At 44.1% G+C, this 144,179-nt stretch overlaps 5 protein-coding genes and 1 long non-coding RNA gene across 7 annotated transcripts; 4 read left to right on the forward strand and 2 right to left on the reverse strand.

Moving 5' to 3' along the window:
* Positions 1-927: 927 nt before the first annotated feature.
* Positions 928-27,297, forward strand: LOC121839580 (chitobiosyldiphosphodolichol beta-mannosyltransferase-like). 2 transcript variants are annotated; one of them, XM_042298674.1, is made up of 13 exons: positions 929-1,263; positions 1,429-1,506; positions 3,238-3,341; positions 4,662-4,810; positions 6,916-7,005; positions 8,711-8,821; positions 10,214-10,335; positions 11,158-11,196; positions 21,464-21,523; positions 24,092-24,202; positions 24,421-24,535; positions 26,583-26,658; positions 26,875-27,297. In XM_042298674.1, the coding sequence occupies exons 1-13, from the start codon at positions 972-974 to the stop codon at positions 27,010-27,012; spliced, it is 1,485 nt and encodes a 494-aa protein (XP_042154608.1). In that variant the 5' UTR covers positions 929-971; the 3' UTR covers positions 27,013-27,297. The 2 variants fall into 2 exon arrangements, with proteins under 2 accessions (XP_042154609.1, XP_042154608.1); XM_042298675.1 differs by lacking the exon at positions 1,429-1,506 and having other exon boundaries at positions 928-1,263.
* LOC121839581 lies at positions 21,530-23,263 on the forward strand. Its single transcript, XR_006079010.1, has 3 exons — positions 21,530-22,062; positions 22,204-22,612; positions 23,242-23,263. It is a non-coding gene; the product is annotated as an uncharacterized LOC121839581 (long non-coding RNA).
* A 542-nt stretch (positions 27,298-27,839) lies between the features above and the next one.
* LOC112240313 (protein-lysine N-methyltransferase EEF2KMT) lies at positions 27,840-31,902 on the reverse strand. The gene is made up of 8 exons (XM_042298676.1): positions 31,659-31,902; positions 31,465-31,527; positions 31,259-31,339; positions 30,969-31,070; positions 30,573-30,706; positions 30,179-30,423; positions 29,129-29,278; positions 27,840-28,118 (listed from the first exon to the last, which is right to left on the reverse strand). The coding sequence occupies exons 1-8, from the start codon at positions 31,782-31,784 to the stop codon at positions 28,018-28,020; spliced, it is 1,002 nt and encodes a 333-aa protein (XP_042154610.1). The 5' UTR covers positions 31,785-31,902; the 3' UTR covers positions 27,840-28,017.
* Positions 31,903-32,838: 936 nt separating this feature from the next.
* LOC112240314 (phosphatidylinositol N-acetylglucosaminyltransferase subunit Q) lies at positions 32,839-57,136 on the forward strand. The gene is given in 17 exon segments (XM_042298618.1): positions 32,839-33,034; positions 37,639-37,888; positions 38,268-38,382; positions 38,385-38,453; positions 42,427-42,566; positions 42,610-42,856; positions 45,198-45,293; positions 45,741-45,828; positions 46,712-46,843; positions 47,041-47,161; positions 48,436-48,562; positions 52,269-52,422; positions 54,311-54,422; positions 55,244-55,324; positions 55,537-55,654; positions 56,391-56,452; positions 56,881-57,136. Coding segments are annotated over 16 exon segments (1,968 nt in total). The 5' UTR covers positions 32,839-33,034; positions 37,639-37,735; the 3' UTR covers positions 57,034-57,136.
* A 9,859-nt stretch (positions 57,137-66,995) lies between these two features.
* On the forward strand, positions 66,996-92,275 carry LOC121839582 (ras-related protein Rab-40C). Its single transcript, XM_042298677.1, has 7 exons — positions 66,996-67,351; positions 68,738-68,910; positions 78,006-78,066; positions 83,538-83,598; positions 85,614-85,691; positions 89,939-90,161; positions 91,390-92,275. Exons 2-7 carry the CDS (start codon positions 68,769-68,771, stop codon positions 91,662-91,664), a joined length of 840 nt encoding a protein of 279 aa, XP_042154611.1. The 5' UTR covers positions 66,996-67,351; positions 68,738-68,768; the 3' UTR covers positions 91,665-92,275.
* An 18,851-nt stretch (positions 92,276-111,126) lies between these two features.
* LOC121839562 (transmembrane channel-like protein 5) lies at positions 111,127-140,082 on the reverse strand. Its single transcript, XM_042298619.1, has 17 exons — positions 140,008-140,082; positions 138,981-139,108; positions 138,661-138,803; positions 138,391-138,474; positions 138,174-138,272; positions 134,172-134,274; positions 131,392-131,473; positions 131,016-131,092; positions 130,831-130,969; positions 130,226-130,362; positions 125,345-125,494; positions 123,300-123,375; positions 121,366-121,463; positions 120,429-120,518; positions 117,898-117,973; positions 117,223-117,353; positions 111,127-111,267 (listed from the first exon to the last, which is right to left on the reverse strand). Exons 2-17 carry the CDS (start codon positions 139,052-139,054, stop codon positions 111,195-111,197), a joined length of 1,632 nt encoding a protein of 543 aa, XP_042154553.1. The 5' UTR covers positions 139,055-139,108; positions 140,008-140,082; the 3' UTR covers positions 111,127-111,194.
* Positions 140,083-144,179: the final 4,097 nt, after the last annotated feature.

The raw sequence follows: 144,179 nt of genomic DNA on the forward strand, positions 1-144,179 counted from the left end.
CCAAAAAGGGTTCTCCCATTGGGACAGCCACAGAAGCCTTTTTGGTTCTATTCAGCACATTTTACTCTTAAGAGTGTACATTGTAACATCGTTGTATCAGTCTCTGTTCAGTGGTCCGGTCCAGTCACTCTAACAAACAGGGGCATATTCATTATGCCGATTCTGTTGCAAAACATTTTTTACATTTTTTTAAAAATATGATTTTATTTAATTTTCATATATTTAATGAAACATTTAGACATAGATACACAACACTCAGCATGACTAGGCAAGGACTTATTGCACAACAGTCAAAATTGAAAAATATTAGTAACAAACAACACAAAACTCAACAAATGTTAATGACACCACACTTGCCCATACCCACATGTTGCCACCCTATCAATACTTATACATATTTGTTCAATATTTGATTGATTTATTATATTGTTTCTTATTTATTCTCGTAATCAATAGCCATTGGTTTCATCCACTGTTTCCAATGCTTGTAAGACCCAATATGACTTCAGATTGTGTTATGGTGTTTGTAGCTGTAGCCAGATTTTTTTGTCAATTTTTAAATAATAAAGCATTTGATTCTTCCATTCTCTTAAATAATTTATCTTCAATATGTACACATGGTTCCTCTTTGCATTTAACTATAGAATTTTACCAGTCAGAGCTCGTTTTTTACGAGTTCCAAGTTGTCGGGAACGCACTGAAGTCGGAAGACGGAGATTCACAGTTGTTTTGAACGCGGCACGAGTCCCGAAATGTAAAATACAATTCTATGGGAAAACATTTCTTAAATGGAAGCAAACGGAAGGTAACGGGGAGGGGGTACCTGATTTTGTGCATTAGAGACTGTCGCTTTAGTTGAACAAATGTTTGGTCTAATGATTACACCGTAGGTGCACAGTACCTTTAAATCCCAGTTGAACCCCTCCTCCCCCGCCACGTCACACTGAGACACGTCATCAGTCACAACAAACATGGCGGATGCCGGTGCATCAATGACTCTAGCGACAATTTCACTGATAGGTTTCGCATTACTGGCAGGGTTTTACCTGACCACTTTAAATGCACTATGGACACTGATCTCCGTTACTGTTACTGCCGTGTTGGTGTCCCAGTTATTGCAGAAGTTACGGAGAAGAGACGCGTTGACGGAGCGGCGTGTATGTGTGCTGGTTCTGGGGGATATCGGACGCAGCCCTCGCATGCAGTACCATGCCCTTTCACTCAGCAAACACGGCTACAGCGTAACGTTTGTTGGATTCCCTGGTAAATGAATAGATTGATTGTGTTATATGTACAAATAAGCATGGAGCTATAATTTAATTTGTGGCCTCCCTGCTGGCCGGGTCCCAGATGTGTTTGTGCTCTTGCCAACTCGATCCCTCCTGACTATTCTTCTCTACTGTGACAACATGTTGTGGTTATTGTCAGGTACCAAGCCTCATCAGGATGTGATTGGAGATGAGAGGATCACAATCATCCCAATCACAGAACTTAAAGGACTCCAAGGTACCGGAACTGATCTGGAAAGGAGTTTACAGCATTTACCATGACCGTATATTTATACCATATTACTGTATATTTATACCATATTACTGTATATGTATACTATATTACTGTATATGTATACTATATTACTGGTTACGTATACCATATTACTGTATATGTATACCATATTACTGGTTATGTATACCATATTACTGTATATGTATACCATATTACTGTATATGTATACTATATTACTGTATATGTATACTATATTACTGTATATGTATACTATATCACTGTATATGTATACTATATTACTGTATATGTATACTATATTACTGTATATGTATACTATATCACTGTATATGTATACTATATTACTGTATATGTATACTATATTACTGTATATGTATACCATATTACTGGTTATGTATACCATATTACTGGTTATGTATACCATATTACTGGTTATGTATACCATATTACTGGTTATGTATACCATATTACTGGTTATGTATACCATATTACTGGTTATGTATACCATATTACTGGTTATGTATACTATATTACTGTATATGTATACTATATTACTGTATATGTATACTATATTACTGTATATGTATACTATATCACTGTATATGTATACTATATCACTGTATATGTATACTATATCACTGTATATGTATACTATATTACTGTATATGTATACTATATTACTGTATATGTATACTATATTACTGTATATGTATACTATATTACTGTTACAGTATACCATATTACTGTATATGTATACCATATTACTGTTATGTATACCATATTACTGTATATGTATACTATATTACTGTATATGTATACTATATTACTGTATATGTATACTATATTACTGTATATGTATACTATATCACTGTATATGTATACTATATTACTGTATATGTATACTATATTACTGTATATGTATACTATATCACTGTATATGTATACTATATTACTGTATATGTATACTATATTACTGGTTATGTATACCATATTACTGGTTATGTATACCATATTACTGGTTATGTATACCATATTACTGGTTATGTATACCATATTACTGGTTATGTATACCATATTACTGGTTATGTATACCATATTACTGGTTATGTATACCATATTACTGGTTATGTATACCATATTACTGGTTATGTATACTATATTACTGTATATGTATACTATATTACTGTATATGTATACTATATTACTGTATATGTATACTATATCACTGTATATGTATACTATATCACTGTATATGTATACTATATTACTGTATATGTATACTATATTACTGTATATGTATACTATATTACTGTATATGTATACCATATTAATGGTTATGTATACTATATTACTGTATATGTATACTATATTACTGTATACGTATACTATATTACTGTATATTTACTATTACCATATATTTATTGATACCATATATGTATACAATATTACTGTATACGTACACTATATTACAGTGTTTGTATACCATATTACAGTATATGTATACCATATTACAGTATATGTATACTATATTACTGTATATGTATTCCATATTACCGTATATTTATTTATTCCATATTACCGAATATTTATTCCATTACTAATCACTGGTTGTATAACAGTAGTTAGGTCTTGAATCTATGCCATAATATAGCCTGGTTCTGAGAGCCACTACCAGAGAGCACTGAGACGAAAATCCATCTGTCTGTCTGTTTCCAGTGGGTCCTAGGGTGGTGAGCTATGTTACCAAGGTGATTCTCCAGTCCCTGCAGCTTCTCCTGGTGTTATTGAAGACTGATGTCCAGTCCCATATTCTCATGCAGGTATAGTTCTACAATACACTCTGCTGTGTGTGTGTGTCCTATATTCTAATGCAGGTTTAATTCTACAATACACTCTGCTGTGTGTGTGTGTGTGTGTGTGTGTGTGTGTGTGTGTGTGTGTGTGTGTCCTATATTCTCATGCAGGTGTTTCTACTACAATACAATACACATAATGTAAACATTCCTACTTATTGACTGTACGAACTTGCAGAAAAACCTGTGAACTTTCATTTATTCTGTTCTGTTCTGTAACCTATCATGTCATATGTCCAGAGACATCTACAGATACTGCTGTGATTTCCCCCCAAAACAACTGGTAGGATCCTGTGTGTGTCCTGAGACATCTACAGATACTGCTGTGATTTCCCCCCAAAACAACTGGTAGGATGCTGTTTGTATCCTGAGAAATTTACAGATACTGATGTGATTTTCCCCCAAAACAACTGTTAGGATCCTGTTTGTATCCTGAGAAATCTACAGATACTGCTGTGATTTCCCCCCAAAACAACTGGTAGGATGCTGTTTGTATCCTGAGAAATCTACAGATACTGATGTGATTTCCCCCCAAAACAACTGGTAGGATGCTGTTTGTATCCTGAGAAATCTACAGATACTGATGTGATTTCCCCCCAAAACAACTGTTAGGATCCTGTTTGTGTCCTGAGACATCTACAGATACTGCTGTGATTTCCCCCCCAAACAACTGTTAGGATCCTGTTAATGTGTTTTGCTTTAGTAAAGGGTGAATTTAATGTTGGTTTTAATAGTGTTTATTAAGGACCTGATCTGTCATTCTGTCACTTCTATTCTTATTCCATTCATTCTATTCTGTTCTATTCTGCTTATTTAAATTCTATTCTACTTATATTCTTATTCCATTCATTCTATTCTGTTCTATTGTGTTCTATCCTACTTATTTAAATTCTATTCTACTTATATTCTTATTCCATTCATTCTATTCTGTTCTATTGTGTTCTATCCTACTTATTTAAATTATATTCTACTTCTATTCTTATTCTATTCTGTTCAGTTGTACTTGCCTCCTCCCCCAGAATCCTCCAGGACTGCCCAGTATAGTGGTGACATGGCTGGTGTGTTATTGACCTCTTCCTCCCCCAGAATCCTCCAGGACTGCCCAGTATAGTGGTGACGTGGCTGGTGTGTTATTGACCTCTTCCTCCCCAGAATCCTCCAGGACTGCCCAGTATAGTGGTGACGTGGCTGGTGTGTTTATTGACCTCTTCCTCCCCCAGAATCCTCCAGGACTGCCCAGTATAGTGGTGACGTGGCTGGTGTGTTATTGACCTCTTCCTCCCCCAGAATCCTCCAGGACTGCCCAGTATAGTGGTGACGTGGCTGGTGTGTGGTCTGAGAGGATCCAGGTTCATCATTGACTGGCACAACTACGGCTACACCATCATGGCCCTCTCACACGGCCCGGACCACCCCATCGTCAGGCTGGCACAGTGGTCAGTAACATCACCATGGCTGAGTCCCAAATAGATCCCTATTCAATACAGTGCATTCGGAAAGTATTCAGACCCCTTCCCCTTCTCCACATTTTGTTACATTACAGCCTTATTCTAAAATGGATTAAACACAATACCCCATAATGACATCACAATACCCCATAATGACATCACAATACCCCATAATGGCATCACAATACCCCATAATGACATCACAATACCCCATAATGGTATCACAATACCCCATAATGACATCACAATACCCCATAATGACATCACAATACCCCATAATGACATCACAATACCCCATAATGACATCACAATACCCCATAACGGCATCACAATATCCCATAACGACATCACAATACCCCATAATGACATCACAATACCCCATAACATCACAATACCCCATAATAACATCACAATACCCCATAACGACATCACAATACCCCATAATGACATCACAATACCCCATAATGACATCACAATACCCCATAATGACATCACAATACCCCATAATGGCATCACAATACCCCATAACGGCATCACAATACCCCATAACGACATCACAATACCCCATAATGACATCACAATACCCCATAATGACATCACAATACCCCATAATGACATCACAATACCCCATAATGACATCACAATACCCCATAATGACATCACAATACCCCATAATGACATCACAATACCCCATAATGGCATCACAATACCCCATAACGACATCACAATACCCCATAATGACATCACAATACCCCATAATGACATCACAATACCCCATAACGGCATCACAATACCCCATAACGACATCACAATACCCCATAATGACATCACAATACCCCATAATGACATCACAATACCCCATAATGACATCACAATACCCCATAATGACATCACAATACCCCATAATGACATCACAATACCCCATAATGACATCACAATACCCCATAATGCATCACAATACCCCATAATGACATCACAATACCCCATAATGACATCACAATACCACATAATGGCATCACAATACCCCATAATGGCATCACAATACCCCATAATGACATCACAATACCCCATAATGGCATCACAATACCCCATAATGGCATCACAATACCCCATAATGGCATCACAATACCCCATAATGGCATCACAATACCCCATAATGGCATCACAATACCCCATAATGACATCACAATACCCCATAATGGCATCACAATACCCCATAATGACATCACAATACCCCATAATGGCATCACAATACCCCATAATGGCATCACAATACCCCATAATGGCATCACAATACCCCATAATGACATCACAATACCCCATAATGGCATCACAATACCCCATAACGACAAAGCAAAAATAGTTTTTGGGAAAACGTTGCAAAATGTACAAACAAACAAAATGCATTTACACAAGTATTCAGACCCTTTGCTATGAGACTTGCATTTTAGATCAGGTGCATCCTGTTTCCATTGATTATCCTTGAGATGTTTCTACAACTTGATTGGAGTCCACCTGTGGTAAATTCAATTGATTGGACATGATTTGGAAAGGCACACACCTGTCTATACAAAGTCCTACAGTTGACAGTGCATGTCCGAGCATGTCCGTAGAGCTCTGAGACATGATTGTGTCGAGGCACAGATCTGGGGAAGGGTACCATGTCTGCAGCATTGAAGGTTCCCGAAACCACAGTGGCCTCCATCATTCTTAAATGGAAGAAGTTTGGAACAACCAAAACTCTTCCTAGAGCTGGACGCACGGCCAAACTGAGCAATCAGGGGAGAAGGGCCCTGTTCATCGAGGTGACCAAGAAACCCGATGGTCACTCTGACAGACCTCTAGAGTTCCTCTGTGGAAATGGGACACCCTTCCAGAAGGACAACCATCTCTGTAACAAATGTGGAAAAAGTCAAGGGGTCTGAATACTTCCTGAATATATCTACAGCTTTGCATGAACATGCTCTTCTTCAGTGGGAACTAAACGGACAGATCAGGGAGGGACCTACCTGAATTTGTCCCAAGAAATTGTTGCAGACTGTTTAGCTACGGTGTGCATTAATGAATAGGACCCATGTTCCTGTCTCTGGCAGGTATGAGCAGTTGTTTGGGCGACTCTCCAGCCATAACCTTTGTGTCACCAACGCTATGAAGGAAGACCTCCAGAACAACTGGAACATCAGGTAAGGATTGTTTTCCTTTCAACATCCGTCTGTCAATCAATCCATCCGTAGATAGACAGACGGACAGACGACGGACGGACATACAGACAGACATCGATAGACGGGCGGAACGACAGACACAGATAGACGGACAGACGACGGACGGACATACAGACAGACATCGATAGACGGGCGGAACGACAGACACAGATAGACGGACAGACGACGGACGGACATACAGACAGACATCGATAGACGGGCGGAACGACAGACACAGATAGACGGACGGAGAGACAGACAGACGTAAAGACAGACACAGATAGACGGACGGAGAGACAGACAGATGTAAAGACAGACACAGATAGACGGACGGAGAGACAGACAGACACAGCTAGACGGACGGAGAGACAGACGGACGTACAGATAGATGGACGGAGGGACAGACAGATGCAGTGGGGAGTCTGAATTTATCCCCCCTATCCCTATCTCTTCCCCTTGGTCATGACTAATCCCTTGGTCATGACTAATCCCTTGGTCTTAACTAACCCCTTGGTCATGACTAATCCCTTGGCCATCATGACTAACCCCTTGGCCATGACTAATCCCTTGGTCATGACTAACCCCTTGGTCATCATGACTAACCCCTTGGTCATCATGACTAACCCCTTGGTCATGACTAATCCCTTGGCCATGACTAACCCCTTGGACATGACTAACCTCTTGGTCATGACTAACCCCTTGGTCATCATGACTAACCCCTTGGTCATCATGACTAACCCCTTGGTCATCATGACTAACCCCTTGGTCATCATGACTAACCCCTTGGTCATCATGACTAACCCCTTGGTCATCGTGACTAACCCCTTGGTCATTGTGACTAAACCCTTGGTCATCATGACTAAACCCTTGTTGGTCATCATGACTAACCCCTTGGCCATGACTAATCCCTTGGTCATGACTAACCCCTTGGTCATCATGACTAACCCCTTGGTCATCATGACTAATCCCTTGGCCATGACTAACCCCTTGGACATGACTAACCTCTTGGTCATGACTAACCCCTTGGTCATCATGACTAACCCCTTGGTCATGACTAAACCCTTGGTCTTAACTAACCCCTTGGTCTTAACTAACCCCTTGGTCATCATGACTAATCCCTTGGTCATGACTAACCCCTTGGTCATGACTAAACCCTTGGTCATGACTAACCCCTTGGTCATGACTAACCCATTGGCCATGACTAACCCCTTGGCCATCATGACTAACCCCTTGGTCATGACTAACCCTTTGGCCATCATGAGTAACCCCTTGGTCATGACTAACCCCTTGGCCATCATGACTAACCCATTGGCCATGACTAACCCCTTGGCCATCATGACTAACCCCTTGGTCATGACTAAACCCTTGGCCATCATGACTAACCCATTGGCCATGACTAATCCCTTGGCCATGACTAATCCCTTGGCCATGACTAATCCCATGACTAACCATCATGACTAATCCCTTGGTCATGACTAATCCCTAATCCTGTTTTATCCTCCTCCTATAGAGCGACCACATTGTATGACAAGCCACCTGTCTTATCCTCCTCCTATTGGGTGACCACATGACAAGCCACCTGCCTTATTCTCCTCCTATTGGGCGACCACATGACAAGCCACCTGTCTTATCCTCCTCCTATTGGGTGACCACATGACAAGCCACCTGTCTTATCCTCCTCCTATAGGGCGACCACATTGTATGACAAGCCACCTGCTATCTTCAAGGAGACTTCAGTAGACCTAAAGCACCAGCTGTTCATGAGGCTGGCCAAGACGATTCCTCAGTTCCGTTTCTGGTGAGTCCAGTATAGTCTGTTGATGAGGCTGGCCAAGACTATCCCTCACTAAAGTTATCCTCTTGGTTCTTGGAGGAACACAGGGCCTGTACTACAGCTATCCTCTTGGTTCTGGAGGAACACAGGGCCTGTACTACAGTTATCCTCTTGGTTCTGGAGCAACACAGGGCCTGTACTATAGTTATCCTCTTGGTTCTGGAGGAACACAGGGCCTGTACTATAGTTATCCTCTTGGTTCTGGAGCAACACAGGGCCTGTACTACAGTTATCCTCTTGGTTCTGGAGGAACACAGGGCCTGTACTATAGTTATCCTCTTGGTTCTGGAGGAACACAGGGCCTGTACTATAGTTATCCTCTTGGTTCTGGAGGAACACAGGGCCTGTACTATAGTTATCCTCTTGGTTCTGGAGGAACACAGGGCCTGTACTATAGTTATCCTCTTGGTTCTGGAGGAACACAGGGCCTGTACTATAGTTATCCTCTTGGTTCTGGAGGAACACAGGGCCTGTACTATAGTTATCCTCTTGGTTCTGGAGGAACACAGGGCCTGTACTACAGTTATCCTCTTGGTTCTGGAGGAACACAGGGCATGTACTATAGTTATCCTCTTGGTTCCTGGAGGAACACAGGGCCTGTACTATAGTTATCCTCTTGGTTCTGGAGGAACACAGGGCATGTACTATAGTTATCCTCTTGGTTCTGGAGGAACACAGGGCCTGTACTATATTTATCCTCTTGGTTCCTGGAGGAACACAGGGCATGTACTATAGTTATCCTCTTGGTTCCTGGAAGAACACAGGGCCTGTACTATAGTTATCCTCTTGGTTCCTGGAGGAACACAGGGCCTGTACTATAGTTATCCTCTTGGTTCTGGAGGAACACAGGGCCTGTACTATAGTTATCCTCTTGGTTCCTGGAGGAACACAGGGCCTGTACTATAGTTATCCTCTTGGTTCCTGGAGGAACACAGGGCCTGTACTACAGTTATCCTCTTGGTTCTGGAGGAACACAGGGCCTGTACTATAGTTATCCTCTTGGTTCTGGAGGAACACAGGGCCTGTACTACAGTTATCCAACGTTGCCGGTCTTGGGTTGCTTTCTTTGCCTTTTAACAGTATAAGGAACAGTTATTATAATGTCATTACTCTATCAAATACATTTAACAGACATGTCATAACACATGTTGATAATCACTGTGTTTTTGTTTATATTGGAGAGAGAGTTCTTTATCATAAAATATATATATTACACGATCATAGACATGTCATAACGCATGTTATAACCCCTGTGTTTCTGTTTATATTGGAGAGATAAAGAACTATCATAAAAATATATATTACACGATCATAGACATGTCATAACGCATGTTATAACCCCTGTGTCTGTTACAGTGGTGAGCGACCTGGTGATGAGACAGAGAGAACAGCGTTTTCATGTCGTGACCCCAGTGACTTTTCTGTGACTTTGACCTCAGGTCGACCTGCCCTACTGATCAGCAGCACCAGCTGGACCGGTCAGTACCCCACAGGCACAGTTTGAGTCCCAAATGGCACCCTATTCTCCATAGGGCTCTGGTCAAAAGTTGTGCACTACATAGGGAATAGGGTGCCATTTCGTAAACAACAGGAGACTCTGCATTTTATTCAGTTTAAATGGGAAGTTTTTCTGGATTTTTACCCCAATCTAAATTGTTTTTCTTACCTCGAGAGCAGTTCTAGCCTCGTCCAAACATCCTGATCGCGCGAGTTTACATTCTGTTAGGAGTCAGGTCAGGATGGGGATCAGACTAGAGCCAGATTACAATCTGTTTGGAGTCAGGTCAGGATGGGGATCAGACTAGAGCCAGATTACAATCTGTTTGGAGTCAGGTCAGGATGGGCATCAGACTAGAGCCAGATTACAATCTGTTTGGAGTCAGGTCAGGATGGGGATTATATTCTGTTTGGAGTCAGGTCAGGATGGGGCTCAGACTAGAGCCAGATTACATTCTGTTTGGAGTCAGGTCAGGATGGGGATTACATTATGTTTGGAGTCAGGTCAGGATGGGGATCAGACTAGAGCCAGATTACATTCTGTTAGGAGTCAGGTCAGGATGGGGATTACATTATGTTTGGAGTCAGGTCAGGATGGGGATCAGACTAGCCAGATTACAGATTACATTCTGTTTGGAGTCAGGTCAGGATGGGGATCAGACTAGAGGTTTTCTATGTAAGAGCCAGATTGTATTTTATGTCCATGTGTTTAGTTGACATGTGGTACAACGTAAGTACACACAGCTGTCAGGTGTAAACACTTGTTAGGGTGTCTCACTGTTTCCCCTGTCTGTGTTCAACAGAGGATGAGGACTTCTCCATTCTGCTGAAGGCTCTGGAAGGTAATCATTACCATCTGCAGTTGAGCCCCATTTTAAAGAGCATCCTCCCTCCCATCCATCCATCCTCCCATCCATCCATCCTCCCTCCCATCCATCCTTCCTCCCATCCATCCATCCATCCATCCATCCATCCATCCATCCATCCATCCATCCATCCATCCATCCATCCTCCCTCCCTCCCTCCCTCCCATCCATCCATCCTCCCTCCCATCCATCCTCCCATCCATCCATCCTCCCTCCCATCCATCCTTCCTCCCATCCATCATCCATCCTCCTCCCTCCCATCCATCCATCCTCCCTCCCATCCATCCTCCCTCCCATCCATCCTCCCTCCCATCCATCCATCCTCCCTCCCATCCATCCATCCATCCTCCCATCCATCCATCCTCCCTCCCATCCATCCATCCTCCCTCCCTCCCATCCATCCTCCCTCCCATCCATCCTCCCTTCCATCCATCCATCCATCCTCCCTCCCATCCATCCTCCCTCCCATCCATCCATCCATCCATCCATCCATCATCCCTCCCATCCTCCCTTCCTCCCATCCATCCATCCTCCCATCCATCCATCCTCCCATCCATCCATCCTTCCTCCCATCCATCCTCCCATCCTTCCTCCCACCCATCCATCCTTCCTCCCACCCATCCACCCTCCCTCCCATCCATCCATCCATCCTTTTACCCATCCATCCTTCCTCCCATCCATCCTTCCTCCCTCCCTCCCTCCCATCCATCTTTCCTTGCTTCCTTCTTTGAAGTCATCTGATTAGAAAAGACTTGACAGATGAAAGCCATGTGGTGGAGCTGGAATTCACCTGTCTAGTCATTCTTCATTAGAATCAATCATGTCTTATCACTGATTCTAATTCACCTGTCTAGTCATTCTTCATTAGAATCAATCATGTCTTATCACTGATTCTAATTCACCTGTCTAGTCATTCTTCATTAGAATCAATCATGTCTTATCACTGATTCTAATTCACCTGTCTAGTCATTCTTCATTAGAATCAATCATGTCTTATCAGTGATTCTAATTCACCTGTCTAGTCATTCTTCATTAGAATCAATCATGTCTTATCACTGATTCTAATTCACCTGTCTAGTCATTCTTCATTAGAATCAATCATGTCTTATCACTGATTCTAATTCACCTGTCTAGTCATTCTTCATTAGAATCAATCATGTCTTATCACTGATTCTAATTCACCAGTCTAGTCATTCTTCATTAGAATCAATCATGTCTTATCAGTGATTCTAATTCACCTGTCTAGTCATTCTTCATTAGAATCAATCATGTCTTATCACTGATTCTAATTCACCTGTCTAGTCATTCTTCATTAGAATCAATCATGTCTAATCACTGATTCTAATTCACCTGTCTAGTCATTCTTCATTAGAATCAATCATGTCTTATCACTGATTCTAATTCACCTGTCTAGTCATTCTTCATTAGAATCAATCATGTCTTATCACTGATTCTAATTCACCTGTCTAGTCATTCTTCATTAGAATCAATCATGTCTAATCACTGATTCTAATTCACCTGTCTAGTCATTCTTCATTAGAATCAATCATGTCTTATCACTGATTCTAATTCACCTGTCTAGTCATTCTTCATTAGAATCAATCATGTCTTATCACTGATTCTAATTCACCTGTCTAGTCATTCTTCATTAGAATCAATCATGTCTTATCACTGATTCTAATTCACCTGTCTAGTCATTCTTCATTAGAATCAATCATGTCTTATCAGTGATTCTAATTCACCTGTCTAGTCATTCTTCATTAGAATCAATCATGTCTTATCACTGATTCTAATTCACCTGTCTAGTCATTCTTCATTAGAATCAATCATGTCTTATCACTGATTCTAATTCACCTGTCTAGTCATTCTTCATTAGAATCAATCATGTCTTATCACTGATTCTAATTCACCTGTCTAGTCATTCTTCATTAGAATCAAACATGTCTTATCAGTGATTCTAATTCACCTGTCTAGTCATTCTTCATTAGAATCAATCATGTCTTATCACTGATTCTAATTCACCTGTCTAGTCATTCTTCATTAGAATCAATCATGTCTAATCACTGATTCTAATTCACCTGTCTAGTCATTCTTCATTAGAATCAATCATGTCTTATCACTGATTCTAATTCACCTGTCTAGTCATTCTTCATTAGAATCAATCATGTCTTATCACTGATTCTAATTCACCTGTCTAGTCATTCTTCATTAGAATCAATCATGTCTAATCACTGATTCTAATTCACCTGTCTAGTCATTCTTCATTAGAATCAATCATGTCTTATCACTGATTCTAATTCACCTGTCTAGTCATTCTTCATTAGAATCAATCATGTCTTATCACTGATTCTAATTCACCTGTCTAGTCATTCTTCATTAGAATCAATCATGTCTTATCACTGATTCTAATTCACCTGTCTAGTCATTCTTCATTAGAATCAATCATGTCTTATCAGTGATTCTAATTCACCTGTCTAGTCATTCTTCATTAGAATCAATCATGTCTTATCACTGATTCTAATTCACCTGTCTAGTCATTCTTCATTAGAATCAATCATGTCTAATCACTGATTCTAATTCACCTGTCTAGTCATTCTTCATTAGAATCAATCATGTCTTATCAGTGATTCTAATTCACCTGTCTAGTCATTCTTCATTAGAATCAATCATGTCTTATCAGTGATTCTAATTCACCTGTCTAGTCATTCTTCATTAGAATCAATCATGTCTTATCAGTGATTCTAATTCACCTGTCTAGTCATTCTTCATTAGAATCAATCATGTCTTATCACTGATTCTAATTCACCTGTCTAGTCATTCTTCATTAGAATCAATCATGTCTTATCACTGATTCTAATTCACCTGTCTAGTCATTCTTCATTAGAATCAATCATGTCTTATCAGTGATTCTAATTCACCTGTCTAGTCATTCTTCATTAGAATCAATCATGTCTTATCACTGATTCTAATTCACCTGTCTAGTCATTCTTCATTAGAATCAATCATGTCTTATCAGTGATTCTAATTCACCTGTCTAGTCATTCTTCATTAGAATCAATCATGTCTTATCACTGATTCTAATTCACCTGTCTAGTCATTCTTCATTAGAATCAATCATGTCTTATCAGTGATTCTAATTCACCTGTCTAGTCATTCTTCATTAGAATCAATCATGTCTTATCAGTGATTCTAATTCACCTGTCTAGTCATTCTTCATTAGAATCAATCATGTCTTATCAGTGATTCTAATTCACCTGTCTAGTCATTCTTCATTAGAATCAATCATGTCTTATCAGTGATTCTAATTCACCTGTCTAGTCATTCTTCATTAGAATCAATCATGTCTTATCAGTGATTCTAATTCACCTGTCTAGTCATTCTTCATTAGAATCAATCATGTCTTATCAGTGATTCTAATTCACCTGTCTAGTCATTCTTCATTAGAATCAATCATGTCTTATCAGTGATTCTAATTCACCTGTCTAGTCATTCTTCATTAGAATCAATCATGTCTTATCAGTGATTCTAATTCACCTGTCTAGTCATTCTTCATTAGAATCAATCATGTCTTATCACTGATTCTAATTCACCTGTCTAGTCATTCTTCATTAGAATCAATCATGTCTTATCACTGATTCTAATTCACCTGTCTAGTCATTCTTCATTAGAATCAATCATGTCTTATCACTGATTCTAATTCACCTGTCTAGTCATTCTTCATTAGAATCAATCATGTCTTATCACTGATTCTAATTCACCTGTCTAGTCATTCTTCATTAGAATCAATCATGTCTTATCACTGATTCTAATTCACCTGTCTAGTCATTCTTCATTAGAATCAATCATGTCTTATCACTGATTCTAATTCACCTGTCTAATCATTCTTCATTAGAATCAATCATGTCTTATCACTGATTCTAATTCACCTGTCTAGTCATTCTTCATTAGAATCAATCATGTCTTATCACTGATTCTAATTCACCTGTCTAGTCATTCTTCATTAGAATCAATCATGTCTTATCAGTGATTCTAATTCACCTGTCTAGTCATTCTTCATTAGAATCAATCATGTCTTATCAGTGATTCTAATTCACCTGTCTAGTCATTCTTCATTAGAATCAATCATGTCTTATCACTGATTCTAATTCACCTGTCTAGTCATTCTTCATTAGAATCAATCATGTCTTATCAGTGATTCTAATTCACCTGTCTAGTCATTCTTCATTAGAATCAATCATGTCTTATCACTGTATTCTAATTCACCTGTCTAGTCATTCTTCATTAGAATCAATCATGTCTTATCAGTGATTCTAATTCACCTGTCTAGTCATTCTTCATTAGAATCAATCATGTCTTATCACTGATTCTAATTCACCTGTCTAGTCATTCTTCATTAGAATCAATCATGTCTTATCAGTGATTCTAATTCACCTGTCTAATCATTCTTCATTAGAATCAATCATGTCTTATCACTGATTCTAATTCACCTGTCTAGTCATTCTTCATTAGAATCAATCATGTCTAATCAGTGATTCTAATTCACCTGTCTAGTCATTCTTCATTAGAATCAATCATGTCTTATCACTGATTCTAATTCACCTGTCTAGTCATTCTTCATTAGAATCAATCATGTCTTATCACTGATTCTAATTCACCTGTCTAGTCATTCTTCATTAGAATCAATCATGTCTTATCAGTGATTCTAATTCACCTGTCTAGTCATTCTTCATTAGAATCAATCATGTCTTATCACTGATTCTAATTCACCTGTCTAGTCATTCTTCATTAGAATCAATCATGTCTTATCAGTGATTCTAATTCACCTGATTCTAATTCACCTGTTCTAGTCATTCTTCATTAGAATCAATCATGTCTTATCACTGATTCTAATTCACCTGTCTAGTCATTCTTCATTAGAATCAATCATGTCTTATCAGTGATTCTAATTCACCTGTCTAGTCATTCTTCATTAGAATCAATCATGTCTTATCACTGATTCTAATTCACCTGTCTAGTCATTCTTCATTAGAATCAATCATGTCTTATCACTGATTCTAATTCACCTGTCTAGTCATTCTTCATTAGAATCAATCATGTCTTATCACTGATTCTAATTCACCTGTCTAGTCATTCTTCATTAGAATCAATCATGTCTTATCACTGATTCTAATTCACCTGTCTAGTCATTCTTCATTAGAATCAATCATGTCTTATCACTGATTCTAATTCACCTGTCTAGTCATTCTTCATTAGAATCAATCATGTCTTATCACTGATTCTAATTCACCTGTCTAGTCATTCTTCATTAGAATCAATCATGTCTTATCAGTGATTCTAATTCACCTGTCTAGTCATTCTTCATTAGAATCAATCATGTCTTATCACTGATTCTAATTCACCTGTCTAGTCATTCTTCATTAGAATCAATCATGTCTTATCAGTGATTCTAATTCACCTGTCTAGTCATTCTTCATTAGAATCAATCATGTCTTATCAGTGATTCTAATTCACCTGTCTAGTCATTCTTCATTAGAATCAATCATGTCTTATCAGTGATTCTAATTCACCTGTCTAATCATTCTTCATTAGAATCAATCATGTCTTATCACTGATTCTAATTCACCTGTCTAGTCATTCTTCATTAGAATCAATCATGTCTTATCAGTGATTCTAATTCACCTGTCTAGTCATTCTTCATTAGAATCAATCATGTCTTATCAGTGATTCTAATTCACCTGTCTAGTCATTCTTCATTAGAATCAATCATGTCTTATCACTGATTCTAATTCACCTGTCTAGTCATTCTTCATTAGAATCAATCATGTCTTATCACTGATTCTAATTCACCTGTCTAGTCATTCTTCATTAGAATCAATCATGTCTTATCAGTGATTCTAATTCACCTGTCTAGTCATTCTTCATTAGAATCAATCATGTCTTATCACTGATTCTAATTCACCTGTCTAGTCATTCTTCATTAGAATCAATCATGTCTTATCACTGATTCTAATTCACCTGTCTAGTCATTCTTCATTAGAATCAATCATGTCTTATCAGTGATTCTAATTCACCTGTCTAGTCATTCTTCATTAGAATCAATCATGTCTTATCACTGATTCTAATTCACCTGTCTAATCATTCTTCATTAGAATCAATCATGTCTTATCAGTGATTCTAATTCACCTGTCTAGTCATTCTTCATTAGAATCAATCATGTCTTATCACTGATTCTAATTCACCTGTCTAGACATTCTTCATTAGAATCAATCATGTCTTATCACTGATTCTAATTCACCTGTCTAGTCATTCTTCATTAGAATCAATCATGTCTTATCAGTGATTCTAATTCACCTGTCTAGTCATTCTTCATTAGAATCAATCATGTCTTATCACTGATTCTAATTCACCTGTCTAGTCATTCTTCATTAGAATCAATCATGTCTTATCAGTGATTCTAATTCACCTGTCTAGTCATTCTTCATTAGAATCAATCATGTCTTATCACTGATTCTAATTCACCTGTCTAGTCATTCTTCATTAGAATCAATCATGTCTTATCAGTGATTCTAATTCACCTGTCTAGTCATTCTTCATTAGAATCAATCATGTCTTATCACTGATTCTAATTCACCTGTCTAGTCATTCTTCATTAGAATCAATCATGTCTTATCAGTGATTCTAATTCACCTGTCTAATCATTCTTCATTAGAATCAATCATGTCTTATCACTGATTCTAATTCACCTGTCTTCTTCAGTCATTCTTCATTAGAATTCAATCATGTCTTATCACTGATTCTAATTCACCTGTCTAGTCATTCTTCATTAGAATCAATCATGTCTTATCACTGATTCTAATTCACCTGTCTAGTCATTCTTCATTAGAATCAATCATGTCTTATCACTGATTCTAATTCACCTGTCTAGTCATTCTTCATTAGAATCAATCATGTCTTATCACTGATTCTAATTCACCTGTCTAGTCATTCTTCATTAGAATCAATCATGTCTTATCAGTGATTCTAATTCACCTGTCTAGTCATTCTTCATTAGAATCAATCATGTCTTATCACTGATTCTAATTCACCTGTCTAGTCATTCTTCATTAGAATCAATCATGTCTTATCAGTGATTCTAATTCACCTGTCTAGTCATTCTTCATTAGAATCAATCATGTCTTATCAGTGATTCTAATTCACCTGTCTAGTCATTCTTCATTAGAATCAATCATGTCTTATCAGTGATTCTAATTCACCTGTCTAATCATTCTTCATTAGAATCAATCATGTCTTATCACTGATTCTAATTCACCTGTCTAGTCATTCTTCATTAGAATCAATCATGTCTTATCAGTGATTCTAATTCACCTGTCTAGTCATTCTTCATTAGAATCAATCATGTCTTATCAGTGATTCTAATTCACCTGTCTAGTCATTCTTCATTAGAATCAATCATGTCTTATCACTGATTCTAATTCACCTGTCTAGTCATTCTTCATTAGAATCAATCATGTCTTATCACTGATTCTAATTCACCTGTCTAGTCATTCTTCATTAGAATCAATCATGTCTTATCAGTGATTCTAATTCACCTGTCTAGTCATTCTTCATTAGAATCAATCATGTCTTATCAGTGATTCTAATTCACCTGTCTAGTCATTCTTCATTAGAATCAATCATGTCTTATCACTGATTCTAATTCACCTGTCTAGTCATTCTTCATTAGAATCAATCATGTCTTATCACTGATTCTAATTCACCTGTCTAGTCATTCTTCATTAGAATCAATCATGTCTTATCAGTGATTCTAATTCACCTGTCTAGTCATTCTTCATTAGAATCAATCATGTCTTATCACTGATTCTAATTCACCTGTCTAATCATTCTTCATTAGAATCAATCATGTCTTATCAGTGATTCTAATTCACCTGTCTAGTCATTCTTCATTAGAATCAATCATGTCTTATCACTGATTCTAATTCACCTGTCTAGACATTCTTCATTAGAATCAATCATGTCTTATCACTGATTCTAATTCACCTGTCTAGTCATTCTTCATTAGAATCAATCATGTCTTATCAGTGATTCTAATTCACCTGTCTAGTCATTCTTCATTAGAATCAATCATGTCTTATCAGTGATTCTAATTCACCTGTCTAGTCATTCTTCATTAGAATCAATCATGTCTTATCAGTGATTCTAATTCACCTGTCTAGTCATTCTTCATTAGAATCAATCATGTCTTATCAGTGATTCTAATTCACCTGTCTAGTCATTCTTCATTAGAATCAATCATGTCTTATCAGTGATTCTAATTCACCTGTCTAGTCATTCTTCATTAGAATCAATCATGTCTTATCACTGATTCTAATTCACCTGTCTAATCATTCTTCATTAGAATCAATCATGTCTTATCACTGATTCTAATTCACCTGTCTAGTCATTCTTCATTAGAATCAATCATGTCTTATCACTGATTCTAATTCACCTGTCTAGTCATTCTTCATTAGAATCAATCATGTCTTATCACTGATTCTAATTCACCTGTCTAGTCATTCTTCATTAGAATCAATCATGTCTTATCACTGATTCTAATTCACCTGTCTAGTCATTCTTCATTAGAATCAATCATGTCTTATCACTGATTCTAATTCACCTGTCTAGTCATTCTTCATTAGAATCAATCATGTCTTATCAGTGATTCTAATTCACCTGTCTAGTCATTCTTCATTAGAATCAATCATGTCTTATCACTGATTCTAATTCACCTGTCTAGTCATTCTTCATTAGAATCAATCATGTCTTATCAGTGATTCTAATTCACCTGTCTAGTCATTCTTCATTAGAATCAATCATGTCTTATCAGTGATTCTAATTCACCTGTCTAGTCATTCTTCATTAGAATCAATCATGTCTTATCAGTGATTCTAATTCACCTGTCTAATCATTCTTCATTAGAATCAATCATGTCTTATCACTGATTCTAATTCACCTGTCTAGTCATTCTTCATTAGAATCAATCATGTCTTATCAGTGATTCTAATTCACCTGTCTAGTCATTCTTCATTAGAATCAATCATGTCTTATCAGTGATTCTAATTCACCTGTCTAGTCATTCTTCATTAGAATCAATCATGTCTTATCACTGATTCTAATTCACCTGTCTAGTCATTCTTCATTAGAATCAATCATGTCTTATCACTGATTCTAATTCACCTGTCTAGTCATTCTTCATTAGAATCAATCATGTCTTATCAGTGATTCTAATTCACCTGTCTAGTCATTCTTCATTAGAATCAATCATGTCTTATCAGTGATTCTAATTCACCTGTCTAGTCATTCTTCATTAGAATCAATCATGTCTTATCACTGATTCTAATTCACCTGTCTAGTCATTCTTCATTAGAATCAATCATGTCTTATCACTGATTCTAATTCACCTGTCTAGTCATTCTTCATTAGAATCAATCATGTCTTATCAGTGATTCTAATTCACCTGTCTAGTCATTCTTCATTAGAATCAATCATGTCTTATCACTGATTCTAATTCACCTGTCTAATCATTCTTCATTAGAATCAATCATGTCTTATCACTGATTCTAATTCACCTGTCTAGTCATTCTTCATTAGAATCAATCATGTCTAATCAGTGATTCTAATTCACCTGTCTAGTCATTCTTCATTAGAATCAATCATGTCTTATCACTGATTCTAATTCACCTGTCTAGTCATTCTTCATTAGAATCAATCATGTCTTATCACTGATTCTAATTCACCTGTCTAATCATTCTTCATTAGAATCAATCATGTCTTATCACTGATTCTAATTCACCTGTCTAGTCATTCTTCATTAGAATCAATCATGTCTTATCACTGATTCTAATTCACCTGTCTAGTCATTCTTCATTAGAATCAATCATGTCTTATCACTGATTCTAATTCACCTGTCTAATCATTCTTCATTAGAATCAATCATGTCTTATCAGTGATTCTAATTCACCTGTCTAGTCATTCTTCATTAGAATCAATCATGTCTTATCAGTGATTCTAATTCACCTGTCTAATCATTCTTCATTAGAATCAATCATGTCTTATCAGTGATTCTAAGAGAGAAAGGAAAGAGACCTCTCAGTGGTGTCCTCTTAGGGCCCATGGGGCTCTGGTCAAAGGTAGTGCACTACATGGGGAGTAGGGTGCTGTTTGGGATACAAGCCCTTGTATTAACCTTGTGTGTTTTCTCTACCAGACTACGAGGGGTTTGTGGAAGCAGGAGCCTCTCTTCCCTCACTGGTCTGTGTCATCACAGGTAACTATAGTGTTGACAGTGTACTGCAGGTCTGTGTCATCACAGGTAACTATAGTGTTGACAGTGTAATGCAGGTCTGTGTCATCACAGGTAACTATAGTGTTGACAGTGTAATGCTACAGGTCTGTGTCATCACAGGTAACTATAGTGTTGACAGTGTAATGCAGGTCTGTGTCATTACAGGTAACTATAGTGTTGACAGTGTAATGCTACAGGTCTGTGTCATTACAGGTAACTATAGTGTTGACAGTGTAATGCTGCAGGTCTGTGTCATCACAGGTAACTATAGTGTTGACAGTGTACTGCAGGTCTGTGTCATTACAGGTAACTATAGTGTTGACAGTGTACTGTTACAGGTCTGTGTCATCACAGGTAACTATAGTGTTGACAGTGTACTGCAGGTCTGTGTCATCACAGGTAACTATAGTGTTGACAGTGTAATGCTACAGGTCTGTGTCATCACAGGTAACTATAGTGTTGACAGTGTACTGCAGGTCTGTGTCATTACAGGTAACTATAGTGTTGACAGTGTACTGCAGGTCTGTGTCATCACAGGTAACTATAGTGTTGACAGTGTAATGCTGCAGGTCTGTGTCATCACAGGTAACTATAGTGTTGACAGTGTACTGCAGGTCTGTGTCATCACAGGTAACTATAGTGTTGACAGTGTAATGCTGTAGGTCTTTATGGTCCAGGTAACTATAGTATTGACAGTGTACTGCAGGTCTGTGTCATCACAGGTAACTATAGTGTTGACAGTGTACTGCAGGTCTGTGTCATCACAGGTAACTATAGTGTTGACAGTGTACTGCAGGTCTGTGTCATCACAGGTAACTATAGTGTTGACAGTGTAATGCTGTAGGTCTTTATGGTCCAGGTAACTATAGTATTGACAGTGTACTGCAGGTCTGTGTCATCACAGGTAACTATAGTGTTGACAGTGTACTGCAGGTCTGTGTCATCACAGGTAACTATAGTGTTGACAGTGTACTGCAGGTCTGTGTCATCACAGGTAACTATAGTGTTGACAGTGTAATGCTACAGGTCTGTGTCATCACAGGTAACTATAGTGTTGACAGTGTACTGCAGGTCTTTATGGTCAGGTAACTATAGTGTTGACAGTGTACTGTAGGTCTTTATGGTCCAGGTAACTATAGTATTGACAGTGTACTGCAGGTCTGTGTCATCACAGGTAACTATAGTATTGACAGTGTACTGCAGGTCTTTATGGTCCAGGTAACTATAGTATTGACAGTGTACTGTAGGTCTTTATGGTCCAGGTAACTATAGTGTTGACAGTGTACTGTAGGTCTTTATGGTCCAGGTAACTATAGTGTTGACAGTGTACTGTAGGTCTGTGTCATCACAGGTAACTATAGTGTTGACAGTGTACTGTAGGTCTGTGTCATCACAGGTAACTATAGTGTTGACAGTGTAATGCTGCAGGTCTGTGTCATCACAGGTAACTATAGTGTTGACAGTGTACTGCAGGTCTGTGTCATCACAGGTAACTATAGTGTTGACAGTGTAATGCTGTAGGTCTTTATGGTCCAGGTAACTATAGTATTGACAGTGTACTGCAGGTCTGTGTCATCACAGGTAACTATAGTGTTGACAGTGTACTGCAGGTCTGTGTCATCACAGGTAACTATAGTGTTGACAGTGTACTGCAGGTCTGTGTCATCACAGGTAACTATAGTGTTGACAGTGTACTGCAGGTCTGTGTCATTACAGGTAACTATAGTGTTGACAGTGTACTGCAGGTCTTTATGGTCCAGGTAACTATAGTGTTGACAGTGTACTCTAGGGCTTTATGGTCCAGGTAACTATAGTGTTGACAGTGTACTGCAGGTCTTTATGGTCCAGGTAACTATAGTGTTGACAGTGTACTGCAGGTCTTTATGGTCCAGGTCACTATAGTGTTGACAGTGTACTGTAGGTCTTTATGGTCCAGGTAACTATAGTGTTGACAGTGTACTGCAGGTCTTTATGGTCCAGACCGGATTACAGTAAAGGACTTTGACATGTTGCGCCTGATTTGGTCTTTTAACCAATCAGATCAAGTCTTTTGACCAATCAGATCAAGTCTTTTGACCAATCAGATCAAGTCTTTTGACCAATCAGATCAAGTCTTTTGACCAATCAGATCAAGTCTTTTGACCAATCAGATCAAGTCTTTTGACCAATCAGATCAAGTCTTTCGACCAATCAGATCAAGTCTTTCGACCAATCAGATCAAGTCTTTCGACCAATCAGATCAAGTCTTTCGACCAATCAGATCAAGTCTTTTGACCAATCAGATCATGTCTTTTGTAAATAATTGGGCAAAATATCAGAATTGAGCTGCCTGTGTAAACGCAGCGTTTGCGTCAAATGCTGATGTGAAAAGGGGCCTTAGGAATAAATGTGATTTGATTGAGAATCCTCACAAAACAATGACATTATCAACTAACCTGTTGTTGCTAGATTAAACCAACTGAGAAAAAACCTTTACAATTGTTGTCGGTCCTATACTGTTAACCCTAGATACGTGTTGTTTCAATTCCCTGTGTGTGTGTGTGAGACCAGGTAAGGGTCCTCAGAAGGACCACTACAGGAAGCTGATCGACACCCTGCGCTTTGAGCATGTGAAGATCTGTACTCCATGGCTGGAGGCAGAGGACTACCCTGTTCTGCTAGGTTAGTGTGTTGTCCCTGTCCCAGGCTCAGCATGTCTGTACTCCATGGCTGGAGGCAGAGGACTACCCTGTTCTGCTAGGTTAGTGTGTTGTCCCTGTCCCAGGCTCAGCAGGTGTGTGTGTGTGTGTGTGTGTGTGTGTGTGTGTGTGTGTGTGTGTGTGTGTGTGTGTGTGTGTGTGTGTGTGTGTGTGTGTGTACTGATGTTCTCCCTGTCCCAGGCTCAGCAGATCTGGGTGTTTGTCTCCATAAGTCGTCCAGTGGTCTGGACCTGCCTATGAAGGTGGTGGACATGTTTGGCTGCTGTCTGCCTGTCTGTGCCATCCACTTCTACTGGTGAGACAGGACTCTTTAATAGTCCACTTCTACTGGTGAGACAGGACTCTTTAATAGTCCACTTCTACTGGTGAGACAGGACTCTTTAATAGTCCACTTCTACTGGTGAGACAGGACTCTTTAATAGTCCACTTCTACTGGTGAGACAGGACTCTTTAATAGGCACCTTCTGATACCATGTCCACACACACTGTCTGTGCTGTCACCTTCTACTGCTGAGGGAATACTCTAAACCCTGGGTCACCTTCTACTGGTGAGGGAGTACTCTAAACCCTGGGTCACCTTCTACTGCTGAGGGAATACTATAAACCCTGGGTCACCTTCTACTGCTGAGGGAGTACTCTAAACCCTGGGTCACCTTCTACTGCTGAGGGAATACTCTAAACCCTGGGTCACCTTCTACTGCTGAGGGAGTACTCTAAACCCTGGGTCACCTTCTACTGCTGAGGGAATACTCTAAACCCTGGGTCACCTTCTACTGCTGAGGGAGTACTCTAAACCCTGGGTCACCTTCTACTGCTGAGGGAGTACTCTAAACCCTGGGTCACCTTCTACTGCTGAGGGAGTACTATAAACCCTGGGTCACCTTCTACTGCTGAGGGAATACTCTAAACCCTGGGTCACCTTCTACTGCTGAGGGAGTACTCTAAACCCTGGGTCACCTTCTACTGCTGAGGGAGTACTATAAACCCTGGGTCACCTTCTACTGCTGAGGGAATACTCTAAACCCTGGGTCACCTTCTACTGCTGAGGGAATACTCTAAACCCTGGGTCACCTTCTACTGCTGAGGGAATACTCTAAACCCTGGGTCACCTTCTACTGCTGAGGGAGTACTATAAACCCTGGGTCACCTTCTACTGCTGAGGGAATACTCTAAACCCTGGGTCACCTTCTACTGCTGAGGGAATACTCTAAACCCTGGGTCACCTTCTACTGCTGAGGGAATACTCTAAACCCTGGGTCACCTTCTACTGCTGAGGGAGTACTCTAAACCCTGGGTCACCTTCTACTGCTGAGGGAGTACTCTAAACCCTGGGTCACCTTCTACTGCTGAGGGAGTACTCTAAACCCTGGGTCACCTTCTACTGCTGAGGGAATACTCTAAACCCTGGGTCACCTTCTACTGCTGAGGGAATACTCTAAACCCTGGGTCACCTTCTACTGCTGAGGGAGTACTCTAAACCCTGGGTCACCTTCTACTGCTGAGGGAGTACTATAAACCCTGGGTCACCTTCTACTGCTGAGGGAATACTCTAAACCCTGGGTCACCTTCTACTGCTGAGGGAGTACTCTAAACCCTGGGTCACCTTCTACTGCTGAGGGAGTACTCTAAACCCTGGGTCACCTTCTACTGCTGAGGGAATACTCTAAACCCTGGGTCACCTTCTACTGCTGAGGGAGTACTCTAAACCCTGGGTCACCTTCTACTGCTGAGGGAGTACTCTAAACCCTGGGTCACCTTCTACTGCTGAGGGAGTACTCTAAACCCTGGGTCACCTTCTACTGCTGAGGGAATACTCTAAACCCTGGGTCACCTTCTACTGCTGAGGGAATACTCTAAACCCTGGGTCACCTTCTACTGCTGAGGGAATACTCTAAACCCTGGGTCAACAGTCACCTTTTACCCCCATGCAGAGAGGCTATGTGCTGATCTGTTTTGGACTGAGTTTCCTGTGCTGTGTTTAATGTGGATCTAACCCTGTTATATTCTCCTGTGTTGTCAGTCTCTCTGTTATATTCTCCTGTGTTGTCAGTCTCTCTGTTATATTCTCCTGTGTTGTCTGTCAACCCTGTTATATTCTCCTGTGTTGTCAGTCTCTCTGTTATATTCTCCTGTGTTGTCAGTCTCTCTGTTATATTCTCCTGTGTTGTCAGTCTCTCTGTTATATTCTCCTGTGTTGTCAGTCTCTCTGTTATATTCTCCTGTGTTGTCTGTCAACCCTGTTATATTCTCATGTGTTGTCAGTCTCTCTGTTGTTAACCCTGTTATATTCTCCTGTGTTGTCAGTCTCTCTGTTGTTAACCCTGTTATATTCTCCTCTGTAGTCTACATGAGCTGGTGAAGCACGAGGAGAACGGGTTGATCTTCAAAGACTCTGAGGAACTATCTGGACAGCTCAAGGTACAGTAATATACTACTACTGTTCAGCTGAGGAGATACAGAAACCCCTGATTTATCCCACATCACTTCCCAGTGGTATGATCCTGTCAACTGCCATCTGTCTTATCTGTCTGTAACCAGTTCCTGTGACAGTGGTATATGGTCTGATATACACATGGCTGTTTTAGCCAGGATCCAATCTACCTGTTTTATAAAACCTGTGTTGTGTCTCTCCAGTCTCTGCTGTGGGACTTCCCTGACTGTGAGGATGAGGGCAAACTGGGTCAGTTCAGGAGGAACCTCCGGGCCAGTGGGGGGCAGCGGTGGGACCAGAACTGGGACCAGAACGTCCTGCCTCTCCTCACTGCACCCTGACTCCCCTGTTAGACAGAGCTCTTTACAGCAGCTGACTCATCCCCTCTCTACATCTTCGCTCCGTCTCAAACCCACTTCTTGAGCCTCCAATCTTGAACATTTTAACAGACGCTCTTATCCAGAACGACTTACAGGAGCAATTAGGGTTAAGTGCCTTGTTCAAGGGCACATCCACAGATGTTTACCTAGTCTGCTCGGGATTCAAACCAGTGACTTTTCGGTTACTGGCCCAATGCTCTGAACCGCTAGGCTACCTGCTCTGAACCGCTAGGCTACCTGCTCTGAACCGCTAGGCTACCTGCTCTGAACCGCTAGGCTACCTGCTCTGAACCGCTAGGCTACCTGCTCTGAACCGCTAGGCTACCTGCTCTGAACCGCTAGGCTACCTGCTCTGAACCGCTAGCTACCTGCTCTGAACCGCTAGGCTACCTGCTCTGAACCGCTAGGCTACCTGCTCTGAACCGCTAGGCTACCTGCTCTGAACCGCTAGGCTACCTGCTACCAACTGCCACATGGTCCACTTTGAGGACCTGTCGGAAAGAGAGATCGTTACATCAGGCTAGTCTTTCCTCTGCTCTCTCTCCCTCCCCATTTCTCTCTCTCTCCTTCTGTGGATCTCTTCATTCCAGGCCATTTTGATTCTCCTCTTAAAGAACACGGGGTAGCAGGGTAGCCTAGTGGTTAGAGCGTTGGACTAGTAACCGGAAGGTTGCAAGTTCAAACCCCCGAGCTGACAAGGTACAATTCTGTCGTTCTGCCCCTGAACAGGCAGTTAACCCACTGTTCTTACAGTGTGTATAAATGGGATATTTTCCACACAATGTAAATATTTTGATGTAAATAAAGACTTTATTACACAGTAATACACATCTGGTTCTGGCTTGGTCTTATATTGTGTGCATCCCAAATGGCACCCTATTCCCTATCTAGTGCACTACTTTTGACCATAGCCCTATGGACCCTGGTCAAAAGTAGTGCACTTACAATGGGAATAGGATGCCATTATTATATGTACAGTTTGATCATCTCTATAGTGGCTTGTCTGTTGTAAAAGAACACATGGGTCACTGGTCCTGTCATGACCTCATGTTGGATTCCAGAACTTTCTGTGGGAGAGAAAAACAAAGGAGAAATTATAGATACAGCAGTTTCAGATGTGTATAATTATAGATCCATCTGGAAAGATCCATCAGTTTCAGAGGTGTATAATTATAGATCCATCAGTTTCAGATGTTTATAATTATAGATGCATCTGGAAAGGAATTCATCCAAGGCAATAGGATTAGATCTCTCCAGAACAGTGGAGATGGACTAGATCAATCACATGTATTTATAAAGCCCTTATTTTCATCAGTTGTCACCTAGAACTTCACTGTAACCCGGCATACAAGGTGACGAGTCCACTTGAAGACTATTGAGATTCATCCTCTACAGTATCTATGGGTTGGAGAGTCTCCTCACTGAGCTGCTCTTTGAAGACTATTGAGATTCATCCTCTACAGTATCTATGGGTTGGAGAGTCTCCTCACTGAGCTGCTCTTTGAAGACTATTGAGATTCATCCTCTACAGTATCTATGGGTTGGAGAGTCTCCTCACTGAGCTGCTCTTTGAAGACTATTGAGATTCATCCTCTACAGTATCTATGGGTTGGAGAGTCTCCTCACTGAGCTGCTCTTTGAAGACTATTGAGATTCATCCTCTACAGTATCTATGGGTTGGAGAGTCTCCTCACTGAGCTGCTCCTTGAAGACTATTGAGATTCATCCTCTACAGTATCTATGGGTTGGAGAGTCTCCTCACTCAGCTGCTCTTTGAAGACTATTGAGATTCATCCTCTACAGTATCCTCTACAGTATCTATGGGTTGGAGAGTCTCCTCACTCAGCTGCTCTTTGAAGACTATTGAGATTCATCCTCTACAGTATCTATGGGTTGGAGAGTCTCCTCACTGAGCTGCTCTTTGAAGACTATTGAGATTCATCCTCTACAGTATCTATGGGTTGGAGAGTCTCCTCACTCAGCTGCTATTTGAAGCAGTTGGTTTACTACTAATGATAGATTAAACTTGTAAAGATGTTTTCATTAGTTCTCTCAAAGCTCCAGGTTTAGTACTGACCTAGCTGGTGTTTAAAACTGTTATATGTGTCGGGGTTTCTGATGGTGGAGGAGATGTAGACATCAGGAGGGCTGCCATTGGCCGAACACCTCAGGATCTTAGAGAGAAGCTTCACCAGACAGCCAATGATATCTGGATCGTAAACTACGTCTATAACACAGGACACAACAGGACATGTTAGCTGACAGAATTAGGAAACAACAGGACATGTGTCAGCTGACAACAATAGAATTAGGACAACAGGACATGTGTCAGCTGACAACAATAGAATTAGGAAACAACAGGACATGTGTCAGCTGACAACAATAGAATTAGGAAACAACAGGACATGTGTCAGCTGACAACAATAGAATTAGGAAACAACAGGACATGTGTCAGCTGACAACAATAGAATTAGGAAACAACAGGACGTGTCAGCTGACAGAATTAGGAAACAACAGGACATGTGTGTCAGCTGACAGAATTAGGAAACAACAGGACATGTGTCAGCTGACAACAATAGAATTAGGAAACACATTTTATCCCTCACCAGCACCTGGGGAGCTGTTCCAGAAAGCTGGATCAATTAGTTAGTCAGGTAACTGCCAGGTAACTACCAGGTAACTGCCAGGCAACAGCCAGGTAACTACCAGGTAACTACCAGGTAACTACCAGGTAACAGCCAGGTAACTACCAGGTAACAGCCAGGTAACTGCCAGGTAACAGCCAGGTAACGGCCAGGTAACTGCCAGGTAACTACCAGGTAACTACCAGGTAACTGCCAGGTAACAGCCAGGTAACTGCCAGGTAACTACCAGGTAAAAGCCAGGTAACTGGCTAACTAATAATATATTTTGAGAAATATATACTTTTGTTGTAATTAAAGACTGGATTCAATCCATATCGCCAAAGCATCGCAGAAGATCTGCATACAAATGTAAAGGTCATTTCTGACCGAGTTGACATATGCAGTGTTTATTGTGAAGGAAGTCTCGACAGAGGGAACATTGCCTTTAAAGAGGATCTTCAGCTTTACGGATTGAATAGAATAGAGCCAGACCATGTTCCTACCTGCAGCGATGACCGTGGCGGCTCCGATCTCTCTCAGCTGCTTCTCTGTCACCTCCTCCCAGTCCAGATGCTCCACACTCACTCTGGGAGAGTTCTGGTTGTCCAGCCCATTGAGCTGGACGTTGTCCCTCAGTCTATGTAGAACGCTGAGGTGACAGTCACTGAACATGTAGCTGGAGGGACTGCAGGACCTACACACTGCTATACCAGTCAACCCTACACCACTGCCCAGCTCTAGGACTGTCCTGTAGGAGAGAGCAGAGACAGGACACCTCTCACATACAGGGAGAGGACACTCACAATAAACACACACCAGATTGAGATTACGAGTAGTAACCACAGCATGAGTTGTAGACAGAACACAATGACAAAACACACACAGTAGTGTACCAACCTGTCAGTGAAGGCGTGTGTGTTCTCCAGAGCCCATTCTGCGAGGTAAAGAGCTGCCTCCCATGTGACCAGGCCTGTAGTTCCTTCAGAGATCACAGCTGTACTCTCTGATAGACTCACTGCTTCTCCACACGGCTACACACACACACACACACACGTACGGTAAATATAAAATCAATGTTTAATTAAAGTAATCTTGAATTTAATAATAATTGTATTATTTTAAAGGATTTTATTTTAAAGGATAAAATAGAGCGTGGTGCTTGCAACGCCAGGGTTGTGGGTTCAATTCCCACGGGGAACCAGCATGAAAACAATGTATTCACTCACTACTGGAAGTTGTTCAGGATAAGAGCGTCTGCAAAATATAGAATACAGTGTGGTGTGTGTGTAGTACCAGTAAATAGCTCTTGTAGCACTCTGTCCCCTCCTCTACCCCCAGGACTTCCCCCAGTGCATCATAGAGCTCATCCAGGGGCTCCCTCCCACTGGCTTCATGCTGCACACAGGGAAGAGAAGCATCACATTACTGTTGTTTGCTTTAACAAAATGGACAATATAGTTATACTTTATTGTATTCATGTGAAACGTGTAGGAATTGCCTTTTTAAATGCACCAGTACAAGAGTGAACTATTTTCTGACAGAATGATATCAGACAAAAAATATATCAGATAAAACAAACTCACCCTTTTGATGAGCTGAGACAGAAACAGTCTCCTATATCTTACTGAGGGAGGATGTTTACAGCACAGTGGATGAAGGCATGTCTGGAAACAGGTGACAATAGTCATTGTTAGTGTGCTTTCCAACTCGGTAATCCAATGTACTGTTTCTATATATTTAACTAAATAGGTGCGACATTTAAAAAAGAAAATGCTTTTGACAGGAATACCTGGTTTAGAATGTCTAGAATCATTTCTGATGAGCTGTCGTTCTCGAGCTCCCTTTCAAGGAACTGTAGAAAACAACAACAAATTATGTTATTACTGTATTCATGTCTTACTATTCCTAAACAATGAAAAATAAACATTTAATTTATGATGCAGACCCTACAGAGTACAACATGCAAGCAGCCCCGCTACTTACATTCCATGGGAAATTTGGCAGTTGACCCATAGTGAAAAAGGAGACTTTAAAGTCATATAAAACATCTGCTCTATTCCTTATGCACGTGACTTTGGTTTTGTCGGTCTGATCCGTAGACCGATACATTTCGTTAATTTTCAACCAACCGAGATTTGAATTACACTAAACCACAGGCTGGCCACGTGTTTCCCTGGGTTTGTTGTCTTCCTCTTTACCCAAGAAGCACTCCTCCTGTCGCAATGCCTGATGGTCAATGTAGTATAATCATGACAGACAGTAACGTGATAAGGGATACATCTTTTTTTTTTTAAAGAAAGTACAAATTAGAAAACATTTACAATGAGATGAGTGCTGTATTTGATTTCCCAATAGAACCTGTATCTGTGGGCCTACTGTTCTCATTGCAACCCTTGAAGTTGATACAAGTCTACTGTTTGAGACCACTCCCCTTGTCTGTGTTATCTCTGCCTCCACAACTGTCATCCCAAATAAATGAAGCACCCAAAATGTGCCAGATTACGATAATGTAGCCTACTAAAGCTGCATAAGGACAAGGCTATTCTTCTGAAATGTGACTTTCTTTAACATTTCAGGTGGAATTAAGATCTCGTCTAAATGAACAAGCTGTGTGCACAAGGGTGTAAGATATTATGGACAGTGGATGTGGGTTACTTATAATATCTACTTGTCTAAAGCTTTTTCAGCCCGCTCTTTTCCTGCAGTGTCATTCAGAGAAGATAACACCTCTACAGTTGTTCTTCATTCAACAGAATGACCTCAAACAGCAAACAACACGTCTGAACATTGAAGGTCAGAAATGTCATTTCGACGGTGATGTTTTCAAATTTTGTAACACTATATTTAAATTGATATTATGGCTGCCTTATTGAGTCAAAATGAGATTCCATGTTTGATTACAATCGTTTTGGTAATAATGAAAAATGTGTCATTTTCAACTGGCAGAAATGGATGGGATATTTTTTTTAAAGAATATTGAGTGGTAGTGGAATTCAGTGGCCATAATAAAGTGTAGTATTTTATGATTATATTTGATATTATTAGGCTAAATATCAAGCGTTTTGTTGTGGCTGGAAATTACTATCAAACAGAGGGTTTAGTTCAGATTATTCACAGAACTGCTACATCATCTCATCCTGCAATCCACCGGAACTCTTGTTACCGCAATGATATTCCAGCCGGAGCGTAAATGTTGACGGTCTATCAACAACAAAGATGGCTACCAACAGACGCTAACTTCAATTTGACAATTGAAGGGTAAATCATGTAACGGTACGATCCCAAATCTGTTTGAAACGGCATTGACATCATATTGACAAAAGCAGATTTTCTTCGAATATAAATAAACAAACCTACAGGTATGGAATATTTTATATTATTTGCCGAAATGTTGTTAGCTAGCTGAGGACGGATTTAGTTGTTACTAAGTTAGCTAACGTAAGCTAATGTCTGTCTCTTTGCACTGTGCGCCCAGTGTGGATAACTGCCTGCAGAATATATTATCACTGACATTGAAGATATGCATCACATCAGAGAGGAATACAGAAACTATTGTTGATTGTTGTTGATTTTATTTTGACAACGGATAACGATACGGGTGTCGCACAGCCTCCGGCGCTGGCTGGAGTGTGCACTAACTTCGATTAGGGCCTATTTGTGCTCATTTAATAAAAATAAGCGTCTCACTTTGTCTCAAACGTATACTGCAAAAGTCGATTAATGCCCCAAAATAGTTTTAAATGTTATATTTAACATGTAACGTAGTTTAGGCAGCAATAGTGCTGTTATAGATGTGACGGGAAACTAAAGCACGACGGCCAAATCAATAGTTAAGCCCACAGGCATGGTTGGCATGGAGACGAATGCAAGGCTCAATATTCTGAAGGACACAAAGAGGGCAGCAGTGGACAAAGGACTCAGCAGTGGACAAAGGGACTCAGCAGTGGACAAAGGCAACGGGACTCAGCAGTGGACAAACTCAGGCAAAGGCAACGGGACTCAGCAGTGGACAAAGGCAACGGGACTCAGCAGTGGACAAAGGCAACGGACTCAGCAGTGGACAAAGGCAACGGGACTCAGCAGTGGACAAAGGCAACGGGACTCAGCAGTGGACAAAGGCAACGGGACTCAGCAGTGGACAAAGGCAACGGGACTCAGCAGTGGACAAAGGCAACGGGACTCAGCAGTGGACAAAGGCAACGGGACTCAGCAGTGGACAAAGGCAACGGGACTCAGCAGTGGACAAAGGCAACTCAGCAGTGGACAAAGGCAACGGGACTCAGCAGTGGACAAAGGCAACGGGACTCAGCAGTGGACAAAGGCAACGGGACTCAGCAGTGGACAAAGGCAACGGGACTCAGCAGTGGACAAAGGCAACGGGACTCAGCAGTGGACAAAGGCAACGGGACTCAGCAGTGGACAAAGGCAACGGGACTCAGCAGTGGACAAAGGCAACGGGACTCAGCAGTGGACAAAGGCAACGGGACTCAGCAGTGGACAAAGGCAACGGGACTCAGGTGGACAAAGGCACTCAACGGGACTCAGCAGTGGACAAAGGCAACGGGACTCAGCAGTGGACAAAGGCAACGGGACTCAGCAGTGGACAAAGGCAACGGGACTCAGCAGTGGACAAAGGCAACGGACTCAGCAGTGGACAAAGGCAACGGGACTCAGCAGTGGACAAAGGCAACGGGACTCAGCAGTGGACAAAGGCAACGGGACTCAGCAGTGGACAAAGGCAACGGGACTCAGCAGTGGACAAAGGCAACGGGACTCCACTGAAGAGGCCCGACAATGATTCGTTTGAGTTGACTAACAAACAGCTGGTCCTGATTGCTGAATTGAAATGTCTGCTAACAGTTGGAGTGAGTCACTCTGACAACCCTCCTGATTCTTGGCCATGTTTATTAAACTAGATCGGCTCACACCACACGAGGACATTCACATTGTGACAAGATGAAACACTGGTATACACAGTATAACTAAACTATATACAGACCTTAACTATGTTACTACTTTTGGGGGGAACTAGTGTAGGTATACTAATTATTGGTAACTAGTGTAGCTGGGTAATGGGTATACTAATTATTGGTAACTAGTGTAGCTGGGTAATGGGTATACTAATTATTGGTAACTAGTGTAGGTATACTAATTATTGGGAACTAGTGTAGGTATACTAATTATTGGGAACTAGTGTAGGTATACTAATTATTGGTAACTAGTGTAGGTGGGTAATGGGTATACTAATTATTGGTAACTAGTGTAGGTATACTAATTATTGGTAACTAGTGTAGGTATACTAATTATTGGGAACTAGTGTAGGTATACTAATTATTGGGAACTAGTGTAGGTATACTAATTATTGGTAACTAGTGTAGGTATACTAATTATTGGTAACTAGTGTAGGTGGGTAATGGGTATACTAATTATTGGTAACTAGTGTAGCTGGGTAATGGGTATACTAATTATTGGTAACTAGTGTAGCTGGGTAATGGGTATACTAATTATTGGTAACTAGTGTAGCTGGGTAATGGGTATACTAATTATTGGTAACTAGTGTAGCTGGGTAATGGGTATACTAATTATTGGTAACTAGTGTAGCTGGGTAATGGGTATACTAATTATTGGTAACTAGTGTAGCTGGGTAATGGGTATACTAATTATTGGTAACTAGTGTAGCTGGGTAATGGGTATACTAATTATTGGTAACTAGTGTAGCTGGGTAATGGGTATACTAATTATTGGTAACTAGTGTAGCTGGGTAATGGGTATACTAATTATTGGTAACTAGTGTAGCTGGGTAATGGGTATACTAATTATTGGTAACTAGTGTAGCTGGGTAATGGGTATACTAATTATTGGTAACTAGTGTAGGTGGGTAATGGGTATACTAATTATTGGGAACTAGTGTAGCTGGGTAATGGGTATACTAATTATTGGGAACTAGTGTAGCTGGGTAATGGGTATAGTAATTATTGGTAACTAGTGTAGGTGGGTAATGGGTATAGTAATTATTGGTAACTAGTGTAGGTGGGTAATGGGTATAGTAATTATTGGGAACTAGTGTAGGTGGGTAATGGGTATACTAATTATTGGGAACTAGTGTAGCTGGGTAATGGGTATGCTAATTATTGGGAACTAGTGTAGGTGGGTAATGGGTATAGTAATTATTGGGAACTAGTGTAGGTGGGTAATGGGTATGCTAATTATTGGGAACTAGTGTAGCTGGGTAATGGGTATAGTAATTATTGGGAACTAGTGTAGCTGGGTAATGGGTATACTAATTATTGGTAACTAGTGTAGCTGGGTAATGGGTATACTAATTATTAGTAACTAGTGTAGCTGGGTAATGGGTATACTAATTATTAGTAACTAGTGTAGCTGGGTAATGGGTATAGTAATTATTGGGAACTAGTGTAGCTGGGTAATGGGTATACTAATTATTGGTAACTAGTGTAGCTGGGTAATGGGTATACTAATTATTGGTAACTAGTGTAGGTGGGTAATGGGTATACTAATTATTGGTAACTAGTGTAGGTGGGTAATGGGTATAGTAATTATTGGTAACTAGTGTAGGTGGGTAATGGGTATAGTAATTATTGGGAACTAGTGTAGGTGGGTAATGGGTATGCTAATTATTGGGAACTAGTGTAGCTGGGTAATGGGTATGCTAATTATTGGGAACTAGTGTAGGTGGGTAATGGGTATAGTAATTATTGGGAACTAGTGTAGGTGGGTAATGGGTATGCTAATTATTGGGAACTAGTGTAGCTGGGTAATGGGTATGCTAATTATTGGGAACTAGTGTAGCTGGGTAATGGGTATAGTAATTATTGGGAACTAGTGTAGCTGGGTAATGGGTATACTAATTATTAGTAACTAGTGTAGCTGGGTAATGGGTATACTAATTATTAGTAACTAGTGTAGCTGGGTAATGGGTATGCTAATTATTGGGAACTAGTGTAGCTGGGTAATGGGTATAGTAATTATTGGGAACTAGTGTAGGTGGGTAATGGGTATGCTAATTATTGGGAACTAGTGTAGCTGGGTAATGGGTATACTAATTATTGGTAACTAGTGTAGGTGGGTAATGGGTATGCTAATTATTGGGAACTAGTGTAGGTGGGTAATGGGTATGCTAATTATTGGTAACTAGTGTAGCTGGGTAATGGGTATGCTAATTATTGGTAACTAGTGTAGGTGGTTAATGGGTATAGTAATTATTGGGAACTAGTGTAGCTGGGTAATGGGTATAGTAATTATTGGTAACTAGTGTAGGTGGGTAATGGGTATACTAATTATTGGTAACTAGTGTAGGTGGGTAATGGGTATACTAATTATTGGTAACTAGTGTAGGTGGGTAATGGGTATACTAATTATTGGTAACTAGTGTAGCTGGGTAATGGGTATACTAATTATTGGGAACTAGTGTAGGTATACTAATTATTGGGAACTAGTGGGGTAATGGGTACTAATTATTGGGAACTAGTGTAGGTATACTAATTATTGGGAACTAGTGTAGCTGGGTAATGGGTATACTAATTATTGGGAACTAGTGTAGGTATACTAATTATTGGGAACTAGTGTAGCTGGGTAATGGGTATACTAATTATTGGTAACTAGTGTAGGTATACTAATTATTGGGAACTAGTGTAGGTATACTAATTATTGGTAACTAGTGTAGGTATACTAATTATTGGGAACTAGTGTAGGTATACTAATTATTGGTAACTAGTGTAGGTATACTAATTATTGGGAACTAGTGTAGGTATACTAATTATTGGGAACTAGTGTAGGTATACTAATTATTGGGAACTAGTGTAGGTATACTAATTATTGGGAACTAGTGTAGCTGGGTAATGGGTATACTAATTATTGGTAACTAGTGTAGGTATACTAATTATTGGGAACTAGTGTAGGTCTAATTATTTCATCCTTCACAAAATGTTTCTCCATTCTGCAGGTATCTGAAGACACTAGGCTAACCTGTGATCACCTACCCCAGGAGGTTAGACTGAAGGAGCGTGCCTGACCTCTGACCCCTGACCTCCAGTCCCACCATGGTGCTGAAGATATTCTTCCCTCAGTGCTGTAACAAGGCAGACAGTGGGCTGCTTGTGGGGCGATGGATCCCAGGACAGAACTCGGCAGTGGTGCTAGCTGTCATCCACTACCCCTTCATCCCTGGACAGGTCAAGCAGTACATCCACCAGGTAGAGTGTGGCGTGTGTGTGTGTGTGTATCAGTCAGTGTGTATCCGGGGCAGCAGGTAGCCTAGTGGTTAGAGGGGTGGGCCAGTAACCGAAAGGTTGCTAGATCGAATCCCAGAGCTGACACGGTAAAGATCTGTCGTTCTGCCCCTGAACAAGGCAGTTAACCCACTGTTCCCCGGTAGGCCGTCATTGTAAATAAGAATGTGTTCTTAACTGACCTGCCTAGTTAAATAAATGTTAAATATTAATATATATATATATATATATATTTTTTTTTAAAATCTGTCAGTCACCCAATACCCCTTCATCTCTTGTCAGGTCAAACAGTACATACAGCAGGTAGAGTGTGTGTGATTTAACCTTCCTGTCCCTGGTCCAGATGCGTGGCCAGAGTGGGGTGGATCTGACGGTGCTGGGCTCGTGGAGCATGCCCAAGGAGGGCCAGGAGGGCATGGAGAGTTTCCTCAGGGACCTCAGCACCATCTTCCCCAGGGACAGTGGCTCCAGCTCAGTAGAGAGATGGGCAAGATAGGCTTCAGGTGTCACGTCCTCACAAGGGACCCGAGTAAGTCTCCGTTTGCATCCCAAGTGGCCCCTATCGTTCCCTATATAAGACACCTACTTTTAACCAGGGCCCATGGGGTACATTTTACCCTCTAACCCATGGGCCCTGGTCAAAAGTAGTGCACTATGTAGGGAATAGGGTGTCATAGAGCTCTGGTCTAAAGTAGTGCACTATGTAGGGAATAGTGTGTCATAGAGCTCTAGTCTAAAGTAGTGCACTATGTAGGGAATAGTGTGTCATAGAGCTCTGGTCTAAAGTAGTGCACTATGTAGGGAATAGGGTGCCAAGGACCTGGTCTAAAGTAGTGCACTATGTAGGGAATAGGGTGTCATAGAGCTCTGGTCTAAAGTAGTGCACTATGTAGGGAATAGTGTGTCATAGAGCTCTAGTCTAAAGTAGTGCACTATGTAGGGAATAGTGTGTCATAGAGCTCTGGTCTAAAGTAGTGCACTATGTAGGGAATAGGGTGCCAAGGACCTGGTCTAAAGTAGTGCACTATGTAGGGAATAGGGTGTCATAGAGCTCTGGTCTAAAGTAGTGCACTATGTAGGGAATAGTGTGTCATTAGGGATGCAGACTTTGTAACAGCATTAAAAGGTGTTTTGTTTAGATTCAGAGACCACTCTCTTTGGAGATCAACTGTTGATATAGAATTATTGACGAATGGCTTTCTTATGAAATGAATGTTCTATCTATAGACGTACATCACTGTTTTCTCACACCGAAATGAATGTATTGTCTATAGACGTGCATCACTGTTTTTTCACACTGAAATGAATGTTCTGTCTATAGACGTGCATCACTGCATCACTGTTTTCTCACACTGAAATGAATGTTCTGTCTATAGACGTGCATCACTGCATCACTGTTTTCTCACACTGAAATGAATGTTCTGTCTATAGACATACATCACTGGTTTCTCACACTGAAATGAATGTTCTGTCTATAGACATACATCACTGTTTTCTCACACTGAAATGAATGTTCTGTCTATAGATGTGCATCACTGTTTTCTTACACTGAAATGAATGTTCTGTCTATAGATGTGCATCACTGTTTTCTCACACTGAAATTAATGTTCTGACTATAGACGTGCATCACTGTTTTCTCACACTGAAATGAATGTTCTGTCTATTGACGTGCATCACTGTTTTCTCACACTGAAATGAATGTTCTGTCTATAGACGTGCATCACTGTTTTCTCACACTGAAATGAATGTTCTGTCTATAGACATACATCACTGGTTTCTCACACTGAAATGAATGTTCTGTCTATAGACATACATCACTGTTTTCTCACACTGAAATGAATGTTCTGTCTATAGATGTGCATCACTGTTTTCTCACACTGAAATGAATGTTCTGTCTATAGATGTGCATCACTGTTTTCTCACACTGAAATGAATGTTCTGTCTATAGACGTACATCACTGTTTTCTCACACTGAAATGAATGTTCTGTCTATAGACGTGCATCACTGTTTTCTCACACTGAAATGAATGTTCTGTCTATAGACGTGCATCACTGTTTTCTCACACTGAAATTAATGTTCTGTCTATTGACGTGCATCACTGTTTTCTCACACTGAAATTAATGTTCTGTCTATTGACGTGCATCACTGTTTCTCACACTGAAATTAATGTTCTGTCTATAGACGTGCATCACTGTTTTCTCACACTGAAATAAATGTTCTGTCTACACTGCATCACAGTTTTCTCACACTGAAATGAATGTTCTGTCTATAGACGTGCATCACTGTTTTCTCACACTGAAATGACGTGCATCACTGTTTTCTCATGAATGTTCTGTCTATAGACGTACATCACTGAATCACTGTTTTCTCACACTGAAATGAATGTTCTGTCTATAGACGTGCATCACTGTTTTCTCACACTGAAATGAATGTTCTGTCTATAGACGTGCATCACTGTTTTCTCACACTGAAATGAATGTTCTGTCTATAGACGTACATCACTGAATCACTGTTTTCTCACACTGAAATGAATGTTCTGTCTATAGACGTGCATCACTGTTTTCTCACACTGAAATGAATGTTCTGTCTATAGACGTGCATCACTGTTTTCTCACACTGAAATGAATGTTCTGTCTATAGACGTACATCACTGAATCACTGTTTTCTCACACTGAAATGAATGTTCTGTCTATAGACGTGCATCACTGTTTTCTCACACTGAAATGAATGTTCTGTCTATAGACGTGCATCACTGTTTTCTCACACTGAAATGAATGTTCTGTCTATAGACGTGCATCACTGAATCACTGTTTTCTCACACTGAAATGAATGTTCTGTCTATAGACGTGCATCACTGTTTTCTCACACTGAAATGAATGTTCTGTCTATAGACGTGCATCACTGTTTTCTCACACTGAAATGAATGTTCTGTCTATAGACGTGCATCACTGTTTTCTCACACTGAAATGAATGTTCTGACTATAGATGTGCATCACTGTTTTCTCACACTGAAATGAATGTTCTGTCTAGACGTGCATCACTGTTTTCTCACACTGAAATGAATGTTCTGTCTATAGACGTGCATCACTGAATCACTGTTTTCTCACACTGAAATGAATGTTCTGTCTATAGACGTGTCATCACTGTTTTCTCACACTGAAATGAATGTTCTGTCTATAGACGTGCATCACTGCATCACTGTTTTCTCACACTGAAATGAATGTTCTGTCTATAGACGTGCATCACTGTTTTCTCACACTGAAATGAATGTTCTGTCTATAGATGTGCATCACTGTTTTCTCACACTGAAATGAATGTTCTGTCTATAGACGTGCATCACTGTTTTCTCACACTGAAATGAATGTTCTGTCTATAGACGTGCATCACTGTTTTCTCACACTGAAATGAATGTTCTGTCTATAGACGTGCATCACTGTTTTCTCACACTGAAATGAATGTTCTGTCTATAGACGTGCATCACTGGTTTCTCACACTGAAATGAATGTTCTGTCTATAGACGTGCATCACTGTTTTCTCACACTGAAATAAATGTTCTGTCTAGACGATCACAGTTTTCTCACACTGAAATGAATGTTCTGTCTATAAATGAATGTTCTGTCTACGTGCATCACTGTTTTCTCACACTGAAATGAATGTTCTGTCTATAGACGTACATCACTGTTTTTTCTCACACTGAAATGAATGTTCTGTCTATAGACGTGCATCACTGTTTTCTCACACTGAAATGAATGTTCTGTCTATAGACGTGCATCACTGTTTTCTCACACTGAAATGAATGTTCTGTCTATAGACGTGCATCACTGAATCACTGTTTTCTCACACTGAAATGAATGTTCTGTCTATAGACGTACATCACTGAATCACTGTTTTCTCACACTGAAATGAATGTTCTGTCTATAGACGTGCATCACTGCATCACTGTTTTCTCACACTGAAATGAATGTTCTGTCTATTGACGTGTATCACTGTTTTCTCACACCGAAATGAATGTTCTGTCTATAGATGTGCATCACTGTTTTCTCACACTGAAATGAATGTTCTGTCTATAGACGTGCATCACTGTTTTCTCACACTGAAATGAATGTTCTGTCTATAGACGTGCATCACTGTTTTCTCACACTGAAATGAATGTTCTGTCTATAGACGTGCATCACTGAATCACTGTTTTCTCACACTGAAATGAATGTTCTGTCTATAGACGTACATCACTGTTTTCTCACACTGAAATGAATGTTCTGTCTATAGACGTGCATCACTGTTTTCTCACACTGAAATGAATGTTCTGTCTATAGACGTGCATCACTGTTTTCTCATAGCAAAAGTAAGTTAACAAGAGTTTGTAAATTAGAGCTTAATTCTCTCTGCTCTTTTTAATTCATAAAGACACAGATGTCTGTATATTTATTCAAAAGGTGGATATTTCTGCTGTTATCATCATGCAGTGCATCTCTAATAAAATGTCCCTCTGCCCTTGCCGTAGATGGGAAGCTGATACAACAGGAAAAGGAGCTGAAAGAGGATGGTGGTGGAGAGAAAGGAGGAAAGGGAGGAGAGGGAGAGAAAGGAGGAAAGGGAGGAGAGGGAGAGAAAGGAGGAAAGGGAGGAGAGGGAGAGAAAGGAGGAACAAAGAAAGGAGGAGGAGAGAATAAAGTAGAGGGGAGAGGAAGGAGGAAAGGGAGGAGAGGGAGAGAAAGGAGGAAAGGGAGGAGAGGGAAAGAAAGGAGGAACAAAGAAAGGAGGAGGAGAGAATAAAGTAGAGGGAGAGGAAGGAGGAGGAGAGAAGGACAAGGTGATCTTTATCCACTATGAACAGAGGAAGGTCATGCTGTCTCAGCTGCACCCCGTAGACAACGGGCTTCCAGACCCTCAAACGGAGTCACAACTACCACAGGTGAGGACGTGGACTCACAGCCTGATTTACATGTAGATGTTGTTGCTCATTGAACACAGGGGTTTTCTATCCTCTCCTGTGTTGTTTACCTCTTATCTTGTTGTTGTTATACATATGTGTTGTCTGTAGTAGTTGTTGTTGCTGTAATACAGGTGTTGTCAGTAATTGGTGTTGTAATACAGGTGTTGTCTGTAATTGGTGTTGTAATACAGGTGTTGTCAGTAATTGGTGTTGTTGTAATACAGGTGTTGTCTGTAATTGGTGTTGTTGTAATACAGGTGTTGTCAGTAATTGGTGTTGTAATACAGGTGTTGTCTGTAATTGGTGTTGTTGTAATACAGGTGTTGTCAGTAATTGGTGTTGTAACACAGGTGTTATCTGTAATTGGTGTTGTTGTAATACAGGTGTTGTCAGTAATTGGTGTTGTTGTAATACAGGTGTTGTCTGTAATTGGTGTTGTTGTAATACAGGTGTTGTCAGTAATTGGTGTTGTAATACAGGTGTTGTCTGTAATTGGTGTTGTTGTAATACAGGTGTTGTCAGTAATTGGTGTTGTAATACAGGTGTTGTCTGTAATTGGTGTTGTTGTAATACAGGTGTTGTCAGTAATTGGTGTTGTCAGTAATTGGTGTTGTCAGTAATACAGGTGTTGTAATACAGGTGTTGTCTGTAATTGGTGTTGTAATACAGGTGTTGTCTGTAATTGTTGTTGTAATACAGGTGTTGTCTGTAATTGGTGTTGTAATACAGGTGTTGTCTGTAATTGTTGTTGTAATACAGGTGTTGTCTGTAATTGTTGTTGTAATACAGGTGTTGTCTGTAATTGGTGTTGTTGTAATACAGGTGTTGTCAGTAATTGGTGTTGTTGTAATACAGGTGTTGTCTGTAATTGGTGTTGTAATACAGGTGTTGTTAGTAATTGGTGTTGTAATACAGGTGTTGTCAGTAATTGGTGTTGTAATACAGGTGTTGTCAGTAATTGGTGTTGTAATACAGGTGTTGTCTGTAATTGGTGTTGTAATACAGGTGTTGTCTGTAATTGGTGTTGTAATACAGGTGTTGTCTGTAATTGGTGTTGTTGTAATACAGGTGTTGTCAGTAATTGTTGTTGTAATACAGGTGTTGTTAGTAATTGGTGTTGTAATACAGGTGTTGTCAGTAATTGGTGTTGTAATACAGGTGTTGTCAGTAATTGGTGTTGTAATACAGGTGTTGTCAGTAATTGGTGTTGTAATACAGGTGTTGTCTGTAATTGGTGTTGCTGTAATACAGGTGTTGTCAGTAATTGGTGTTGTAATACAGGTGTTGTCAGTAATTGGTGTTGTAATACAGGTGTTGTCAGTAATTGGTGTTGTAATACAGGTGTTGTCAGTAATTGGTGTTGTAATACAGGTGTTGTCAGTAATTGGTGTTGTTGTAATACAGGTGTTGTCAGTAATTGGTGTTGTAATACAGGTGTTGTTAGTAATTGGTGTTGTAATACAGGTGTTGTCAGTAATTGGTGTTGTTGTAATACAGGTGTTGTCTGTAATTGTTGTTGTAATACAGGTGTTGTCTGTAATTGTTGTTGTAATACAGGTGTTGTCTGTAATTGGTGTTGTTGTAATACAGGTGTTGTCAGTAATTGGTGTTGTTGTAATACAGGTGTTGTCTGTAATTGGTGTTGTAATACAGGTGTTGTTAGTAATTGGTGTTGTAATACAGGTGTTGTCTGTAATTGGTGTTGTAATACAGGTGTTGTTAGTAATTGGTGTTGTAATACAGGTGTTGTCAGTAATTGGTGTTGTAATACAGGTGTTGTCAGTAATTGGTGTTGTAATACAGGTGTTGTCAGTAATTGGTGTTGTTGTAATACAGGTGTTGTCAGTAATTGGTGTTGTAATACAGGTGTTGTTAGTAATTGGTGTTGTAATACAGGTGTTGTCAGTAATTGGTGTTGTAATACAGGTGTTGTCAGTAATTGTTGTTGTAATACAGGTGTTGTCAGTAATTGGTGTTGTAATACAGGTGTTGTCAGTAATTGGTGTTGTTGTAATACAGGTGTTGTCTGTAATTGGTGTTGTTGTAATACAGGTGTTGTCTGTAATTGGTGTTGTAATACAGGTGTTGTCTGTAATTGTTGTTGTAATACAGGTGTTGTCTGTAATTGGTGTTGTTGTAATACAGGTGTTGTCGGTAATTGGACCAGTTGTTGTAATACAGGTGTTGTCAGTAATTGGTGTTGTAATACAGGTGTTGTCAGTAATTGGTGTTACTAATACAGGTGTTGTTAGTACCAGCCTGGTGTAATAGCAGGTGTTGTCAGTACCTGGTGTCTGTAATACAGGTGTTGTCTGTAATTGTTGTGGCTGCCTCTGCAGGTGTTTGGGACAGTTGTCAGAGTGAGCCGCTGTTCTTCCTGGATAACCATGATGACGACCTGTCTGTCTACTACCTGCCAGTGAAGATGAGCCTCTGTAATCAGAGGGACGGGAGGGCTCCATTACCTGTCTGATCAGCTAACCACCTGGATACTAACCACCTGGATACTAACGCTGTGGACCAGCCTCTGTAGTAGCAGGTAAGGGGTGTGTCAGTACCTGTCTGTCTGCTAACCATCTGGATACTAACACTGTGGACCAGCCTCTGTAGTAGCAGGTAAGGGGTGTGTGTGTCAGTACCTGTCTGTCTGCTAACCACCTGGATACTAACCTGGATACTAACACTGTGGACCAGCCTCTGTAGTAGCAGGTAAGGGGTGTGTGTCAGTACCTGTCTGTCTGCTAACCACCTGGATACTAACCTGGATACTAACACTGTGGACCAGCCTCTGTAGTAGCAGGTAAGGGGTGTGTCAGTACCTGTCTGTCTGCTAACCATCTGGATACTAACGCTGTGGACCAGCCTCTGTAGTAGCAGGTAAGGGGTGTGTGTGTCAGTACCTGTCTGTCTGCTAACCACCTGGATACTAACCTGGATACTAACACTGTGGACCAGCCTCTGTAGTAGCAGGTAAGGGGTGTGTCAGTACCTGTCTGTCTGCTAACCACCTGGATACTAACACTGTGGATCCTGTACGTTCATCAGTTGCAACTCTTTATGTGCCAAGAGACACTGACCCAGCTCGTCTGTCTGTCTGTCTGTCTGTCTGTGTCTCTCTCTCACTCCCCAGGATATTGAATGTGTTCATCTGTCTGTCTGTCTGTCTCCCAGGGTTTTGAATGTGTCTGTCTGTCTGTCTGTCTCCCCAGGATATTGAATGTGTCTGTCTGTCTGTCTGTCTCCCCAGGATATTGAATATGTCTGTCTGTCTGTCTCCCCAGGTTATTGAATATGTCTGTCTGTCTGTCTCCCCAGGATATTGAATGTGTCTGTCTGTCTGTCTCCCCAGGATATTGAATGTGTCTGTCTGTCTGTCTCCCCAGGATATTGAATGTGTCTGTCTGTCTGTCTCCCCCCAGGATATTGAATGTGTCTGTCTGTCTGTCTGTCTGTCTGTCTCCCAGGATATTGAATGTGTCTGTCTGTCTGTCTGTCTGTCTGTCTCCCCAGGATATTGAATCTGTCTGTCTGTCTCCCAGGATATTGAATGTGTCTGTCTGTCTGTCTCCCAGGATATTGAATGTGTCTGTCTGTCTGTCTGTCCCCAGGATATTGAATGTGTCTGTCTGTCTGTCTGTCTCCCCAGGATATTGAATGTGTCTGTCTGTCTGTCTGTCTGTCTGTCTCCCCAGGATATTGAATGTGTCTGTCTGTCTGTCTGTTGTCTCCCCAGGATATTGAATGTGCCTGTCTGTCTCCCCAGGATATTGAATGTGTCTGTCTGTCTCCCCAGGATATTGAATGTGTCTGTCTGTCTCCCCAGGATATTGAATGTGTCTGTCTGTCTCCCCAGGATATTGAATGTGCGCCCGATGAGGTTCATCTCCAGTAAGTTGTCTACTTGTCTCCAGCTGAGCTACAGAACAGAACACCTTCAGACAGTCTGCTCTCCTACCAGAGCCACCGCACACAACCACTTCATGAGGTAGAGACCACACACACACACACACACACACACACACACACACACAGCCATGTGGCAGACTGGCTACAAGATGGTATCTAACTCACCCCTTTGTGTCTCAAATCGCACACAATTCCCTATATAGTGCAGTGCATTTGACCAGAGCCCTATTGACCTCGGGTCAAAAGTAGTGACTCTCTCTCTTTCTCTCCACACAGGAAAGCCAATATCTTTGTGTCGTTCTTTGTGGATGTGTCTCTGGGCCTGCTGCTGGTGTCGTGGATGTATAGAGAGAACCGTATAGGCAAACTAGCCAACACACTGGTACCTGCTGCTGACGTAAGACATCATGGACAGCAATGTACAACAATTACCTTTAAACCTCATTTATAATCTGTCAGAGATTTTCTTTCAAAAATGTGTCTTCAACAACGTTCAGTATCGAGAGGTGATTATTTCTGTATCGCTCAGTTGACTAAACTCTAGTTACATAACCACCTCCGTAAAACTCACATTGGTGACAATAAGCTTCAAATGAAATCACGTTGCCACATTATAAAGAGGTTCAAGGTCGTTTTTTCCCTACGAAATATCCCCTCAATATCCAACCCAATATCCCCCTAGAATATCCCCCTAGAATAACCCCCTCAATATCCAACCCAATATCCCCTAGAATATCACCCTAGAATAACCCCCCAATATCCTCAATATCCAACCCAATATCCCCCTAGAATATCCCCCAATATCCAACCAATATCCCCCTCAATATCCAACCGAATATCCCCTCAATATCCCCTAGAATAACCCCTCAATATCCAACCCAATATCCCCTAGAATAACCCCCTCAATATCCAACCCAATATCCCCTAGAATTACCCCCTCACACACACAAATTCTTATTTTCAATGACGGCCTAGGAACAGTGGGTTAACTGCCTGTTCAGGGGCAGAACGACAGATTGGTACCTTGTCAGCTCGGGGGTTTGAACTTGCAACCTTTCGGTTACTAGTCCAACGCTCTAACCACTAGGCTACCCTGCCTGTCTGTCTCCCCCTGGGAGACAGACCCCCTCACTAACCCCCTCAATATCTCCCTCGATATCCCCTAGAATTACCCCTCAATATCTCCCCTTGATATCCCCTCAATATCCCCCTTGAATATCCCCTAGAATAACCCCTCAATATCCAACCCAATATCCCCTAGAATATCCCCTAGAATAACCCCTCAATATCCAACCCAATATCCCCCTAGAATATCCCCTAGAATAACCCCCTCAATATCCAACCCAATATCCCCTAGAATATCCCCCTAGAATAACCCCCTCAATATCCAACCCAATATCCCCTAGAATATCCCCTAGAATAACCCCTCAATATCCAACCCAATATCCCCCCCCTAGAATATCCCCCTAGAATAACCCCCTCAATATCCAACCCAATATCCCTTATAATCGATCATTATGATCTAGGATCAGGTCCCTCCTTTCCGTGTAATCTGATTCATTGTGATCTAGGATCAGGTCCCTCCTTTCCGTGTAATCTGATTCATTATGATCTAGGATCAGGTCCTCCTCTCCATGTAATCTGATTCATTGTTGTGTGTTTTGTTGTTAGCATGTAGCTAAAGAGCTGGAGGAGCTGTTGCAGTGGCTGATGGGAGCTCCAGCTGGTCTGAAGATGAACCGGGCTCTAGACCAGGTGTTAGGACGATTCTTCCTCTACCATATACACCTGTGGATCAGTGAGTCACACACACACACACACCTCACACACACACACACCCACACACACACCACACACCCATGCCCCTCCTCCACAGACACACACACCCATGCCCCTCCTCCACAGACACACACCCATGGCCCTCCTCCACAGACACAAACACCCATGGCCCTCCTCCACAGACACACACCCATGGCCCTCCTCCACAGACACAAACACCCATGGCCCTCCTCCATAGACACACACCCATGGCCCTCCTCCACAGACACAAACACCCATGGCCCTCCTCCACAGACACACACACCCCATGGCCCTCCTCCACAGACACACACACCCATGGCCCTCCTCCACAGACACACACACCCATGGCCCTCCTCCACAGACACACACACACCCATGGCCCTCCTCCACAGACACAAACACCCATGGCCCTCCTCCACAGACACAACCCCATGGCCCTCCTCCACAGACACAAACACCCATGGCCCTCCTCCACAGACACACACCCATGGCCCTCCTCCACAGACACAAACACCCATGGCCCTCCTCCACAGACACACACACCCCCATGGCCCTCCTCCACAGACACACACCCCATGGCCCTCCTCCACACACACACACACCCATGGCCCTCCTCCACAGACACACACACACCCATGGCCCTCCTCCACAGACACAAACACCCATGGCCCTCCTCCACAGACACAAACACCCATGGCCCTCCTCCACAGACACAAACACCCATGGCCCTCCTCCACAGACACACACACCCATGGCCCTCCTCCACAGACACACACACCCATAGCCCTCCCCACAGACACACACACACACCCCATGGCCCTCCTCCACACACACACACACACACACCCATGCCCCTCCTCCACACACACATACACCCCATGCCCCTCCTCCACAGACACACACACCCATGGCCCTCCTCCAAAGACACACACACCCCATGGCCCTCCTCCACAGACACACACACACACCCATGCCCCTCCTCCACAGACACACACACACACACACCCATGCCCCTCCACCACAGACACACACACACAGACACCTATGCCCCTCCTCCACAGACACACACACACACACCTATGCCCCTCCTCCACAGACACACACACCCATGGCCCTCCTCCACAGATACACACACCCATAGCCCTCCTCCACAGACACACACACACCCCATGGCCCTCCTCCACACACACACACCCTCCTCCACACACACACCCCATGCCCCTCCTCCACACACACACACACCCATGCCCCTCCTCACACACACACACACCCATGGCCCTCCTCCACACACACATACACACCCATGCCCCTCCTCCACAGACACACACACCCATGGCCCTCCTCCACAGACACACACACACCATGGCCCTCCTCCACAGACACACACACCATGGCCCTCCTCCACAGACACACACACACACCCATGCCCCTCCTCCACAGACACACACACACACACCACCCATGCCCCTCCTCCACAGACATGCACCCTCCTCCACAGACACACACACATGCCCCTCCTCCACAGACACACACACACACACACCCATGCCCCTCCTCCACAGACACACACACACACCCATGCCCCTCCTCCACAGACACACACACCCATGCCCCTCCTCCACAGACACACACACCCATGGCCCTCCTCCACAGACACAAACACCCATGGCCCTCCTCCACAGACACACACCCATGGCCCTCCTCCACAGACACAAACACCCATGGCCCTCCTCCACAGACACACACCCATGGCCCTCCTCCACAGACACAAACACCCATGGCCCTCCTCCACAGACACACACACCCATGGCCCTCCTCCACAGACACACACACCCATGGCCCTCCTCCACACACACAAACACCCATGGCCCTTCTGCACAGACACAAACACCCATGGCTCTCCTCCACAGACACAAACACCCATGGCCCTTCTGCACAGACACAAACACCCATGGCTCTCCTCCACAGACACAAACACCCATGCCCCTCCTCCACAGACACAAACACCCATGGCCTCTGATGGACAGACACACACACACACACCCACCCTCCTCCACACACACCCCCATGGCCCTCCTCCACAGACACACACACCCATGCCCCTCCTCCACAGACACACACACCCCTCCTCCATGGCCACTCCTCCACAGACACACACACACACATGAGCCCTCCTCCACAGACACACACACCCTCCTCCACACCCATGCCCCTCCTCCACACACACACACACACCCCATGGCCCTCTCCTCCACAGACACATGGCCCTCCTCCACAGACACACACACCCATGGCCCTCCTCCACAGACACACACACCCATGGCCCTCCTCCACAGACACACACACCCATGGCCACAGACACACACCCACACACCCCCCATGGCCCTCCTCCACAGACACACACACACACCCATGGCCCTCCTCCACACACACACACCCATGGCCCCTCCTCCACAGACACAACACCCATGGCCCTCCTCCACAGACACACACACCCATGGCCCTCCAGACACAAACACAGACAGACACACACCCATGGCCCTCCTCCACAGACACACACACCCATGGCCCTCCTCCACAGACACACACACACACCCATGCCCCCTCCTCCACAGACACACACACACACACACCCATGCCCCTCCTCCACAGACACACACACACACCTATGCCCCTCCTCCACAGACACACACACACACCCATGCCCCTCCTCCACAGACACACACACCCATGGCCCTCCTCCACAGACACACACACCCATGGCCCTCCTCCACAGACACACACACACCCATGGCCCTCCTCCACAGACACACACACACACACACCCATGCCCCTCCTCCACAGACACACACCCCTCCTCCACAGACACACACACACCCCATGGCCCTCCTCCACAGACACACACACACACCCATGGCCCTCCTCCACACACACACACACACCCCTGCCCCTCCACAGACACACACACACCCATGCCCCTCCTCCACAGACACACACACCCATGGCCCTCCTCCACAGACACACACACCCATGGCCCTCCTCCACAGACACACACACCCATGGCCCTCCTCCACAGACACACACACCCCCATGGCCCTCCTCCACAGACACACACACACCCCATGCCCCTCCTCCACAGACACACACACACACACCCATGCCCCTCCTCCACAGACACACACACACACCCATGCCCCTCCTCCACAGACACACACACACACACCCATGCCCCTCCTCCACAGACACACACACCCCCATGGCCCTCCTCCACAGACACACACACCCATGGCCCTCCTCCACAGACACACACACACACCCATGGCCCTCCTCCACAGACACACACACCCCCATGCCCTCCTCCACAGACACACACACACACCCCATGCCCCCTCCTCCACACACACACACACACACACCCATGCCCTCCCCCTCCTCATGGCCCTCCTCCACACACACACACACACCCATGCCCCTCCTCCACAGACACACACACACACCTATGCCCCTCCTCCACAGACACACACACACACACACCCATGCCCCTCCTCCACAGACACACACACACACCCCTCCATGGCCCTCCCTCCACAGACACACACACACACACACCCATGGCCCTCCTCCACAGACACACACACACACCCATGGCCCTCATCCACAGACACACACACACACCCATGGCCCTCCTCCTCCTCTCTCTGCAGGCTACATTCACCTGATGTCTCCGTTCATTGAGATGATTCTGTGGTACGTGGGTCTGTCTGCCTGCCTGGGCTTGACCTTTGCCCTCTCCCTGCTCTCTGACATCACCGCCCTGCTCACCTTCCACATCTACTGTTTCTACGTCTATGGAGCCAGGTGAGAAGAGACCAGCACAGTCACGATGCCTCCCAAAAGTGCACCACGTTTGACCTTAGTGCACTATAAAGGGAATACCCTATGAGCTCTAGTCAGAAGATGTGCACTACGGAGAGGATAGGGTCCCATTTGGGATACAGACATTGAGTCTTCAGTGTAATTTGGCAGGTTAAGATGCCATGAGAGTAAGAATGACCACATATTTTCATCATCTTCTTCCTAAAGCCTCACGTTGCGCAGGATGTCATGAATTTCAATCGGGACGTGCTCATCGAAGTGGAAACGCAACGCCCCCTTGCGGTTGAAGGTTCCGTTGAAAGACGGATTTTTTTTCAAACTTTTGCGTCCTCTTCAGTCCAGCCAGTTCGTCGAAGAACATGTTTATTATCAGCTGAAACTGATATTTATCCTGTTTTAAAAAAAATTTAATGTCATATTCTTCCAAAATAAATACGATCCCTCTCCTCAAGCTTGCGTTATAAACACTACACTTGACTTGTCCGTTCAGTAGCGGAGCAAAACGCCGTGAAGATGACGTAGGACGTAATGAAACACGTCGCGACGTAAACACGACCCACTGTCGCTAAGGTGACTCGTCAGTGTAACCTAGTGATGGGGGGTTGGGAACAAGCGGGTATTTTAGGTGAACGAAACCGAATTGCATCGTGAGAGAGCTGTTCATTTATTCCCTAATGTGCATACTGGTAGGCTACTACTGATTTTTAGTGATTCTCTTCAGATAAATTATGAAAACATTCGATGAAGATGTTGAGTACCTCACTGCAGGAACAATAGGGAGTAGAGCCTTATTCTGGTCCAAAATATGATTAAAAACAAACAGATTGAAGGTTATAAAAGCTGATGTCATGATACTTAATGATATTGGTCTACTGATTTAAAGTGTTGACAATGGAGTAAAACAACTGCTGCTTTCTGTGAAGCAAAGCCCATGTTTACCTGCTTCAATCATCAGTCATACCTGTTGGTCTATTCATGGGCTCCTGACTTTGTATAAAGTTGGGGTGCCCCATCTGGCAGGGGGTCCGGGGTCCTCCCCTGAAAATGTTTACATTTTTAAAACAATTATGGGATATTGTGTGTAGATTGAGGGGGGATGTTTTTAAGGCTGTAATGTAACAACATGTGGAAAAAGTCAAGGGGTCTGAATACATTGTGAAGGCTCTGTACCTCTCAGCCTTGCGAACATCATGTGGACGTGTTACCTATTTCCCCTTTACTAATTGATGTGTGAGGAGCTCTCAGCATGTCATTTACAGACTTATTAAATGTGTATGAAGGCTAAAAATATCTTCCTTCTCTCACCTCCATCCTCCCTCTCTCTCTCTCCCTGTCCATCTCTCCTCTCTATACCTCTTCCCCTTTCCCCTCATCTCTCTCCATCCTTTCTCTATCCCTCCCCCTCTCCGCCCTGCTCTTCCCCCTCCTCCTCCTTTCCCTTTCGTCTCCCCATCCCTCATTCCCCTCCTCCCTCTCCTACCCCCTTCTCCCCCTCCACTCTTCCCCCTCCTGCTCTTTTCCCTCTCCTACCCCCTCTTCCCCCTACCTCCCTTTCCTCTCACCATCTCTCTCCCCCTCCTCCTCTCTCTCCCCCTCCTCCTCTCTCTCCCCCTCCTCCTCTCTCCCCTCCTCCTCTCTACTCCTCTATCTCTCTCTCCCCTCTCTCTCTCTCCTCCTCCTCTCTCCCCTCCCCTCCTACCTCCTCTCTCCCCCTCCTCCTCTCTATCTCTCTCTCTCTCTCTCTCTCTCCTCCTCCTCTCCCCTCCCCTCCTACCTCCTCTCTCTCCCCCTCCTCCTCTCTGTCTCTCTCTCTCTCCCCCTCCTCTCTCTCCCCTCCCCTCCTCCTCTCTCTACTCCTCTCTCTCTCCAGGCTGTACTGTATGACAGTATATGGTCTGTCCTCTCTGTGGAGGCTGTTCAGGGGGAAGAAATGGAATGTCCTCAGACAGAGAGTAGACTCCTGCTCTTATGACCTGGACCAGGTAGTCACACACACCTATTACACACATATTTGTTACAGTGAACTAATGTGTGTGTATTTTTTACAGTGAACTAATGTGTGTGTGTGTGTATTTGTTACAGTGAACTAACGTGTGTGTATTTGTTACAGTGAACCAACGTGTGTATATTTGTTACAGTGAACTAATGTGTGTGTATTTGTTACAGTGAACTAATGTGTGTGTATTTGTTACAGTGAAGTAATGTGTGTGTATTTGTTACAGTGAACTAATGTGTGTGTATTTGTTACAGTGAACTAACGTGTGTATATTTGTTACAGTGAACTAATGTGTGTGTATTTGTTACAGTGAACCAACGTGTGTATATTTGTTACAGTGAACCAACGTGTGTGTATTTGTTACAGTGAAGTAATGTGTGTGTATTTGTTACAGTGAACCAACGTGTGTATATTTGTTACAGTGAACTAAAGTGTGTGTGTGTGTGTATATTTGTTACAGTGAACCAACGTGTGTATATTTGTTACAGTGAACTAAAGTGTGTGTGTGTGTGTGTGTGTATTTGTTACAGTGAACTAAAGTGTGTGTGTGTGTGTATATTTGTTACAGTGAACCAACGTGTGTGTATTTGTTACAGTGAAGTAATGTGTGTGTGTGTGTGTGTGTATTTGTTACAGTGAACTAAAGTGTGTGTGTGTGTGTGTATTTGTTACAGTGAACTAAAGTGTGTGTATTTCTTACAGTGAACTAAAGTGTGTGTGTGTGTGTGTATTTGTTACAGTGAAGTAATGTGTGTGTGTGTGTGTGTGTGTATTTGTTACAGTGAAGTAATGTGTGTTGTTTTCTAGTTGTTCATCGGGACGTTACTCTTCACCATCCTGCTGTTCCTCCTGCCAACCACAGCTCTATACTACCTAGTGTTTACCCTGGTGAGAACACACACACAGGCACTTTAATCTTTAATTGTTCTCCATCCATGGGCGCCGTCCTGCGGCTGTCCCTGGGCCTCTCCACGTGTGTCTGGGGTGTTGGGAAAGGAACAAAAACACATTCTCCTTCTAACCAATGAACAATAAAGTGTCTATTCTTTGACCCCTTACTGTCTCTGTCTGTCTCTGTCTGTCTGTTTCACTCTGTCTAGCTCCGCCTTGTGGTAGTAATGTTCCAGGGAGTATATCTCCACCTCAGTGTTGACTTCATCAACTCCTTCCCTCTGTTCGCCATGGGCCTCCGACTCTTCAGATCCTACAGACTGGCAGGTGGGAGGGACCGTCTCCGCCAACATGTCTGTGTAGAAGGAAATGTACTTTAACCCTTTGTGGAAGTGACTTTGTCGATATGAAACTACTTTGTCGATATGACACTACTTTGTCGATATGACACTACTTTGCCGATATGACACTACTTTGCCGATATGACACTAATTTGTCGATATGACACTACTTTGCCGATATGACACTACTTTGCCGATATGACACTACTTTGCCGATATGACACTACTTTGTCGATATGACACTATGACACTACTTTGCCGATATGACACTACTTTGCCGATATGACACTACTTTGTCGATATGACTACTTTGTCGATATGACACTTTGTCGACTTTTGTCCACTACTTTGATATGACACTACTTTGTCGATATGACTACTTTGTCGATATGCTACTTTGTCGATATGACACTACTTTGTCGATATGACTACTTTGTCGATATGACACTACTTTGTCGATATGACACTACTTTGCCGATATGACACTACTTTGTCGATATGAAACAACAATCATAATGTCAGTCAAAAATATCAAATTTCCAGTTTGTTACAAAACCAACTTTATAAAATGTTTTTAAAAATGTTCTGTACTTTGGTTTCTATATTCCTTTTATTTAACCAGGTTAGTCTCTATTTTTAAGAGAGACCTGGTTGAATGAGGGAGGAGACGGTGCTGGGCTGTGATGTTCTGTGTTTGACTGAGATGTGTGTGTTCCCTACAGAGGGGGTGAAGTTCAGAGTGCTCTGTGAGGAACCAGGAACACCTCTACACCTCATGATGGATGTAAGACATCTCTCACTCTCTTCTCTCTCTTTCCTTCTCTCTCTTCTCTCTCTTTCCTTCTCTCTCTCTCTCTTTCTCCTCTTTGTTTATTTCTCTTTCTCTCCTCTTTTTCTCTTTCATTTAATTTTTCATAACATACATTGTCTTTTCATTCTGTCTTTTAGTTTATTTAATCATTTAAAACTAGATCCACACAAAATGATGCATTTGATTAAGAATCATTGAGGATACCAAAGTATACGACTGATTTCAATTGTGATCCTCTTTCATGACAGCGTTTGGCATATGTGGCAGAATAAGTTTAAGTTATTTATTCCTGTAAAACCACAACCACATAGACATACCCTACACATGTGTCATTCACAGTTTTTCTCCTAGATAAACCTAGACATTTTTATGTTTCCTCCCTCCCTCCGTCTCTCTCTCAGATTAACCCTCTGAAGGTGAGCAGTGTGGTTCAGACCTACAGGACCCCCACCTACAGCTGCTACCCTAAAGACTCCTGGCTGGCCCTCTGCAAGAAGCTGTTCCTGGGAGAACTCATCTACCCCTGGAGACACAAGACCACCAAGATAGACTAGGACCAGGGGAGAGAGAGATGGGGGGGGGTTCTGGGAGAACTCATCTCCCCTGGAGACACCACCAAGATCAACTGAGACCAGGGAGAGACCGGGAATAGAGAAGGGGGAGGGGAGGGGACACCACCAAGATCAACTGAGACCAGGGGAGAGACCGAATAGAGAAGGGGGAGGGATAGGGGAGAGACCGAGAATAGAGAAGGGGGATGGATAGGGGGAGAGACAGAATAGAGAAGGAGGAGGTATAGGGGGATAGGGGAGAGACCGAGAATAGAGAAGGGGAGGGATAGGGGGAGAGACAGAATAGAGAAGGGGAGGTATAGGGGGAGAGACAGAATAGAGAAGGGGAGGTGTAGGGGGAGAGACAGAATAGAGAAGGGGAGGGATAGGGGGAGAGACAGAATAGAGAAGGGGGAGGGATAGGGGGAGAGACAGAATAGAGAAGGGGGAGGGATAGGGGGAGAGACAGAATAGAGAAGGGGGGGAGGGATAGGGGGAGGGAGACAGAATAGAGAAGGGGGAGGGATAGGGGGAGAGACAGAATAGAGAAGGGGGCGGAATAGGGGGAGAGACAGAATAGAAAGGGGGGAATAGGGGGAGAGACAGAATAGAGAAGGGGAGAGACCAGAACACCAAGGTTGATGAGAGGAGGGGGAGGGATAGGGGGAGAGACAGAGAATAGAGAAGGGGGAGGGATAGGGGAGAGACAGAATAGAGAAGGGGGAGGGATAGGGGGAGAGACAGAATAGAGAAGGGGAGGGATAGGGGGAGAGACAGAATAGAGAAGGGGGAGGGATAGGGGAGAGACAGAATAGAGAAGGGGGAGGGATAGGGGGAGAGACAGAATAGAGAAGGGGAGGGATAGGGGGAGAGACAGAATAGATAAGGGGGAGGGATAGGGGGAGAGACAGAATAGAGAAGGGGAGGGATAGGGGGAGAGACCAGAACACCAAGGTTGATGAGTGGAGGGGGGGGGGTGGTGGGAGAGGATGTTAGTGTGAAAATGTTGGTGCTGCTGATGAGAGCTTGTAAAGGAGGTGTGTGTGTCTCCTTTTAAATCAGGTATTTAGGGCTGCTGGCACCTATTCCCTTCATAGTGCACTACTTTTGACCAGAGCTCTATGGGGCCCTGGTCAAAAGTAGTGCACTATGTAGGGAATAGGGTGCCATTTGATGCTGTCTAAAGCATCTACTGAACTAATTACTCCTAGTCTTATTTAACTCCAGATGTATTTTATATTATAAGATTAAAATAAAACATTCACATTGTTAGGATGAATTGATTGTTTCTACATTCCGACTAATGTGTAGCGAGATTATGTCAATGAATTTATTTTCATTGAAAACATTCAGTATTTATTCTTAGTTTAGTATTCTAGGTCATTTTTTACTCTGGTAATGTGCCATTTCCCCCCTAAGAACCTGCCAACCCCAAACCTACAGTACAGTATCTAACTGCCAGAGAAGTACTTGAGTATAAAGGTACTGTATTTATTTAACCTTTTTATTTAGCATTACGTTTGAAAACTTTCCCCAAATTCCCACGTTTTCCTTCAGAAATCCTGGTTAGAATATTCCCTGAATCTGGAGGGAAGAAGCAGGAAATCAGGGAATCCTCCATCTGGGAATTCTGAAATACAAAAGGAATTTCTCAACTTTATTGAGAGCCTTTATTTTTTAACAATAACAACCTGGTATTATCCTGGTTTATCTTCTTAGAACCTATTTTTTTTATTCTCCTTTAATTTCAAAGACTGATTTTTTGTTGTTTGTGCCATAATGGAAGAAATAAGAAAACAATTGATTCTAAATCAGGACCGTAGTTTGTCATATTGTCATGTTTGATTGCATTTGATTTGTGTTGAGTGTTGACTACTACTGAAGTTGTTGAATGTACAACGTACCTAAATGTCCGGGGATGTGTCTCAAATGGAACGCTGTAGACTAAGTAGTGCACTACTTTTTGACTAGGGCTATGTGGGACGTATCCCCAATGTCCCTTTCATAATAATAAAGGCCCAGTTGATTTGAATGTGGTTTGAAAAGGTGTAGCCTCATTGTTTTCCAGTTTATTTATATTTATATATATATATATGAGAGAGAGAGGGGTTTTTATATGTGTACAGTGCCTTGCGAAAGTATTCGGCCCCCTTGAACTTTGCGACCTTTTGCCACATTTCAAGCTTCAAACATAAAGATATAAAACTGTATTTTTTTGTGAAGAATCAACAACAAGTGGGACACAATCATGAAGTGGAACGACATTTATTGGATATTTCAAACTTTTTTAACAAATCAAAAACGGAAAAATTGGGCGTGCAAAATTATTCAGCCCCTTTAATTTCAGTGCAGCAAACTCTCTCCAGAAGTTCAGTGAGGATCTCTGAATGATCCAATGTTGACCTAAATGACTAATGATGATAAATACAATCCACCTGTGTGTAATCAAGTCTCCGTATAAATGCACCTGCACTGTGATAGTCTCAGAGGTCCGTTAAAAGCGCAGAGAGCATCATGAAGAACAAGGAACACACCAGGCAGGTCCGAGATACTGTTGTGAAGAAGTTTAAAGCCGTATTTGGATACAAAAAGATTTCCCAAGCTTTAAACATCCCAAGGAGCACTGTGCAAGCGATAATATTGAAATGGAAGGAGTATCAGACCACTGCAAATCTACCAAGACCTGGCCGTCCCTCTAAACTTTCAGCTCATACAAGGAGAAGACTGATCAGAGATGCAGCCAAGAGGCCCATGATCACTCTGGATGAACTGCAGAGATCTACAGCTGAGGTGGGAGCTGAGGTGGGAGACTCTGTCCATAGGACAACAATCAGTCGTATATTGCACAAATCTGGCCTTTATGGAAGAGTGGCAAGAAGAAAGCCATTTCTTAAAGATATCCATAAAAAGTCATTTAAAGTTTGCCACAAGCCACCTGGGAGACACCAAACATGTGGAAGAAGGTGCTCTGGTCAGATGAAACCAAAATTGAACTTTTTGGCAACAATGCAAAACGTTATGTTTGGCGTAAAAGCAACACAGCTCATCACCCTGAACACACCATCCCCACTGTCAAACATGGTGGTGGCAGCATCATGGTTTGGGCCTGCTTTTCTTCATCAGGGACAGGGAAGATGGTTAAAATTGATGGGAAGATGGATGCCAAATACAGGACCATTCTGGAAGAAAACCTGATGGAGTCTGCAAAAGACCTGAGACTGGGACGGAGATTTGTCTTCCAACAAGACAATGATCCAAAACATAAAGCAAAATCTACAATGGAATGGTTCAAAAATAAACATATCCAGGTGTTAGAATGGCCAAGTCAAAGTCCAGACCTGAATCCAATCGAGAATCTGTGGAAAGAACTGAAAACTGCTGTTCACAAATGCTCTCCATCCAACCTCACTGAGCTCGAGCTGTTTTGCAAGGAGGAATGGGAAAAAATGTCAGTCTCTCGATGTGCAAAATTGATAGAGACATACCCCAAGCGACTTACAGCTGTAATCGCAGCAAAAGGTGGCGCTACAAAGTATTAACTTAAGGGGGCTGAATAATTTTGCACGCCCAATTTTTCAGTTTTTGATTTGTTAAAAAAGTTTGAAATATCCAATAAATTTTGTTCCACTTCATGATTGTGTCTCACTTGTTGTTGATTCTTCACAAAAAAATACAGTTTTATATCTTTATGTTTGAAGCCTGAAATGTGGCAAAAGGTCGCAAAGTTCAAGGGGGCTGAATACTTTCGCAAGGCACTGTATATATATATATATATATATATGAGAGAGAGAGGGAGGTATATATATATATATAGAGAGAGAGAGGTTTATATATATAGAGAGAGAGAAGGGCGTGGGATGAATACTATCCTACACCAGCACTACTACAGCGTTGGTGTAACGGTCTGCTCTGAAGGCAGCAGCAGGAACCGCTGTGGATTGGACACACACACACACAACATCACAACCACACACACATACAACACCACAACCACACTACACACAACACCACAACCACAACACCACAACCAAACACACACACAACACCATAACCACACACACACACAACACCACAACCACACTACACTCCACCTTCTATTCCTTGGGGATCCATCATCGTCAAGTATGATTCCCCTCCACAGTTCCTGGAGGGTTCCAGTCAGTGTGTGAGGATATTTATATGGCGTGCCTGTTACACACCAGGATCTGCAGGGTTTACATATGTTATCTGAGATTCAGATTGATGATAGATAATCCAGGGTTTATATATGTTATCTGAGATTCAGATTGATGATAGATAATCCAGGGTTTATATATGTTATCTGAGATTCAGATTGATGATAGATAATCCAGGGTTTATATATGTTATCTGAGATTCAGATTGATGATAGATAATCCAGGGTTTATATATATTATCTGAGATTCAGATTGATGATAGATAATCCAGGGTTTACATATGTTATCTGAGATTCAGATTGATGATAGATAATCCAGGGTTTATATATGTTATCTGAGATTCAGATTGATGATAGATAATCCAGGGTTTATATATGTTATCTGAGATTCAGATTGATGATAGATAATCCAGGGTTTATATATGTTATCTGAGATTCAGATTGATGATAGATAATCCAGGGTTTATATATATTATCTGAGATTCAGATTGATGATAGATAATCCAGGGTTTATATATATTATCTGAGATTCAGATTGATGATAGATAATCCAGGGTTTATATATATTATCTGAGATTCAGATTGATGATAGATAATCCAGGGTGTATATATATTATCTGAGATTCAGATTGATGATAGATAATCCAGGGTTTATATATATTATCTGAGATTCAGATTGATGATAGATAATCCAGGGTTTATATATATTATCTGAGATTCAGATTGATGATAGATAATCCAGGGTTTATATATATTATCTGAGATTCAGATTGATGATAGATAATCCAGGGTTTATATATATTATCTGAGATTCAGATTGATGATAGATCATCCAGGGTTTATATATATTATCTGCATCATTTCGATGATTGGTATAATCCACTAGTAAAGTATATTGAGTTTTTATCAGGCTAAAGCAGATTATTCCAATGGGAGTTATCGACCAAGTGCTTGGTTCATACAATATTGTTCCCATAGATTGTGTATCTGTCAGTAGTGTTTGTGTAAAATAGCTGTGTGTGCGTTTGCCTCATGGTTGTGTGAGTACATGCACATCATGGTGTCATAGTGTGTGCTTTATAGGTGTGTGTGTGTCTGGAGTCCTGACCAGGTGTGTGTTTTATAGGTGTGTGTCTGGAGTCCTGACCAGGTGTGTGCTTTATAGGTGTGTGTGTGTCTGGAGTCCTGTCATGGTGTGTGTTTTATAGGTGTGTGTGTCTGGAGTCCTGTCATGGTGTGTGTTTTATAGGTGTGTGTCTGGAGTCCTGTCATGGTGTGTGCTTTATAGGTGTGTGTCTGGAGTCCTGTCATGGTGTGTGTTTTATAGGTGTGTGTCTGAAGTCCTGTCATGGTGTGTGTTTTATAGGCGTGTGTCTGGAGTCCTGACCAGGTGTGTGTTTTATAGGTGTGTGTCTGGAGTCCTGTCATGGTGTGTGTTTTATAGGTGTGTGTCTGGAGTCCTGTCATGGTGTGTGTTTTATAGGTGTGTGTCTGGAGTCCTGTCATGGTGTGTGTTTTATAGGTGTGTGTCTGGAGTCCTGTCATGGTGTGTGTTTTATAGGTGTGTGTCTGGAGTCCTGTCATGGTGTGTGTTTTATAGGTGTGTGTAACTCCAATGAATTTATCCTCTGCAGCAGAGGTAACCTTGGCTCTTCCTTTCCTGTGGCGGTCCTCATGAGAGACAGTTTCAGCACTTGAAGGTTTTTACGACTGCACTTTTTCCGCATTGACTGACCTTCATGTCTTAATGAAATGAGAGCCTGTCATTTCTCTTTGCTTATTTGAGCTGTTCTTGGTCTTTTACCAAATAGGTCTATCTGCTGTATTCCAACCCCTACCTTGTCACAACACAACTGATTGGCTCAAACGCATTAAGAAGGAAAGAAATTCCACAAATTAACTTTTAACAAGGATTTATTTAACACTTTGTTGGTTACTACATGATTCCATATGTGTTATTTCATAGTTGTGATGTCTTCACTATTATTCTACAATGTAGAAAATAGTTAAAAAGAAAAACCCTTGAATGAGTAGGTGTGTCTAAAACTTCTGACTGGTAGTGTGTATATATATATATTATATATATATTGGTAGTGTGTATATATATATATTATATATATATTTGTGTGTATATATAAAATATGTATTAACAACAAATCTAACACAATATAAAAACATATCTTATAAAACAGTATAACAAATTATTTTGGTGTGGCAGATAGCCTAGTGGTTAGAGCGTTGGACTTGTAACTGAAACGTTGCTGGATCGAATCCCCGAGCTGACATGGTAAAAATCTGTCGTTCTGCCCCTGAACAAGGCAGTTAACCCACTGTTCCCGGTAGGCCGAAATCAGAATTGAGCTGCCTGTGTAAACGCAGCCTACAAGCTTCAATATGAGGTCCTAAGCCTAGTATGAAAGTGCATCCTTGTAGATATGTGCCTTGGGGAAAGTTGAGCCAATGGCAAGTTGAGCAAATTGCATTTTGTCTTCCCAGGGCAAAGCAGTATCGTTGTTGTTACTGTATGAAGTAACAACAGGGCCTGGCCTGTGTTAAAATAAAGCTTAAAATTAAATATATACAAATAAATAATAATGTTTGGGTAATAAATCTATGCATGGTTTTAAAAAGGTAGTGGTAATATTGAATTCAGTACAGAACTTTGTAGGCAGATTAATTTACCCTGTCAAGAGACTACTTTTCTTGGACAAGCTATGTTTTTAAAATTGTAATGTTTACATGAATTCTGTTTATTTCCAAGGATACACAGTATCCTGAAATATATATCTAAAAAAATATTTGCCGCGATACGGAAGCCTATATCGGTCCGCTAATACATGACTAATATATAAATCAAATCAAATCAAATTTTATTTGTCACATACACATGGTTAGCAGATGTTAATGCGAGTGTAGCGAAATGCTTGTGCTTCTAGTTCCGACAATGCAGTAATAACGAGCAAGTAATCTAACTAACAATTCCAAAAAAAACTACTGTCATACACAGTGTAAGGGGATAAAGAATATGTACATAAGGATATATGAATGAGTGATGGTACAGAGCAGCATAGGCAAGATACAGTAGATGATATCGAGTATAGTATATACATATGAGATAAGTATGTAAACCAAGTGGCATAGTTAAAGTGGCTAGTGATACATGTATTACATAAGGATGCAGTCGATGATATAGAGTACAGTATCAACGTATGCATATGAGATGAACAATGTAGGGTAAGTAACATTATATAAGGTAGCATTGTTTAAAGTGGCTAGTGATATATTTACATCATTTCCCATCGATTCCCATGATTAAAGTGGCTGGAGTAGAGTCAGTGTCATTGACAGTGTGTTGGCAGTAGCCACTCAATGTTAGTGGTGGCTGTTTAACAGTCTGATGGCCTTGAGATAGAAGCTGTTTTTCAGTCTCTCGGTCCCAGCTTTGATGCACCTGTACTGACCTCGCCTTCTGGATGGCAGCGGGGTGAACAGGCAGTGGCTCGGTGGTTGATGTCCTTGATGATCTTTATGGCCTTCCTGTAGCATCGGGTGGTGTAGGTGTCCTGGAGGGCAGGTAGTTTGCCCCGGTGATGCGTTGTGCAGACCTCACTACCCTCTGGAGAGCCTTACGGTTGAGGGCGGTGCAGTTGCCATACCAGGCGGTGATACAGCCCGCCAGGATGCTCTCGATTGTGCATCTGTAGAAGTTTGTGAGTGCTTTTGGTGACAAGCCGAATTTCTTCAGCCTCCTGAGGTTGAAGAGGCGCTGCTGCGCCTTCCTCACGATGCTGTCTGTGTGAGTGGACCAATTCAGTTTGTCTGTGATGTGTATGCCGAGGAACTTAAAACTTGCTACCCTCTCCACTACTGTTCCATCGATGTGGATGGGGGGTGTTCCCTCTGCTGTTTCCTGAAGTCCACAATCATCTCCTTAGTTTTGTTGACGTTGAGTGTGAGGTTATTTTCCTGACACCACACTCCGAGGGCCCTCACCTCCTCCCTGTAGGCCGTCTCGTCGTTGTTGGTAATCAAGCCTACCACTGTTGTGTCGTCCGCAAACTTGATGATTGAGTTGGAGCGTGCATGGCCACGCAGTCGTGGGTGAACAGGGAGTACAGGAGAGGGCTCAGAACGCACCCTTGTGGGGCCCCAGTGTTGAGGATCAGCGGGAGGAGATGTTGTTGCCTACCCTCACCACCTGGGGGCGGCCCGTCAGGAAGTCCAGTACCCAGTTGCACAGGGCGGGGTCGAGACCCAGGGTCTCGAGCTTGATGACGAGCTTGGAGGGTACTATGGTGTTGAATGCCGAGCTGTAGTCGATGAACAGCATTCTCACATAGGTATTCCTCTTGTCCAGATGGGTTAGGGCAGTGTGCAGTGTGGTTGAGATTGCATCGTCTGTGGACCTATTTGGGCGGTAAGCAAATTGGAGTGGGTCAAGGGTGTCAGGTAGGGTGGAGGTGATATGGTCCTTGACTAGTCTCTCAAAGCACTTCATGATGACGGATGTGAGTGCTACGGGGCGGTAGTCGTTTAGCTCAGTTAGCTCATTCACATATATATCAATATACTTTACTAGTGGATATATATATATATATATATATATATATATATATATTATTATTGTTATTTTTCAGCACCACTACTTACCTAGGCTATGTGTGTGTGATTAATTCAATCAGTCATTCATTCATTCATTCGAGTATCTATATATGGGAGGGGAGAGAGGTAATGAGTCATGATTTTCAAACAGGTTTGACACACATTCACACCCTCTGTCAACTGACAGTATCCCACACAAACGTATTTGTTAAGGTTACTTCCGTGTCCTTTGTTTCAACATGTATGACGTTACTAAGTATCACTACATTTCCCCATTGTTTTTTATTCCGTTTTTGTTTGAGCCAGTGCTTTAATCCATTCTATCATCTGATTAGCATTGAAGGCATTCGATTAATCAATCTGTCCGGGACGCCCGATAAGGCGTGTTTTGCACCGGGCTGCCCCCCAGGCGTGAGCCAGGTACCCCATTCAAAGCCCATGGCGAAATTGGCTCAAAAACAAAAGTGACATAATTAAGCTCGTGGAGTAATGTAGTGTAGTGTATTATTTTTTCATGTGTTATGACATGAATAAGTGATTGTTTTTATATAAACGCTGGATATGCCTTCCAAATGAAAAATAATTAAAAAAATTCAAACATATTTTTTATTGAAAGTGATGTATGTTTCTGGACGATGCACCATGCTGCCTTATTGACAACACGAACCGGGCAGCGCAAGATTACCGTTCCATTTGAGAACGACGCTCCTCCTTCACCTGCTTTGGCCCTTTTGCGTCACCGGTCACAGACCAGTACGATCAGCATTGTAGAATCTGCCCCTTAATTCAATTCAAGGGCTTTATTGGCATAGGAAACATGTGTTAACATTGCCAAAGCAAGTGAGGTAGATAATTTATAAAGTGAAATAAACAATACAAATTAACAGTAAACATTACACATACAGAAGTTTCAAAACAATAAAGACATTACAAATGTCATATTATATATATATATATATATATATATATATATATATATATATATATATATATATATACAGTGTTTTAACAATGTACAAATGGTTAAAGGTTAAACCCTCAATCTCAGTCACTTCCACACTCTCAATGTGTTGTTGACAGATTTTATGATTGATTTTTCCGATAGCCAATCGTATCATTCTGTGTGTATGTGTATCCAATCAGAGGCTGGTAAGGGCGGAGCGGGAACCTCGAGCCCCAGACTGTGCAGTGCCTATCTGTCAGCTCCAGTGTGTTATCGCGAATGTGATTGAGCGTGGAAGGAAAAAAAAAACACATGTATGATTTTACAAACTGAGATTTTCAAATGATTTACCGCGGACTTGGACTAAAACCTTTACATCTCAACTTGTGCTTTGGACCCACGAGAAAATACGGCAAGCTGCAAGTTCTGGATAGAACCAAAAGGCAAGGAAAAGGTCGGGAAGTTACGGATCTTTGTTGTCCGGACAAGAGAGGGGGCCCGATTTCAGAGCAGCCAGTCTCGGGTGAAGTTAGCGAGCAATCGGTACCAAGGAAGCCAGCATCGTAAACCAGTTAGGAAGAGGATAGTCCAGTTTTCGACAGGTTAGGAGATTACTCGTACAATGATTACCTTTTATGAATGAGAGCTCTGGCATACTGATACATATAGGGTATGTTATTTAATTCGGATGTTGACCTCTGTCGTTGATTTGATTTGACACTTGTCAACTAACCACGAATATCTAGCTAGTTTAGTATTACCAGCTAGCTTAGCATACCCAGCTAGCTTAGCATACCCAGCTAGCTTAGCATACCCAGCTAGCTTAGCATACCCAGCTAGCTTAGCATACCCAGCTAGCTTAGCATACCCAGCTAGCTTAGCATACCCAGCTAGCTTAGCATACCCAGCTAGCTTAGCATTACCAGCTAGCTTAGCATTACCAGCTAGCTTAGCATTACCAGCTAGCTTAGCATTACCAGCTAGCTTAGCATACCCAGCTAACTAGCTCCTCCTGTCTTGCCAGCCACGCAAAGCTGTTGTTCATAGTTAGCTTGCTAGCTACCATTCTGGCTAGCTGTCTATTTACCCTTTAATTACTATAACAGGGTTGCTAACTATCTAGTAAAAAAAAAAAAAAAAAAAACAGGTTATAAACATTTTTGTTTTGTGGGCTCAACATAGACTGTAACGTTAGATGTTCTTGATAACACTTTCTTTGTTGCGATAGCATAATGGCATTACTCGCTAGCTAGCTAACGTTATGCTAACAATAAGGACACAGATAGCCTGTACGCTAAACTAGGAAACTAGCAACGTCCTTAACATATACAGTTTAGCTCACGTCACGTCCACAAAACAAATATGTTGTTTTCATCTAAAGAGAGGTTATTGCCAGATAGCTCACAACAAGGTTCGTTTACTGACCGTCTGTTGATGAAGCAACAGCGTTGTCTTTTAAATGTAATCGATGTTTTAAACTGTGACAGGTGTTTGAAGCGCTAGCAGTCAGAGAAGTCGGTGGTTAAATAAATACCAGTTGCAAAACGGTGTTGAGGTTGGAAGATCAGGACTTCTGCCCGCAGCTTGCTTTCAGCAGTGACGTTGTTTGGACCATTAGACTGGTACCCTGCCTAATTCCTGTCCAAGGGACGTTTTTTGGTTTTGAGCGGCACACCGTACTTTCAACTCCTGCAAGCTGTTTAACCTGGAGGGACTTTATTTTTTTTTCAATTGTGTCCACTATTGCTGCATCATTCAGACTTGTCAAGCTACAATGGTGGTCAGGTGTTTTAACCTGTAGCAGCGCCTCAACTCCACCTCGACACACAACAGTGGGCCGTAGGGCTAATCAACAATTCTCAACTGGAGTACCACACAGACTCTTGACTCCTCTAACTTCTCTGCTGGAATAGACTATACCTGTTCACCCCCCCCTCTCCAGCCCCCTCCTCCTTACCTGCCTCCATCCTCTCCCTCTCCTCCCCCAGTGTGTGAGGGTACAGATGTAAGGAAGGCAGGATGGGTACCCAGGGCAGCCCGGTGAAGAGTTATGACTACCTGTTGAAGTTCCTCTTGGTCGGGGACAGCGATGTGGGGAAAGGGGAGATACTAGACAGCCTACAGGATGGATCGGCAGAGTCTCCGTACGCGTACAGCAGTGGTGAGTCACGAGCTCAGGACTTTTCTGATAACTACTTTATTGAGGGGGAAAATGTACTTACTGTGATTATGTGGTTGTCCAACCGAGCTGTCTTAAGGATGAATGCACTAACTGTAAGTCGCTCTGGAGAAGAGCTTCTGCTAAATGACTCACTTGCAAATGTACTACACACACACACACACACACTAAGTCTTGGCAGCAGCTAAGGGGGATCTCTAATAAATACAAATACACAGCACGAACGCGTAAAGACACAGACACACACAGACGCATGGACACAACACATGTATACACACACTACACACACACACACACACACACCATCTACACACACACACCACCTAAAAACAGACACATACCAGTCCGCTGTCTGTGGTAAGTGAATAATCTTTTCAGCTCCTGTACAAACGTCTAACAATGCAGACACATTCACACTGTCTCACTAACTAATAATGCATCAGCTACAGCAGAAGGTCCAGTCACTGTCTCACTAACTAATAATGTATCAGCTACAGCAGAAGGTCCAGTCACTGTCTCAGTCACTGTCTCACTAACTAATAATGTATCAGCTACAGCAGAAGGTCCAGTCACTGTCTCATTAACTAACTAATAATGTCTCATCAGCTACAGCAGAAGGTCCAGTCACTGTCTCACTAACTAATAATGTATCAGCTACAGCAGGAAGGTCCAGTCACTGTCTCACTAACTAATAATGTATCAGCTACAGCAGAAGGTCCAGTCACTGTCTCACTAACTAATAATGTATCAGCTACAGCAGAGGGCCCAGTCACTGTCTCACTAACTAATAATGTATCAGCTACAGCAGAAGGTCCAGTCACTGTCTCACTAACAATAACACATTCAATGTACTAACTAATAATGCATCAGCAGCAGAAGGTCCAGTCACTGTCTCACTAACTAATAATGTATCAGCTACAGCAGAAGGTCCAGTCACTGTCTCACTAACTAATAATGTATCAGCTACAGCAGAAAGGTCCAGTCACTGTCTCACTAACTAATAATGTATCAGCTACAGCAGAAGGGCCAGTCACTGTCTCACTAACTAATAATGTATCAGCTACAGCAGAAGGTCCAGTCACTGTCTCACTAACTAATAATGTATCAGCTACAGCAGAGGGCCCAGTCACTGTCTCACTAACTAATAATGGCCAGCAGTCACTGTCTCACTAACTAATAATGTATCAGCTACAGCAGAAAGGTCCAGTCACTGTCTCACTAACTAATAATGTATCAGCTACAGCAGAAGGTCCAGTCACTGTCTCACTAACTAATAATGTATCAGCTACAGCAGAAGGTCCAGTCACTGTCTCACTAACTAATAATGTATCAGCTACAGCAGAAGGTCCAGTCACTGTCTCACTAACTAATAATGTATCAGCTACAGTAGAGGGTCAAGTCACTGTCTCACTAACTAATAATGTATCAGCTACAGCAGGAAGGTCCAGTCACTGTCTCACTAACTAATAATGCATCAGCTACAGTAGAGGGTCAAGTCACTGTCTCACTAACTAATAATGCATCAGCTACAGCAGGAAGGTCCAGTCACTGTCTCACTAACTAATAATGCATCAGCTACAGCAGAAAGGTCCAGTCACTGTCTCACTAACTAATAATGTATCAGCTACAGCAGAAGGTCCAGTCACTGTCTCACTAACTAATAATGTATCAGCTACAGTAGAGGGTCAAGTCACTGTCTCACTAACTAATAATGTATCAGCTACAGCGGAAGGGTCAGTAGCTGAAAGGTCGCTGCCCGAGTCGACAAGGTGAAAATCTCCCAAGTGCCTTGAGGAAGGCACTTAACCCTAGTTTCCTCCAGGAGTAACATACTACTATGACTGACCCTGTAAAACAACACCTATCATACTACTATGACTGACCCTGTAAAACAACACCTATCATACTACTATGACTGACCCTGTAAAACAACAGCTATCATACTACTATGACTGACCCTGTAAAACAACACCTATCATACTACTATGATTGACCCTGTAAAACAACACCTATCATACCACTATGACTGACCCTGTAAAACAACACCTATCATACTACTATGACTGACCCTGTAAAACAACACCTATCATACTACTATGACTGACCCTGTAAAACAACACCTATCATACTACTATGACTGACCCTGTAAAACAACACCTATCATACTACTATGACTGACCCTGTATAACAACACCTATCATACAACTATGACTGACCCTGTAAAACAACACCTATCATATTACTTTGTCTGACCCTGTAAAACAACACCTATCATACTACTATGACTGACCCTGTACAACAACACCTATCATACTACTATGACCCTGTAAAACAACACCTATTTTCTACTATGACTGACCCTGTAAAACAACACCTATCATACTACTATGACTGACCCTGTAAAACAACACCTATCACACTACTATGACCCTGTAAAACAACACCTATCATACTACTATGACTGACCCTGTAAAACAACACCTATCATACTACTATGACTGACCCTGTAAAACAACACCTATCATACTACTATGACTGACCCTGTAAAACAACACCTATCATACTACTATGACTGACCCTGTAAAACAACACCTATCATACTAAGATGACTGACCCTGTAAAACAACACCTATCCTGTGTATTTTTATTTATTTTTAAATAATAACGTTTTCAGAGAAGCTTTTCAAACCAGACCTTTCCTCCCACCCCTGGTTTGAATGACTTCACAGTCCTACAACAAGCCCTGTATTATAGAGTACACACTACACACACACACACACACATACACTCCACACACACACACACACACTACACACACACACACATACACTCCACACACACACTCCACACACACACTCCACACACACACACTCCACACACACCCAGCAGGTCCCCTGAGAGTGTAGCTACACAGTCACCATGACCTTAGCCCGAGGATCACCAGATGCCTTCTATTCTGGTTTGTCAGGGTGTGTGTTGAGTCGGGAGACGCCCATTAGCTACCATCGCGCTGGGAATCATAGCTTCCACACCAGTTCATCAGGGTGTGTGTTGAGTCGGAAGACGCCCATTAGCTACCATCACGCTGGGAATCATAGCTTCCACACCAGTTCATCAGGGTGTGTGTTGAGTCGGGAGACGCCCATTAGCTACCATCACGCTGGGAATCATAGCTTCCACACCAGTTCATCAGGGTGTGTGTTGAGTCGGGAGACGCCCATTAGCTACCATCACACTGGGAATCATAGCTTCCACACCAGTTCATCAGGGTGTGTGTTGAGTCGGGAGACGCCCATTAGCTACCATCACACTGGGAATCATAGCTTCCACACCAGTTCATCAGGGTGTGTGTTGAGTCGGGAGACGCCCATCAGCTACCATCACACTGGGAATCATAGCTTCCACACCAGTTCATCAGGGTGTGTGTTGAGTCGGGAGACGCCCATTAGCTACCATCACACTGGGAATCATAGCTTCCACACCAGTTCATCAGGGTGTGTGTTGAGTCGGGAGACGCCCATTAGCTACCATCGCGCTGGGAATCATAGCTTCCACACCAGTTCATCAGGGTGTGTGTTGAGTCGGGAGACGCCCATTAGCTACCATCACGCTGGGAATCATAGCTTCCACACCAGTTCATCAGGGTGTGTGTTGAGTCGGGAGACGCCCATTAGCTACCATCACACTGGGAATCATAGCTTCCACACCAGTTCATCAGGGTGTGTGTTGAGTCGGGAGACGCCCATTAGCTACCATCACACTGGGAATCATAGCTTCCACACCAGTTCATCAGGGTGTGTGTTGAGTCGGGAGACGCCCATTAGCTACCATCACGCTGGGAATCATAGCTTCCACACCAGTTCATCAGGGTGTGTGTTGAGTCGGGAGACGCCCATTAGCTACCATCACACTGGGAATCATAGCTTCCACACCAGTTCATCAGGGTGTGTGTTGAGTCGGGAGACGCCCATTAGCTACCATCACACTGGGAATCATAGCTTCCACACCAGTTCATCAGGGTGTGTGTTGAGTCGGGAGACGCCCATTAGCTACCATCACACTGGGAATCATAGCTTCCACACCAGTTCATCAGGGTGTGTGTTGAGTCGGGAGACGCCCATTAGCTACCATCACACTGGGAATCATAGCTTCCACACCAGTTCATCAGGGTGTGTGTTGAACTGCCTACGTTGTCCTTGTTAAGTCATTTCAAAGGTTGTGTGGTTTCTTTGTTTCTTTTTCTTCACTACAGTAACATTGTTGCCGGGAATCGCCAGTCATTATCGTTCAGAGCTAGGGGTGTCTACAGGCTAGCTGTCGTGTGACTCTGTCGGAGTCCTGGAGGTTCTCAGTGGAGAGGGGAGGTTGTGACAGATCCGTACCCGATGGGGTGAGCTCTCCTTGGGCACGAGGAAAGGAGACGGATGTCTGTCTGGGTGTTATGGTGCTGCTGGATGTGACAGCTTGCTGCTGTTGATAGTTGGGGGGCGATGGAGAGAGAGAGAAAGAGGAGGGGGGGGGGCAGGGCTGCTGGTCTGTGGCTTCAAAAGAGCTGCTTCACACACTCCCAGCTCCATCAGACAAATCCCCCAGAGATATGGGGGGAGAAGATAGAGGGAATAAGTAATGAGAGAGAGAGAGAGAGTTCCTGAAGACAGAGCATATCTAATGTTCACACCTCTATAGGGACCAGCACTATTCACACCTCTATAGGGACCAGCACTATTCAGACCTCTATGGGGACCAGCACTATTCACACCTCTATGGGGACCAGCACTATTCACACCTCTATGGGGACCAGCACTATTCACACCTCTATGGGGACCAGCACTATTCACACCTCTATGGGGACCAGCACTATTCACACCTCTATGGGGACCAGCACTATTCACACCTCTATGGGGACCAGCACTATTCACACCTCTATGGGGACCAGCACTATTCACACCTCTATGGGGACCAGCACTATTCACACCTCTATGGGGACCAGCACTGTTCACACCTCTATGGGGACCAGCACTGTTCAGACCTCTATGGGGACCAGCACTATTCACACCTCTATGGGGACCAGCACTATTCACACCTCTATGGGGACCAGCACTATTCACACCTCTATGGGGACCAGCACTATTCACACCTCTATGGGGACCAGCACTATTCACACCTCTATGGGGACCAGCACTATTCACACCTCTATGGGGACCAGCACTATTCACACCTCTATGGGGACCAGCACTATTCACACCTCTATGGGGACCAGCACTATTCACACCTCTATGGGGACCAGCACTATTCACACCTCTATGGGGACCAGCACTATTCACACCTCTATGGGGACCAGCACTATTCACACCTCTATGGGGACCAGCACTATTCATGATACAGACTATTCACACCTCTATGGGGACCAGCACTATTCACACCTCTATGGGGACCAGCACTATTCACACCTCTATGGGACCAGCACTATTCACACCTCTATGGGGACCAGCACTATTCACACCTCTATAGGGACCAGCACTATTCACACCTCTATGGGGACCAGCACTATTCACACCTCTATGGGGACCAGCACTATTCACACCTCTATAGGGACCAGCACTATTCACACCTCTATGGGGACCAGCACTATTCACACCCCTATGGGGACCAGCACTATTCACACCTCTATAGGGACCAGCACTATTCACACCTCTATGGGGACCAGCACTGTTCAGACCTCTATGGGGACCAGCACTGTTCACGCCTCTATGGGGACCAGCACTGTTCAGACCTCTATGGGGACCAGCACTATTCATGATACAGACTGTTCACACCTCTATGGGGACCAGCACTGTTCAGACCTCTATGGGGACCAGCACTGTTCATCTCTATGGGGACCAGCACTGTTCAGACCTCTATGGGGACCAGCACTATTCATGATACAGACTATTCACACCTCTATGGGGACCAGCACTGTTCAGACCTCTATGGGGACCAGCACTATTCACACCTCTATGGGGACCAGCACTATTCACACCTCTATGGGGACCAGCACTATTCACACCTCTATGGGGACCAGCACTATTCACACCTCTATGGGGACCAGCACTATTCACACCTCTATGGGGACCAGCACTATTCACACCTCTATGGGGACCAGCACTATTCACACCTCTATGGGGACCAGCACTATTCACACCTCTATGGGGACCAGCACTATTCACACCTCTATAGGGACCAGCACTATTCACACCTCTATGGGGACCAGCACTATTCACACCTCTATGGGGACCAGCACTATTCACACCTCTATAGGGACCAGCACTATTCACACCTCTATGGGGACCAGCACTATTCACACCTCTATGGGGACCAGCACTATTCACACCTCTATAGGGACCAGCACTATTCACACCTCTATGGGGACCAGCACTGTTCAGACCTCTATGGGGACCAGCACTGTTCACGCCTCTATGGGGACCAGCACTGTTCAGACCTCTATGGGGACCAGCACTATTCATGATACAGACTGTTCACACCTCTATGGGGACCAGCACTGTTCAGACCTCTATGGGGACCAGCACTGTTCATCTCTATGGGGACCAGCACTGTTCAGACCTCTATGGGGACCAGCACTATTCATGATACAGACTATTCACACCTCTATGGGGACCAGCACTGTTCAGACCTCTATGGGGACCAGCACTGTTCATCTCTATGGGGACCAGCACTATTCACACCTCTATGGGGACCAGCACTATTCACACCTCTATGGGGACCAGCACTATTCACACCTCTATGGGGACCAGCACTATTCACACCTCTATGGGGACCAGCACTGTTCAGACCTCTATGGGGACCAGCACTATTCACACCTCTATGGGGACCAGCACTATTCACACCTCTATGGGGACCAGCACTGTTCAGGATACAGACTATTCACACCTCTATGGGGACCAGCACTGTTCATGATACAGACTGTTCAGACCTCTATGGGGACCAGCACTGTTCATGATACAGACTGTTCACACCCCTCTTGGTGGAGGAAAATGTAAAAATTCTAAAGGGGATTTCCTTGTAATTCTATACATTTTGCCATGTCTGATGTGTATTCATGTGATATTTGAGTGACAAAATGACAACGGTGTCTATGGGCTAAAAAACCTCTCAAGCATCAGCTGACATGGGCTGGTTGATCTGGACATTTCTGACTGGTTATAAATGTCTCTCTCTGTAATGACTGACATTTTTAATTTTAATTATTACCTTTATTTAACTAGGCAAGTCAGTTAAGAACAAATTCTTATTTACAATGACGGCCTACCAGGGAACAGTGGGTTACCCTGCCACCTCTACACTCTAACCACTAGGCTACCCTGCCGCCTCTACACTCTAACCACTAGGCTACCCTGCCGCCTCTACACTCTAACCACTAGGCTACCCTGCCTCCCCAAAATGACAGAGGAACTGATGATGCACTACCCAACTACTATTACACCTCTCAAGAGTAACTTTAAAGGTGGACTGAGTTCCTTTTAAATAAAAGAATGCCCGTTCGTGAATTTTCAAATTTTATTTAACTTTTTTTTTTTTTTACTTGGAAAGTCAACTAAGAACCAATTCTTCTTTACAATGACGGCCTTCCCCGGCCAAACTCTAACGCAGACGACGCTGGGCCAATTGTGAATGAGCCTGGAATCGAACCAGGGTCTGTAGTGACGCCTCTAGCACTGAGATGCAGTGCCATAGACCGCCGTGAAAGCAGTAATTTGATTGGTCAGGACGAGAGCAAAGATTTCTCATCCAAGTGGAGAACTGCAACTGAAGCACAACATGTGTCCTTTTACATTCTGAAGCCACACACACACACACACACACACACACACACACACACACACACACACACAGACACAGACACAGCTATAAGGACAGGTGAACTGATAATGCTTTTTAATGTTTAATACCTCTCCCTTCTTTCTCTCACCCTCCTCCCTACCACTTTCTCTTCTGTATTTCAACCTCCCCCTTCTCTCTCTCAACCTCCTCTCTCTCTCTCAACCTCCTCTCTCTCTCTCTCAACCTCCTCTCTCTCTCAACCTTCTCTCTCTCTCTCTCAACCTTCTCTCTCTCTCTCAACCTCCTCTCTCTCTCTCTCAACCTTCTCTCTCTCTCAACCTTCTCTCTCTCTCTCTCTCTCTCTCTCAACCTCCTCCTCTCTCTCTCAACCTCCTCTCTCTCGCTCTCTCAACCTCCTCCTCTCTCTCGCTCTCTCAACCTCCTCCTCTCTCTCGCTCTCTCAACCTCCTCTCTCTCTCTCTCGCTCTCTCAACCTCCTCTCTCTCTCTCTCAACCTCCTCCTCTCTCTCAACCTCCTCCTCTCTCTCTTTCTCTCAACCTCCTCCTGTCTCTCTCTCTCTCTCTCAACCTCCTCTCTCTCTCTCTCTCTCTCTCTCTCTCAACATCCTCTCTCTCTCTCTCTCTCTCTCTCTCTCAACCTCCTCTCTCTCTCTCTCTCTCTCTCAACCTTCTCTCTCTCTCTCAACCTCCTCTCTCTCTCTCTCTCTCAACCTCCTCTCTCTCTCTCTCAACCTCCCCTCTCTCTCTCAACCTCCTCCTCTCTCTCTCTCTCTCTCAACCTCCTCCTCTCTCTCTCTCTCTCTCTCAACCTCCTCCTCTCTCTCTCTCTCTCTCTCTCAACCTCCTCCTCTCTCTCTCTCTCTCTCTCAACCTCCTCTCTCTCTCTCTCTCTCTCTCAACCTCCTCCTCTCTCTCTCTCTCTCTCTCTCTCAACCTCCTCCTCTCTCTCTCTCTCTCTCTCTCTCTCAACCTCCTCCTCTCTCTTTCTCTCTCACTCTCTCTCTCAACCTCCTCCTCTCTCTCTCTCTCAACCTCCTCCTCTCTCTCTGTCTCTCTCAACCTCCTCCTCTCTCTCTCTCTCTCTCTCAACCTCCTCCTCTCTCTCTCTCTCTCTCTCTCAACCTCCTCCTCTCTCTCTCAACCTCCTCCTCTCTCTCTCTCTCTCTCAACCTCCTCCTCTCTCTCTCTCTCTCTCTCTCTCTCTCTCTCTCAACCTCCTCCCTCTCTCCTCCATCCAGGCATCGACTACAAGACCACCACTATTCTGCTGGATGGGAGGAGAGTGAAACTGGAGCTGTGGTTAGTACATCCTACATGTTGAATCAACACGCTGTGGTTATTAGTACATCCTACATGTTGAATCAACACGCTGTGGTTATTAGTACATCCTACATGTTGTGGTTATTATTACATCCTACACGTTGTGGTTATTAGTACATCCTACATGTTGTGGTTATTATTACATTACACGTTGAATCAACACTGTGGTTATTAGTACATCCTACATGTTGAATCAACACGCTGTGGTTATTAGTACATCCTACATGTTGTGGTTATTATTACATCCTACACGTTGTGGTTATTAGTACATCCTACATGTTGTGGTTATTATTACATTACACGTTGAATCAACACTGTGGTTATTAGTACATCCTACATGTTGAATCAACACGTTGTGGTTATTAGTGTTGTTAGCTTGAACCCAGCGGGTGTCATCATTACGTGTGTGTGTGTGTGTGTGTGTGTGAGAGAGAGAGGTTAGAGTCAGAGGAGGTAAATGAACTGATTAGATAAGACCTCATACATGGTATCCATCTCTCTGTTTATTTTCCTTAACTCTACCCAATCACCACTCAGATACCAGCTCTCTGTTAACTCTACCCAATCACCACTCAGATACCAGCTCTCTGTTAACTCTACCCAATCACCACTCAGATACCAGCTCTCTGTTAACTCTACCCAATCACCACTCAGATACCATCTCTGTTAACTCTACCCAATCACCACTCAGATACCATCTCTGTTAACTCTACCCAATCACCACTCAGATACCAGCTCTCTGTTAACTCTACCCAATCACCACTCAGATACCAGCTCTCTGTTAACTCTACCCAATCACCACTCAGATACCAGCTCTCTGTTAACTCTACCCAATCACCACTCAGATACCAGCTCTCTGTTAACTCTACCCAATCACCACTCAGATACCAGCTCTCTGTTAACTCTACCCAATCACCACTCAGATACCAGCTCTCTGTTAACTCTACCCAATCACCACTCAGATACCATCTCTGTTAACTCTACCCAATCACCACTCAGATACCAGCTCTCTGTTAACTCTACCCAATCACCACTCAGATACCAGCTCTCTGTTAACTCTACCCAATCACCACTCAGATACCAGCTCTCTGTTAACTCTACCCAATCACCACTCAGATACCATCTCTGTTAACGTCCTTAACTCTACCCAATCACCACTCAGATACCATCTCTGTTAGCGTCCTTAACTCTACCCAATCACCACTCAGATACCATCTCTGTTAACGTCCTTAACTCTACCCAATCACCACTCAGATACCATCTCTGTTAGCGTCCTTAACTCTACCCAATCACCACTCAGATACCATCTCTGTTAACGTCCTTAACTCTACCCAATCACCACTCAGATACCATCTCTGTTAACGTCCTTAACTCTACCCAATCACCACTCAGATACCATCTCTGTTAGCGTCCTTAACTCTACCCAATCACCACTCAGATACCATCTCTGTTAACGTCCTTAACTCTACCCAATCACCACTCAGAGACCATCTCTCTGTTAACTCTACCCAATCACCACTCAGATGATGATCAGGGTGAGGATCAAGGTGAATACACAGGTCTCAGTCTGTAGTGACATAGCAGAGGGGTGTGAATACACAGGTCTCAGTCTGTAGTGACATAGCAGAGGGGTGTGAATACACAGGTCAGTCTGTAGTGACATAGCAGAGGGGTGTGAATACACAGGTCTCAGTCTGTAGTGACATAGCAGAGGGGTGTGAATACACAGGTCAGTCTGTAGTGACATAGCAGAGGGGTGTGAATACACAGGTCAGTCTGTAGTGACATAGCAGAGGGGTGTGAATACACAGGTCAGTCTGTAGTGACATAGCAGAGGGGTGTGAATACACAGGTCAGTCTGTAGTCTGGTGACATAGCAGAGGGGTGTGAATACACAGGTCAGTCTGTAGTGACATAGCAGAGGGGTGTGAATACACAGGTCTCAGTCTGTAGTGTCATAGCAGAGGGGTGTGAATACACAGGTCTCAGTCTGTAGTGACATAGCAGAGGGGTGTGAATACACAGGTCAGTCTGTAGTGACATAGCAGAGGGGTGTGAATACACAGGTCAGTCTGTAGTGACATAGCAGAGGGGTGTGAATACACAGGTCAGTCTGTAGTGACATAGCAGAGGGGTGTGAATACACAGGTCAGTCTGTAGTGACATAGCAGAGGGGTGTGAATACACAGGTCAGTCTGTAGTGACATAGCAGAGGGGTGTGAATACACAGGGGCATTTCTGTGTTTCATTTTCAGTACATTTGCTAAAAATGTCTAAACAGTCAGTCTGGAGAGTTGTGTGAAGCATTGTCAGTCAGTAGAGTTGTGTGAAACAGAAACAGTCAGTCAGTAGAGTTGTGTGAAACAGAAAGAGTCAGTCAGTAGAGTTGTGTGAAGCAGTCAGTCAGTAGAGTTGTGTGAAACAGAAACAGTCAGTCAGTAGAGTTGTGTGAAGCATTGTCAGTCAGTCAGTTGTGTGAAACAGAAACAGTCAGTAGAGTTGTGTGAAGCAGTCAGTCAGTCAGTAGAGTTGTGTGAAGCATTGTCAGTCAGTAGAGTTGTGTGAAACAGAAACAGTCAGTAGAGTTGTGTGAAACAGAAACATTCAGTCAGTAGAGTTGTGTGAAACAGTCAGTCAGTAGTAGAGTTGTGTGAAGCAGTCAGTCAGTAGTAGAGCTGTGTGAAGCAGTCAGTCAGTAGTAGAGTTGTGTGAAGCAGTCAGTCAGTAGTAGAGTTGTGTGAAGCAGTCAGTCAGTAGTAGAGTTGTGTGAAACAGAAAATACTCCAGATTGAATTTACGAACATACATGTCTAGCTAGTCATTTGTAATGCTAACAAGCAAGCAAGAGGTTGCATAGCAACAGCATCAACTTCCGGTCGACAGGCGAAATGCTAGTACGCTCAACTGAAACAATACCGTTTGTTTACAGTATACTAAAATGAACTAATAGTGTAAACTCATTAAGTAGGTAGTATACAGTATGTTAGTGTGGGTACTCATTATTAAGTAGGTAGTATACAGTATGTTAGTATGGGTACTCATTAAGTAGGTAGTATACAGTATGTTAGTATGGGTACTCATTAAGTAGATAGTATACAGTATGTTAGTATGGGTACTCATTAAGTAGGTAGTACACCGTATGTTAGTATGGGTACTCATTAAGTAGGTAGTATACCGTATGTTAGTATGGGTACTCATTATTAAGTAGGTAGTATACAGTATGTTAGTATGGGTACTCATTAAGTAGGTAGTATACAGTATGTTAGTATGGGTACTCATTAAGTAGATAGTATACAGTATGTTAGTATGGGTACTCATTAAGTAGGTAGTATACCGTATGTTAGTATGGGTACTCATTAAGTAGGTAGTATACAGTATGTTAGTGTGGGTACTCATTAAGTAGGAGTATACAGTATGTTAGTATGGGTACTCATTAAGTAGATAGTATACAGTATGTTAGGATGGGTACTCATTAAGTAGGTAGTATACCGTATGTTAGTATGGGTACTCATTAAGTAGGTAGTATACAGTATGTTAGTGTGGGTACTCATTAAGTAGGTAGTATACAGTATGTTAGTATGGGTACTCATTAAGTAGGTAGTATACAGTATGTTAGTGTGGGTACTCATTAAGTGGGTAGTATACAGAATGTTAGTGTGGGTACTCATTAAGTGGGTAGTATACAGAATGTTAGTATGGGTATTCATTAAGTAGGTAGTATACAGTATGTTAGTATGGGTATACAGTATGTTAGTATGGGTACTCATTAAGTAGGTAGTATACAGTATGTTAGTATGGGTATACAGTATGTTAGTATGGGTATACAGTATGTTAGTATGGGTACTCATTAAGTAGGTAGTATACAGTATGTTAGTATGGGTATACAGTATGTTAGTATGGGTATTCATGAAGTAGGTAGTATACAGTATGTTAGTATGGATACTCATTAAGTAGGTAGTATACAGTATGTTAGTATGGGTATACAGTATGTTAGTATGGGTATACAGTATGTTAGTATGGGTACTCATTAAGTAGGTAGTATACAGTATGTTAGTATGGGTACTCATTAAGTAGGTAGTATACAGTATGTTAGTATGGATACTCATTAAGTAGTTAGTATACAGTATGTTAGGATGGGTACTCATTAAGTAGGTAGTATACAGTATGTTAGTATGGGTACTCATTAAATAGGTAGTATACAGTATGTTAGTATGGGTATACAGTATGTTAGTATGGGTATTCATGAAGTAGGTAGTATACAGTATGTTAGTATGGATACTCATTAAGTAGGTAGTATACAGTATGTTAGTATGGGTATACAGTATGTTAGTATGGGTACTCATTAAGTAGGTAGTTTACAGAATGTTAGTATGGGTATTCATTCAGTAAGTAGTATACAGTATGTTAGGATGGGTACTCATTAAGTAGGTAGTATACAGTATGTTAGTATGGGTATTCATTCAGTAAGTAGTATACAGTATGTTAGTATGGGTATTCATTCAGTAAGTAGTATACAGTATGTTAGGATGGGTACTCATTAGTTTAGGGCGTTGGCCTAAAGAGAAGTCATGAATACTCTTCTTACTCTACCCTTTTTTTCTGAAGTGCATTATCTGGGTTTTATCTTGGATAAACATTCATCTCCGTTTGGTACACCGTAGATTGACACTGTATTTGAAAACGGCACATTTTCTACGTTTTGTAGGAACAAATATAATGTTAAAAAGTTTTACCCGATGATTTCATCAGAAGTTAAACCATTTTTTAAAACAGTGATATTCAAACGCTATGGGATTTGTGGTGATGTGGGGAGGAAGATGATACCCTCCTGGCTTGAAACTCATTCTGATTTGTGGTGATGTGGGGAGGAAGTTAATACCCTCCTGGTTAGAAACTAGTTCTGATTTGTGGTGATGTGGGGAGGAAGATGATACCCTCCTGGCTAGAAACTAGTTCTGATTTGTGGTGATGTGGGGAGGAAGTTAATACCCTCCTGGCTTGAAACTCATTCTGATTTGTGGTGATGTGGGAGGAAGTTAATACCCTCCTGGTTAGAAACTCATTCTGATTTGTGGTGATGTGGGGAGGAAGTTAATACCCTCCTGGCTTGAAACTCATTCTGATTTGTGGTGATGTGGGGAGGAAGTTAATACCCTCCTGGCTTGAAACTCATTCTGATTTGTGGTGATGTGGGGAGGAAGTTAACACCCTCCTGGTTAGAAACTAGTTCTGATTTGTGGTGATGTGGGGAGGAAGATGATACCCTCCTGGCTAGAAATCCGTTGCAGGTTTTGAAAATCACTTTTTCTTACTTTGAATCCTATCCTGTGATGTCACGGATACATTTATTTTTAGAACCTTCTCTTTTTAACCACAGATCAAAATTGGCGGAATTTCCCTTTAATTGTGGTTAACTCATATCTCTCTCTCGCTCTCTCGCTCACTCTCAGGGACACGTCAGGACAGGGGAGGTTCTGCACCATCTTCAGGTCCTACTCCAGAGGGGCTCAGGTAGGAACACACATTCTGCTGACATAGTACACACATTCTGCTGACATAGTACACACATTCTGCTGACATAGTACACACATTCTGCTGACATAGTGTGTATATACAGTTGAAGTCAGAAGTTTACATACACTTAGGTTGGAGTCATTAAAACTTGGTTTTCAACCACTCCACAAATTTTTTGTTAACAAACTATAGTTTTGGCAAGTCGGTTAGGACATCTACTGTGTGCATGACACAAGTCATTTTTCCAACAATACAGACAGATTATTTCACATATCATTCACTGTGTCACAATTCCAGTGGGTCAGAAGTTTACATACACTAAGTTGACTGTGCCTTTAAACAACTTCAAAAATTCCAGAAAATGATGTCATGGCTTTAGAAGCTTCTGATAGGCTAATTGACATAATTCGAGTCAATTGGAGGTGTACCTGTGGATGTATTTCAAGGCCTACCTTCAAACTCAGTGCCTCTTTGCTTGACATCATGGGAAAATCAAAAGAAATCAGCTAAGACCTCAGAAAAAAAAATTGTAGACCTCCACAAGTCTGGTTCATCCTTGGGAGCAATTTCCAAACGCCTGAAGGTACCACATTCATCTGTACAAACAATAGTATGCAAGTATAAACACCATGGGACCACGCAGCCGTCATACCACTCAGGAAGGAGACGCGTTCTGTCTCCTTGAGATGAACGTACTTTGGTGCGAAAAGTGCAAATCAATCACAGAACAACAGTAAAGGACCTTGTGAAGATGCTGGAGGAAACAGGTAGAAAAGTATCTATATCCACAGTAAAACGAGTCCTATATCGACATAACCTGAAAGGACGCTCAGTAAGGAAGAAGCCACTGCTCCAAAACCACCATAAAAAAGCCAGACTACAGACAACTGCACATGGGGACAACGATCGTACTTTTTGGAGAAATGTCCTCTGGTCTGATGAAACTGTTTGGCCATAATGACCATCGTTATGTTTGGAGGAAAAAGGGGGAGGCTTGCAAGCCGAAGAACACCATCCCAACAGTGAAGCACGGGGGTGGCAGCATCATGTTGTGGGGGTGCTTTGCTGCAGGAGGGACTGGTGCACTTCACAAAATAGATGGCTTCATGAGGATGGAAAATTGTGGATATATTGAAGCAACATCTCAAGACATCAGTCAGGAAGTTGAAGCTTGGTCGCAAATGGGTCTTCCAACTGGACATTGACCCCAAGCATACTTCCGAAGTTGTGGCAAAATGGCTTAAGGACAACAAAGTCAAGGTATTGGAGTGGCCATCACAAAGCCCTGACCTCAATCCTATAGAAAATGTGTGGGCAGAACTGAAAAAGCATGTGCGAGCAAGGAGGCCTACATACCTGACTCAGTTACACCGAGGAGGAGGAATGGGCCAATATTCACCCAACTTATTGTGGGAATCTTGTGGAAGGCTACCTGATAAGTTTGACCCAAGTTAAACAATTTAAAGGCAATGCTGACCCACCGGGAATGTGATGAAAGAAATAAAAGCTGAAATAAATCCTTCTCTCTACTATTATTCTGACATTTCACATTCTTAAAATAAAGTGGTGATCCTAACTGACCTAAAGGCAGGGAATTGTTACTAGGATTAAATGTCAGGAATTGTGAAAAACTGAGTTTAAATGTATTTGGCTAAGGTGTATGTAAACTTCCCGACTTCAACTGTATATATTATTAGTATTATTGTTTCATGTACTTCTCTTTTTGACCTGCAGTGTTGGAGCTACAGAATTTCACTGTACCCTGCAATTACATCTGAGAGACTGTGCACATGACTAATACACTCATCTAATCCAGTACACACACAATCTAATGACATAGTACACACACACAATCTAATGACATAGTACACACACACAATCTAATGACACAGTACACACACACAATCTAATGACACAAGTCCCCTACTGAGTGTGTTTGGCTGGTCCTGTCTGCTCCTCCTACTTCTATAAACAGGACATAAAGAACAATGGTGTGTGTGTGTGTTCCCCAGGGGATCCTGCTGGTGTATGACATCGCAAACCGCTGGTCGTTTGAAGGCATCGACCGCTGGATACGAGAGATTGACGAGGTATGGAGGGAGGGGAGAGGAGAAAGAGAGGGTAGAGGAGGAGGGGGGAGGAGGAGGGGAGGGGAGGAGGAGAGGGAGAGGAGGAAGAGAGGGTAGAGGAGGAGGGGGAGGAGGAGAGGGAGAGGAGGAAGAGAGGGTAGAGGAGGAGGGGGAGGGAGGAGGGGGGAGGGAGGAGAGGGAGAGGAGGAAGAGAGGGTGGAGGAGGGGGAGGGAGAGGAGAAAGAGAGGGTAGAGGAGGAGGGGGGAGGAGGAGGGGAGGGGAGGAGGAGAGGGAGAGGAGGAAGAGAGGGAGGGAGAGGAGGAAGGGAGAGGGAGAGGAGGAGGAGAGGGTAGAGGAGGAGGAGAGGGAGAGGAGGAAGAGAGGGTGGAGGAGGAGAGGGAGAGGAGGAGGAGGAGGGAGAGGAGGAAGAGAGGGTAGAGGAGGAGGAGAGGGAGAGGAGGAGAGAGGGTAGAGGAGGAAGAGAGGGTAGAGGGAGGAGGAGAGGGAGAGGAGGAAGAGAGGGTAGAGGAGGAGGAGAGGGAGAGGAGGAAGAGAGGGTAGAGGAGGAGGAGGAGAGGGAGAGGAGGAGGAGAGGGAGAGGAGGAAGAGAGGGTAGAGGAGGAGGAGAGGGAGAGGAGGAAGAGAGGGTAGAGGAGGAAGAGAGGGTAGAGGAGGAAGAGAGGGTAGAGGAGGAAGAGAGGGTAGAGGAGGAGGAGAGGGAGAGGAGGAAGAGAGGGTAGAGGAGGAGGAGAGGGAGAGGAGGAAGAGAGGGTAGAGGAGGAGGAGGAGAGGGAGAGGAGGAAGAGAGGGTAGAGGAGGAGGAGAGGGAGAGGGGAGAGAGGGTAGAGGAGGAGAGGGAGAGGAGGAAGAGAGGGTAGAGGAGGGGGAGGGGAGAGGAGAAAGAGAGGGTAGAGGAGGAGGGGGGAGGGAGGAGAGAGGGTAGAGGAGGAGGAGAGGGAGAGGAGGAAGAGAGGGTAGAGGAGGAGGAGGAGGAAGAGGGGTAGAGGAGGAGGAGGAGGAAGAGAGGGTAGAGGAGGAGGAGGAGGGGGAGAGGAGGAGGAGGAGAGGGAGAGGCGAGGGTAGAGGAGAGGAAAGGAAAGGAGAGACCCTGTCCCATAGTCCTCAACACACCTCGGTGAACAGAACCGAATAGGCCCAGAGTACTGCTATAGACACACCATGTCCTTCTGGGATGCAGAAGCCTAGAGGACATCCTCCCTGTGTGTGTGTGTGTGTGTGTGTGTGTGTGTGTGTGTGTGTGTGTGTGTGTGTGTGTGTGTGTGTGTGTGTGTGTGTGTGTGTGTGTGTGTGTGTGGTGGTGAAGATATGTCTTTCCTGGTATGTCTCACCTCTAGTCTACAGTACCCTGCAACTGGACATGTCAGTCAGAGCAGGAGAGAGACAGATGGGGGGGGGATAGACTAGAGAATTTGATTGGTAGAATGAAAGGTGAAGCCGCTAGAAAGACCAGGGCCTGTTTGCCATAGCGATGGAACTCAGGCTTCCCAGTGTTTTAACCACGTATCTTTCCTACAACGTCCCAAGATGCAACGTGTGTTTCCCTAAACACCACGCAGAGGGAACGCTCGTTAAGTGTGTTGTTGCAGCGCGTCGATACTGATAGGATGGATACTGATAGGATAGGATGGATACTGATAGGATGGATACTGATAGGATAGGATGGATACGGATAGGATGGATACTGATCGGATAGGATGGATACTGATAGGATGGATACTGATAGGATGGATACGGATAGGATAGGATGGATACTGATAGGATGGATACGGATAGGATAGGATGGATACTGATAGGATGGATACTGATAGGATAGGATGGATACTGATAGGGTAGGATGGATACTGATAGGATGGATACGGATAGGATAGGATGGATACTGATAGGATAGGATGGATACGGATAGGATGGATACTGATAGGATAGGATGGATACTGATAGGATAGGATGGATACTGATAGGATAGGATGGATACTGATAGGATGGATACGGATAGGATGGATACTGATAGGATAGGATGGATACTGATAGGATAGGATGGATACTGATAGGATAGGATGGATACTGATAGGATAGGATGGATACTGATAGGATAGGATGGATACTGATAGGATAGGATGGATACTGATAGGGTAGGATGGATACGGATAGGATAGGATGGATACTGATAGGATGGATACGGATAGGATAGGATGGATACTGGTAGGATAGGATGGATACGGATAGGATGGATACTGATAGGATAGGATGGATACGGATAGGATAGGGTGGATACTGATAGGATGGATACGGATAGGATAGGATGGATACTGATAGGATAGGATGGATACTGATAGGATGGATACTGATAGGATAGGATGGATACTGATAGGATAGGGTGGATACTGATAGGATAGGATGGATACTGATAGGGTAGGATGGATACGGATAGGATAGGATGGATACTGATAGGATGGATACGGATAGGATGGATACTGATAGGATGGATACTGATAGGATAGGATGGATACTGATAGGATAGGATGGATACTGATAGGATAGGATGGATACGGATAGGATGGATACTGATCGGATAGGATGGATACTGATAGGATGGATACTGATAGGATAGGATGGATACTGATAGGATAGGATGGATACTGATAGGGTAGGATGGATACTGATAGGATGGATACGGATAGGATAGGATGGATACTGATAGGATAGGATGGATACGGATAGGATAGGATGGATACTGATAGGATAGGATGGATACTGATAGGATAGGATGGATACTGATAGGATAGGATGGATACTGATAGGATGGATACTGATAGGATAGGATGGATACTGATAGGGTAGGATGGATACGGATAGGATAGGATGGATACTGATAGGATGGATACGGATAGGATAGGATGGATACTGATAGGATAGGATGGATACTGATAGGATGGATACTGATAGGAGGATGGATACTGATAGGATAGGATGGATACTGATAGGGTAGGATGGATACTGATAGGATAGGATGGATACGGATAGGATGGATACGGATAGGATGGATACGGATAGGATGGATACGGATAGGATGGATACTGATAGGATAGGATGGATACTGATAGGATAGGATGGATACGGATAGGATGGATACTGATAGGATAGGATGGATACTGATAGGATAGGATGGATACTGATTGGATCAAAGATATGATCCCTTTATGATCCCTTATTAATGTCACTTGTTAAATCCACTTCAAATCAGTGTAGATGAAGGGGTTCGGGTTAAGTAAGGAGAGGGGGTGCGCAACTCAATATTAGGAAGGTGTTCTTAATGTTTTTTACACAGTGCATATTGAGGGAAAAGTTGAATTAGACAGTAGTGTCCAAATGGCTAAATAAATCTCAATTGAATTTATCGTTCCAATATATAGGTAGTGTGTACTGTGTCTTTTAACACAGTCCTCTGGGGTTTCATCTCTTTATCGTTCCAATATATAGGTAGTGTGTACTGCATGTGTCTTTTAACACAGTCCTCTGGGGTTTCATCTCTTTATCGTTCCAATATATAGGTAGTGTGTACTGCATGTGTCTTTTAACACAGTCCTCTGGGGTTTCATCTCTTTATCGTTCCAATATATAGGTAGTGTGTACTGCATGTGTCTTTTAACACAGTCCTCTGGGGTTTCATCTCTTTATCCTTCCCTTGTTATGCAAAGAAATGGGCAGCTTCGTATTTGTAGTCAGTTGGTTCTGTCACAGAAAGACAGATCAATGTTGATGTTGTGTATAGCGGAGATCTTCTGTATATGAAGAGATGCTGTAGGGTAGAAAACGCATCTAACCACGTACTTGGCTGCTCCGAGAGTGGTCTGAGGCCATAAGAAGCATTTTTTTTAAACACCAACTTTAGTAATGATGCTTTTGTGAAACAGCTGGGAGATCTACTAAGGGTTCTAACGATGAACGCTTTTGGGAAACTGGTCCCTGATCTCTCTCTGTTATAAATCTGTCGTTCTGCCCCTGAACAGGCAGTTAACCCACTGTTCCTAGGCCATCATTGAAAATAGGAATTTGTTCTTAACTGACTTGCCTAGTTAAATAAAGGTTAAAAAAATATATATATATGTATGAAAGAGACAGTTCTAACAGTTTCTATAACTTACTACTGTTTTCTACTTCCCTTGATCCTCTCTGTTATATGAAACTTACTACTGTTTTCTACTTCCTGTATACCACTGAAATGTCGCCCCCCTCTCCCTCCCATCAGCATGCCCCGGGTGTACCTCGTATCCTGGTAGGCAACCGGCTCCACCTGGCGTTCAAGCGTCAGGTTCCTACGGAGCAGGCCCGGGCGTACGCGGAGAAGAACGGCATGACCTTCTTTGAGGTCAGCCCGCTCTGCAACTTCAACGTCATCGAGTCGTTCACAGAGCTGTCTCGCATCGTACTGATGAGGCACGGCATGGAGAAGTTCTGGAAGCCCAACAGAGGTAGGAGGGGGTGAGGGGGGAGGAGCTTGACACCGATTTTTTTATTTATTTTTAAAGGAGTACATGTGCTCCTAATTAGAAAAAATTGTAGGAGCACAATAAAAAGTATTCAAGGTATAGATGATATAAATAGGTAGTAATTACAGAATCCAGGGTTTATGAGCACTGGAAAGAACATAATAAGATGCAGCCTACGTACAGCTGTCCTACTTTAATATTATAGCATATACCATTTAGCAGAAGCTTTTATCCAGTGACTTAGTCATGCGTACATACATTTTACGTATGGACGGTCCCGAGAATTGAACCCACTATCCCGGGGTTGCAAGTGCTATGCTCTAGCGACTGAGCTACGGAGGGCCGCGCTCTAGCGACTGAGCTACGGAGGGCCGCGCTCTAGCGACTGAGCTACGGGGGGGCCGCTCTCTAGCGACTGAGCTACGGAGGGCCGCTCTCTAGCGACTGAGCTACGGGGGCCGCTCTCTAGCGACTGAGCTACGGAGGGCCGCTCTCTAGCGACTGAGCTACGGAGGGCCGCTCTCTAGCGACTGAGCTACGGAGGGCCGCCTCTAGCGACTGAGCTACGGAGGGCCGCGCTCTGCGACTGAGCTACGGAGGGCCGCGCTCTAGCGACTGAGCTACGGAGGGCCGCGCTCTAGTGACTGAGCTACGGAGGGCCGCGCTCTAGCGACTGAGCTGCGTGGGGCCGCGCTCTAGCGACTGAGCTACGGAGGGCCGCGCTCTAGCGACTGAGCTGTGGAGGGCCGCGCTCTAGCGACTGAGCTACGGAGGGCCGCGCTCTAGCGACTGAGCTACGGAGGGCCGCGCTCTAGCGACTGCGTTACGGAGGGCCGCTCTCTAGCGACTGAGCAACGGAGGACCACTTTAGAAGCGCATCTAAAGAAGCTCTCCCTTGTTCCTTTCTGAACCAACAGATGTTTACTGCTGGTAAAATTACCACACGATATCCTTCATCTGTGGTTAGCAGGTTGCTAGCTAGCTAATGATCTGTGGTTAGCAGGTTGCTAGCTAGCTAATGATCTGTGGTTAGGCAGGTTGCTAGCTAGCTAATGATCTGTGGTTAGCAGGTTGCTAGCTAGCCTATGATCTGTGGTTAGCAGGTTGCTAGCTAGCTTATGATCGGTGGTTAGCAGGTTGCTAGCTAGCTAATGCTGTAACAGGACAGAACAAGGTTGAACTAACTCTCTCTCCTCCCCTCTCCCTCCAGTCTTCACTCTCCAGGACCTGTGCTGCAGAGCGATTGTCTCCTGCACGCCCGTCCACCTGATCGACAAGCTGCCGTTGCCCGTGGCGATAAAGTCCCACCTCAAGTCCTTCTCTATGGCCAATGGGATGAACGCAGTGATGATGCACGGACGTTCCTATTCGCTGGCCAACGCGTCGGGCGGGTCTAAAGGGAACAGTCTGAAGCGTTCTAAATCTATCAAACCCCCCCAGAGCCCCCCACAGAACTGCACACGCAACAACTGTAAAATCTCCTAGTGATAGACCCTGTCTGGGGGAGGGGGTAGACTGACACCCTAAACACACTGAAACAGACCCTGTCCCTTCCACTGAGGGGAGGATGTGTAGAGCCTGTGGGGAGAACCAAGTCTGAGACCTAACCTACACCCTGAAGGGAGGAGATACCCTGAAACAGACCTAGCCCTTACCCCATACCCTAACCTTGGGGGAGGAGAAACCCTGGGTGAGGAGGGTGATGAAACCTAGTGTAGGAGGAGGAGGAGGGAGGTGTGTGTGCACAGACTTGAGGAGACCCGACCAGACATTTCTGGTCAACCCTCGTCCATAGGAGGGGTTGTGCTGGAGTTGTAATACACCCAGAATACATCCACATCCAGAATACACCCAGAATACATCCATCCACACCCAGAATACACCCAGACTACAACCAGAATACATCCACACAACCCTACTGAGTTCTAGTGTTTTCCCCTCTCTTCTTCCCTCCCTTTCTCTCTCTGTTGATCAGAGTGTTGCCTCCTGCTGTCCCATGATTCATATGTTAAATAATAGATGTTCTCTTCATGGATCTCTGCCTGCTCTCCTTCTCTCCTTCCTTCCTCTCTCTCCATCTCTCTCACTCTGCCTGCTTTCTCTCCCTACATCTCTCTCTTCATCTTCCTCTGCCTGCTTCCTCTCTCCATCTCCCTCACTCTGCCTGCTTTCCTTCCTCTCCTGCTCTCTCTCTCTCCCTCACTCTGCCTGCTCTCATCTTCCTTCTGCTCTCTCTCCATCTCCCTCACTCTGCCTGCTCTCCTCTCCTCACTCCTGGTCTCTCTCCCTCATCTCCTCTCTCCCTACATCTGCCTGCTCTCCTCCCTCATCTCCCTCACTCCTGCTCCTCTCTCTCTCCCTCATCTCCCTCACTCTGCCTGCTCTCTCTTCTCTCCTTCCTTGCCTGCTCTCTCTCATCTCCCTCCTCTGCCTGCTCTCTCTCCCTACATCTCCCTCACTCTGCCTGCTCTCTCTCCCCTCACTCTGCCTGCTCTCTCTCCCTCCTCCCTCTCTCTCCTTCACTTGCCTGCTCTCTCACATCTCCCTCACTCTGCCTGCTCTCCTCCTCTCACTCCCTGCTCCTCTCCTCTCTCTGCCTGCTCTCTCTCCTCCCTCACTCTGCCTGCTCTCTCTCCCTCATCTCCCTCACTCTGCCTGCTCTCTCTCCTCTCCCTCACTCTGCCTGCTCTCTCTCCCTATCTCCTGCTCTCTCTCCCTGCCTGCTCTCTCTCCCTACATCTCCCTCACTCTGCCTGCTCTCTCTCCCTACATCTCCCTCACTCTGCCTGGTCTCTCTCCATCCCTCACTCTGCCTGCTCTCTCCCTACATCTCCCTCACTCTGCCTGCTCTCTCTCCCTCACACATCTCCCTCACTCTGCCTCCTCTCATCTCCCTCACTCTGCCTGCTCTCTCTCCCTACATCTCCCTCACTCTGCCTGCTCTCTCTCCCTACATCTCCCTCACTCTGCCTGCTCTCTCTCCCTCCCTCACTCTGCCTGCTCTCTCTCCCTCCCTCACTCTGCCTGCTCTCTCTCCCTCCCTCACTCTGCCTGCTCTCTCTCCTCCCTCACTCTGCCTGCTCTCTCTCCCTACATCTCCCTCACTCTGCCTGCTCTCTCTCCCCTCACATCTCCCTCACTCTGCCTGCTCTCTCTCCCTCCTCCCTCACTCTGCCTGCTCTCTCTCCCCTACATCTCCCTCACTCTGCCTGCTCTCTCTCCCTACATCTCCCTCACTCTGCCTGCTCTCTCTCCCTCTCCCTCACTCTGCCTGCTCTCTCTCCCTACATCTCCCTCTCTGCCTGCTCTCTCTCCCTACATCTCCCTCACTCTGCCTGCTCTCTCTCCCTACATCTCCCTCACTCTGCCTGCTCTCTCTCTCCCTCCTCTGCCTCTCCCCTCACTCTGCCTGGTCTCTCTCCCTCCCTCTCTCCCTACATCTCCCTCACTCTGCCTGCTCTCTCTCCCTCTCTCCTCCCTCACTCTGCCTGCTCTCACTCTGCCTGCTCTCTCTCCCTACATCTCCCTCACTCTGCCTGCTCTCTCTCTCCCTCATCTCCCTCATCCCTCACTCTGCCTGCTCTCTCTCCCTACATCTCCCTCACTCCTGCCTGGTCTCTCCCTACATCTCCTGCTCCTCTCACTGCTCTCTGCCTGCTGCTCTCTCTCTCCCTCATCCCTCACTCTGCCTGCTCTCTCTCCCTCATCTCCCTCACTCTGCCTGCTCTCTCTCCCTCCCTCTGCTCTCCCTCTCCCTCTCCCTCTCCTCTCTCTCTCCTCCTCCCTCACTCTGCCTGCATCTCTCTCTCTCTCCCTCACTCTGCCTGCTCTCTCACTCCCTCACTCTGCCTGCTCTCTCTCCCTCCCCCTCACTCTGCCTGCTCTCTCCCCTCTCTCCCCTCACTCTCCTGCTCTCTCTCCCATCTCCCTCCTCTGCCTGCTCTCTCTCCCTACCTCCCTCACTCTGCCTGCTCTCTCTCCCTTCTCCCTCACTCTGCCTGGTCTCTCTCCCTAAATCTCCCTCACTCTGCCTGCTCTCTCTCCCTACATCTCCCTCACTCTGCCTGCTCTCTCTCCCTACATCTCCCTCACTCTGCCTGCTCTCTCTCCCTCATCTCCCTCACTCTGCCTGCTCTCTCCCCTCCCTCAGTCTGCCTGCTCTCTCTCCCTCCCTCACTCTGCCTGGTCTCTCTCCCTCCCTCACTCTGCCTGCTCTCTCTCCCTACATCTCCCTCACTCTGCCTTCTCTCTCCCTCCCTCACTCTGCCTGCTCTCTCTCCCTACATCTCCCTCACTCTGCCTGCTCTCTCTCTCTCTCCTCACTCTGCCTGCTCTCTCTCCCTACATCTCCCTCACTCTGCCTGCTCTCTCTCCCTACATCTCCTCACTCTGCCTGCTCTCTCTCCCTACATCTCCCTCACTCTGCCTGCCTTTCCTTCCTCTGCCTGCTCTCTCTCCCTCCCTCACTCTGCCTGCTCTCTCTCCCTCCCTCACTCTGCCTGCTCTCTCTCTCCCCTCACTTGCCTGCTCTCTCTCTCTCTCACTCTGCCTGCTCTCTCTCCCTACATCTCCCTCAGCCTTCTCCTCTCTCCCTCACTCTGCCTGCTCTCTCTCCCTACATCTCCCTCACTCTGCCTGCTCTCTCTCTCTCTCTCCCTCACTCTGCCTGCTCTCTCTCCCTACATCTCCCTCACTCTCCCTTCTCCCTCTCTTCCACTTTACATCTATCCATCTCCCTCACTTTGCATTCTCTCGCACTCCCTTCCTCTTTACCTCCCATCTCCCTCCCTCCTTGTTCTTTACCTCCCATCTCCCTCCCTCCTTGTTCTTTACCTCCCATCTCCCTCCCTCCTTCTCCCCTCCCTCCCTCCTCTCTTCTCCCCAGAGTCATCCAGTCTGCCTGCCAGTTTTCCTCTCCTTCCTTTCTCTCTCTCCTCCTTTCCTTCCTTTCTCTCTCTCTCCTCCTTTCCTTTCTTTCTCTCTCTCCTCCTTTCCTTCCTTTCTCTCTCTCCTCCTTTCCTTCCTTTCTCTCTCTCCTCCTCTCCTCTCTGCACCAGTTTCCAGTGCAGACAGTGAACGTCACCCTATTCCCTACACAGGCTCTGGTCTAAAGTAGTGCACTATGTAGGGAATAGGGTGCCATAGGGCTCTGGTCTAAAGTAGTGCACTATGTAGGGAATAGGGTGCCATAGGGCTCTGGTCTAAAGTAGTGCACTATGTAGGGAATAGGGCTCTGGTCTAAAGTAGTGCACTATATAGAGAATAGGGTGCCAGGGCCCATAGAGCTCTGGTATAAAGTAGGGCACTATGTAGGGAATAGGGTGCCATTTAGGACGTAGTCCCAGACTCACCCAATGAAGCCTGGTTGTCAGGCTGAGTGGTGTTCTCTTCTCACTGCAGGGTGGCCATATTGTTTTCCTACACAGACAGTCAGCGACGTGAGCGTGGAGCCCCAGAGTTTCTCCTATTCAGGGAAAAGCTATTCAAAGCTATTTTCGTCCCTTATTGTTCTGTGTTTTACTGACCTGTCCCTCTGGTCTCAGAGAGACTAGTATCTCTCTGAGTATCAACCGCTAGAAGGACAGACTCTTCTCTGTACGTATGGACGGCCTTTTCTCATTTGGGAAAAAGTCTGTCCTCTCTCCTGCGTGATCCGGAAACCGATAAGTGGTCGAGTGGTGCCAATTAGTTAGTAGATGAACGGAAGAGGCTCCTCCCCTCCTTCGATAGCCAATTAGTTAGTAGATGAACGGAGGCCAATCCTCCCCTCCTTCGATAGCCAATTAGTTAGTAGATGAACGGAAGAGGCTCCTCCCCTCCTTCGATAGCCAATTAGTTAGTAGATGAACGGAAGAGGCTCCTCCCCTCCTTCGATAGCCAATTAGTTAGTAGATGAACGGAAGAGGCTAGATAGCCAATTAGTTAGTAGATGAACGGAAGAGGCTCCTCCCCTCCTTCGATAGCCAATTAGTTAGTAGATGAACGGAAGAGGCTCCTCCCTCCTTCGATAGCCAATTAGTTAGTAGATGAACGGAAGAGGCTCCTCCCCTCCTTCGATAGCCAATTAGTTAGTAGATGAACGGAAGAGGCTCCTCCCCTCCTTCGATAGCCAATTAGTTAGTAGATGAACGGAAGAGGCTCCTCCCCTCCTTCGATAGCCAATTAGTTAGTAGATGAACGGAAGAGGCTCCTCCCCTCCTTCGATAGCCAATTAGTTAGTAGATGAACGGAAGAGGCTCCTCCCCTCCTTCGATAGCCAATTAGTTAGTAGATGAACGGAAGAGGCTCCTCCCCTCCTTCGATAGCCAATTAGTTAGTAGATGAACGGAAGAGGCTCCTCCCCTCCTTCGATAGCCAATTAGTTAGTAGATGAACGGAAGAGGCTCCTCCCCTCCTCGATAGCCACCTTTCATGGAGGATGGTCATGTGGATCCTACCTGAGTCCTTCACGGAAAGACTCTTGAAATGTAAAAAAAAATTTTTTTAAATTAATCACGTTACACATTTATTGGGGATTCCACCCTGTCAACATAATTTGCCTGATGATGCGTAAGTGGAGAGGAGTCTTAATTTTATACAGGTAGCATTTTCACCCACGTTCCCTTCTCACCCACGTTCCCTTCTCAACCACCCACGTTCCCTTCTCACCCACCCACGTTCCCTTCTCACCCACGTTCCCTTCTCAACCACGTTCCCTTCTCACCCACCCACGTTCCCTTCTCACCCACCCACGTTCCCTTCTCACCCACCCACGTTCCCTTCTTCTCCCCCGACAGCCTTTTTCCTTCTGTGAGGTTTTCCTGGTCAGGTCACATGGTCAGGTCATGAGGTCAGGGAAAACCTCTCGGTCTGGTAATATGAAAAGGTTGTCATGCTGTTCTTTGGCCAGGACAGAAGCATAGGATGTATCCCAAATGGCACCCTAGTCACTATGGCACCCTGGTCGAAAGTAGTGCACTACCTAGGGAATAGGGTGCCAGTAGAGTCCTAATAGTGATCTGTTGGTTGTAGACTGTAGAGGGAAGAGGTGTTTTGGTTCTTGGGCAGCACGTCATAACATGGACCCCACTACCTTCGACATGTAGAGAAGACGAGCTTTCAACAAAACCTTTTTGTCGTTCATTTGAACACGTTTTGACATTGTAATGTGTTTTATTACGACACCAGCCTTTGATGTTGACCTTTACAATAGTCGGACATGAGGAAGGCCTCAAATTACACCCTATTCTTCAAAATAGTGCAGTACTTTTTAAAATAAGTGCCCTAATAATGGGGGAATAAGGGTGTAATTTGGAAACAGATATTATATTTTTTTTCCTTCTCAAATGATTTCTCTAGATAGGATTAATGTTGTTATTATTATGATGGACTGTTTACAACAACAACAAAAAAAAAAGTTGGCAAAGAATGATGGGAGATGGAGTTTTGTGATCATGTCAGGAGAAGGGCCCTGTTTGGAGGATGTCCCTGATGTTGCCTGAGTTGAGGTTGTTAATGTGTGTCCCAAATGGCACCCTATTCCTTATATAGAGCACTGCTTTTGAACAGAGCAGTGCTCTTGATAGGAAATAGGTGGCCATTTTGGACTAAGGGAAGAGAAATGATGGTGAACACAACATGTAAACACTATGGCTGTGTGTCCTAAAAGAGCACTTTTTATTACCCTATGTAGTGCATATGCCATTGGGCCCTGGTCAAAAGTAGTGCACTACATAGGGTGCGATTTGGGATGCATTCCTATTTTCCTTTGGTTGTAAGCTGCTGCTGGGTCATTTTAAACAAGGAGTGTGTGATCGAACGAGAGTGTGTTCTTAATTATTATTTTTTAAACAAGCCGGAACATGTTGTTAAATTATAATGATTGATTGTACAGTTTTAGGCTAGGGTATGAAAAGCAGAGACTTTTTTCACAATAAAAACTGTTCTTTAACGTTGTCAAATTGTTATGGTGTCATCTGTGATTTAAAAAAAATAAAATAAAATATTGAACCTTTTATTTAACTTGGCAAGTCAGTTAAGAACAAATTTCTTATTTACTATGACGGCCAAACTCTAACCCAGACGACGCTGGGCCAATTGTGCGCCGCCCTGTGGGACTCCCAATCACAGCCGGTTGTGATACAGCCTGGATTCAAACCAGGGTCTGTAGTGATATCGCCTCTAGCACTGAGATGAGGTGCCTTAGACCGCTGAACCAGGTACTGTAGTGATATCGCCTCTAGCACTGAGATGAGGTGCCTTAGACCACTGCACCACTCGGGAGCCTGAACCAGGGTCTGTAGTGATATCGCCTCTAGCACTGAGATGAGGTGCCTTAGACCGCTGCACCACTCGGGAGCCTGAACCAGGGTCTGTAGTGATATCGCCTCTAGCACTGAGATGAGGTGCCTTAGACCGCTGCACCACTCGGGAGCCTGAACCAGGGTCTGATGTTCTATTGTAAAGGGATAGTTTAGATTTGACATATTGAGATGTTTCCTTACCTTGAAAGCAGTCTATGGACAAGGAGTGACTGCAATCCACACTTTCGTTAAAATAGACATAGCCAACAATAAGTAGTCTTAAAGTCTGACCAAAACCTTGACACAAAAAGGCTGCATTAACCACAAGCAGCCCAATTTTTTGAGTCTTTTGCCCAATTATTGGCAAGACATCTGATCTCCTTGGTCAAAAGACCAATTAGTGGCGTCAACGTCTGAATTGGGCTGCCTGTGTGAACAGCATAAGGCCAGGATTCGATCAGATAACTTGTGGTAACTGCATCATTGTTTTTGTTTAGGTGGTGCCGGATGTGTGACTGTCAAAATGGTTTAAAAAAACATCTAAAGGTCTGACCAAAACCTTGACACACTAACCAGAGGTAATATTGTGTGTTTACAGGAGTTCGTTTATCCTTTGTAGCGGCTGGAGGTGCGTGCAGAACCTAGCGCCATAGACATTAAAGAAACAACGCCATCTACTGGCCCCGATACATAGACACTAACCCCGTCCCCAGGGTAGCGCTGGTGCTAAGTGATTTGGAGAGGTCAGTATGAGGCCCTGCTCCTCATTTAAAAAAATGAATTTATAGTAAAGACATGTAATTTAAATGTAAGAAATGAACTACTTTTTGATGTGCCATGAACACAACCAGTTATGTTTTCATCTGATTGTTAAACCAATCACTATAAAAAGTAGGTTACCTTCACACGTTCATCCAAAATAATTCCCGCATCCCAACAGCGCCACTCGCCTACTTTTCCTTCAATCCGCAAGTGTCTGAAACCGTCTCACCTGAGAAAGCATCTGAGCGAGCGAAACAGCGCCCTCATCTGCCTTACTATATAACATGCCATAGTCTTGGCCAGACAGCATCAGATACATGTCCTCTGTCTCCACGACGATGGCAGTATTATCAGCAGCACCTGTTTTTCTACTAAAGAAATGCGTATTGTATCCAGCCCCCTAGTCCAAAGACACGGGTCTGGGTTTCTACTAAGCTGACATACGGAATTGTTTTAAGATGGTCATACCAAGGATAATTGAGCTATTTGATGTATAATTTTAGGACCCCTGTAGAAATAAATAAAATACATTATTTGATGAAACATTGAATTTGGCCTTACTGCTATTAGCCCAAAGAAATGCATTAAATAACAGATTCATACATGGAAAAACAGACTGTAAAATGTAAATCAAAAGGAAATGTGTTATACCTGTCTGTACTATATCTGAAGAGATTTTTATTTTTTTTTATTTATCCGTTATTTTACCAGGTAAGTTGACTGAGAACACGTTCTCATTTGCAGCAACGACCTGGGGAATAGTTACAGGGGAGAGGAGGGGGATGAATGAGTCAATTTGTAAACTTATATATAAGAAAGCTCATTTTAATATGATTTTTAAAACCCTCAAACACCGAGTTAGACACACCCAGTGGTGAAAAAAGTACCTAATTGTCATATTTGAGTAATAAGACATGATAAGAAAATGACTCAAGTAAAAGTGAAATTCACCCAGTAAAATACTACTTTAGTAAAACTCACCCAGTAAAATACTACTTTAGTAAAACTCACCCAGTAAAATACTACTTTAGTAAAACTCACCCAGTAAAATACTACTTTAGTGAAATTCACCCAGTAAAATACTACTTTAGTAAAACTCACCCAGTAAAATACTACTTTAGTAAAACTCACCCAGTAAAATACTACTTTAGTAAAAGTCACCCAGTAAAATACTACTTTAGTAAAAGTCACCCAGTAAAATACTACTTTAGTAAAAGTCACCCAGTAAAATACTACTTTAGTAAAAGTCACCCAGTAAAATACTACTTTAGTAAAAGTCACCCAGTAAAATACTACTTTAGTAAAAGTCACCCAGTAAAATACTACTTTAGTAAAAGTCACCCAGTAAAATACTACTTTAGTAAAAAACTCACCCAGTAAAATACTACTTTAGTAAAACTCACCCAGTAAAATACTACTTTAGTAAAAGTCACCCAGTAAAATACTACTTTAGTAAAACTCACCCAGTAAAATACTACTTTAGTAAAAGTCACCCAGTAAAATACTACTTTAGTAAAACTCACCCAGTAAAATACTACTTTAGTAAAACTCACCCAGTAAAATACTACTTCAGTAAAAGTGAATTTGGTTTTTGTATTTTTATTTACAGATAGTCAAGGACACACTCCCAACACTCTGACATAATTGACAAATGAGTCCTCCAAGATCAGAAGCAGTAGGGACGACCAGGGATGTTCTCTGTTTAGTGAGTCCTCCAGATCAGAGGCAGTAGGGATGACCAGGGATGTTCTCTGTTTAGTGAGTCCTCCAGATCAGAGGCAGTAGGGACGACCAGGGATGTTCTCTGTTTAGTGAGTCCTCCAGATCAGAGGCAGTAGGGACGACCAGGGATGTTCTCTGTTTAGTGAGTCCTCAGATCAGAGGCAGTAGGGACGACCAGGGATGTTCTCTGTTTAGTGAGTCCTCCAGATCAGAGGCAGTAGGGATGACCAGTGATGTTCTCTGTTTAGTGAGTCCACAAGATCAGAGGCAGTAGGGATGACCAGTGATGTTCTCTGTTTAGTGAGTCCTCCAGATCAGAGGCAGTAGGGATGACCAGTGATGTTCTCTGTTTAGTGAGTCCTCCAGATCAGAGGCAGTAGGGATGACCAGGGATGTTCTCTGTTTAGTGAGTCCTCCAGATCAGAGGCAGTAGGGATGACCAGTGATGTTCTCTGTTTAGTGAGTCCTCCAGATCAGAGACAGTAGGGATGATCAGGGATGTTCTCTGTTTAGTGAGTCCAACAGATCAGAGGCAGTAGGGATGACCAGGGATGTTCTCTGTTTAGTGAGTCTACCAGATCAGAGGCAGTAGGGATGACCAGGGATGTTCTCTGTTTAGTGAGTCCTCCAGATCAGAGGCAGTAGGGATGACCAGGGATGTTCTCTGTTTAGTGAGTCCACCAGTCGGAGGAAACGCCGTGCACTTGGCTACCTTGGTTAGCGTGCACGGCGCCCGGCCCGCCACAGGAGTCGCTGGTGCACGATGAGACAAGGATATCCCTACTGGCCAAACCCTCCCTAACCCGGACGACGCTAGGCCAATTGTGCGTCGCCCCATGGACCTCCCGGTCGCGGCCGGCTGTGACAGAATAGGCTACTAATTAATCGTTGTGTGATTTTGCGAGACATTGATTCAACTTTGATCTAACTTGACTAAACGTGATAATGAGAAGTGATCATCTTCTATTTGTATTAATAAATGATGAGTAGGACTATTATAGGTGAAGGCAACAGATCTCGATGAGGGTTATTTTAAAGGATTGGAGCGCCCTTCCTGGTTCTAAAAGGAGAGCGCCAGAATAGCTCAATGATGTGAAAGTTGTTGAACCAACTTGTGGTGCTGAAGGATAGCTGAAGGATGGCTGAAGGGTAGCTGAAGGATGGCTGAAGGACAACTGAAGGATAGCTGAAGGATAGCTGAAGGACAACTGAAGGATGGCTGAAGGATGGCTGAAGGATAGCTGAAGGATGGCTGAAGGACAACTGAATGATAGCTGAAGGATAGCTGAAGGACAACTGAAGGATAGCTGAAGGATAGCTGAAGGATGGCTGAAGGACAGCTGAAGGATAACTGAAGGATAGCTGAAGGATGGCTGAATGATAGCTGAAGGATGGCTGAAGGATAGCTGAAGGACAACTGAAGGATAGCTGAAGGACGACTGAATGATAGCTGAAAGATGGCTGAAGGTAGACTGAATGATAGCTGAAGGATGGCTGAAGGATAACTGAAGGATAGCTGAAGGATGGCTGAAGGACAGCTGAAGGATAGCTCAGCCATTCGGCCAATTCAGGAACAAACAATAATTTGCAATATAATCTAATAGGCCTACATGCTATAACTATTAGTAGGCTACAGCCTAATGGAAAAACAAATACATATGGCCAGCAGCATACCACTGCTGACTTGTTCTGAAGCTAAGCAGGGTTGGTCCTGGTCAGTTCCTGAATGGGAGACCAGATGCTGCTGGAAGTGGTGTTGGAGGGCCAGTTCCTCTGGTCTGAAACAATATCCCAATGCCCCAGAGCAGTGATTGGGGACACTGCCCTGTGTAGGGTGCCGTCTTTCGGATGGGACGTTAAACGGATGTCCTGACTCTCTGAGGTCATTAAAGATCCCATGGCACTTATCGTAAGAGTAAGGGTGTTAACCCCGGTGACCTGGCTAAATTCCCAATCTGGCCCTCAAACCATCACGGTCACCTAATAATCCCCAGTTTACAATTGGCTCATTCATCCCCCTCCTCTCCCCTGTAACTATTCCCCAGGTCGTTGATGTAAATGAGAACGTGTTCTCAGTCAACTTACCTGGTAAAATAACGGATAAATAAATAAATAAAAAACAGCTTCATATCATTGCACTGTTTGCGAGGAGAGCTTTAGTTGCCAGTAGGCATTTCATTGTATTGTGTATCTATGGCAAAAATTGACTTTGATTTGATTGACTTGAATACATTGTTACAATATACCCTGTTACGGAATAAAAGAAAACAGATGTGAATGATCAATTCATATCATTTATTTGCATAGATTATACATGCTATCAAATTAATTGATCAAGTAGTGAATATACATCATTACAAAGTAGAACTGAAGGAAATGAGTTTTAAAACAGACATAAAAATCAATCTATTGGTGTGGCGTATTCACGCATCTCAATGAACTAGAATCTAAACACATTGTTACCTCCAAGTTGGCACGATTCACTTTTCCAATTTCCCACCCTGACATACCAAGCTAGAACGGGCCCTGCGTCTCAACCAATAGCCAGTGTTTGGCTAAATATCCCAAGCAGAGCTACAGGCTCTAGTGTTGGCTAAATATCCCAAGCAGAGCTACAGGCTCTAGTGTTGGCTAAATATCCCAAGCAGAGCTACAGGCTCTAGTGTTGGCTAAATATCCCAAGCAGAGCTACAGGCTCTAGTGTTGGCTAAATATCCCAAGCAGGGCTACAGGCTCTAGTGTTGGCTAAATATCCCAAACAGGGCTACAGGCTCTAGTGTTGGCTAAATATCCCAAGCAGAGCTACAGGCTCTAGTGTTGGCTAAATATCCCAAGCAGAGCTACAGGCTCTAGTGTTGGCTAAATATCCCAAGCAGAGCTACATTTACCTTCCTGTAGGAGGCTGTATCCTATAGGTCTTCATCATTTACTCTAGTGTTGGCTAAATATCCCAAGCAGAGCTACAGAAACTTCCAGAAAGGATCAGGCTCCTGGGCTTTGCTGTGGTCCACTCTGGGTTGGGTGTCCTTGGCAGAAGTGTCACCGTAACCAACTGGTCAAATAGGTCTTCATCATTCTATCCACCACCAGAGAGAAGACAGGGAAGAAACCACCATTTACCTTCCTGTAGGAGGCTGTATCCTATAGGTCTTCATCATTCTATCCACCACCAGAGAGAAGACAGGTGAGAAACCACCATTTTACCTTCCTGTAGGAGGCTGTATCCTATAGGTCTTCATCATTCTATCCACCACCAGAGAGAAGACAGGGAAGAAACCACCATTTTACCTTCCTGTAGGAGGCTGTATCCTATAGGTCTTCATCATTCTATCCACTACCTCCAGAGAAGACAGGTGAGAAACCACAGCAATACCTCTTGGCTGCTAGTACATATGTATTTGGTTTGTCATTCTATCATTTTTCATGTAATTTTAGTGCAGTAACCCTTAGTAGGCACGCCAGTCCTCCAGCATTTATTCAGCATTTATCAGAATACATTTTCCAGAAATAGTTTTACCAGGTTCATGTTTTCTAACATTGAAAAGGTGAAGCAGTGCCAGTCCTCCAGCAGCAATACTACCCTGGTAGTAGGCACGCCAGTCCTCCAGCAGCAATACTACCCTGGTAGTAGGCACGCCAGTCCTCCAGCAGCAATACTACCCTGGTAGTAGGCCTCCAGCACAATACTACCCTGGCCAGTCCTCCAGCAGCAATACTACCCTGGTAGTAGGCACGCCAGTCCTCCAGCAGCAATACTACCCTGGTAGTAGGCACGCCAGTCCTCCAGCAGCAATACTACCCTGGTGGTAGGCACGCCAGTCCTCCAGCAGCAATACTACCCTGGTAGTAGGCACGCCAGTCCTCCAGCAGCAATACTACCCTGGTAGTAGGCACGCCAGTCCTCCAGCAGCAATACTACCCTGGTAGTAGGCACGCCAGTCCTCCAGCAGCAATACTACCCTGGTAGTAGGCACGCCAGTCCTCCAGCAGCAATACTACCCTGGTAGTAGGCACGCCAGTCCTCCAGCCCTACTACCCTGGTAGTAGGCACGCCAGTCCTCCAGCAGCAATACTACCCTGGTAGTAGGCACGCCAGTCCTCCAGCAGCAATACTACCCTGGTAGTAGGCACGCCAGTCCTCCAGCAGCAATACTACCCTGGTAGTAGGCACGCCAGTCCTCCAGCAGCAATACTACCCTGGTGGTAGGCACGCCAGTCCTCCAGCAGCAATACTACCCTGGTGGTAGGCACGCCAGTCCTCCAGCAGCAATACTACCCTGGTGGTAGGCACGCCAGTCCTCCAGCAGCAATACTACCCTGGTGGTAGGCACGCCAGTCCTCCAGCATCAATACTACCCTGGTGGTAGGCACGCCAGTCCTCCAGAAGCAATACTACCCTGGTGGTAGGCACGCCAGTCCTCCAGAAGCAATACTACCCTGGTGGTAGGCACGCCAGATTTCAGACACGGCCACTGACTGACTCAAACATGTTATTTACAGATGACAAAGAATTTAATTCAAAATCAACTGATACAGAACAAGACTTATAAAATATTAGAATTTCAAAAAGAATCAACACCCTGCCAACATAACTCAGCATATCAACATATCTCAGCATATCAACATATCTCAGCATATCAACATATCTCAGCATATCAACATAACTCAGCATATCAACATATCTCAGCATATCAACATATCTCAGCATATCAACATATCTCAGCATATCAACATATCTCAGCATATCAACATAACTCAGCATATCAACATATCTCAGCCTACCAACATAACTCAGCATATCAACATAACTCAACATAACTCAGCATATCAACATAACTCAACATAACTCAGCATAACTCAACATAACTCAGCCTACCAACATAACTCAACATAACTCAGCATATCAACATAACTCAACATAACTCAGCATATCAACATATCTCAGCATATCAACATATCTCAACATAACTCAGCATATCAACATATCTCAGCATATCAACATAACTCAGCATATCAACATATCTCAGCATATCAACATATCTCAGCATATCAACATATCTCAGCATATCAACATAACTCAGCATATCAACATATCTCAGCATATCAACATATCTCAGCATATCAACATAACTCAACATAACTCAGCATATCAACATATCTCAGCATATCAACATAACTCAGCATATCAACATAACTCAACATAAAGATCACCTACCTTTATCTCAACTAACTAACACTTAAATCTTCTTCTGGGACAACACCCTTTTCCCTACATAGTGCACTACTTTAGACCAGAGCTCTATGACACCCTATTCCCTACATAGTGCACTACTTTAGACCAGAGCCCTATGACACCCTATTCCCTACATAGTGCACTACTGTAGACCAGAGCTCTATGGCACACTATTCCCTACATAGTGCACTACATTTGACCTGAGTCCTATGGAATAGTGTGGCATTTTGGAAGCAGACCATGTCTGAGCCCGACAGTTGATGTGGGCTCCTATCCTCTCTCTGAGTCTAGCTAGGACTGATGTTGTCCCTGGTTCACCTCTGCTCTGCTGGACCCTGGTCTCCGTGGGGGAGGGGGGGCGCTCTCAGGCACCGACCCAGGCAGGACGGGTACCTCGCGGGAAGGCAGCGGCTCCAATCTGGGCCCCCCGTGGGGCCTTCCCTGAAGCCATCCTCTACCCCTGACTGGCCACAGTGGATCTGGAGGGGGAGGGGCTGGTCGCTCCTCCTCTACCCAGCACGCCTGCCTGCTGGCTGGGGTCCGGCCGCGACCAGGGCTGCCTCTGGGGCACCACCACGGGGACTGGGGGCTGGGCTCTACCTAGCCTGGGGGAGCTGTCCCAGGGAGGCCGAGTTAACACGGAGGGGGCCTCCATGGGGGTGGATGGGTGTTGGAAGGAGGGAGGAGGGCGTGCTTCTTCTCTAAGCTGCCCTGACTCTGGCCTGGTCGGTTTCTCCTCCTCGAAGTGCACCTATAGGGGAAACAGACGGTCTTCATATCTACATCTGTAGATATGTCTGTACATCTGTCTGTCTTATCTACAACAAGACTGCATCATAAATGGCACCCTAATCCCTTTATAGTGCACTACTTTAGACCAGAGTCCTATGGGCTTATAGTACTAACCTGTGGTCTAGGTCTGCCTGCTCCCTGTCTCTGTAGACACTGTAACCTCCTGAGGAGAAAGGCCTTGTCCTTCCCCTCCTAACACCACAGAGAGAGAGAGAGAGAGAGAGAGAGAGAGACAGGAGGAGAGAAATGGATGGATTAGACAGGGAACAGAGGAAGGGGAGAGAGGAAGAGAGAGAGGGAAGAGAGGAAGGGGAGAGAGGAAGAGAGGAAGAGAGGGGCTCTGGAAGAGGGGGGAGAGAGAGAGGGGAGAGGGGGAAGAGGGAGAGAGGGGGAGGAAGGGGAGAGAGGAAGGAGAGAGGAGAGCGTGTGTGTTTGTATAGGTGTGTGTGTGCTTCAGTGTATGTATGTGTAGGAGAGCCTCACGTTGACGATCTGTTCCCGTAGAGACATGATGAGACGTTTACGACGGGCCCCCGTGGGGGAGGGGCTCAGGCACCGACTCCAGGCAGGACGGGTACCTAGTCACCTGCCACAGGAAGTACATCACCACCCTACAGGAAGAGACATGATGAGACGTTTACGACCCTGAGTCACCTGCCACAGGAAGTACATCACCACCCTACAGGAAGAGACAGATGAGACGAGTTTACACGGAGAGTCACCTGCCACAGGAAGTCCTTCACCACCCTACAGGAAGAGACAGATGAGAGGGGTTTACGACCCTGAGTCACCTGCCACAGGAAATACATCACCACCCTACAGGAAGAGACATGATGAGGGTTTACGACCCTGAGTCACCTGCCACAGGAAGTACATCACCACCCTACAGGAAGAGACATGATGAGACATTTACGACCCTGGGTCACCTGCCACAGGAAATACAGAGACCCTACGGGAAGAGACATGAGACGAGACGGACCCTGAGTCACCTGCCACAGGAAGTACATCACCACCCTACAGGAAGAGACATGATGAGACGTTTAGACCCTGAGTCACCTGCCAGAAGACAGGAGGAGGAAGACCACCCTACAGGAAGAGACATGATGAGAGTTTACGACCCTGAGTCACCTGCCACAGGAAGTACATCACCACCCTACAGGAAGAGACATGATGAGACGTTTACGACCCTGAGTCACCTGCCACAGGAAGTCCATCACCACCCTACAGGAAGAGACATGATGAGACGTTTACGACCCTGAGTCACCTGCCACAGGAAGACATCACCACCCTACAGGAAGAGACATGATGAGACGTTTACGACCCTGAGTCACCTGCCACAGGAAGTACATCACCACCCTACAGGAAGAGACATGATGAGACATTTACGACCCTGGGTCACCTGCCACAGGAAGTACATCACCACCCTACAGGAAGAGACATGATGAGACGTTTACGACCCTGAGTCACCTGCCACAGGAAGTACATCACCACCCTACGGGAAGAGACATGATGAGACGTTTACGACCCTGAGTCACATGCCACAGGAAGTACATCACCACCCTACAGGAAGAGACATGATGAGACGTTTACGACCCTGAGTCACCTGCCACAGGAAGTACATCACCACCGTACAGGAAGTAAAGGCACATTTTTATATTTTAGTCATTTACCAGACGTTCTTATTCAGAGCTACAGTCAGAGAATCCATCTTAACATAGTTAGGAGCTAGGCTAGCTATAGTAACCACACTGTCATAGTACATTATCCCTCAATAGAGTAGTTATCAGACAGCTAGGAGCTAGGCTAGCTATAGCAACCACACTGTCATAGTACATTATCCCTCAATAGAGTAGTTATCAGATAGCTAGGAGCTAGGCTAGCTATAGCAACCACACTGTCATAGTACATTATCCCTCAATAAGAGTTATCAGATAGCTAGAGCTAGGCTAGCTATAGCAACCCACTGTCAGTCATTATCCCTCAACAGGAAGTTACATCAGGAGCTAGGCTAGCTATAGCAACCACACCTGTCATAGTACATTATCCCTCAATAGAGTAGTTATCAGATAGCTAGGAGCTAGGCTAGCTATAGCAACCACACGGTCATAGTACATTATCCCTCAATAGAGTAGTTATCAGATAGCTAGGAGCTAGCTAGCTAAGAACCACACTGTCATAGTACATTATCCCTCAATAGAGTAGTTATCAGATAGCTAGGAGCTAGGCTAGCTATAGTAACCACACTGTCATAGTACATTATCCCTCAATAGAGTAGTTATCAGATAGCTAGGAGCTAGGCTAGCTATAGTAACCACACTGTCATAGTACATTATCCCTCAATAGAGTAGTTATCAGATAGCTAGGAGCTAGGCTAGCTATAGCAACCACATTGTCATAGTACATTATCCCTCAATAGAGTAGTTATCAGATAGCTAGGAGCTAGGCTAGCTATAGCAACCACACTGTCATAGTACATTATCCCTCAATAGAGTAGTTATCAGATAGCTAGGAGCTAGGCTAGCTATAGCAACCACACGGTCATAGTACATTATCCCTCAATAGAGTAGTTATCAGATAGCTAGGAGCTAGGCTAGCTATAGCAACCACACGGTCATAGTACATTATCCCTCAATAGAGTAGTTATCAGATAGCTAGGAGCTAGGCTAGCTATAGAACCACACTGTCATAGTACATTATCCCTCAATAGAGTAGTTATCAGATAGCTAGGAGCTAGGCTAGCTATAGCAACCACACGGTCATAGTACATTATCCCTCAATAGAGTAGTTATCAGATAGCTAGGAGCTAGGCTAGCTATAGTAACCACACTGTCATAGTACATTATCCCTCAATAGAGTAGTTATCAGATAGCTAGGAGCTAGGCTAGCTATAGCAACCACACGGTCATAGTACATTATCCCTCAATAGAGTAGTTATCAGATAGCTAGGAGCTAGGCTAGCTATAGCAACCACACTGTCATAGTACATTATCCCTCAATAGAGTAGTTATCAGATAGCTAGGAGCTAGGCTAGCTATAGCAACCACACTGTCATAGTACATTATCCCTCAATAGAGTAGTTATCAGATAGCTAGGAGCTAGGCTAGCTATAGCAACCACACTGTCATAGTACATTATCCCTCAATAGAGTAGTTATCAGATAGCTAGGAGCTAGGCTAGCTATAGCAACCACACTGTCATAGTACATTATCCCTCAATAGAGTAGTTATCAGATAGCTAGGAGCTAGGCTAGCTATAGCAACCACACGGTCATAGTACATTATCCCTCAATAGAGTAGTTATCAGATAGCTAGGAGCTAGGCTAGCTATAGCAACCACACTGTCATAGTACATTATCCATCAATAGAGTAGTTATCAGATAGCTAGGAGCTAGGCTAGCTATAGCAACCACACTGTCATAGTACATTATCCCTCAATAGAGTAGTTATCAGATAGCTAGGAGCTAGGCTAGCTATAGCAACCACACTGTCATAGTACATTATCCCTCAATAGAGTAGTTATCAGATAGCTAGGAGCTAGGCTAGCTATAGCAACCACACGGTCATAGTACATTATCCCTCAATAGAGTAGTTATCAGATAGCTAGGAGCTAGGCTAGCTATAGCAACCACACGGTCATAGTACATTATCCCTCAATAGAGTAGTTATCAGATAGCTAGGAGCTTGGCTAGCTATAGCAACCACACGGTCATAGTACATTATCCCTCAATAGAGTAGTTATCAGATAGCTAGGAGCTAGGCTAGCTATAGCAACCACACGGTCATAGTACATCATCCCTCAATAGAGTAGTTATCAGTAGCTGCAGCTCTAGCTAGCCCTGGGTCATGGAACGGATCCCACAATAGAGTAGTTATCAGAGGGAGACTGGGGACCTATAGCAGACAGGTCATAGTACAGGTCCCTCAGGGTTAGTTATCAGATAGTTAGGAGCTCTAGCTATCAACCAGCACTGTCATGGTACATTATCCCTCAATAGAGAGTTATCAGATAGGGAGCTGGGCTAGCTATAGCAACCACACGGTCATTGTCAGTACAGGTCAGGGCTAGTAGTTAGTTCTGTCTTTATTTCCCTATTCATGGGAGGATAAAACCGAGGGAGGGAGACTACACAGGACAGTAACAGTCTGCATCACCCAGCCCTGGTCCTGGAACGGACTACACACACTAGAGGGAGGGAGACTGGGGACCGAGACAGGACAGGTAGGGTTAGTGTGTGTCTACAGTCTGCATCACCCAGCCCTGGTCCTGGAACGGACCACACACACTAGAGGGAGGGAGACTGGGGACCGAGACAGGGCAGGTAGGGTTAGTGTGTGTCTATCCACTGGTCTACAGTCGGTGTGAGAAAGTTACAGATGCACAGATATCATACCGCCCCCCCACCAACAAAAAAAAGCTAACCCTGTTATTGTAATGGTGAGTGGTTAACATGTCCTGGGGGTGTGATATTTGAGCGTCTAACTTTCTCACTCATCATCATTCAAGATTCATTCATTCATTCATTCACGGTTAATTCACGGTTCTGGCTCTGTACTCCAGCACTTTGGATTTCAAATGATACAATGGCTATGAGGTTTAAAGTGCAGAGTGCGGACAGTCAGCTTTAATATGAAGGTATTTTACAGACGCACAAATATCATACCAACAAGACATGCTAACCTCTCACCGTTACAATTACAGGGGAGGTTAGCATTTTTTTGGGAGGGTATGACATTTATGCCTCTAACTTTCTCATTCATCATTATTCAGGATTCATTCAGGTCTATCTGTAACCATGGTAGCATCCACATTAATGTAGAAGTGTTTAGAAATATCTATTCTTATTTACAATAAAAGTGACTCCAAAATGACACAATACATTATTTACCATTCATTTCTATTGGGCACCAAATAATCTGAAACACAACCAAAACAAACAACAAATGCAACCAACAAGTTTGTAGAGTCACAAGCTTGATGTAGTCATTGTGTGCTAGAAATATGGGACTAAATACTAAACTTTAAACTACTTTAAGACACATATTTGTCCCAATACTTCTGGTCCCCTAAAATGGGAGGACTAAGTACAAGAAGTGCTGTAATATCTAAATGGTTCACCCAATATGGATGAAAATACCCTCAAATTAAAGCTGATACTCTGCACGTTAACCTCATAGTCGTGGTACCATTTCAAATCCAAAGTGGAGTACAGAGCCAAAACAACAAACAAAATGGTCGCTGTCCCAATACTTTTGGAGCTCACTGTACTTCCTGTGCTTGGCCCTCCAAGCACAGGAAGTACAGCATAATAAATGGCTCCCTATCCTCCAGATGTGTACCAAACTCACTGAAAGTGGCAGTAATAACACGTCTTCTGAAAAAGCCAAACCTTGACCTGATAAATGAAAATAAACTATCAGTCTGTCTAATCTCCTGTTCCTGTCAAAAACGCTAGAAAAAGCTGTTTCTCAGCAACTCACCGCCGTCCTGAAAACAAATAATGTATACGAAACGTCCCAGTCTGGTTTTAGACCCCACCATAGTACTGAGACCACACGTATGAAGGTTGTAAATGACCTTTTAATGGCGTCAGACCGAGCCTCTGCATCTGTCCTTGTGCTCCTAGACCTTAGTGCCGCTTTCGACAACATCAATCACCACATTTTTTTGGGGGGGAAAGATTGGAAACCATAAATGGTCCACACGGACAAGTTCTTATCTGTCAGAAAGATATCAGTTCGTCTCAGTGGATGGTTTGTCTTCAGACGTTCGGTGTTCCCCAAGGTTCCGTTCTAGAACCTCTATTGTTTTCACTATATATGCTACCTCTTGGTGATGTCATACGGAAACACAATGTCAACTTTCACTGCTATGTGGACGACGCACAGCTATAGATTTCAATGAAACATAGTGAAGCACCAAAATTGCCCAAAGCCCGTGCTTCAGACATAAGGAAGTGGATGGCGGCAATTTTGGTGCTTTTAATTTTTGACAAAACAGAGATGCTAGTTCTACGTCCCAAGAAACAAAGAGATCCTCTGTTGAATCTGACAATGAATCTCGATGGTTGTACAGTCGTCTTAAATAAAACTGTGAAGGACCTCGGCGTTACTCTGGACCCTGATCTCTCCTTTGACTAACATATAAAACGTTTTTTTCCCATCTTGCAGAAAAGACAATCCATGCTTTTGTCACTTCAAAATTAGACTACTGAAATGCTCTACTCTCCGGCTACCCGGATAAAAAAACTAAATAAGCGTCAGCTAGCGCTAAACCCGGCTGCTATAATCTTGACATATTACATCATATCACACCAATCATATTACACCAGTGCTAGCCTCTCTACACTGGCTTCCTGTTAAAGCTCGGGCTGATTTCAAGGTTTTACCGCTAACCTACAAAGCATTACAGGACTTGCTCCTACCCATCTCTCAGAGTTAGTCCTGTGGTACATACTGTATCTACATGTACGCTACGGTCACAAGACGCAGGACTCCTTATAGGGCTTTCTCCTATAGAGCGACATTTTTATGGAATGATCTGCCTGTCCATGTGAGAGATGAAGACTCGATCTCGACCTTTTAAGTCTTGACTGAAGACTCATCTCTTCAGTAGGTCCTTTGATTGAGTGTAGTCTGGCCCAGGGGGTTGAAGGTGAACGGCAAGGCACTGGAGTGACGAACCATCCTTGCGTTTTCCGCCTGGCCGGCTTTTCCTTCTCTGACCCTATTATGGAGGCTGAGTCACTGGCTCGCTCTCACTCTCCCATGCCCTCCCTAGGAGGGTGCATTCCTCTGTCTCTGACCCTATTACGGAGGCTGAGTCACTGGCTCGCTCTCACTCTCCCATGCCCTCCCTAGGAGGGTGCATTCCTCTGTCTCTGACCCTATTACGGAGGCTGAGTCACTGGCTGACTCTCCCATGCCCTCCCTAGGAGGGTGCATTCCTCTGTCTCTGACCCTATTACGGAGGCTGAGTCACTGGCTCGCTCTCACTCTCCCATGCCCTCCCTAGGAGGGTGCATTCCTCTGTCTCTGACCCTATTACGGAGGCTGAGTCACTGGCTCGCTCTCACTCTCCCATGCCCTCCCTAGGAGGGTGCATTCCTCTGTCTCTGACCCTATTACGGAGGCTGAGTCACTGGCTCGCTCTCACTCCCCCATGCCCTCCTAGGAGGGTGCATTCCTCTGTCTCTGACCCTATTACTCCACATGCCCTCCCTAGGAGGGTGCATTCCTCTGTCTCTGACCCTATTACGGAGGCTGAGTCACTGGCTCGCTCTCACTCTCCCATGCCCTCCCTAGGAGGGTGCATTCCTCTGTCTCTGACCCTATTACGGAGGCTGAGTCACTGGCTCGCTCTCACTCTCCCATGCCCTCCCTAGGAGGGTGCATTCCTCTGTCTCTGACCCTATTACGGAGGCTGAGTCACTGGCTCGCTCTCACTCCCATGCCCATGCCCTCTGTCTCTGACCCTATTACGGAGGGTGCATTCCCTAGGAGGGTCTCTCTGTCTCTGAGCCTATTACGGAGGCTGAGTCACTGGCTCGCTCTCACTCTCCCATGCCCTCCCTAGGAGGGTGCATTCCTCTGTCTCTGACCCTATTACGGAGGCTGAGTCACTGGCTCGCTCTCTCTCTCCCATGCCCTCCCTAGGAGGGTGCCTTCCTCTGTCTCTGACCCTATTACGGAGGCTGAGTCACTGGCTCGCCTCACTCTCCCATGCCCTCCCTAGGAGGGTGCCTTCCTCTGTCTCTGACCCTATTACGGAGGCTGAGTCACTCCCACTGCCCTCCCTAGGAGGGTGCATTCCTCTGTCTCTGACCCTATTACGGAGGCTGAGTCACTGGCTCGTCTCACTCTCCCATGCCCCCTAGGAGGGTGCATTCCTCTGTCTCTGACCCTATTACGGAGGCTGAGTCACTGGCTCGCTCTCACTCTCCCATGCCCTCCCTAGGAGGGTGCATTCCTCTGTCTCTGACCCTATTACGGAGGCTGAGTCACTGGCTCGCTCTCACTCTCCCATGCCCTCCCTAGGAGGGTGCATTCCTCTGTCTCTGACCCTATTACGGAGGCTGAGTCACTGGCTCGCTCTCACTCTCCCATGCCCTCCCTAGGAGGGTGCATTCCTCTGTCTCTGACCCTATTACGGAGGCTGAGTCACTGGCTCGCTCTCACTCTCCCATGCCCTCCCTAGGAGGGTGCATTCCTCTGTCTCTGACCCTATTACGGAGGCTGAGTCACTGGCTCCCATGCCCTCCCTAGGAGGGTGCATTCCTCTGTCTCTGACCCTATTACGGAGGCTGAGTCACTGGCTCGCTCTCACTCTCCCATGCCCTCCCTAGGAGGAGGCTGAGTCACTGGCTCATCTCCCATGCCCTCCCTAGGAGGGTGCATTCCTGGGAGTCACTGGCTCGCTCTCACTCTCCCATGCCCTCCCTAGGAGGGTGCATTCCTCTGTCTCTGACCCTATTACGGAGGCTGAGTCACTGGCTCGCTCTCACTCTCCCATGCCCTCCCTAGGTCTCTGACCCTATTACGGAGGCTGAGTCACTGGCTCGCTCTCACTCTCCCATGCCCTCCCTAGGAGGGTGCATTCCTCTGTCTCTGAGCCTATTACGGAGGCTGAGTCACTGGCTCGCTCTCACTCTCCCATCCCCCTATGCCCTCCTCTGACCCTATTACGGAGGCTGAGTCACTGGCTGCATTCCCTAGGAGGGTGCCTTCTGTCTCTGACCCTATTACAGAGGCTGAGTCACTGGCTCGTCTCACTGCCCTCCCTAGGAGGGTGCCTTCCTCTGTCTCTGACCCTATTACGGAGGCTGAGTCACTGGCTCGCTCTCACTCTCCCATGCCCTCCCTAGGAGGGTGCATTCCTCTGTCTCTGACCCTATTACGGAGGCTGAGTCACTGGCTCGCTCTCACTCTCCCATGCCCTCCCTAGGAGGGTGCATTCCTCTGTCTCTGACCCTATTACGCTGAGTCACTCCCTATGCCCTCCCTAGGAGGGTGCATTCCTCTGTCTCTGACCCTATTACGGAGGCTGAGTCACTGGCTCGCTCTCACTCTCCCATGCCCTCCCTAGGAGGTGCATTCCTCTGTCTCTGACCCTATTACGGAGGCTGAGTCACTGGCTCGCTCTCACTCTCCCATGCCCTCCCTAGGAGGGTGCATTCCTCTGTCTCTGAGGAGTCACTGGCAGGGTGCATTCCTCTGTCTCTGACCCTATTACGGAGGCTGAGTCACTGGCTCGCATGCCCTCCCTAGGAGGGTGCATCCCACCACTGTACTCCACGTGAGTGGGTTGAGTCCCTGACGGGATCCGGGATCTTCCTGTCCAGTTTTGCACCCTCTGGGACTCCTGTGGCGGGGGAGATCTTCGTGGACTATACTGCCCTACCACACAGGACACCAGATAAGACAGGAGAATTACACCAGATAGGACAGACTGACCCTAGCCCCCCGGCACATAGACTATTACAGAATAGATACTGGAGACTGAGACAGGGGAGGGTCGTGGTTACCCCTGGACAGGGCCAACTAGGTAGGATATAGCCCCACCTACTTTGCCAAAGCACAGCCCCCACACCAACAAAGGGATATCAACAGACCACTAACTTACTACCCCGAGACAAAGCAGAGTATACTGCCCTACCAAGCAAAAAGGCAGTACCTGCTCATAGCGTGGAACTGCTTTGATTCACCTTGGTTTCACAGTACCTTTATACAGTTACTGTTAACATGACCCCCCATTTTCTACAAAACACAATACAATAGATGAAGGATACTTGTCCACATGATGAAGCATGTATTTAATGTAGCAAAAAATTACATTAACTCATTTTCAACCAAATGAGCAGTTACTGCCTTTTTGCTTGATAGGCATTCTATGTCTCCCCTCCCGGAGGACCTGGGCCCATGCCTCAGAACTACCGGGCCTGACGATTCCTGCTGCTGGTCTTCTATGAACATTTGAACATCTTGAAGAACGATCTGGCCTTCATGGCCATGTTCTGTTATAATCTCCACCCGGCACAGCCAGAAGAGGACAGGCCACCCCTCAGAGCCTGGTTCCTCTCTAGGTTTCTACCCAGGTTACTGCCTGTCTAGGGAGTTTTTCCTAGCCCCGGTGCTTCTACATCTGCATTGCTTGCTGTTTGTGGTTTTAGGCTGGGTTTCTGTAGAAGCACTCTGCTGATGTAAAAAGGGCTTTATTAAAAACATTGTATTGATTGTGAGTGTGTGTGTATGTGTACCTCCAGAGTGTGTATGCCAGCAGGGCCAGAGTCCCCAGGTAACAGGGGAGGAAGAGGAGGGAGATGAAGAGGGTCTGCATCTGACCCACCCTACTCCAGGAGCTGGGAGGATGGCAGCTCCTTATACTGGTCTAGGAGAGAGGTAGGGAGGGAGGAGAGAGGGGAGGAGGGGGAGAGAGAGGTAGGGAGGGAGGAGGGGGGAGAGGGAGGGAGGGAGGGAGGAGGGGTAGAGAGAGAGGTAGGAAGGGAGGAGGGGGAGAGAAGGAGGAGGGGGAGAGGGAGGGAGGAGGGGTAGAGAGAGAGAGGTAGGGAGGGAGGAGGGGGAGAGAGAGGTAGGGAGGGAGGAGGAGAGAGAGGTAGGGAGGGAGGAGGGGGAGAGAGGGAGGGAGGAGGAGGGAGAGAGGGAGGGGAGGAGAGAGGTAGGGAGGGAGGAGGGAGGGAGGGAGGGGGAGAAAGAGGTAGGGAGGGAGGAGGGAGGGAGGGTAGGGGGAGAAAGAGGTAGGGAGGGAGGAGGAGGGAGAGAGGTGAGGAGGGAGGGGGGGGGGGGGGGGGGGGAGGGAGGAAGGAGTCTGAGTCTACATCTCAAACTGCACCCTAGTATCACAATGGAACCCTAGTATTAGAATGGCACCCTAGTATTCACTATTAGTGCACGACTTTTCACCAGGGCTCTACCTTCTTTAGGTGGAAGATTAGGAAGAGTTTGATGAGTTGAACGACAGGGAGGAGAGGAGAGAAGTACACCCCTATCCTGGAGAGGGAGAGAGACAGAGAGAGAGGCAGACAGACCAACAGGCAGACAGACAGACAGAGAGAGGCAGACAGACAGACAGACAGACAGGCAGGCAGGCAGGCAGGCAGGCAGAGCAACATTAAGATAGTCTCAAGCTAATGATACACTAGCATTTTTTTTTGCCAATATTGCCAAGCAATGTTGCCAGCATTGGTTGCTGCAACATTTTTTATGTTGGGGAATTTTCATCAGCTGCGCCAAGTGTGCAATTTTAGGACTACTCCAATCAGAGCTCAGATATTGGTCATGTGATCAGTCTGCTATTCTAATATATTTTGAAAAAATGTACATCCATTTAGCTGTGAAATGTTTGCCATTCACACCTCATATGTTGCCTCACTATAATATTGTATCATGATACGCTAATGCATACATACTGTGTTCAGTTTGTCATGTTTAACTGACGAAAATGGTGGGCATGCTAATCGATTAGCATGCTAATCGAAACCCACGTTTTAAGTCAATGGGACGAACAGGCTATTACGTTAGCTAGCCATGTAGATTTTACATTTCGTTTTTTTTTTTGTTTAAGATAGTTTTTTGTATGTCGAACAAGCTGGCTAGCTAGATGAATACCATGTACACTTCCTATCTTAGAATTATGAACTAAAAAGTTATTTATTTACTGCGTGTTTGTTAGCTGATGACAACAGGAATTAACAAGCAATAAGAAACAAGTAAATACACTGAGAAATGTAATTATTATTAATGTCCAAGTTGTTCATGATTGTTCCAGTGTCTCATACCCCACTCCGTTGCTCGGCAACATTGTCTAACAAACTTGCAAGTGTATCATCAGTTTTTGGTCCCGACTAGAGAAGAGTCTGGTATAGATATATTCAACTAGACAGGAACTGACAGAGAATGTATATATATATATATATATAGGTTACTAGAGATGCAGAGGGTATATATATATGTTACTAGAGAAGCAGAGAGGGTAGAGATATAGGTTACTAGAGAAGCAGAGAGGGTGTAGATATAGGTTACTAGAGAAGCAGAGAGGGTATAGATATAGGTTACTAGAGAAGCAGAGAGGGTAGAGATATAGGTTACTAGAGAAGCAGAGAGGGTAGAGATATAGGTTACTAGAGAAGCAGAGAGGGTATAGATATAGGTTACTAGAGAAGCAGAGAGGGTATAGATATAGGTTACTAGAGAAGCAGAGAGGGTGTAGATATAGGTTACTAGAGAAGCAGAGAGGGTAGAGATATAGGTTACTAGAGAAGCAGAGAGGGTAGATATATAGGTTACTAGAGAAGCAGAGAGGGTGTAGATATAGGTTACTAGAGAAGCAGAGAGGGTATATATATAGGTTACTAGAGAAGCAGAGAGAGCAGAGAGGGTAGAGATATAGGTTACTAGAGAAGCAGAGAGGGTGTAGATATAGGTTACTAGAGAAGCAGAGAGGGTAGAGATATAGGTTACTAGAGAAGCAGAGAGGGTGTAGATATAGGTTACTAGAGAAGCAGAGAGGGTGTAGATATAGGTTACTAGAGAAGCAGAGAGGGTAGAGATATAGGTTACTAGAGAAGCAGAGAGGGTAGAGATATAGGTTACTAGAGAAGCAGAGAGGGTGTAGATATAGGTTACTAGAGAAGCAGAGAGGGTAGAGATATAGGTTACTAGAGAAGCAGAGAGGGTGTAGATATAGGTTACTAGAGAAGCAGAGAGGGTGTAGATATAGGTTACTAGAGAAGCAGAGAGGGTAGAGATATAGGTTACTAGAGAAGCAGAGAGGGTAGAGATATAGGTTACTAGAGAAGCAGAGAGGGTGTAGATATAGGTTACTAGAGAAGCAGAGAGGGTAGAGATATAGGTTACTAGAGAAGCAGAGAGGGTAGAGATATAGGTTACTAGAGAAGCAGAGAGGGTAGAGATATAGGTTACTAGAGAAGCAGAGAGGGTAGAGATATAGGTTACTAGAGAAGCAGAGAGGGTATAGATATAGGTTACTAGAGAAGCAGAGAGGGTAGAGATATAGGTTACTAGAGAAGCAGAGAGGGTGTAGATATAGGTTACTAGAGAAGCAGAGTAGAGATAGGTTACTAGAGAAGGGTAGAGATATAGGTTACTAGAGAAGCAGAGAGGGTAGATATATAGGTTACTAGAGAAGCAGAGAGGGTGTAGATATAGGTTACTAGAGAAGCAGAGAGGGTAGAGATCTAGATATAGTTACTAGAGAAGCAGAGAGGGTATATATAGGTTACTAGAGAAGCAGAGAGGGTAGAGATATAGGTTACTAGAGAAGCAGAGAGGGTAGAGATATAGGTTACTAGAGAAGCAGAGAGGGTATAGATATAGGTTACTAGAGAGGCAGAGAGGGTAGAGATATAGGTTACTAGAGTGGCAGAGAGGATATAGATATAGGTTACTAGAGAAGCAGAGTGGGTAGGACTATAGGTTACTGTACCAGGCCAGGGTCTGAGCGTTGATCAGATCTAGAACGTTCCTGGCCACGTCAAACTCTGCCGGCTTCACAACACACCTGGTGGCAATCACACTAAAGACAACAACAGGTGTGCTTGAGTCCATGTTGGAGTTAAATACTAAACTCTCTATATAAGTGTATTTTTGTAAATATACTAAACATGGAATAACCACAGATAGATGGGCATACTTGTTGAGGAGAGGAGAGGCAAAAGGGGGTGCAACTCAATATCAGGAAGGTGTTCTTAATGTTTTGAACACTCAGTGTATACAGTACTATACTAGTTACAACATTGATGTGCACCACAGTTGGTTTTTAATTACCCGTTAAAAACTACTACTACTAGACTGACTGTCGTAGCCATCAATTAACAATCATCCACATTAGCAAACATATTTCAAACTTCACATTTCTCTAGTATTATAGTTTCTCTAGTATAGGCTACTTATACTTATAGACAGCTGTACTTGTAGAGGTATTCTCCACAGTATAGTAATATAGTATAGTATAGTAATATAGTATAATATAGTAAAGACAGCTGTACTTGTAGAGGTATTCTCCACAGTATAGTAATATAGTATAGTATAGCATAGTATAGTAAAGACAGCTGTACTTGTAGAGGTATTCTCCACAGTATAGTAATATAGTATAGTATAGTATAGTAATAGAGTATAGTATAGGATAGTAATATAGTATAGTATAGTAAAGACAGCTGTACTTGTAGAGGTATTCTCCACAGAATAGTAATATAGTATAATATAGTATAGTATAGTAAAGACAGCTGTACTTGTAGAGGTATTCTCCACAGAATAGTAATATAGTATAGTATAGTAAAGACAGCTGTACTTGTAGAGGTATTCTCCACAGTATAGTAATATAGTATATAGTATAGTATATAGTATAGTAAAGACAGATGTACTTGTAGAGGTATTCTCCACAGAAGGATCCCAGCAGACAGAAGATGAAGTCCACTATGACCAGCCGGTACACATCCTGACCAACATACGACTCCCAGCACTGTAGGACAGACAGACAGACACACATCCTGACCAACATACGACTCCCAGCACTGTAGGACAGACAGACAGACACACATCCTGACCAACATATGACTCCCAGCACTGTAGCAGACAGACAGACAGACAGACACACATCCTGACCAACATACGACTCCCAGCACTGTAGGACAGACAGACAGACAGACAGACAGACAGACGGACACACATCCTGACCAACATACGACTCCCAGCACTGTAGGACAGACAGACAGACACACATCCTGACCAACATATGACTCCCAGCACTGTAGGACAGACAGACAGACACACATCCTGACCAACATACGACTCCCAGCACTGTAGGACAGACAGACGGACACACATCCTGACCAACATACGACTCCCAGCACTGTAGGATAGACAGACAGACAGACAGACAGACAGACAGACAGACAGACAGACAGACAGACAGACAGACAGACAGACAGACAGACAGACAGACAGACATCCTGACCAACATACGACTCCCAGCACTGTAGGACAGACAGACAGACAGACACACATCCTGACCAACATACGACTCCCAGCACTGTAGGACAGACAGACGGACGGACACACATCCTGACCAACATACGACTCCCAGCACTGTAGGACAGACAGACAGACACACATCCTGACCAACATACGACTCCCAGCACTGTAGGACAGACAGACAGACACACATCCTGACCAACAAACGACTCCCAGCACTGTAGGACAGACAGACGGACACACATAGGGCTCTGGTCTAAAGTAGTGCACTACACAGGGAATAGGGCTCTGGTCTAAAGTAGTGTACTACACAGGGAGTAGGGCTCTGGTCTAAAGTAGTGCACTATACAGGGAATAGGGGTCTGGTCTAAAGTAGTGCACTATACAGGGAATATGGCTCTGGTCTAAAGTAGTGCACTATACAGGGAATAGGGCTCTGATCTAAAGTAGTGCACTACACAGGGAATAGGGCTCTGATCTAAAGTAGTGCACTACACAGGGAATAGGGCTCTGATCTAAAGTAGTGCACTACACAGGGAATAGGTCTCTGGTCTAAAGTAGTGTACTATATAGGAATAGGGCTCTGGTCTAAAGTAGTGTACTATATAGGGAATAGGGCTCTGGTCTAAAGTAGTGCACTATATAGGGAATAGGGCTCTGGTCTAAAGTAGTGTACTATATAGGGAATAGGGCTCTGGTCTAAAGTAGTGTACTATATAGGGAATAGGGCTCTGGTCTAAAGTAGTGCACTATATAGGGAATAGGGCTCTGGTCTAAAGTAGTGCACTATACAGGGAATAGGGCTCTGGTCTAAAGTAGTGCACTATAGAGGGAATAGGGCTCTGGTCTAAAGTAGTGCACTATGTAGGGAATAGGGTCCTGGTCTAAAGTAGTGCACTACACAGGGAATAGGGCTCTGGTCTAAAGTAGTGCACTACACAGGAATAGGGCTCTGGCCTAAAGTAGTGCACTATACAGGAATAGGGCTCTGGTCTAAAGTAGTGCACTATATAGGGAATAGGGCTCTGGTCTAAAGTAGTGCACTATACAGGGAATAGGGCTCTGGTCTAAAGTAGTGCACTATATAGGGAATAGGGCTCTGGTCTAAAGTAATGCACTATACAGGGAATAGGGCTCTGATCTAAAGTAGTGCACTATACAGGGAATAGGGCTCTGGTCTAAAGTAGTGCACTATATAGGGAATAGGGCTCTGGTCTAAAGTAGTGCACTATATAGGGAATAGGGCTCTGGTCTAAAGTAGTGCACTACACAGGGAATAGGGTGCCGTATGTGACTAAGCCAATATGTGTGTAGTCGTTCTTACCGGGACGTTGCCGGGGACCAGCGCTAACCAGTAGTAACACAACACTACTAGGATAGACACCTTCAGCATCGCATTCCTGCAGTCACAGAGACAATAACATGTTACCTACTACTGGTGGTCTGGGGTGTTACAGTCACAGAGACAATAACATGTTACCTACTACTGAGGGTCTGGGGTGTTACAGTCACAGAGACAATAACATGTTACCTACTACTGAGGGTCTGGGGTGTTACAGTCACAGAGACAATAACATGTTACCTACTACTGAGGGTCGGGGTGTTACAGTCACAGAGACAATAACATGTTACCTACTACTGAGGGTCTGGGGTGTTACAGTCACAGAGACAATAACATGTTACCTACTACTGAGGGTCTGGGGTGTTACAGTCACAGAGACAATAACATGTTACCTACTACTGAGGGTCTGGGGGTGTTACAGTCAGAGTAGAGACAATAACATGTTACCTACTACTGAGGGTCTGGGGGTGTTACAGTCACAGAGACAATAACATGTTACCTACTACTGAGGGTCTGGGGTGTTACAGTCACAGAGACAATAACATGTTACCTACTACTGAGGGTCTGGGGTGTTACAGTCACAGAGACAATAACATGTTACCTACTACTGAGGGTCTGGGGTGTTAGTCACAGAGACAATAACATGTTACCTACTACTGAGGGTCTGGGGTGTTACAGTCACAGAGACAATAACATGTTACCTACTACTGAGGGTCTGGGGTGTTAGTCACAGAGACAATAACATGTTACCTACTACTGAGGGTCTGGGGGTGTTACAGTCAGAGTAGAGACAATAACATGTTACCTACTACTGAGGGTCTGGGGTGTTACAGTCACAGAGACAATAACATGTTACCTACTACTGAGGGTCTGGGGTGTTACAGTCACAGAGACAATAACATGTTACCTACTACTGAGGGTCTGGGGTGTTACAGTCAGAGTAGAGACTATAACATGTTACCTACTACTGAGGGTCTGGGGTGTTACAGTCACAGAGACAATAACATGTTGTTACCTACCACTGAGGGTCTGGGGGTGTTACAGTCACAGAGACAATAACATGTTACCTACTACTGAGGGTCTGGGGTGTTACAGTCACAGAGACAATAACATGTTACCTACTACTGAGGGTCTGGGGGTGTTACAGTCACAGAGACAATAACATGTTACCTACTACTGAGGGTCTGGGGTGTTACAGTCACAGAGACAATAACATGTTACCTACTACTGAGGGTCTGGGGTGTTACAGTCACAGAGACAATAACATGTTACCTACTACTGAGGGTCTGGGGTGTTACAGTCACAGAGACAATAACATGTTACCTACTACTGAGGGTCTGGGGTGTTACAGTCACAGAGACAATAACATGTTACCTACTACTGAGGGTCTGGGGTGTTACAGTCACAGAGACAATAACATGTTACCTACTACTGAGGGTCTGGGGTGTTACAGTCAGAGTAGAGACAATAACATGTTACCTACTACTGAGGGTCTGGGGTGTTACAGTCACAGAGACAATAACATGTTACCTACTACTGAGGGTCTGGGGTGTTACAGTCACAGAGACAATAACATGTTACCTACTACTGAGGGTCTGGGGTGTTACAGTCACAGAGACAATAACATGTTACCTACTACTGAGGGTCTGGGGTGTTACAGTCACAGAGACAATAACATGTTACCTACTACTGAGGGTCTGGGGTGTTACAGTCAGAGAGACAATAACATGTTACCTACTACTGAGGGTCTGGGGTTTTACAGTCAGAGTAGAGACAATAACATGTTACCTACTACTGAGGGTCTGGGGTGTTACAGTCAGAGTAGAGACAATAACATGTTACCTACTACTGTGTACTGTGTGTGCGTGGGTGTGTGTGTGTACTGTGTGTGTGTGGGTGTGTGTGTACTTTGTGTGCGTGGGTGTGTGTGTACTGTGTGTGCGTGGGTGTGTCTGTGTACTGTGTGTGCGTGGGTGTGCGTGTGTGTGCGTGTGTGGGTGTGGGTGTGTGTGTACTGCGCACGTTACCTGAGCACCGTGACGTAGACGCGTGTACGTGGGCTATCGTAGCGCTCCAGTCTGTGTGCTTGTGTGTAGAGTAGTGATATGAAGGTGTTGAGGACACACACTGCTACAGGCAGCAGCAGAGACCAGGCCTCTGTCAGGACATCCTCTGGACTGGGGACGTTACCACACGCTGGAGGAACACACACACATCACATGGACCCACACACACACACACACACACACACACACACACACACATCACATGGACCCACACACACACACATCACATGGACCCACACACACACACACACATCACATGGACCCACACACACACACACACACACACACATCACATGGACCCACACACACACACACACACACACACGGAATCATACACACACATCACATGGACCCACACACACACATCACATGGACCCACACACACATCACATGGACCCACACACACACACACACACATCACATGGACCCATACACACACACACACACACACACACACACATCACATGGACCCATACACACACACACATCACATGGACCCACACACACACACACACAAACACACACACACAAACACACACCACATAGTAAACATACATATTTACAGAGGTAGTTCCAGGTGACAGTACAACACATTAAACTGTGTGTGTGTGGTGCGTTTGTGCTACTGACCTGCAGGTTGTGCTGACAGAGGTAGTAGACAGCCACACAGGCCCCAGTAGCCAGACAGACAGACAGAAGCCAGACAGTCAGACGGACCAGACAGGCCCTCATCTTGTCTGACACAGACAGCTCTCTCTTCACTCTGCTCTCCCTTAGAGACTCCTAGACAAACACAGCTATTAAGATGTGTGTGTGTGTGTGTGTTTCATTCTGTCTGTTCCCCCAGCCCCCCCAAGGATGCCTTTTGCATGCAATAGCCTACTCAACCAAGCTACAAGGTCAGCGTTAGAGGTTTCAATATAAATCAATAATTAGAGGTTTCAATACAAATCAATAATTAGAGTGTGTTTCTGTGTGTGTGTACCTTCAGTAATACTAGCAGGTTGTTTCTGTGTGTACCTTCAGTAATACTAGCAGGTTGTTTCTGTGTGTACCTTCAGTAATACTAGCAGGTTGTTTCTGTGTGTGTGTGTGTGTGTGTGTGTGTGTGTGTGTGTGTGTGTGTGTGTGTGTGTGTGTGTGTGTGTGTGTGTGTGTGTGTGTGTGTGTGTGTGTGTACCTTCAGTAATACTAGCAGGTTGTTTCTGTGTGTGTGTACCTTCAGTAATACTAGCAGGTTGTTTCTGTGTGTGTGTGTGTGTAAGTGTGTGTGTGTGTGTGTGTGTGTGTGTGTGTGTGTGTGTGTGTGTGTGTGTGTGTGTGTGTGTGTGTGTGTGTGTGTGTACCTTCAGTAATACTAGCAGGTTGTTTCTGTGTGTACCTTCAGTAATAGGAGCAGATTGTTTCTGTGTGTGTGTGTGTGTAAGTGTGTGTGTGTGTGTGTGTGTGTGTGTGTGTGTGTGTGTGTGTGTGTGTGTGTGTGTGTGTGTACCTTTAGAAGTACCAGCAGGTTGGTCCTGTGTGTGTGTATGTCCGCGTGGTGCAGCAGAGAGAAGTCCCAGCTACACAACAGTCTCCAGTAGTCATCTCCTCTTCCAGACAGAGAGCCACGTCTCTGAGCTGCTCCACCTGACGCCACAACACCAGTCTGGAGACACCCTGCCATGCTGCTCAACACACACACACACACACACACACACACACACACACACACACACACACACACACACACACACACACACACACAGACACACACACACACACACAGACACGCACACGCACACGCACACACACACACATGCTGATGACTGTTGATTGACTGTTCCTCCATAATATCTGGCATGCTGACTGTTCCTCTATAATATCTGGCATGCTGACTGTTCCTCTATAATATCTGTCATGCTGACTGACTGTTCCTCCATATTATCTGTCATGCTGACTGTTCCTCCATATTATCTGTCATGCTGACTGACTGTTCCTCCATAATATCTGTCATGCTGACTGACTGTTCCTCCATATTATCTGTCATGCTGACTGTTCCTCTATAATATCTGTCATGCTGACTGACTGTTCCTCCATAATATCTGGCATGCTGACTGTTCCTCTATATTATCTGTCATGCTGACTGTTCCTCTATAATATCTGGCATGCTGACTGACTGTTCCTCTATAATATCTGTCATGCTGACTGACTGTTCCTCCATATTATCTGTCATGCTGACTGTTCCTCCATAATATCTGTCATGCTGACTGACTGTTCCTCCATATTATCTGTCATGCTGACTGACTGTTCCTCCATAATATCTGGCATGCTGACTGTTCCTCTATAATATCTGGCATGCTGACTGTTCCTCCATAATATCTGTCATGCTGACTGACTGTTCCTCCATAATATCTGGCATGCTGACTGTTCCTCCATATTATCTGTCATGCTGACTGTTCCTCCATATTATCTGTCATGCTGACTGTTCCTCTATAATATCTGTCATGCTGACTGACTGTTCCTCCATAATATCTGGCATGCTGACTGACTGTTCCTCTATAATATCTGTCATGCTGACTGTTCCTCCACATTATCTGGCATGCTGACTGTTCCTCCATAATATCTGGCATGCTGACCGTTCCTCCATATTATCTGTCATGCTGACTGTTCCTCCATAATATCTGTCATGCTGACTGTTCCTCCATAATATCTGTCATGCTGCCTGTTCCTCCATAATATCTGTCATGCTGACTGTTCCTCCATATTATCTGTCATGCTGACTGTTCCTCTATAATATCTGGCGTGCTGACTGACTGTTCCTCTATAATATATGTCATGCTGACTGACTGTTCCTCCATATTATCTGTCATGCTGACTGTTCCTCCATATTATCTGTCATGCTGACTGCCTGTTCCTCCATAATATCTGGCATGCTGACTGTTCCTCCATATTACCTGCCATGCTGACTGTTCCTCCATATTATCTGTCATGCTGACTGCCTGTTCCTCCATAATATCTGGCATGCTGACTGTTCCTCCATAATATCTGGCATGCTGACTGACTGTTCCTCCATAATATCTGGCATGCTGACTGTTCCTCCATATTATCTGTCATGCTTACTGACTGTTCCTCCATAATATCTGTCATGCTGACTGTTCCTCCATAATATCTGGCATGCTGACTGACTCTTCCTCCATATTATCTGTCATGCTTACTGACTGTTCCTCCATAATATCTGTCATGCTGACTGTTCCTCTATAATATCTGTCATGCTGACTGTTCCTCCATATTATCTGGCATGCTGACTGTTCCTCTATAATATCTGTCATGCTGACTGACTGTTCCTCCATATTATCTGTCATGCTGACTGTTCCTCCATAATATCTGTCATGCTGACTGTTCCTCCATAATATCTGTCATGCTGACTGACTGTTCCTCCATAATATCTGTCATGCTGACTGTTCCTCCATAATATCTGTCATGCTGACTGCTCCTCCATAATATCTGGAATGCTGACTGTTCCTCCATATTATCTGGCATGCTGACTGTTCCTCTATAATATCTGTCATGCTGACTGACTGTTCCTCCATAATATCTGGCATGCTGACTGTTCCTCCATATTATCTGTCATGCTGACTGTTCCTCTATAATATCTGTCATGCTGACTGACTGTTCCTCCATAATATCTGGCATGCTGACTGACTGTTCCTCTATAATATCTGGCATGCTGACTGTTCCTCCACATTATCTGGCATGCTGACTGTTCCTCCATATTATCTGTCATGCTGACTGCCTGTTCCTCCATAATATCTGGCATGCTGACTGTTCCTCCATAATATCTGGCATGCTGACTGTTCCTCCATAATATCTGGCATGCTGACTGTTCCTCTATAATATCTGTCATGCTGACTGACTGTTCCTCCATATTATCTGTCATGCTGACTGCCTGTTCCTCCATAATATCTGGCATGCTGACTGTTCCTCCATAATATCTGGCATGCTGACTGACTGTTCCTCCATAATATCTGGCATGCTGACTGTTCCTCCATAATATCTGGCATGCTGACTGACTGTTCCTCCATAATATCTGGCATGCTGACTGTTCCTCCATAATATCTGGCATGCTGACCGTTCCTCCATAATATCTGTCATGCTTACTGTTCCTCTATAATATCTGGCATGCTGACTGACTGTTCCTCCATAATATCTGTCATGCTGACTGACTGTTCCTCCATAATATCTGTCATGCTGACTGACTGTTCCTCCATAATATCTGGCATGCTGACTGTTCCTCCATAATATCAGTCATTAGTGTCAGTGCCATACATGTTGAATGTCCTTCCCTACAAGCTGAAAGTCAGTTGTTTATTTGTTTACTGTGTAGACACCAGGGACGGTAGAGAAAGCGAGACACCCCACTCCCTTGTTTTTTTCTGACCGGGGCGGGGCCACTCCGGTCTACTTATTGGCCCCCGCCCGCGGAGGGGGTGCCTCAGGGCCAGACATCTCACTGGCAAAAAAAAAAATCTGAGTGGGGCGAGCGGGAGGGGACAGTAGACCAGAGCCAGCTGTTCCCTGTCTGGTGTGATTATGACAGATATTATGGAGGTACAGCCATAATAAACCCCAGGAAGAGTAGCTGCTACCTTGGCAGGAACTAATGAGGATCCATAATAAACCCCAGGAAGAGTAGCTGGTGTCTTGGCAGGAACTAATGGGGATCCTTAATAAACCCCAGGAAGAGTAGCTGCTGCCTTGGCAGGAACTAATGGGGATCCATAATAAACCCCAGGAAGAGAAGTCTGGCTCCACAGAGCAGCATGTAGGAGGTACGACAGACAGACAGACAGACAGTACTACCTGTATATGACTGAGGCTCCACAGAGCAGCATGTAGGAGGTGATGGTAAAGAGGTAAGCTAGCTGGATGTTATAACTGGACAGCACACTGTTACTGCTGTAGACACCATAGTACAGCATGGACACGTTGAACCACCCCTACACACACACACACACACACGGAAAGAGGCAGACAGACAGACACAGGCAGGGAGAGAGAGACAGGGAGAAAGAGACAGGGAGAGAGAGACAGGGAGAAAGAGACAGGGAGAGAGGTATGGAGAGACAGAGACAGTGAGAGGCAGGGAGAGAGAGACAGGGAGAGAGATATGGAGAGAGACAAACAGACAGACAGAGAGGCAGGGAGAGAGGAAGGGAGAGAAACAGGGAGAGAGAGAAACAGGGAGAGAGGCAGGGAGAGAGACAAATAGAGACAGAGAGGCAGGGAGAGAGGAAGGGAGAGAGAGAAACAGGGAGAGGCAGGGGGAGAGAGAGAGAGAGAGAGAGACAGACAGGCAGACAGACAGATGACACTTTAGACTTAGTTACTGCATCTTTAAAACAGAGTGTGTATCTGTGTATCCTATATGTATGTATGCATGTGTCCGTGTCAGTGTGTCCACTCACCACTCCAGTGAGGAGCTCCAGTCCCCTGAACCCGGCAGTTGCCCCGGCGCCCTGAGTGTCGGTGCTAAGCATCGCCCACGGCAACGTGATGAAGGAGAGGTTGAGGAGGGAGGAGAGGAGGTTGAAGAGGAGCAGCCATCTTAGAAACAGGAAGTAGCAGAGGACAGCAGAACCAAACCTTCCACTGATCTCCCTCAGAGAACCGCGCCACAGGAGAGAGAGACTGTCTGAGAAACACCACACTGCTGCACCTACGAACAGACTGAGAGACAGAGACATGTCTATCTAGTGACTACTACAGGATATGGGTTCTCTGACTACTACAGGATATGGGTTCTGACCAGTGTCCTCTCTAACATGTCTATCTAGTGACTACTACAGGATATGGGTTCTGACCAGTGTCCTCTCTAACATGTCTATCTAGTGACTACTACAGGATATGGGTTCTGACCAGTGTCCTCTCTAACATGTCTATCTAGTGACTACTACAGGATATGGGTTCTGACCAGTGTCCTCTCTAACATGTCTATCTAGTGACTACTACAGGACATGGGTTCTGACCAGTGAGATCTGCTCCCAACAGTCAGTGCAGCTTGTTCTCTCTAGACTCGTCCTGGAGAACTTCTCTGCTAAGACACGGCACCTGGAAACACACAGTAGTGATGAGACGGTTGACCCATAACCCCCAGTCCCCGCAGTTATATCTGCAGGGCGGGTGGGTTTAGGGTCATTACATATTGCGTTCGTATCGGGACGGTGGGTGGCGTGCGGGTTGAATTAAGAGAAACCAATAGGCCTACCTTTAAAAAATGCATAAATGTATCATTCTTGTGCAATTTACAGTGAGCGCCAAAGGCATCGGGCCACATTGTTTTGTTGTTCTGGCTCTGTACTCCAGAACTTTGAAATGATACCATGACTATGAGGTTAAAGTGCAGACTGTCAGCTTTAATTTGAGGGTATTGTCATCCATATCAGGTGACCCGTTTAGATATTACAGCACTCTTTGTACATAGTCCTCACATTTTAGGGGACCAAAAGTATTGGGACAAATATGTGTCTTAAAGTAGTTTAAAGTTGAGTATTTAGTCCCATATTTCTAGCACGCAATGACTACATCAAGCTTGTGACTCTACAAACTTGTTGGATGCATGTGCTGTTTGTTTTGGTTGTTTCAGATTATTTGGTGCCCAATAGAAATGAAGGGTAAATAATGTAGTGTGTCATTTTGGAGTCACTTTTATTGTAAATAAGAATAGATATTTCTAAACACTTCTACATTAATGTGGATGCTACCATGGTTACAGATAGACCTGAATGAATCCTGAATAATGATGAGTGAGAAAGTTAGAGGCATAAATGTCATACCCCCCCCCAAAAAAAAAATCTGCATCTGATGGATAGTGGTGAATCGAAGCTTCCCTATTCAATACAGTGCCTTCAGAAAGTACTAAGACCCCTTTCCTTTTCCCACATTTTGTTACGTTACAGCCTTATTCTAAAGTTGATTAAATACATTTTTCCCCCTCATCAATCTACACACAATAGCCCATAATGACAATGCCAAAACAGGTTTTTAGAAATGTTTGCAAGTTTATAAAAAAAACAAAACTGAAATATCTTATTTACATAAGTATTCAGACCCTTTGCTATGAGACTTGAAATTGAGCTCAAGTGCATCCTGTTTCCATTGATCATCCTTGAGATGGTTCTACAAATTGATTGGAGTCCAGCTGTGGTAAATTCAATTGATTGGTCATGATTTGGAAAGGCACACACCTGTCTATATGAAAGGTTCCACAGTTGACAGTGTATGTCAGAGAAAAAAACCAAGCCATGTTGTGGTAGAAGGAATTGTCCGTAAAGCTCCAAGACAGGATTGTGTCGAGGCACAGATCTGGGGAAGGGTACCAAAACATTTCTGCAGCATTAAAGGTCCCCAAGAACACAGTGGCTTCCATCATTCGTAAATTGAATACGTTTGGAACCACCATGACACATCCTAGAGCTGGCCGCCCGGCCAAACCGAGCAATCAGGGAAGAAGGGCCTTGGTCAGGGTGGTGACCAAGAACCCAATGGTCACTCTGTCAGAGCTCCAGAGTTCCTCTGTGAAGATGGGAGAACCTTCCAGAAGAACAACCATCTCTGCAACACTCCACTAATCAGGCCATTATGGTAGAGCGGCCAGACGGAAGCCACTCCTCAGTAAAAGGCACACAACGGCCCGCTTGGAGTTTGCCAAAAAGCACCTAAAGGACTCTCAGACCATGAGAAACAAGATGGTCTGATGAAACTAAGATTGAACTCTTTGGCCTGAATGCCAAGCTTTATGTCTGGAAGGAAACCTGGCACCATCTGTACGGTGAAGCATGGTGGTGGCAGCATCATGCTGTGGGGATGTTTTTCAGGGGCAGGGACTGGGAGACTAGTCAGGATGGAGGGAAAGATGAATGGAGCAAAGTACCGGGAGATCCTTGATGAAAACCTGCTCCAGAGCGCTCAGGACCTCAGACTGGGGCGAAGGTTCACCTTCCATCAGGACAATGACCCTAAGCACACAGTCAAGACAACGTAGGAGTGGCTTCGGGACAAGTCTCAAAATGTCCTTGAGTGGCCCAGCCAGAGCCTGGACTTGAACCTGATCAAACATCTCTGTGCAGCAACACTCCCCATCCAACCTGACAGAGCTTGAGAGAATCTGCAAAGAAGAATGAGAGAAACTCCCCAAATACAGGTGTGCCAAGCTTGTAACGTCATACCCAAGAAGACTCGAGGCTGTAATCGCTGCCAAACGTGCTTCAACAAAGTACTGATTAAAGGATCTGAATACTTATGTAAATGTGATATTTCAGTTTTAGATTTTTTTATTTAAATAATGGCTTTGTCATTATGGAGTATTGTGTGTAGATTGATGAGGAAAGACAACGATTTAATCCATTTTAGAAAATGGAAAATGTGGAAAAAGTGGGAAGGGGTCTGAATACGTTCTGAATGCATTGTATAGACTGCGCTGCGTAAGCCTGAGCTTTAGGGCCTAACTGTACGTGTAACGTATGTGAAGCGGCTAGCTTAGTTAGCGGTTCAATGGCGTTTCAATCGGTGACGTCACTTTCTCTGAGACCTTGGACTAGTAACCGAAAGGTTGCAAGTTCAAATCCCCGAGCTGACAAGGTACAAAATCTGTCGTTCTGAACAGGCAGTTAACCCACTGTTCCTAGGCCGTCATTGAAAATAAGAATTTGTTCTTAACTGACTTGCCTAGTTAAATAAATAAAATAAAAAATAACATATTGGTTTGTCTCTGTGTAAAGTAGTTGAATGCGCCATAATGTGTGTTTACCTGATGTTTCGGCGCTCCCCCAGACTTACAGGAAGGCCTCGTACAGCTTTGACTCTGTCTCTGGACGGCATGGTAACCAGCTCTCTCACCAACTCCACGGTGTCTGCTCAACAGGAGAGCGATAGGGCAGAGTAAGGTTATGTCCCAAAGGCAACCTATTTCCTTATCAGGATTTTTTTTTCTGCATATGAAATTCTAGGGCAGGCTGCCAGAGTGTTGTTTTTTCTGCAGCCTAAGGCCGTACAGTGTCAAATAAAACTCTAGGGGTTTTACTCTTCTACATTTGCACACGCTGTACATATATTTTTTCTATTGTGTTATTGACTGTACGTTTGTTTATGTGTAAATCTGTGTTGTTGTTCTTGTCGCACTGCTTTGCTTTATCTTGGCCAGGTCGCAGTTGTAAATGAGAACTTGTTCTCAACTGGCTTACATGGTTCAATAAAGGTGAAATAAAAATAAATACAAATAGGATTTTGCCTAGCTCCATTCTGTTTCTTTTTAGCCTAAAAACTCCCTAATTCTTGCCCGATGACAAGCATACCCATAACATGATGCAGCCACCACCACGCTTGAAAATATGGTACTCGGTGATGTATTGTGTTGGATTTGCCCCAAACATAACATTTTGTATTCAGGACATAAAGTGAATTTCTTTGCCACATTTTTGCAGTTTTATTTTAGTGCCGCGTTGCAAACAGGATGTATGTTTTGGAATATGTTTTATTGCAAACAGGATGTGTGTTTTAGAATATGTTTTATTGTTTATTATTATTATTTATTACAGGCTTCCTTCTTTTCATTCTGTAATTTAGGTGTTGGTTACAAATATGAGGTAGTCAAACTAAAATCATGTTAAACACCATTATTCCAAGAGTGAGTCCATGTAACTTATTATGTGACTTGTTAAGCACAGTTTTACCCCTGAACTTATGTAGGCCATAACAAATACTTAGAGTCCATGTAACTTATTATGTGACTTGTTAAGCACAGTTTTACCCCTGAACTTATGTAGGCCATAACAAAACTTAGAGTCCATGTAACTTATTATGTGACTTGTTACACAGTTTTACCCCGAACTTATGTAGGCTAGCCATAACAAATACTTAGAGTCCATGTAACTTATTATGTGACTTGTTAAGCACAGTTTTACCCCTGAACTTATGTAGGCTAGCCATAACAAATACTTAGAGTCCATGTAACTTATTATGTGACTTGTTAAGCACAGTTTTACCCCTGAACTTATGTAGGCCATAACAAATACTTAGAGTCCATGTAACTTATTATGTGACTTGTTAAGCACAGTTTTACCCCTGAACTTATGTAGGCTAGCCATAACAAATACTTAGAGTCCATGTAACTTATTATGTGACTTGTTAAGCACAGTTTTACCCCTGAACTTATGTAGGCCATAACAAATACTTAGAGTCCATGTAACTTATTATGTGACTTGTTAAGCACAGTTTTACCCCTGAACTTATGTAGGCCATAACAAATACTTACTGAAGACATTTAAGCTTTTTTTTCCCGGTAAATGACCTCTTAATGGCGTCAGACCGAGGCTCTGCATCTGTCCTCGTGCTCCTAGACCTTAGTGCTGCTTTTGATACCATCAATCACCACATTCTTTTGGAGAGATTGGAAACCCAAATTGGTCTACACGGACAAGTTCTGGCCTGGTTTACATCTTATCTGTCGGAAAGATATCATTTTGTCTCTGTGAATGGTTTGTCCTCTGACAAATCAACTGTAAATTTCGGTGTTCCTCAAGGTTCCGTTTTAGGACCACTATTGTTTTCACCATATATTTTACCTCTTGGGGATGTCATTCGAAAACATAATGTTAACTTTCACTGCTATGTGGATGACACACAGCTGTACATTTCAATGAAACATGGTGAAGCCCCAAAATTGCCCCTGCTAGAAGCCTGTGTTTCAGACATAAGGAAGTGGATGGCTACAAACTTTCTACTTTTAAACTCGGACAAAACAGAGATGCTTGTTCTAGGTCCCAAGAAACAACGAGATCTTCTGTTGAATATGACAATTAATCTTGATGTTGTACAAACGCTCAAATAAAACTGTGAAGGACCTCGGCGTTACTCTGGACCCTGATCTCTCTTTTGACGAACATATCAAGACCATTTCAAGGACAGCTTTTTTCCATCTACGTAACATTGTAAAAAACAGAAACTTTCTGTCCAAAAATGATTAATCCATGAAAAATGAATCCATGCTTTTGTTACTTCTAGGTTAGACAACTGCAACGCTCTACTTTCCGGCTCCCCGGATAAAGCACTAAATAAACTTCAGTTAGTGCTAAATACGGCCGCTAGAATCCTGACTAGAACCAAAAAAAATGGATCATATTACTCCAGTGCTAGCCTCTCTACACTGGCTTCCTTTCAAAGCAAGGGCTGATTTAAAGGTTTTACTGCTAACCTACAAAGCATTACATGGGCTTGCTCTTACCTATCTCTCTGATTTGGTCCTGCTGTACATACCTACACGTACGCTACGGTCACAAGACGCAGGCCTCCTAATTGTCCCTAGAATTTCTAAGCAAACAGCTGGAGGCAGGGCTTTCTCCTATAGAGCTCCATTTTTATGGAACGGTCTGCCTACCCATGTGAGAGACGCAAACTCGGTCTCAACCTTTAAGTCTTTACTGAAGACTCATCTCTTCAGTGGGTCATATGATTGAGTGTAGTCTGGCCCAGGAGTGGGAAGGTGAACGGAAAGGCTCTGGAGCAACGAACCGCCCTTGCTGTCTCTGCCTGGCCGGTTCCCCTCTTTCCACTGGGATTCTCTGCCTCTAACCCTATTACAGGGGCTGAGTCACTGGCTTACTGGGGCTCTCTCATGCCGTCCCTGGAAGGGGTGCGTCACCTGAGTGGGTTGATTCACTGATGTGGTCATCCTGTCTGGGTTGGCGCCCCCCTTGGGTTGTGCCGTGGCGGAGATCTTTGTGGGCTATACTCAGCCTTGTCTCAGGATGGTAAGTTGATGGTTGAAGATATCCCTCTAGTGGTGTGGGGGCTGTGCTTTGGCAAAGTGGGTGGGGTTATATCCTTCCTGTTTGGCCCTGTCCGGGGGTGTCCTCGGATGGGGCCACAGTGTCTCCTGACCCCTCCTGTCTCAGCCTCCAGTATTTATGCTGCAGTAGTTTATGTGTCGGGGGGCTAGGGTTAGTTTGTTATATCTGGAGTACCTCTCCTGTCCTATTCGGTGTCCTGTGTGAATCTAAGTGTGCGTTCTCTAATTCTCTCTCTCTCTCTCCTGAGCCCTAGGACCATGCCCCAGGACTACCTGACATGATGACTCCTTGCTGACCTCAGTCCACCTGGCCGTGCTGCTGCTCCAGTTTCAACTGACCTGAGCCCTAGGACCATGCCCCAGGACTACCTGACATGGTGACCCGTTGCTGTCCCCAGTCCACCTGACCGTGCTGCTGCACCAGTTTCAACTGTTCTGCCTTATTATTATACGACCATGCTGGTCATTTATGCATTTGAACATCTTGGCCATATTCTGTTATAATCTCCATCCGGCACAGCCAGAAGAGGACTGGCCACCCCACATAGCCTGGTTCCTCTCTAGGTTTCTTCCTAGGTTTTGGCCTTTCTAGGGAGTTTTTCCTAGCCACCGTGCTTCTACACCTGCATTGCTTGCTGTTTGGGGTTTTAGGCTGGGTTTCTGTACAGCACTTTGAGATATCAGCTGATGTACGAAGGGCTATATAAATACATTTGATTTGATTTGATTTTTTTTTTTTTTTTTTTTTTTTAACAACAAAAAACACAATTGCACTTTGACATTATGGGGTGTTGTGTATAGGCCAGTAACACAACACAATGTGGAAAAGGTCAAGGGGTGAGAACACTTTCACTGTAGGGAATAGAGTGTCATTGGTGATGCACAATAACATGGTACTGACCATTCTCTACTCACACACACACACACACACACACGCCCACACACACTCAGTGACATGGTACTGACCGTTCTCCATCTGCTCCTTGGCCTCCTCCTCTGACAGCCCCAGTCTCCCTACAGCTGTACCCTGTAGAGGGAGCGGACTCTGCCTGCGACAACCACGCACTACAACACACACACACACACACACACACACACACACACACACACACCCCATCATCATCTATAGACCTGTGCCTCGCCTGTAACACACACCCACTACACACACAGTGAGTACACCCACCCAGGATAGCTGTTCCTGTCTGCTGTCTGCTGGTCATCCTGTACCTGGTAGCAGTATCCATGGGAACCCTGGGTCCAGGGCTGGCTGTAGGGGGAAGAGGGTGGGAGAGAGAGGGAGAAGCAGGGAGGGAGAGAGTTGTAAGCTAAGATACAGCTGTATTTACAGGGCTGTGTCCCTCGTCTGGGCCAAGCCATCAGCCAACAGAGCCCTGGTCAAAAGCAGCAAAGTACTATATAGGCAATAGAGTGCAATCTGAGGTGCAGTACTCACACTGGCCTAGCTGCCGTTTGGGTCCCCACAGCTGAGGGGGGAGAGGGGGGTCTGAGCTGGGCGGCCCCTGGTCCTTACTCCATGGCCCCAGCCCCCTCTCCACATCCTGGGGTACAACAAGGCCCTCTGGAGGCCTACTCCACCTGGAAGAGTGGGGGTGGGAAGGAAGAGTGGGGAGAGAGAAGAAAGGGGAAGAGAGAGGAGATAGAAAGGAAGGGGAGAGAGAAAAAGAGAGAGTGCGGGAGGGAGAGAATGAATGAAAACACAAATTGACCCCAAAAAATCTAGATTTTTGCACATGCACAGGTCTGCACACTCACCTCTTATCAGTTGGTTTTGGCGCCTGATCACTTCTATAAGGAGATGCAATGAAGGCACTGGTAAAGCGAGACATGGCTAACTAACAAGCCAAGTCTTCAACCATACATAAACAGCAAAGGACGTCTGTCTGAGAAAACACAAGTAGTTGGAGAACAGTTATAGACAAGGGCTAATGTATGTAGCTGACCAAACTATCAGAAGCCAGGTAATGTCAGTTAACTCACTCGAAGTGGCTAGCACAGCTAGCTAGGTACTGTCCCTAGCTAACTTGACAAGCCCGCTAGTTAGCTAGAACAATTTGTGGTCAAAAAAATTGCAAGTTGTGTTTTCTTGATACTTTAGTTACTTCAAGTAATTAACCTGTCCAACACGTGATGTAAATGGTACATTTCACGTAAAAGTACATCAAACTTACATTGAATAATTTCTAAGCTTAGCTAGCTAGGGTAACTGTTAGCTAATGTTAGCTAGCTAGGTTAACTGTTAGCTAATGTTAGCTAGCTAGGTTAACTGTTGGCTAATGTTAGCTAGCTAGGTTAACTGTTAGCTAATGTTAGCTAGCTAGGTTAACTGTTAGCTAATGTTAGCTAGCTAGGTTAACTGTTAGCTAATGTTAGCTAGCTAGGTTAACTGTTAGCTAATGTTAGCTAGCTAGGTTAACTGTTAGCTAATGTTAGCTAGCTAGGTTAACTGTTAGCTAATGTTAGCTAGCTAGGTTAACTGTTAGCTAATGTTAGCTAGCTAGGTTAACTGTTAGCTAATGTTAGCTAGCTAAGTTAACTGTTAGCTAATGTTAGCTAGCTAGGTTAACTGTTAGCTAATGTTAGCTAGCTAGGTTAACTGTTAGCTAATGTTAGCTAGCATACCTAGACGCTTTAGATTCGGCCGTTGGATGATTTCATTTGGGAAATTATAACTTTACGCCAAAGTTTTGACTAAATATCCATATCAAAATCTATATTTCATCAATGTGAATGCAGCAGAGACCTATAAGGAATAAAATAAGAACAACAAAAAAATGCTCACCTTTCCTCCCAACTGACAACAAGCACTAAAACTAAATTCAGGGAAACCGCCACTAGATGGCACCGTTGAGCCATTTACTGTAACGTTATACTGGTAATAAATATGCCATGATGCACTCAAATCATAAACTAGCTGCAATAGAAATCACTACCATTTGTTTTACATATTTTAATCAAACCAGGCTGATTTCATAGGTTACATCATACACCAGATGTACACAACACACCCCAAGACACATTCAAAACACATGTTTTTGCTTCACACAACATAAATACAGTGATAGACCAGTCTGTCTGTCATTTAGACTCTTGGCTTTACTGAGATAGTATCTTTAGGTTTGAGAAGAAGGTAGGTTATCTAATGCCAGTCTGTCTGTCATTTAGACTCTTGGCTTTACTGAGATAGTATCTTTAGGTTTGAGAAGAAGGCCAGTCTGTCTGTCAGGACTTTGGCTTTACTGAGATAGTATCTTTAGGTTTGAGAAGTCCAGTGTCTGTCAGTTAGACTCTTGGCTTTACTGAGATAGTATCTTTAGGTTTGAGAAGAAGGTAGGTTATCTAATGCCAGTCTGTCTGTCATTTAGACTCTTGGCTTACTGAGATAGTATCTTTAGGTTTGAGATAGTTATCTAATTCTGTCTGTCATTTAGACTCTTGTTTACTGAGATAGTATCTTTAGGTTTGAGAAGAAGGTAGGTTATCTAATGCCAGTCTGTCTGTCATTTAGACTCTTGGCTTTACTGAGATAGTATCTTTAGGTTTGAGAAGAAGGTAGGTTTTCTAAGGCCAGTCTGTCTGTCAGTTAGACTCTTGGCTTTACTGAGATAGTATCTTTAGGTTTGAGAAGAAGGTAGGTTATCTAAGGCCAGTTTGTCAGTTATTAAACTCTTGGCTATACAGAGATAGTATCTTTAGGTTTGAGAAGAAGGTAGGATGTCTGATTTTGCTCTAGGGTAGTGTCCCAAATGGCACCCTATTTCCTATATAGTGCACTACTTTTGACGGGGCTTTTGTTAACAGTAGTGCACTATATAGGGAAGAGGGTGCCATGTGGGACACCGGCTGTGATTCATGCAGTCAGTCACGATGTTAATGAAGACACAAACAATCCCCGAGGGGTGTGTGTGGCAGCTTGTTGCCTAGAGGTTGTTGCCACAAGTGTAGTGTGATCTGAATCTGTGTGACAGGTACTCAGACTCTTCTTTAAATACAGAAAACACGCTCTTTCTCTCTCTTTCTCTCTCTCCCTCACACTCCCCCATGTAAATGTATGCAAAGCCAACATGTACACTAGGATCATCACAGTATGCTGAGAAACACAACACTACTCACTCTCTCCCTCCCCCCTTCTCTCTCTCAATTCATTTTTTTTTATTTGACCTTTTATTGTACCTTTATTTAACTAGGCAAGTCAGTTAAGAACAAATTCTTATTTTCAATGACGGCCTAGGAACAGAAAATAAACATAAATAAGGGTCTTATTGACAATGGTGTTTGTTCTTCACTGGTGGCCCTTTTCTTGGGGCAACAGGTCACACATCTTGCTGCTGTGATGTCACACTGTGGTATTTCACCCAGTAGATATGGGAGTTTATCAAAATTGGGTTTGTTTTCAAATTATTTGTGGATCTGTGTAATCTGAGAGAAATATTTGTCTCTAATATGGTCATACATTTGGCAAGAGGTTAGGAAGGGCAGCTCAGTTTCCACCTCATTTTGTGGGCAGTGTGCACATAGCCTGTCTTCTCTTGAGAGCCAGGTCTGCCTACAGTGGCCTTTCTCAAAGGCAAGGCAATGCTCACTGAGTCTGTACATAGTCAAAGATTTCCTTAAGTTTGGGTCAGTCGCTGTGGTCAGGTATTCTGCCACTGAGGAAATATACAAGTCTGCTGTTAATGATAATGCAGGGGATTTTCCAAAGGTTGCTGATGACACATATTCCCCGGTAGTTATTGGGGTCAAATTTGTCTCCACTTTTGTGGATTGGGGTGATCAGTCCTTAGTTCCAAATATTGGGGAAGATGCCAGAGCTGAGGATGATTGTCATGGCCGTTGTTGGTGGAAGACCAAGGTGCAGCGTGGTGAGCGTTCATATCTTTATTTATAATGTCGCCAACAAAACAAGAAATAACCAAAACGCCCATGACGCTTACAAGTGCTATAGTGCCCCTAACAAAGACAACTTCCCACAATCACAACAGGGGAAAAAGGCTGCCTAAGTATGATTTCCAATCAGAGACAACGATAGACAGCTGTCCCTGATTGAGAACCATACCCGGCCAAAACATAGAAATACAAAAACATAGAAAACAGAACATAGAATGCCCACCTAAACCACACCCTGACCAAACCAAATATAGACATAAAGTGGCTCTCTAAGGTGTGACAATGATGTTAAAGAGTTTAAATATAGTCAATTGGAATCCTAATTTCATTGAGGATACCATCAACACCAGAGGCCTTTTTGGGTTGGAGGGTTTGTATTTTGTCCTGTAGTTCATTCAGTATAATTGGAGAATCCAGTGGGTTCTGGTCATCTTTAATAGTTGATTCTAATATTTGTGTTTGATCATCTATATGTTTTTTTCTGTTTGTCTTTGGTATAGGGGCAAAAAGATTGGAGAAGTGGTTTACCCATACATTTTCGTTTTGGATAGATAACTCTTCGTGTTGTTGTTTGTTTAGTGCTTTTCACTTTTCCCAGAAGTGGTTAGAGTCTACGGATTCTTCAATTTCATTGAGCTGATTTCTGACGTGCTGTTCCTTCTTTTTCCGTAGTGTATTTCTGGATTGTTTTAGTGATTCACCATAGTGAAGGCGTAGGCTCAGGTTTTCTGGGTCTCTATGTTTTTGGTTGGATAGGTTTCTCAACTTGCATTTACTCGCTTTATGGTAGCAGGGAGGAAGTCTTTTCGTGGTAGCAGGGTGGAGATAACCACTTTTTTCAATCATTCCCTTTCCTGCTGCGTTCTCACGTGGTTTGTGCCTGTGTGTATTATTATCTCTCTCCTTTCTGTAGTTTGACTTGTTTGTTATTCTGCTTATGTAAGGCCCAGCTTCTTCTTGACCAAGAGGATTATTACTGGTTCAGATGGTGAGGAAACATTAATATGTACAAAAAGGAAACGTACCGAAGGACCAAACTAAAGACTCTAAACCAAAGGCCCAAACTAAAGACTCTAAACCAAAGACCCAAACTAAAGACTCTAAACCAAAGGCCCAAACTAAAGACTCTAAACCAAAGACCCAAACTAAAGACTCTAAACCAAAGACCCAAACTAAAGACTCTAAACCAAAGACCCAAACTAAAGACTCTAAACCAAAGGCCCAAACTAAAGACTCTAAACCAAAGACCCAAACTAAAGACTCTAAACCAAAGACCCAAACTAAAGACTCTAAACCAAAGGCCCAAACTAAAGACTCTAAACCAAAGACCCAAACTAAAGACTCTAAACCAAAGACCCAAACTAAAGACTCTAAACCAAAGGCCCAAACTAAAGACTCTAAACCAAAGGCCCAAACTAAAGACTCTAAACCAAAGACCCAAACTAAAGACTCTAAACCAAAGACCCAAACTAAAGACTCTAAACCAAAGACCCAAACTAAAGACTCTAAACCAAAGACCCAAACTAAAGACTCTAAACCAAAGACCCAAACTAAAGACTCTAAACCAAAGACCCAAACTAAAGACTCAAACCAAAGACCCAAACTAAAGACTCTAAACCAAAGGACCCAAACTAAAGACTCTAAACCAAAGACCCAAACTAAAGACTCTAAACCAAAGACCCAAACTAAAGACTCTAAACCAAAGACCCAAACTAAAGACTCTAAACCAAAGGCCCAAACTAAAGACTCTAAACCAAAGACCCAAACTAAAGACTCTAAAAACCAAAGACCCAAACTAAAGACTCTAAACCAAAAACTAAAGACCCAAACTAAAGACTCTAAACCAAAGACCCAAACTAAAGACTCTAAACCAAAGACCCAAACTAAAGACTCTAAACCAAAGACCCAAACTAAAGACTCTAAACCAAAGACCCAAACTAAAGACTCTAAACCAAAGACCCAAACTAAAGACTCTAAACCAAAGACCCAAACTAAAGACTCTAAACCAAAGACCCAAACTAAAGACTCTAAACCAAAGACCCAAACTAAAGACTCTAAACCAAAGAC

Source organism: Oncorhynchus tshawytscha, linkage group LG16 (genome assembly GCF_018296145.1).
Source record: "Oncorhynchus tshawytscha isolate Ot180627B linkage group LG16, Otsh_v2.0, whole genome shotgun sequence".
Lineage (NCBI taxonomy): Eukaryota > Metazoa > Chordata > Actinopteri > Salmoniformes > Salmonidae > Oncorhynchus > Oncorhynchus tshawytscha.

Coding starts and splice junctions, on each gene's coding strand:
- LOC112240313 (XM_042298676.1), bottom strand. CDS start 31,784: ATGTATCGGTCTACGGATCAGACCGACAAAACCAAAGTCACGTGCATA. Junction 30,707..30,968: donor GCTACAAGAGCTATTTACTG/GTACTACACACA, acceptor GTGTGTGTGTAG/CCGTGTGGAGAAGCAGTGAG. Junction 30,424..30,572: donor ACACACGCCTTCACTGACAG/GTTGGTACACTA, acceptor TCTCTCCTACAG/GACAGTCCTAGAGCTGGGCA.
- LOC121839580 (XM_042298674.1), top strand. CDS start 972: ATGGCGGATGCCGGTGCATCAATGACTCTAGCGACAATTTCACTGATA. Junction 1,507..3,237: donor AGAACTTAAAGGACTCCAAG/GTACCGGAACTG, acceptor GTCTGTTTCCAG/TGGGTCCTAGGGTGGTGAGC. Junction 11,197..21,463: donor TCTGCTGAAGGCTCTGGAAG/GTAATCATTACC, acceptor TTTCTCTACCAG/ACTACGAGGGGTTTGTGGAA.
- LOC121839582 (XM_042298677.1), top strand. CDS start 68,769: ATGGGTACCCAGGGCAGCCCGGTGAAGAGTTATGACTACCTGTTGAAG. Junction 78,067..83,537: donor AGAGTGAAACTGGAGCTGTG/GTTAGTACATCC, acceptor GCTCACTCTCAG/GGACACGTCAGGACAGGGGA. Junction 90,162..91,389: donor GTTCTGGAAGCCCAACAGAG/GTAGGAGGGGGT, acceptor CTCTCCCTCCAG/TCTTCACTCTCCAGGACCTG.
- LOC121839562 (XM_042298619.1), bottom strand. CDS start 139,054: ATGTCTCGCTTTACCAGTGCCTTCATTGCATCTCCTTATAGAAGTGAT. Junction 130,970..131,015: donor CGGTTCTCTGAGGGAGATCA/GTGGAAGGTTTG, acceptor CCTGTTTCTAAG/ATGGCTGCTCCTCTTCAACC. Junction 117,974..120,428: donor AACGCTCAGACCCTGGCCTG/GTACAGTAACCT, acceptor CTCCCTCTCCAG/GATAGGGGTGTACTTCTCTC.